General features: G+C 57.6%; 8 protein-coding genes across 27 annotated transcripts in view; 5 read left to right on the top strand and 3 right to left on the bottom strand.

Annotated features, from left to right (window-relative positions):
• ABHD16B (abhydrolase domain containing 16B) overlaps positions 1-2837 on the top strand; it is a 12643-nt gene extending 9806 nt beyond the window's left edge. Inside the window, exon 1 of the mRNA XM_082428834.1 lies at positions 1-2837. This exon is cut by the window's left edge and continues 9806 nt beyond it. Within this exon, the coding sequence (XP_082284960.1) occupies positions 1-873 (873 nt within the window). The 3' untranslated portion in view covers positions 874-2837.
• Positions 2838-2840: 3 nt separating this feature from the next.
• Positions 2841-20356, top strand: TPD52L2 (TPD52 like 2). Of its 6 annotated transcripts, XM_082428836.1 has the most exons (11): positions 2841-3023; positions 5466-5611; positions 7418-7566; positions 8436-8495; positions 13228-13329; positions 16327-16353; positions 16623-16763; positions 17127-17168; positions 17861-17924; positions 18189-18237; positions 18767-20356. In XM_082428836.1, the coding sequence occupies exons 1-10, from the start codon at positions 3005-3007 to the stop codon at positions 18213-18215; spliced, it is 777 nt and encodes a 258-aa protein (XP_082284962.1). In that variant the 5' UTR covers positions 2841-3004; the 3' UTR covers positions 18216-18237; positions 18767-20356. The 6 variants fall into 6 exon arrangements, with proteins under 6 accessions (XP_082284962.1, XP_082284963.1, XP_082284961.1 ...); XM_082428837.1 differs by lacking the exon at positions 17127-17168; XM_082428835.1 differs by lacking the exon at positions 17861-17924.
• A 3498-nt stretch (positions 20357-23854) lies between these two features.
• Positions 23855-51302, top strand: DNAJC5 (DnaJ heat shock protein family (Hsp40) member C5). 4 transcript variants are annotated; one of them, XR_014254607.1, is made up of 6 exons: positions 23855-24018; positions 48723-48840; positions 49549-49762; positions 50415-50586; positions 50670-50742; positions 50997-51302. XR_014254607.1 is itself a non-coding variant. In XM_082428842.1 (6 exons), exons 3-6 carry the CDS (start codon positions 48734-48736, stop codon positions 51098-51100), a joined length of 597 nt encoding a protein of 198 aa, XP_082284968.1. In that variant the 5' UTR covers positions 23857-24018; positions 43044-43109; positions 48723-48733; the 3' UTR covers positions 51101-51302. The 4 variants fall into 4 exon arrangements, 3 of the variants coding, with proteins under 3 accessions (XP_082284968.1, XP_082284969.1, XP_082284967.1); XM_082428842.1 differs by lacking the exon at positions 50670-50742 and adding an exon at positions 43044-43109 and having other exon boundaries at positions 23857-24018; XM_082428843.1 differs by lacking the exon at positions 50670-50742 and adding an exon at positions 40079-40220 and having other exon boundaries at positions 23857-24018.
• Positions 51303-60273: 8971 nt separating this feature from the next.
• UCKL1 (uridine-cytidine kinase 1 like 1) lies at positions 60274-75364 on the bottom strand. Of its 6 annotated transcripts, none has more exons than XM_082428261.1 (15): positions 72186-75364; positions 66191-66393; positions 65842-65948; positions 65201-65371; positions 65051-65122; positions 64128-64317; positions 63985-64046; positions 63376-63392; positions 61535-61633; positions 61356-61449; positions 61207-61269; positions 61002-61124; positions 60804-60911; positions 60578-60734; positions 60274-60486 (listed from the first exon to the last, which is right to left on the bottom strand). In XM_082428261.1, exons 1-15 carry the CDS (start codon positions 72284-72286, stop codon positions 60407-60409), a joined length of 1647 nt encoding a protein of 548 aa, XP_082284387.1. In that variant the 5' UTR covers positions 72287-75364; the 3' UTR covers positions 60274-60406. The 6 variants fall into 6 exon arrangements, with proteins under 6 accessions (XP_082284387.1, XP_082284385.1, XP_082284386.1 ...); XM_082428259.1 differs by lacking the exon at positions 63376-63392 and adding an exon at positions 62285-62304; XM_082428260.1 differs by lacking the exon at positions 63376-63392 and adding an exon at positions 62285-62304 and having other exon boundaries at positions 66191-66390.
• A 274-nt stretch (positions 75365-75638) lies between these two features.
• Positions 75639-83654, bottom strand: ZNF512B (zinc finger protein 512B). Of its 6 annotated transcripts, XM_082428250.1 has the most exons (17): positions 83508-83653; positions 81296-81421; positions 80874-81016; positions 80478-80606; positions 79708-80384; positions 79375-79601; positions 79190-79261; positions 78950-79096; positions 78664-78788; positions 78499-78591; positions 78194-78292; positions 77942-78112; positions 77511-77705; positions 77264-77365; positions 76892-76954; positions 76295-76393; positions 75639-76025 (listed from the first exon to the last, which is right to left on the bottom strand). In XM_082428250.1, the coding sequence occupies exons 1-17, from the start codon at positions 83617-83619 to the stop codon at positions 75780-75782; spliced, it is 2826 nt and encodes a 941-aa protein (XP_082284376.1). In that variant the 5' UTR covers positions 83620-83653; the 3' UTR covers positions 75639-75779. The 6 variants fall into 6 exon arrangements, with proteins under 6 accessions (XP_082284376.1, XP_082284375.1, XP_082284377.1 ...); XM_082428249.1 differs by having other exon boundaries at positions 78950-79261; positions 83508-83654; XM_082428251.1 differs by lacking the exon at positions 76295-76393 and having other exon boundaries at positions 83508-83654.
• A 2143-nt stretch (positions 83655-85797) lies between these two features.
• On the bottom strand, positions 85798-91697 carry SAMD10 (sterile alpha motif domain containing 10). Its single transcript, XM_082428262.1, has 5 exons — positions 90083-91697; positions 88094-88275; positions 87842-88013; positions 87358-87498; positions 85798-87157 (listed from the first exon to the last, which is right to left on the bottom strand). Exons 1-5 carry the CDS (start codon positions 90171-90173, stop codon positions 87135-87137), a joined length of 609 nt encoding a protein of 202 aa, XP_082284388.1. The 5' UTR covers positions 90174-91697; the 3' UTR covers positions 85798-87134.
• Positions 91698-91824: 127 nt separating this feature from the next.
• PRPF6 (pre-mRNA processing factor 6) lies at positions 91825-127556 on the top strand. Its single transcript, XM_082428255.1, has 21 exons — positions 91825-92022; positions 93610-93778; positions 94970-95088; positions 98446-98524; positions 98984-99160; positions 99382-99537; positions 104171-104265; positions 104717-104873; positions 105650-105812; positions 110008-110126; positions 111001-111219; positions 115695-115817; positions 118470-118591; positions 120037-120175; positions 121685-121804; positions 122054-122230; positions 122650-122783; positions 123424-123515; positions 124698-124812; positions 126770-126896; positions 127321-127556. The coding sequence occupies exons 1-21, from the start codon at positions 91952-91954 to the stop codon at positions 127471-127473; spliced, it is 2826 nt and encodes a 941-aa protein (XP_082284381.1). The 5' UTR covers positions 91825-91951; the 3' UTR covers positions 127474-127556.
• Positions 127557-129405: 1849 nt separating this feature from the next.
• LOC309644983 (uncharacterized protein C20orf204) lies at positions 129406-132167 on the top strand. 2 transcript variants are annotated; one of them, XM_082429416.1, is made up of 5 exons: positions 129406-129581; positions 129785-129912; positions 131261-131515; positions 131599-131751; positions 131873-132167. In XM_082429416.1, the coding sequence occupies exons 2-5, from the start codon at positions 129910-129912 to the stop codon at positions 132017-132019; spliced, it is 558 nt and encodes a 185-aa protein (XP_082285542.1). In that variant the 5' UTR covers positions 129406-129581; positions 129785-129909; the 3' UTR covers positions 132020-132167. The 2 variants fall into 2 exon arrangements, with proteins under 2 accessions (XP_082285542.1, XP_082285541.1); XM_082429415.1 differs by having other exon boundaries at positions 129406-129912.
• The last annotated feature ends 1417 nt before the right edge of the window (positions 132168-133584 follow it).

Raw genomic sequence — 133584 nt, 5'->3', positions numbered from 1 at the left:
AACGCCGGCTTCTACGAGATGGGCTGTCTGTCAGCGCCGCTGGAGGCCGGCTATTCGGTGTTGGGCTGGAACCACCCCGGCTTCGGGGGCAGCACGGGCGCGCCGTTCCCTCAGCACGACGCCAACGCCATGGACGTGGTGGTCAAGTACGCGCTGCACCGCCTGCACTTCCCGCCCGCGCACGTGGTGGTCTACGGCTGGTCCATCGGCGGCTTCACGGCCACGTGGGCCACCATGACGTACCCGGAGCTGGGCGCGCTGGTACTCGATGCCACCTTCGACGACCTCGTGCCGCTGGCGCTGAAGGTCATGCCCCACAGCTGGAAGGGACTGGTGGTGCGCACGGTGCGCGAGCACTTCAACCTCAACGTGGCCGAGCAGTTGTGCCGCTACCCCGGGCCGGTGCTGCTGCTCCGGCGCACGCTGGACGACGTGGTCAGCACCTCGGGCCACCTGCGCCCCCTGCCGTCGGGCGACGTGGAGGGCCACCGCGGCAACGAGCTGCTCCTGCGCCTGCTGCAGCACCGCTACCCCGCCGTGATGGCGCGCGAGGGCCTCGCTGTCGTGACCCGATGGCTGCGTGCCGGCAGCCTGGCGCAGGAGGCCGCCTTCTACGCGCGCTACCGCGTGGATGACGAGTGGTGCCTAGCCCTGCTGCGCTCCTACCGCGCGCGCTGCGAGGACCGGCAGGAGGACCAGAAGGCCTGGGGCCCGCACGGGCTCGCTTTCCCCTGGCTAGTGGGCCAGGGCCTGAGCCGGCGGCGGCGCCGGCAGGTCGCGCTGTTCCTGGCTCGCCAGCACCTCAGGAACGTGGAGGCGACCCACTGCAGTCCGCTGGAACCCGAGGACTTCCAGTTGCCCTGGAGGCTGTAGACCGTGCTTCTGCGTGTCCCTTCTCCCACCCCCCACCCCCACCCCAAACCAGTAAAGCTGGCCGTGCCCAGGATCCCCACCTGGTGTCTGGGGGAGGGTGGGGCAGTGCATAGGGACCTGGCACTCTCCCTCACTGGGGCCTCCCCTTCCCTCCTTTCTCTTCCTCCCTCCAACATTTGTGGACGGTCCCAGTCTGCTCCCAGCTGCTAAAGGGAATGCAAAGATTAACCTGACCCAGTTTACGGCAACACTGTGTGATGGGTGCCTTGATCACCTAGAAAGGATGGTGTGAACATGGGCTGTGGGACGCCAGGAGGCGTCCTTCACCTGGCCTGGGTTACAGGATGACTCTGGGAAAGATGAGTGTTGAAGGGTCTGTGCAAGTCGCCTCTAACTATGGAAGGACACTGGCTTTGGAAGGGCTGTAGAAGTCTTAGCAGCTGGACCTCCCCAGGAGTGCGATGCTGCTGCTTCATAGGGCCCCCCTCGCCCCATTCCTGGCTTCTACAGGATGGGGTTCACCGTGGAAGCACAGACTCAGAGTAAGTGGCAGGCAGTCCAGGTGGAACTCCAGACACACCTGCACTGACCACTCACTGCTTTGCTCCTGGCTCAGGGATGCCACACAGAATGAGAGACAAGCCCTCTGCCCACCACCATCTGTAATGCAGTCGCATCCTCACCACCTGCCCTTAATTGTATGAAGCAGGGACTACTGGCTGTCCTCAACCCCTGGGGACAGGGGCTGGCCAGGGTGGTTTCAGCTAGAAACTCTGGAAAAGCTGAAAGAAGGCAAGTGGGGCAGGCATATAATTGACGGCACCAGAGCAGGACCGGGCCTGGATGCACCTGGGCCAGTGCAAGCAGAGGCAGGTACTTAAGGTGACCTAAAGTACCAGGAAGACCTATTGGGAGAAGGTGAGCTTTGAGCTGAGACAGTAAAAGGAGTTAGCCAGGTGAGGAATGGGTTTCCTTCCTAGGGATCAGTACATGTAGGGTGGCTTGACTGTTAGGGGGAATGCTGTCCAGAAGGGTCAGATCCTCAAGGGTTTGAATACCACTAAAGCAGCGGTCCCCAACCTTTTTGGCACCAGGGACCGGTTCCGTGGAAGACAATTTTTCCACGGACGGGGGGAGGGAAAGGTTCAGGCGGTAATGCGAGCGATGGGGAGCGGCAGATGAAGCTTCGCTCGCTTGCCCACCGCTCACCTTCTGCTGTGCAGCCCGGCCCCTGCACTAAAGGATTGCTTGCAGAGGCAATTAGTAGCCAAGGAAGGGTAGTCGTGGGACTTGTTTTAGCGGGACCGTGTTGCCTAAAGGCTACACACCTCTCCTTTGACAAGTTTGGCAAACTCTTCTCCGGAGTCTGCAGGAAGCAACTCAACTAGTTGAGTGATGGGCAAGTAACTCTGGCCTCAGTTTTCTCATCTGTAAAGTGGGGAGGGCCCCATCTGTCTCACCGGGTTGCTGTGAAAAGGAAGTGAGAGAACACGGGGTCGAGGGGCGCCTCCAGCCAGAAGAGAGCAACTCGTGGTCGCGCCTTTTTCTGCGCAACCCCCATACAACTTAAAAATCCCTACAAAAAGGACAGACCCAAAAAGAAAAAGAGCCCCAAAGTCAGTGGGTCGGGCCTCGGAGGGATCGCAAGCGGCCTGAGTCTGACCCGCCGAAGTACGTGAGCCGTGGCGCTCGCAGGCAGGGGCAAACACCTTGGAGACCTCCAAAAGGCCCACCTCCAGGATCCCGTAGCGCCATGTTGCACGGTCCTCCGAGTTCCCACCTTACCCCGTGCACCTCAAGACCGTTCTACCTGTGCTTCTCGCTGGTGGACCGGCCTCCCTTTCCGGCTTCGTCCGCAGCCTCGGCCAATCAGGTTGAAGCTGGTGAATCGGGACTTGGCCAAAGCACTCCCTCATTGGATACCGCTCGTGGGGGCGGGACGGGGGGGGCGGAGCGCGCGTCAAAGCGGAAGTGGGTCGTCGCGCTGTTGATCACGTAATGCCGCGGCGCCTGAGGCGATTCAGCTGGTTGGTGCGTAAGCTGCGAGCGACACCTGGTGCGTTCCGCTCGGTTCCCACTGCGCCCGCGACCCCGGCTTCGACGCCAGCTGCGGTCCGGCCGCCGCCTAAACATGGACTCCGCCGGCCAAGGTACCTGCGGGCCCGGCGCCGCGTGGCGGCCTTTGGGCCCGTCCGCCTGCGCCCGCCCATCCCGCGGCACCACTTCCTCTCCCAGGCGCGCGGCCTCGAAGCTCCTGGCGGGTGTTCCGCCCCCGCTGGGACCGCTCTGAGCACTGGTTCCCCAGCGCCTTCCCTTCGCCCCAGAGTCTTGGGTTTCGTCACTCCGGGTAGCTGCCACTCTGCCTCCGCCCGACTCTTGCCCGGCGGGCCGCCCTCAGTCCCTGCGCAGGGCCCTCGGGGACACTCCATCCGGCCCTGGATGCGGGCCGAGGTGCCGTGCGCGGCTCCCGGGGAGGGGAGGGGAGGCGACGCCTCGCGTTGGGCGCAGCGTCCCTTGGGTGGCAGCGCAGCTCGGAGCCCAGCCTACTACAGAGTTGTCTGGAGGGGGAAGGGTGCAGTGAGTCAGGGGCACACCCAGCATACCAGGCCGGTTTCCGGAACAGACATCCCAGACTAGTTTGAGGTGGCCGCTGGGGGGTGTGGAGCGGACCCAGAAGCTTAAGATCTTGAGGTGGTGGTACGAGTCTGTCTTCCATCCTGGGGCTCTACAGGGGGTGCTAATACTACGTTGATGGAACTACGCTGGATGATTTCAGGGTGCTTTTCTATCGTTTGAGCTGTATCAGCATATTAATTAAACATTAGAATTCGTCACAAGCATGGGGTTCCGGTCATGAGAACGACAGAAGACATTTACTGAGCACCTACTATGTGCCAGACACCATTCCAAGCCTGTTTCTCAGATCTTTTTCCATTTTCGGAATAACCTTTTCAGAATGGTCCAAAAAAACCCCGTTTTGCAGATGATTATACAGGCTGAGCTGAGACTCACCCAGGTGAGGGGCTCTAGGCCCCTCGTGTTGCCTACTGCATCAGCCCGTGCTAATTCTCTCTGTAGGTCCTTTGGTAAGGACCTTGGTCTCCTCTAAGTCAGGGTGTGAATGGCATCTGCCTGCAGGGGGTACTGAGCTTGGTCTCACCCAGTGATTGGGCAGTGCACAGCATGTTTGGTGAGTGTACAGTTTTATCTGGGGGTGATTTCCGTGGGATCCAGTTTTAGTTTTATAAGCAGACACTGTCTGAGGGCCTTCATCTGTTTTTTAAGAATAGAAAAGTTGTAGGGCTCTTAAGGCACTTACTGAATTTGAGTAGGTTCAACATAGCAGATACAAACGAGGAAGTAAAACCACGTAGGTTGATCTCAGTTAAATATTGAAATCTGTTGATTAAAGAGAAAAGCTTCATTTAGTGAACATCTCTAGAGCACCACAGAAGTGCATGGCTCCAGCTGTGGGACATGTGAAGGGAATGACACGGCCAGCTAAATAGAGTGTATTTGGTTTTAAGGGCATTTCGCCTATTTTTAGCAGACTCTAGGGTTTCTAGAGTAGACAAACATACCTGCAGTTAAAGACACTTTTACTGTTTTGCAGCCTTCGTGCCTTTAATTTACCTTTCTTTCTTTTTTTTTTTTTTTGGCCATGCCGCGCTTGGCTTGTGGGATCTTAGTTCCCTGACCAGGGATTGAACGCGGGCACTCGGCAGTGAAGGCGCAGAGTCCTAACCACTGGACTGCCAGGGAATTCCCTTTAATTTACTTTTAAATGTGCCAAACACCATACAGAGCCCGTCTCTTCACAGAATGTGCTGTGCTGATCAAAAGGGAAGATGTTTTCAATGCTGATTGTATAATGTAGTAAACAACGACAGCCTTGCATTTGGAATTGGCAAGAACTGACGTAGACCTGTTCTTCTTGTAAACTTCTAGTGCATACAGGAAAGCGCGTTTTAACGTGGAGAACAAACGTGACGCAGGGGTTCGAACCTGGTCTGGGTATAGCAGAGGTGTGAGGTGGCAGTGCCCTCTGCACACCGCCGCCGCCTTCTTGCCACGGGGTGAGGGTCGGGGATGAACTGAACGGATTTTGTTTTGCCGACTCCCACAGGGGCTGGCCGACTGTGTTCCTTGTGTGTCATCTTAGCCTGTGCCCTGGCAGAGCCGCTGATTAGAAAGTGGCGCTGCTTGTGTTTACAGCTGTATTAAGTTCCTTCACGCTAAAAAATGGCAGAGCTGTTGGATCCAGCGGCTTTGTTTTTAACAAAGGTTTCCTGTCTGTGAAGATAGTATTCTTACAGGAGGAACCAGATTTAGGGAGTGGCTGCCTTGTGCCAGCATTTCTAGAACCTGAAGAAGCAACCTGGGTGGCCTGAGATGTGGCTGCTCCCAATCTGGTGGCCAAAACCGTCTTTGCAGAACCTTTCAGAGAAGAGGCGTTGTCTCCACGGGTCCCCCGCTCCTTTCCCCTAAACCTGCCCTTGCACCCTTGCTTTCTCCCTTGGTGGAGACCTCTGTCCTCTGTTCCTCTGTGACTTTTTATGTGATGCTCTCTGACCGCATTTTGTCTCTGGCAGATATCAACCTGAATTCTCCTAACAAAGGTCTGCTCTCCGACTCCATGACGGACGTCCCTGTCGACACAGCAGTGGCCACCCAGGCTCCTGCTGTTGAGGGTCTGACAGATGCTGAGGCGGAGGAGCTCAGGGCTGAGCTTGCAAAGGTGTTGTGTCATGGCTGTGCATCTGGGGGTGACTGTGAGGCCCTCCCAGCCTAATGAGGGGCCAGAGTGCTGGCTGTGCTCTGGAGAAGTTGCCCTGGGAGATGGTCCCTGGAGCCCCACAGAAACTGCCCTCTGCAGCCCTTGGTTTGCGTGTGTCTGGCACCTTGTAGATGCTCCGTGCGGAGAATGCCCACATGGGGCAGCTGCTCTGAGCACACCATCTGCTGGGAGTTTCTCTTTTGGAATCAACACGACATTTTCAAGACCCGCACGGATGTATCTGTCCCTGGATGTTCATTTTTCTTTTAAAAATACTTCTTCTGTAAAAAGCGTTTCGTGTGATCTTTTTAAAGTGAGAGCTCTTTAAGAGGAAATAGGAGTTAAGAACAAAAGTCTCTGCGTATAATTTTTATTCAGGCTAACTGCCAAGAGTGTTTCTTTTTACGGTGTGATACAGAGTCTAATAGTGACTCACTTGAGATTCCAGAATCTGGGGAAATGAACTTGTTGGCATCAGTCAGGCAGAGGCTGGAGCACGCTTGTTGCAGTTCTCTGCTCCGTCTTCGGAAATAAGCCTGTCCTGATACATCCTGGGTCCAGGCCTGGGTCTGAGCAGAGCTGGTCATGCGGACAAACCCAGCCCCAGGACCAGGTTTTAGACCATAGAGGAAGCCGCCCTTTCTGAATTGAACAGAGGTTAAAGGAGAAGCAGCAAGAAGTCCCAGGAGACTTATGTTTTGCCTTTTATTTCAGGACATGTTGGTTTAGAGAAGAAAACCACAAGGTCTTTTTCAGAGGTGAATTGCAAAATGAAGAAGCTCTCGTGTTTCGTAAAAATTTCAGCTTGTGTGTCCACGTGCCCTTAAGCCCATGTGCCCAGAGCACCATAAATGGAAAGGTCAAGTCACTGAGTGTCACTGCTGGGGTGACTGGTAATAGTTTGGCCTTAGATGATCCTGTAGTTTTGAATCGTTTCTTTTTCAGTATTTTCTAAAGCAGAATCTAGTGATATGCAGGGCTCTAGGCTGTTGTTAGTGCCTTAATCCAAACAGTCATTTTTTTAAGAAAGGGACTTTTGTTTTAGAGTAGCTGTTCACATAGGAGCAGGAAGTATTGAGAATCTAAAGTAGGAAGGCTCTAAAGGATGCTCCTCTCTGTAGTTCACTCTTTGTTTTAAGACATGAGAAGGTTCTGGTCTTTACTGTCAAGATTTTTTCTGTTGCCCAACTCAAATTAAGCAAAAAAGAGAATTTTCTTTGGGCTTGTGTAAGTGGCTTTTGCCGAGGCCTGCAGCTGACCTTGGGAACACAAACGTTGTCATAAGGGTTGTTTCTCCATCACGTGGGTCTCTGGCCACCCATCCGTCTGTCAGCTCTGCTTCCTTACCCCGACGTGTGGAATTCCCCCGTGGTGCAGATGGGGCCTGGCCGCCAACCCTCCCCCCTTCTGTTACTCACACCCAGACCCGGAGCCTGGACAGGAAGGGGCTGCTGTCTTCTAACACCCGTTCCTAGTCCCAGGGAAGAGCTCCGACAGGCCTTGCTTGTCATCCGCGGTTGGGCACTGTGGTCAGTAGCCCCGCCAGAACACTCGGCTTAGGGGGGCGGGACAGTTCTCCAGAAGAGGTGCTGGTGCCACATTCAAACAGAACCGATGCTGCTGTAGACTATTCCTAAGACGAGCTGTGTTTCTGTAAATGGAAAATGCTTAGGTGATTCTGAGAAGGCCTTCACTGCGACGTGTGTAAGGATGGTGGTCACTTCCTGCCGTAGTGGTGGCTGAATCCTGGTAACCGTGCTTTTGCAGGTGGAGGAGGAGGTTGTCACTCTGCGCCAGGTGCTGGCAGCCAAGGAGAGGCACTGTGGAGAGCTGAAGAGGAGGCTGGGCCTTTCTGCCTTGGAGGGCCTGAAGCAGAACCTGTCCAGGGGTTGGCATGATGTGCAGGTCTCTAACGCGTGAGTGTCTGCTCTACCTGCTTGATGGGCGTTGAGTCCTGGGGGTGAGGTGCCTCCTGGGAACGGGCAGCAAGTGTGCCGCTTGGAAGCAGCCAGCTGGGGGCCCTGAATCCTTGCCAGCAACTGAATTTGTATTTATTCAAAAAGTGTAGAGTCTACACGTGTTTTTAAGAGGCGGCAGACACGCTAGCTAGTTGTGCAAGCAGAAGTTGACAAGAAGAGTATGTTTCAGGGTCTAAATTGGAGAGAACACGAACTAGGTGCTTAATGAGGCTGGTTTTGCAGCGGTCCCCACAGGTCAGCGTCTGCCGAAGTGGACATGAGTCCTTCTCCTGAGCGTGACGCGGTCGGGACCTCTGAGCCAGACCCTCTGTGCCGCAGCTCTGAATCTGGGCAGTGCGGCTTTGCGGCTCCTCTGAGGCATACCCTCCGAGGTGGAGGCACGGGCGGCGCTTCCCACTGTCTGAGAAGCCGCGTCCGCACAGGAGGGCCAAGTCAGGTTCCATAAATCTGCCCTAGGAAGGGCCCCGTTCTCTGTCCTAGGAAATTGCAGGCCTTGAACCCCGAAGGGTGGCTGTCAAGAGTACTGTGTTGGGGCCAAGGGCTGTGCCCTCCTTGCTGCTCCCAGCTGTTCCCCAGGAGACAGCTTCCGTCGAATGAGCAGGCCCTCGTTCGGCGTGAGGAGAGCGGCTGGACCTGCAGGTGCCTCACCTGGGCCTGCAGAGCAGGTGCTGAGCAGAAGCAGGCTGAACGTCCAGTCTTCCCGCCAAGTGGTCCTTCTCTGTTTTCCCTGGAATTTCACTTGCAAGTTTGAAACCTGAGTTGAAGTCGTTGTTCTAAATAATTTACCACAGACTTTCTGTTTTTAGCTACGTGAAAACTTCTGAGAAGCTTGGAGAGTGGAATGAGAAAGTGACCCAGTCGGACCTGTGAGTGCCTCTGCTGCCGGCACCTCCATCCTCCCCCCTCCTGACGCTTCTCTGAGGGACAGGGAGGCTGTGCGCACTTGGCTCAGACCTAGTCGTGGTGTTTCTTGGCTATTTTATTTTTAATATAATTTTTCTCCTCTCAAACACAAAAGAAACTGTCCTTTAAATACTTCTGGAAGAGGGTGCAGACGCTGAAGGAAGTTCACTCCGCCACCAGACCGCACTGAAAACTTGCCCCTGCCTGATGTGTGTCCCTCAGATCAGAGGCCGGAGCCGAGCTTGGGCCGCGTCTCTGGCTGGTGATGCACCTGGGGCGCCATCTGGACTGACGCTCACGGTGCTTTTCCCCCTCCTTCCCCTGCAGACCTGGCTCCAGTTGTGGTGCTCTCAGGGTTTCTTGCACTTAGGGGTGGCTCTTGAGCTGGGGGCGCAGCGTGGGCCGTGCGGGTCAGATCTCGAAGGAGCTCCTGTGGCCTGAGAGGTGCCAAGCTCTCAGCCACACAGAAAAGAAGTAGAGCGCAGAACCCTCATGGGTAGCTCTCTGTCTGACAGAGCTCTGGTCCAGAAGGACTCCCGACGTTTTATTTGAGTTTCTTAAACAAGGTAATAGCACTTCATTCGTGCTCCAGTCTGGTTATAGACTTTGAACTGGGTGGTGCAGGATTTTATTTTATTATTATTTTTTAGATTTTTTTAATTTTTTGGCTGCGTTGGGTCTTCGTTGCTGCACGCAGGCTTTCTCTAGTTGCGGCGAGTAGGGTCTACTCTTCATTGTGGTGCGCGGGCTTCTCATTGCGGTGGCTTCTCTTGTTGTGGAGCACAGGCTCTAGGCGCGCAGGCTTCAGTAGCTGTGGCCCGCGGGCCCTAGAGCGCAGGCTCAGTAGTTGTGGCACACGGGCTCAGTAGTTGTGGCTTGCGGGCCCTAGAGCGCAGGCTCAGTAGTTGTGGCTCACGGGCTTAGTTGCTCCACGGCATGCGCGATCTTCCCAGACCAGGGCTCGAACCCGTGTCCCCTGCATCAGCAGGCGGATTCTTAACCACTGCACCACCAGGGAAGCCCCTGCATTATTTTAAAATAGTCACTTTCTGGGATGTCTTGCTTAGAAGGAAGTGCTGTCGTGGTTGCCAGAAGGCATGGGCAGAAAGCCCTTCACTGTTGGGCTGAAAGGAAACGGTTGTGACCCAGCTTGTCTTGGAGGTGCCCGGAAGCCCAGTTTGGCCAGCTGTGTGCGTGGAGCCTTTGCAGCCTGGGGTCACGAGGGGAGCCGGGCACCAAGTGGGTTTGGTGGTTGGAGTTTCATGCTGTTTGCGTGGCTTGGTAGGGCAGCCCGTCGCTGCAGGCAGGCTCACGGTGCAGACCAAAGCTGAAAATAGCCTTGGGAGATCTTAGTGCTGTTCTGTAAAGCCAGTTGACGGGAAACTGCTGGGATACTGTTTCCGACGATCACGGTTCTGACTCCTCTGAACGGACCCTGTGGCTCTGGGCCTGCATGTGTGGCTGGTGGGATGGCCCTTTTTTGTTGTTGTTTTATACTGATACTTACAATCCAAATCCAGGATTGTAGTGCTTTTTTTTTTTTTTTTTTTAATTAATTAATTAATTTTTGGCTGTGTTGGGTCTTCGTTTCTGCGTGAGGGCTTTCTCTAGTTGCGGCAAGTGGGGGCCACTCTTCATCGCGGTGCGTGGGCCTCTCACTATCGCAGCCTCTCTCGTTGCAGAGCACAGGCTCCAGACGCGCAGGCTCAGTAGTTGTGGCGCACGGGCTTAGTTGCTCCGCGGCATGTGGGATCTTCCCAGACCAGGGCTCGAACCCGTGTCCCCTGCATTGGCAGACAGATTCTCAACCACTGCGCCACCAGGGAAGCCCGGGATGGCCCTTTTCACGCGCTTCATCAGGCAGCGGCCACGAGGTCTTAGCCCCAAGTCTGGTGGTAGAATTGTCAGGGCTGGAGGCGTCTCTGCAGTGATAGCCCAGGACGGGGACAACACGACACAGCTGCTCTGCACTCTCGGGGGCGCCTGACTGGTGCCTCCCTAGCGGTGACTGCCGGAGACCGCTGCCGGGGTTCCGCGTCCAGAGCCTCGGAGCCACCCTGTCTTTCGTGATCTGTGTGTTGGTGGATCCCTTTCGGAGAGCACTGCCTGGGGGGAGGAGGCGGGCGTGTGCAGCCCGAGCACTTAGCTCTGGTGCAGTGGTCCTGTCATGAGTGGGTTGATGCCATTTGGGAGGGGGTCTCTTCCCTCAGTCAGCTGTTGATTCAGCAGCCATGCTCTGCTGGTCGTGAAGTGATCACCTAATGGGATCCTTTTTTAGGTAGATCATAGCTAAAATCGTGCTTTGCGTGGACACCAATGAATCGCATAGTCACTCGTTGGCATATGGAGTTCTTTGGTCGCAGGTGACAGAAAGCACAGCTACAGATAGTGTCAGCCTAGGAGGGACGGGGAGGCTTCGCCTGGCGAGAAGCCCCAGCTCCAGACCCTCCACCCGGGCCTCCGACCAGCGCTCCCAACCTGTGTCCCTCCCCCTTCCACTCTCCCCACAGTGGCTTTGTTCTCAGGTAGCTCCTCTGTGGTCAAGGAGTGCCTGGTGGGGCTGGATGGTATCTTCCCAGCCTTGCAGACCAACAATAAGATTGTGCTTTCACTTTGGTCAGGGAGCTGTAGCCTCTGGCCAGGCAGTCTGGGATCACGTGCCCCACCAAGCGGGAGGTGGAGACGGCCGCCCAAGGGAGGACCCTGGAGGAGGAGCATCCAGCAGCTGCCTCCCTCTGACTGACAGTCACGCTCACTGATCGTGGGAGGAGGCCTTTGTTTTCCTAAAAGGTGGAAGGAATTCCCAGAGGGGCAGCGGCCAGGGCCGCACGGCCTGCTGCTCGCAAGCGCGGGTGGGGCTGAGTTACCAGGACACGGAAGCTGGCTCTGCCCTGGCCTCCGCACCACATCTGTCCCAGAGGGGTGCTGCCCTGCAGAGTGGCCCACAGCACGCGCCTCTCCTGCTGGTGATTCAGTGCCTGGGCCCCCTTCTGAGTCACCCTCAGGATGCTCCACTTCTGTTGCCACCGTCTTGAGAGATGCTGAGACTGGCCGTGGTGTAGGTGGCAGCTCCGGGTGAAAGCGTCTTCAAGTCAGAAGGCGCCTGGGAGAATTGCGACCACAGTCTGTGTGGAAGTCCTCTGAAAGGAGGGTGTGGACTTTGGGTTTTAGTACGATTCAGCTGTGGCCTAGAATGGACCTTGTCGCTCGGCCCAGGGGATCCTGTCCAGGCCCCAGTTGTCCAGATACCTGGGTCGCTGGGCAGGTGATTGGACTTTGAGTTCCTGTTCACTTCAGTTCTGTGATCGTGTCAGACTATCACTGGGGGAGGAATTTCTCGTTGTCAGGGTTTTCTAAGGCCTGGGTTCAGAATGAGGCATCTTACTGGTTTTTGAATCCAGAAAACGCAGAGGCAGATTTTTCAGCAAGGATTTTAGAAATTATTTTTTCGCCGTTATTAACAGTGTGTTCCAATATTACTGACCTTCTGGAAACTGAGATAAACTCAAATGTCTTAGCGATTTCAAGATATTTCCAAACTCTTGCTGGGAAGCGACACGTGTTTTGAGGCCCGGGCCCTGTTGTGCTGTGAGTGGCTGCAGCTGAGGGGAGGGAGGCCCTTCCAGGGTGCTTGGGGCCAGGCCGTCCCCACAGGACGGGGAGTGCAGGGCTCCAGGTAGGAGGCTGGCCTGAGGGAGGCGGGTAGCAGCCGCTCACGTGGGGCCTCCCGAGGGCGATGGTGCGGGGTGGATGGGAAAGGGGGGCCGGGAAGCCCCACTGCTGGTGCCGTCCGAGCCAGCCCCCGTGACCTGGGGGTGCCAGGAGGGCCGGAGCCGGCTGGCGTCTCTGGAGCCCTACCATCTCGAGCCATTATTGTGGGGTTGCCAGTTTGGCTAGAAAGGAGCTCCTGGGTTCAGGCTGTTGTGTCTTCTGTTTCTGGTGGGGGCTGGACGGGGGGCGGGGTGGGGTGCTGGCGGCTGTAGGTGTTGGCTCTCAGCCTGGGCCTGAGGGTGTCCTTGCCGTCCCTGTGGCCCAGGCACCCTGCCCGTGCCTGTGCCACTGCCGTTGAGGTCACGAGCCATCTCGTTGTGGGTGGACAGGGCAGGAGGGTGTGGAACAGGCCGTCTCCTTGGGGCGCCAAGACCACCCCCCTTGAACCAGTTCTCAAAGGACATGGTAGATGCAGAACAGGAGGGTGGAGGGCTGGAGGGGCTGTTCGGGGTCTGAAGGCTGGCCCGGCACAGGCCGCACTGCCCGCTGCATCCCCTGTGGGTGTGGTTGAGCTGTTCTGTCCTCAGAGGACTGTCTTAGACGAGAAGAGAAAAGAGAAGCCCCAGGAGGGCCTGAGGGGCTGGTCTGCTTGGCCGCAGGCCCTGGGCTCTGTGGGCCTCTTTGCTGCAGGGGTCGAGAGAGGTGGGGCAAGTAAGTTTCCACGGAGGGGAGGGGAGCCTGCATTACAGGAAGAGCAGAAAACGGCGTTATTGCAGGGTAGGGGGTCGTGACCTGGCAGTGCTGCGTCTGTCCCTCATGCAGTCCCCTGGGGGCCCTGAGACAGGACACGTGTTCTCTCCCTGGTGGCCAGGCTCACTCACCGCCCTGACCACCGCCTCTTTCCTCTGGGTGCCTTGTCCTTGCTGTGGGGAGGCGTGGCTGCGCCTTCAGTGTGGTTGGTTTAACTGGTGTTTCTCCTTTCAGCTACAAGAAGACCCAGGAAACCCTCTCTCAGGCAGGACAGAAGACCTCAGCAGCCCTGTCCACCATGGGCTCTGCCATCAGCCGGAAGCTTGGGGACATGAGGTGAGACTCCCTGGCCCGACACCTCCACCCTGAGACCTGGGACGGGCAGGTGGGGTTTTAGGGGGTTTAGATCCACTAGAGGGTCTGCAGGAAGCCTGCCTGAGCCTCCGGGCTCAGATGCACATGCCTCAGGGGCCCCTCACCGCCCGCAGGTGTGGCCACACCAGCCCCGGACCAGTTGGTTCACAAACCCTTGTGTACCGGCTGCCTCTGCCATTTAATTGTATGTTTCTTGGGGTGGGGGGTGGGGGGAGGTCACTGGTGCCCGTGGGGAACTTTGGTACTTGGGGTGGGTGGAGGCGATGCTTCTTGTTGAAGTTCCATGGAGAGAAAACGATTCGGCCTGGGGGCAGCGTCAGCCTGGGTGGCCTGCCAGCCTGGACAAGTCGAGGACAAGCATGGTGTTTCTCAGGGTGTTTGCCAGGCCTACCCTCAGAGAGCGTGTGGCTGCGCACTAGGGCCCCCGACTGAGCGTTCTGCCCCAGAAGTGGAGGAGACCCTGGTGGCCACCGGAGTGCCTCTGGGGCCAGGGAGCGTGGGGGGCCCGGGCACTAGGTGGACCGCACGCAGCAGTGCCCACCCCCAGCCCGATGGCCACGCAGCTCCCAAGCCAGGCTTCACCCTGAGTTTCCTGCTCTGGGCCTCGCTGCTGCCCCCACAGGGCCTCCTTGGAGCCAGAGGCCAGGGTGTGACTCCTGGCTGAGCTCCCTCCTCGCTGTGCCCTCACGAGGGCCTCCCTCGGGGTTGTTGGGACTAACTGGTGAGAGACAGCGGGCAGTGCGGGTCATCCCCATCGCCAGCACCCTGGACTTGGCCCCCCGGGTTCCACTGCCGGCCCTGCCCTGTCTCCTCATAGCCAAGAATCCTATGGAGTTGCCGTGGGTCTGGCCTGCTGACCATGGCGTTGGGGGTCCCCCTGGCCCTGACCCCTCACCTCTCACCCTTGAGTGGGCTCCTTCTTGCCTGCTTAGGGTAAGCATTTCCCTACCTCACAGCCTGTGGCTGTCTCGTGGGCCTCAAGGTAGGAGCCCTGCCCTGGCCGATTGGCCACAGGCACTCACGAGCCCCGGGCCCCACCCGGCTGAGCAGAGAACAGCTGGTGCCTGGAGCCGTGCTCACGTTTTATCCGTGTTTGTTTGACATCGTTACCCCTCTCCTCTCCCTGACCCCCCAGCTTTTTTATTTTGAAAAACTTCAAACCTTCGGAGAAGCTGAACAGTCAGTACTAGGCAGTCTGGGCCTCAGGGGTGCACCCTCTACACTGGGGGGTCCCTGCGGGCCACGCTCGGATGCAGGCCTTGCCCACCGTGGCTGTGATTCGGGCACAAGAGGGACCCCCCCAGGGCGGTGGCTCTGCGCTGGCAGCAGGAGGGCCTGTGGCAGTTGCTCCCCAAGGCTTCGCGCTGCTCGGCTCACGCTTGACTCTGGGTGTGTTCCTGGATCGAGTCTCCCGTGACGCTGCATGGGATGCCTACTGTGGCCACCTGAGCCAGGCTGATGACACACCCCTGGCAGTCAGGCCTCACTCCCAGGGCCCGTCACAGAGCGAGGGGAGCGTCTGCTCGGGTCTGTGCTTTCCTGCAGAGGCTGGCCTGATGACAGGGCATCTGAAGCAGGTGACAGAGGTCTGCTTCATCCTCTTCTGGGAACATTCTCTTTTTGGTGTCATGCGCTCACGTTCAGTATTCTCACTCACTTTCGAGCGTGTTCGGAGCACTCTGGGTGGAAAGCAGGCGAGAGGGCAGAGCCCCGGGCGTGGGTGGAAGCGGCTGCGGGCGAGCCGGCTGGGCAGTTCCTCACACGAACAGCTTCGATCTGGGGGAGCAGTGACGCGGCCCATGCTCCGTCTGCCCCCGCTCTCTGCTCAGAACCCGGAGTGGCCCTGTCGCTGCAGGTCCCGTGCCCGCCGTGCGTGAGTCAGCCCGGCAGAGGAAGTGGCGTGTGGTCACGGGGCCTGTTGGCCGGGGTCTCGTTCCGGGGCCTTGTGTGCCTGCTGCTGGTCTTGCTCTCGTGATTCCAGTGGTGCTGTGATCTCTGGGTCTCAGGGTCCTCGGTGTGTCCCCATCGCCTCACCACGTGGTCTCAGGTGGTTTCTGAGGCCAAGGCCCATTTACGTCTGTGGTTTGGAGCTCGAGGCTGATGGAGTTGCCCGCTTCCTGAGAAGGAGAACCAGGCCCAGGGAGGTCTCCCTTGCACGTTCAGGGTCAGGGGCTGCTCAGTCCTTCAGGACAGCAGCCCCACGCTGGTGTCTCGAAGGGCCCGTCCAGGAGTAGCCTGGGTTGAGAGGCCTGCATCCCCGGTGGTGGGGAACTGGATTGGGGCCAAAGGCCCAGTTAAAGCAGGGTCAGGCCTCCGTCCAGCTGGGTGACCTTTGACAGGACACGTGCCTCCTCTCACCATTGGGCTCGTTCTCCCGCCGAGCAGAGCAGGTCCTGCCGCCCACCAGAGCAGTGTGGGAGTGTGGGTACATCAGGCCACGTGACTGTCACTTCTGAAATGATCTCCGTGTTGGGGTGGCCTTGTCCCCCTCCCCAACCCCCTGCCCCCACCAGGCAGCTGCCCTTGGACATGCTCAGATTTCTCGGTCGGCTTCTGTCATCTGTGGTGATGGAGCCAGAGCATGAAGTTCTCAGCCCTGGGGGTGTCGCAGGCCCTGTCGCAGTGCAGGGGGCGCCCCGGCCCAGCTGGAGTGCAGGCCGATGGGGTCCTGGGTGAGGCACGGACCCCGGGGGCCGAAGAGCACCTCATGCCCTCGCTCTGCTTGTTTCTTTGGGCTCCTTCTCTCCAGTCTGTGGCGTAGTCAGATGCGAGGGTCCCTCGTATATGACCGCATCCGGGAGGGTGGGGCAGAGGCTGGAGAGGGGGCACATGCCCTCCTCTGGCAGCATGGTCGCTGGGGTCCCTGTGCTCTTCCGGAGCTCGAGCAGAGGGGCCGGGGCAGGACCAGGCGCCCCTCCTAACGCTGCATCTCTTCTCTCCTCCTGCCGCCGCTCTCAGGGCTCGGCCCTTCTCACACTCCTTTAGGTAAGACTGACGCTGGACACGCCGGGCATGGCTGGCCCCGGGGAGGCTGTGCGGATGAAGGTGGGGGTGGGGCCAGCACAGCAAAGTGGTCACCGGCGGCGGCGTGATGGGTGCAGGGCTCCTCCCCTAATTGTGCAGCCCGCTGGGTCCTGTCGCCGCCCGCTCTGACCCGGCCTCACTGAGTGGCCATCGGCCCACCCCTGACTTTGTTCCTGGAAGGGGCCCTGCCAGCCCTCAAGCCGTCGTGTCCCCATGTCCTCCTTCCCCAGAGCGGTCCTGCCCCTCCAAGTGGAGCTGCTCTCCTCCCCACAAGCTAGCGCTCTTTCTGCTGCGGGCGCTTGGGACCGGCTCAGACAGCCTCCCGAGTGTCCTTTACCTCGTGCTGATCAAGCCGCTCCTCTGCCTTGGAGGTCTGGAACCCAAATCCAGAACAGTCTGTGACTTTAAATATTCCTACTTGCCCTGCTGGTCTCTCTGGAGCTTGCTCTGAAGTCACGTGGGGACACCTGGCGGTTCTTGGCACCAGAAGTGTCTTTAGCACCCCAGGCTGAGAGCGTCTTAGTTTCCTTGTCCCAGCACCCTCCTCTGGCAGTGTCACGCTTCTGGGGCCACGCGAGGGGCACCCGGGTCTGGTTCTCCCCCAGAGGGCAGCCTTGCAGCTTCTCTGTGCTTCAGTGGTGCGGGTTGGGCGGGGGCTCAGCTTCCTGCACGGGGAGGCGGGTCCTGTCCTCGCCTTAACTCTCCTTCTCTGCTCCTACCACGCCTCCGAGCAGCAGCCACTCCATCCGCCACTCCATAAGTATGCCGGCCATGAGGTAACGTGCCCCCGCACCCCACGGCTCCCCGAGCCCGCTGGACCCCACTGGGAGGCCGGTGGGAGGGGGTGGCTCCGGCTGGTCCGTCTCACTCCCCAAACCCCTGAACCAAGGACCACCTTCCCCCTCAGCGTCCTCTTGGCTCAGGGTTGGGAGATACCTCTTCGAGGCTGAAGAGCTGGTGGAGGTGAGGCCCCAAACTGGGCTCCACCTGGAACTTTCCAGGGCTGCCCTCAGGGCCGGGCCGGAAGGGGCAGAGAGGCTTGCACACGCCAAGAGGTCTCAGGTGTCTCCAAGATTTTTATGGTGGCTGTTTATATCCTGAGAACAGCCAGAGCCGAGGCCTGTTCCTCCTCGAAATCCCCACTTGTGCTCGCTCCTGCTCTGTAGTGCAGCCTGGGTCCCCGCAGAGCTCATGTCCCCGTCCCAGGAGAATCTGCTGCAGCTGCTGCCCCCCGAGCATGCCAGGGGTCACTGACAGGCTGCCTCCAGAGGCCTGGGCTCAGGGAGCTGCAGAGCCAGGGAGGGGGACGGGGGCTGGGTGGGACCAGGCCTGGCCTGCTTTCTCCTCTGCCTCCTCGTCACTCTCTGCTCTCCGAATGCTTCTTGGTTTTCCTCTTGCTCGACTTCTGTGAGAGATCTGTGTGAAGAACACGTGGGACTTTCCATAACCCCAAGATGTGTGCATTTAGGGCGCAGCAGAAACGTGCCCGGCATCCCCCGGCTGCCCAGTCGAGGGGTCCGCAGTTTGCCCAGGTGAAGTCTGGGGCTCACCAGCTGGTGGCATGCAGATCTTCTGTCCTGCAGTTGGGGGGTGTGGCTGACCTCGGTTCTGTCCTGGGGAAGCCTCCGAACTGTGTGCCCCCTCTCCTTTTTTTGGCTCGTCACGTTTTTGCAGTGAGGCCTCGGCGTCTCTCAGGGATCTCTCCGGAGGATGACCCTAGCCCCGAGTTCCTTCAGGTTTGGGAGGGTGACAGAACAATGTGCTCCTTATGCTGACATCTTTCTCTCTCTTTAAAGGAATTCCGCCACCTTCAAGTCATTTGAGGACCGAGTTGGGACCATAAAGGTAACTGGATCTGGACCGCCCAGTTCTGCCGGGGTGGGACATGTCACTAGTCATTGTAGGTTCACATGCAGTTACGGGAAATGATACGGAGAGCTCTTGTACCTTGTGCAGTTTCCGCCGGTGGTAACATCCTGCAGTGTCACAACCAGGAGACAATGCTGTTACAGTCACAACGGAGCACAGTTCCACCATCCCCACAAAGATTGCGGCCTGCCTACCCCCTGCTCTACACCCCTGGCAACCCCTAACCTGCTCTCCGTTTCTGTTGTGTCAAGAACGTCATGTAAATGCAGCCATGCAGCGTGTAGTCTTTTGGGGATTGGCTCTTTTCACTCTGTCTGATTTCCTAGAGAGATATCCAGCCTGTCTCCCGTGTTGGTGATTTGTGTCTTTTATCGCTGAGCGGTGTCCGTGTCACATAAACTCACGTAGCGATCGGACACCTTGAATTCCCAGCACGGGCCTAGGATCTGCTAGGCGTGTGTGCTCTGTCTCATGTTCTTCTTTCTTGGTCTTTTCCCATCTGTAGACTAAGGTTGTCAGTGGCAGAGAGAATGGCAGTGACAACCTTCCCTCCCCGACCGGGAGTGGAGACAGACCCCTGCCCGATCACACGCCCTTCTAAGCCCGTAGCGGCTTTGCCCGGCCACGGCACAAGCACACCCTCATCGCCACAACTGCAACCTCAAGCGGCGGGTGTTGAGGACAATCACGCCATCCCCGTGGAGACGTGGCTGCCGCGCTCACATGGGTCAGAGAACATGTCCTGTACACAGATGCCTCCCCTTCTGTCGGTAGATCAGCAAATCACTGCGCCGTCCTGCCTCGGAGCAGGAAGCGGGCAGGGTGGCGGGTCCCGGGGTGTGAGCCAAAGCCAAGCTCTTGTTGGGAGTCTTGTTAGTTGATCAGCATGTTGAAAGCGGGGTGGGGGTGGGGGGAAGAGCGATAAGTATAAAATGCGTGGTGTTTTCTAAACTCCTTCCCTAAGTCGCAGAAGGAAGAGTCATCCAGAAAGCCCTGCCGGATCTGCAGTTTTATTTCAAAATGCTAAACAGGAGAACTACCCATTTTCTGAGACCTTCCAGAAAGCTGATTATCAGCAGATGCCTAATCATTACACTAATGATCTAGCTTTAACAAAAGCAAATTCTTTATTTTTTAAATGCAGCAGGTTTTTCAAAAAATAAAACTAAGCAAAGCAGCTTTAGCCTCACAGTTAGAAAATATTATTCCTTTGGACTCAAGCTGAAGTGCACGCCTTATATCGCCTTATGTTTTATTTGTTTATAATGTTTTTATATATATAAACGAGGGTTCTTTAGTGGATTTTGAGCACTATGTAAAATCCTGCATCCAGCCGAGGGGCAGCACCTCTGTGCCAGTGGTGTGTTTTATTTCACGAGTGCATTCCATCCCCGTATAGAAAACTGGCTTCTCTCTTCTCTCAGTGACCGGCGCAGCTCCCGCTGGCCGATGGGGGTGGGAGAAAGAAAGACCAGCACCTTCACAGCGGGCTGGCGCTGCCCCTGTGCAAGCTGGGCCTGGCTGGCACGTCGCCGATCAGCGGCTCCAACCTGCGTGTGTGGCACACGCCAGGGCCAGCGAGCGGCAGGCAGACCCGCAGGTAGGTCAGGGCCAGGGCGTCGGGTCAGCTGGGACTCTGCTGTTGCCTTTTCTCAGGAGCTACAAAGATCTCTTTCCGCTCCGATGCTGCCACAGCCCAGCAGCCTCTCACCCAGGGCCCCATGTCTGGCGCGCCTGGAGGGGCAGCTCTGTGCCTTACAGGCTCTAAGCAGGCAGAGACCTTGCCTGCATCTGTGCACTCTCGAAGGGGAGGAGCCGTCAGCTCAGTGTCTTCTCTGGTCGACCGTGATGTGCTGTCTGGTACCTGAGTGTCTGCTGGTCACTTCAGACACACGGGGGGGAGGGGGGTGGCTGCAGTCCACACTCGTGCCTTGGGAGGAACGCTGCTCTGTGCTCTTTCCCCAGGGTTGGAACCTCTCAGATGGGGTGTGATGGGAAGGCAGGATGCAGGTGTAATAACTGATTTATCTTTTCCTTAAAGTAGATAACGGGTGATTTGTCAATAAAGCATTCCTTTGGGGGAAAACCCACTTAAGCTCGTGTGGTGCATCTTACTTCATTCAGGAAGGTGGCGAAAGAGTGGCAAAGTAACCGACAGGCAGGGTCCCTGCACCCTAGGGAGAGGCAGGCAGGAAATAGATGGTCTCAAACACAAAGTCTAGATCTGCAGTGCCGTGAGAGGGTGTGTTGGTGACAAAGCTGTGGGGTCTCTCGGGAAGGGGTATGGAGCATGGGGAGGAGCCGGCCAGGTTACAGTCGAGTCTGGGCTGAGCTGCCAGAGCCATGCAGGCGGGCATTGCAGCAAGAGGGTGGCCGCCCGGCCAGGATTCTCCCCACCGAAGGGCTCCGGCCTGGCGTGAGAGCTGCTTGAACTTCTGAGGTCGTCCGGCTGCAGCTGTAACAGCTGTGGTGCAGGAAGGGCACACGTGTCCTCGGCCGGGTGGGCGGGTGGAGGGGCTCACTGAGAGGGGGGTGGGCCTTGGGAAGAAGAGGGTCCTGTTCCTTGGGCCAGCAGTGTGCGGCCATCTTCCCGTCCTCATGGCCCCGCTCTGCTGGGGCACCACGTGAAGGTGCCGACCACGGGTAGATGACAAGTCCTGGAGGAATGAGGCAGGGGTGGGTGAGCTCAGGTGGTGCAGAGTGGGGAGCAGGGACCTGGGGGTGGGGTGCGGGGATGCTGCGGGGAGGACTTCTCTGCTAAGTGTCTTAAGGTCCTCTGTGTACAGGATTCAGAAGTCCAGACTGGGTGTGAGGCCCGCTCACATGCGCCCGTTCCCTGCACACCCCCCACCTGCCCTCTACGATGACTCTTCATCCTCCCAGTGCTTTATTCACGCAAAACCGAGCAACTACGAACGTGTATTCTCATTCCCTTCCCATCCTTACTCAAAAGATGGCTTACAACTTCCTGCACTCTGCTTTTCCTTCTTAATGCTGTGCCCTGGAGTGCTAGCCGCACCACCCCCAAAACTCTTCCGGGGAGAGCCTCGCTCTGCGCTGCCCTGGTGCTTCACGGGTGTCCATTCCTGCTGTGCTGGGTGTGCCCAGTGGGAAGTCCCTTCACTGGGAGCATCGGACCTCCTTTGGGGTCAGAGGGCATGGCTTGCTTGAGATGCAAGAGCAGGGGAAGTTAATGACTTCAAATTGTATGAGATACACGCCCCGGCCCGGCAGTCCAACACAACATGAGGCGGCACCAAGTGGAGAAAGCACCACTGCTGCCCCCAGTCAGCATTTACTCTCATTGACGATGGAAATGGGTTCCATGTGGTCTTCACTTAATTCAGTATTTAAACGTCTGTGGGTAAGAGTTTGCTAGGCTCTTGTTCTGGGGTACAAGGATGACCCTGACATGGACCTAGCCCTCAGGTGTTCCCCCTAAATAACGGACCCGTGAGATGAGCTTTGAGAGCTTGAAGGACTGTAGCAAGTGGTGGGGCTGGCATTGGAGGGCAGCCATGGCACCTGCTTCCCTGAAGTCTCGGTTTCTTCTCAAGGTGAGGATAAGGGCACCCACCTGGCCCAACTGAAGGGCCTGCAAAGCACAGGGCTGGACTGCAGCCACTGTTGGTATTTGACAGTATTCTTCCTCTTATTTTCTCCAAACAGGTTGGCTTGTTTGTTTATAAACATATTTGTAATGATGTACTTCTAATATATATCGTGCATTTTGCTCATTTTACTTTCAGGAGCTATCACAAAAATTTTCAATGCTATTAGGTAACCTTTGTATACATCTTATAACTATATTCCATTTGAATGTGCTTATTTGTACAGTTGTGCAGGTTTCCATTTTCACTATTATAAATAACACCATCAAGAGCAGCTTGGGGCTTCCCTGGTGGCACAGTGGTTGAGAATCTGCCTGCCAATGCAGGGGACACGGGTTCGAGCCCTGGTCTGGGAAGATCCCACATGCCGCGGAGCAACTGGGCCCGTGAGCCACAACTACTGGGCCTGCGCGTCTGGAGCCTGTGCTCCGCAACAAGAGAGGCCGCGACAGTGAGAGGCCCGCGACCGCGATGAAGAGTGGCCCCCGCTCGCCACAACCAAAGAAAGCCCTCGCACAGAAACGAAGACCCAACACAGCCAAAAATAAACAAATAAATAAATAAATAAATTAAAAAAAAAAAAAAAAAAAGAGCAGCTTGGTGCACACAACTTTTTCTGTATTTGGGAACATTTTCTTAGAAAGAATATCCCTAAAGTGGAACTAGTAGGTCAAGGAGGGACTCACTAAGGCCTGCTTCATTCATTCTTGCAGTGCCCAACACAGCTTCATTCTGAAATTGGTACCGGGTTCATTTGGTTCTCTTATTCCTCCTGTGATTCTGGCCCGGAACCTTTCATCCTTTTGAATCAACAGACATAGACACTAATCTGGCCCTTCTGCTTCTGGTTTTCAAAGGCCTTTTCGTGCCTGCTTGATGTTGCACAATTTAATGGCTGCCAGGCGACTTCCTGAGCTCTCTGCCACTTACCGAGGCCCTGAGCCTCGGACAAACTGGGCAGTTCAAGGCCGGCATGATGGCAGAGAGGTGTAAGAGGGCAGAGGTAGACGGGGCTGGAGCTTGTTGGCAAAGAGTTTGGATTTTACTCAACGTGTATAGGGAGGCTTGGATGTCATGAAGTTTCTGTGTTAAGAATATGACTCCGCTGAGTGGAAAATGGCCAGTGGGCAAGTATGGAAGTGGGGAGGCTGGCCAGAAAATCTGTTGGATGGCTTCTAGGATGAAAACTGGCACATACCGGTGTACCAGGCACAGAGCAGGCACTCAGTAAATGGTAGAACTGTTTCTGTCATAAGAAGTGATAGGGAAGGGTAACGAGCAGGTCTCCCCTCCCTCAGGGGGTCAGTGAGATGAGCAGTGGTCGTACCTGGACAGGGAGGGAAGTGAGTGGAAGTTGGTTCAACTGCCCTTTCAAGACATTGTTTGTAGGTGGTTCTGGGAGGGCCGGGACAATGGCGGCGGCACTTCGGTGATTGGGCAGGCAGGCAGGAAGTCGCATCTCTGCGCTGCAGGGATGAGCAAACGTCAGTGCTAAACAGTGGCTCAGGGGCCGTCGGCCTCCTGGTCATCCCCACCAGCTCCCTCTCCTGTTCTTTGACGAGAACAATTATGTTTTCTCAATCTTACGTAAAGCGCGGGGCAAACTCAGCTGCAAGACAAGTCCCCGCACCTCTCCCTCAGTGCGGCTGGCCGCAGCACCTGCCGGCGCACCGGAGAGCACCTGACGCTCTGGTGAGCAGGCCCCGCCCCCGCGCTCGGCCCCGCCCCTACGGGGCGGTGGACGCTTCCGACTCCGCGGTGCGAGCTCCACCCACAGTTCCCGGGGCCCCGCCCGTGGGCTGTCACTCGGGGCTCCGCCCCACTAGTGGGCGGAGCCTTCGCCCAGCGCTTTGGGCGCACGCTCGGCCTGCCCCTCCCGCGGCTCCGACCCGCCGGCGCTCACGTCCTCCCGGGAGCGCGCGCGCCGGTGCGGGTGCGTGCGTGAGCGTGCGTGAGCGTGCGCGCCCCCGCTGCCTCTGCCGGTGCTGGTCCCGCGCCCTCTGCCACTGCCCCCACCGCCGTCTCCGCTGCCGCCGCCGCCGCCGGGTCCCAAGGCGCAGCCCCGGCTGAGGAGCGCGTCGGCCGGCTGCCCAGCAGCGCCGCGCAGGGAGGAGCGGAGCCGGCGGGCGGGCGGGCAGGCGGACAGGTGAGCTCGCGGCGGGCCGGCGGCCTCGCGTCAGGCCGGGCGGGCGGGCGGGGGTTCGGGGTGACGAGAGCGGGATGAGGGGGCGGGGGCGGGGCGCGAGGTGAGGGTGACGGGGGGTGGGGGGTGGGGTGAGAGGGTGCGGGGTGGCGGGGCCGCGCGCCAGGAGGCGGAAATGGCGGCGACCCTCCCTCCCCCCTCCCTCCCCCCTCCCTCCCCCCTCGGGACCGGGGGCGGCGGCGCGGCCGGAGGAGCGGCGGGAAGGCCCAGGCCGTGCGCCGCGGTCGGGCCACCGGGCCCGCGCTTGGGGGCGGCCAGAGACCCGACGTGCGTCAGCCAGGGCCCCCCCCAACCCCAGCGCAGCTCGCGCTCCGGGGCCGGGGTCTGCGCGGGGCGCCCCCGCCCCGGGGAAGGTCTTTGCGGTCCTGAGGGCCGAGAAGAGGGGCGCCGCCGGTCCAGCAGCCACGTAACCTGTGCCTGGGTCGTAGGGTTATAGCTCGCGGAATTGAGCTTTGTTCCTTGACGCGCTGTAGATTAATCTCGCGGGTGAAAATCATCTGGTTTGTAAGAAAAAAATGTTTTCTCTGCTCGCGAGGACATCTGAAGCAGTGCCTTGTGTTGTAGTCTTACCGAGAGAGGATTAGGAACTCATTCCCGCGGGTTCAAACTTGTTTGTGTTGAGCGGCTGGATCAAGGACTCGCTTTTTCATGTGCCTAAGAGATGAGTTCTCAAAATTCGCTCGGTTGTGCGATGCAGGAAAAGGAAGCAAAAGTTTCTGTTTTATTTTGGTTTTCAGGTTTAGCTGTGATAGAGGTCATAGACTGAGAGGTGCTGTGCTGGACGCCTTTGTCCTTACTAGTTGTCTGTTTAAAAACTACTTGGCTGACATCGACAGTTATAATGCCCCGTCTTAAATCTGGTTGCCTGAAAGCAGAACTCTAGTCAAAGCTTCTGAGATTTTGTGTTCATTTATTTGCTTCTCTCTTGTTAAACGTGGTGCTGAGTTTCAGGATCGAGGCACCTGTCAGACTTTGAGAGATGAAATTATGAGGCAGGACTTAATGGGCTTTCAGAAACTTCCTGAGAGCGTGCAGCTCTCCTTCCACCTGTGTCAGAGTTGCGGGACTTGGGGCACCTCTGATGGCACATGGCCAAGCCATGGGCTGAGTGGCAGGTGCTTTCAGCAGCACGGGGCTCTGAGGGGCACACGTGTTGCAGGACCCCCATGCCTGGCCCCCTTGGCCCTGGTGAAGTCAGAGCAGCCAGGGGTTGTCTGGTGAGCAGACACTAGAGAGGCACGTGGAGGAGACAAGGCCTTGCTGGGGGATCTCAGCTGTGGAACCAGTGTGGCCTCGGATGGGGACCCTTGCGGGGCAGGGATGCCTGTCAGGCCACCCCCATCCTCTGTGACCAGTCTCCCTACCACTGGCCCCCTGACTCACTCTGCGGGCCCCCCGCCACAGTGGCCTCTTTGCCAGGCTCTCAACAGACTCCTGTGCTCCATCCCTGGCTCTACCCAGATCACTGGCGCCCTCACCCTTAGGCTCCGGGAGGGCAGGCCTTCCCTTACTGCTTTACCTGGAATTTCAGCTCGCCACTTCCTGTTTCCTGTCTCCCTTTCCTGCTTAGTTTTCCCACAGCACTTCATTCTTCTAATGTCCTGTGTAATATACTTATTATACTTAATGTTTTACTATGAGGTGAAGTCCACAGGGAGGCTGTTTTGTGCAGAGAACAGTGGCTGGCACATACTGCGTGCCCAGGAAATACTGTTGGAATGAATGGAAGCGATGATCGTAGTAGCAGCTCTGCAATACAGTGACCTTGTCACTCGGAAGTCATTGTGGCTGAGTACTGAGTACTGTGGCTGGGTTCTGAGGGAGGTGTGTGGCAAGTCACCTCCCCTTTGGGAAAGGACAGCCAGTTAAGAGGAAGATCAGAAAGGTACTTAGGATCTCCCTGTAAATCTTTTTGCAACTTTTAGTCTATAGTTAGTGCAAAATAAAAAGTTTTTTGTCAGATCTACCACTGGTAATAACGCTTTTAGAAATTTTGTCTTTGATTAACCCCCCAGAAAGTAAAACCCACATGCTAGTCCCAAATACTCAGTGACATTTGTTTTGTTTTGTTTTTAAATTTATTTATTTATTTATTTATTTGTTGGCTGCGTTGGGTCTCAGTTGTGGCATGCAGGCTCTTCCTTGCGGTGTTCCGTCTTCTCTCTAGTTGTGGCGCGCAGGCTCCAGAGCGCGTGGGCTCTGTAGTTGCGGCACGCGCGCTCTCTGGTTGTGGCATGCAGGCTTAGTTGCCCCGCAGCATGTGGGATCTTAGTTCCCTGACCAGGGATCGAACCGGCGTCCCCTGCATCGCAAGACCGATTCTTAACCACTGGACCATCAGGGAAGTCCCGACACTTGTTGATTAAATGGGTGAGGTGGGGTAATCTGTTAGAACCACATGAAAGTGAGCTGTTCCCGAGGCCTGCTCTGAATCCTGATGTGTGACTGAAGGACTCAAGTCATTTCCAGAACCTTCACTCAGAGTGAATTTATGTTCTTGGTTTTTCATTCATTGTATTAATGTGGTGCTGGGACTGAACAGATACTGCATGTTTCTTGGCCCTTTGTGTTCTTGAGTCCCCCTCACTCGAGGAAGGATGGCTCTGTGCTCAGTGCTGAGCTACCCTGGAGACGAGTGCTTTTTGCCCAGTCTCAGACCTGGCACTTGGAGTCGGGCCTCTGCACTGGTTCCTGTGCTGAGCCACCTGACCCCACCGGGCAGGATCCCTAGCAAGCTGCTGGTGCTGCATCTCAGAGCCCAGGTGTGACATGCTGGCCTTGGTCCTGGGCTGCGGAAGATGCTCAGTAGGTGCTGGATGGGTGACTAAAATTGAGGCTGTGAGGCTGGGAGTAAGGAGACGAGGTGGAATTTTATTTAAGGTGGGACTTTGCTTTTAAAGTCAGGGAATAAAATGAGCATGATTTTTTAAAAACATTTTTATTGGGGTATAATTGATTTACAAATGATTTTTTTTTCTTTTTTTTTGGCCACACTGCACAGCATGTGGAATCTTAGCTCCCCAACTAGGGATTGAACCCTGAGCTCCCTGCAGTGGAGGCCTAGAGTCTTAACCACTGGACTGCCAGGGAAGCCCCAAAATGAGCATGATAGACACAGATATAATCACCCTTGAAAAATTCCTTAACGCTTTTGTAAAGTACTTTGTACAGGGTTTGGAACATACAGTGCTGTAGGCAAACCGTATCTCAGCCGATGAGGGCAGCCAGTTTTCCAGTAAGGAAACAGACCCTGTGTCTTCAGGGGACAGGTGTGGAGGGTGACGGCCAGCTCTTGCCCAGGAGGTGGACAGGAGACTCTTGGCTCTTGACGGTGCCCTGTGAGTCTCTAGGTGCTCCCCATGCAATAGTTAAAACTGCAGTGCTCCCCAAATGGGGCTCGTTTTTATGTTCTTATTGGATGGTCAGATCAGAGCATTCTTCAGCTGCAGACTCATCTCCTGCTCTGTCACAGTACTTCCCTGTCTGTGTGTCAGCAGAATCTGTACTAGACTTTACTTCCTGAAAGAGGACGAGACTCGGGCTCACATGATGGGGCCCCACTAAGATGAGGGTCATGGTACCTGCCCTTACTGCCTGTCGGGGGAGTACAGGAGATGGTAAGTGGGAAGGTATGTCATCAACTGCTTCCTAAATTTAAGAGACACAGATTCTGAAAAATGACAGTAGTCATATTTTATGAAAATGCTATCCCTCATTTAAGAGGGGGAACTGTTGGGACTTCCCTGGTGGTCCAGTGGTTAAAACTCCAAGCTTCCAGTGCAGGGGGTGTGGGTTCGATCCCTGGTCGGGGATCTAAGATCCCGCATGCTGCACGGTGCGGCCAAAAAAAAAAACAAAACGAGGGAACTGTTATGCTTTTACTGTCCTGATAGCAGGGCCAGTGCTCAGGTAGTGACATCCCCTGAAGAGGATTAACAGCAGTCTGTTACTGGTCACTCGAAATTCAACCCAGAGGATTTAAGGATTAGATTACCAAACAATTTTTAGTTTTGATTTTGTCTTTCGTTGTTTTTGCATTGATTTTGTTTGAGGACGTTGTATGGGTGAAATGGTATGTTCTCTCGGTTATTAGTACTTGCAGACATTTAATAGGTTTTGGTCTTTAGCAGGTAAGAGTTGTTTTAAATTCTAAGAGTTTTGCAAACATATTGGTAGCTCACATTGAAATTGCAGAAAGGAAGTACAGAATCTCATTCTCCAAAGAGAGAGTATGTAGTGAGACCATACATTCAGTGGGTGTCACTGAAGATGCCTTCGTAAGTGGTTTGCTTTTCAAGGGTTGTCTGTATACATCAAAGGTCCACTTCACTCCAAAATCATACTCCATTGTAGGTGTATCTACATCACTGGTTTTTAGAACTTAGTTCTGTGGCAGAAACCGTAGTCTTTTTTTCCTGACATTAAACCCAACTAATATTTTCAAATTGTGTGATACATTGTGAGTGATCAGTGAATATTTTTTGAATGTATGAGTGTAAATGAACCTTGTTCATCATCATGAGTTACTTATAATTTACTAAATTTTTTAAATTTTTGGCTGTATTGGGTCTTCGTTGCTGTGCGCAAGGCTTTCTCTAGTTGCAGTGAGCTGGGGCTACTCTTCTTTGTGGTGTGTGGGTTTATCATTGTCATGGCTTCTCTCGTTGCAGAGCACGGGCTCTAGGCGCGCAGGCTTCAGTAGTTGCGGCACGCGGGCTCTAGAGCGCAGGCTCAGTAGTTGTGGCGCAAAGACTTAGCTGCTCCACGGCATGTGGGATCTTCCCGGCATGTGGGATCTTCCCGGGCCAGGGATCGAGCCCGTGTCCCCTGCATTGGCAGGCGGATTCTTAACCACTGCACCACCAGGGAAGCCCTGAATTACTTATAATTTTATTGTGCCTTTAATTTCTCTACACTGAACATGTAACACCGGAAAACAGGGCGGTGTACGCGGTGAAATGTGCAGTCATTTGGCGTCTCCATTGCTGTGTTCTGAGGAATTCTGTGCCAGTTGGTTATAAAGTTGCAGGCCTGGAAGTCAGAGGATTGGAATGCTGACTTGCTACCCTGCCGGCTGAGCCCCGCCCTGGCTATCCCTGGGATGGCCAGCCCCTTTCTTAGAGAGCTCTCTCTGCCCTTCACCTCTATTCTTTTCACTGGGTGGAGTGAAATGCGTTATAGTGAGGCCATCAGAACTGAGTTCTCCTGTACTCTCTGGCCCTGTGGTGCTTCAGAGGTCATGAATTCGGGCGCCGGGGGTCCGAGACCATGGACTCCCCGTCGCAGCCCCGACTGAGCTGGACCGGGCTCTGCAGAGGGAGCATGTGCCACTGCCTGGCTTTAGTTTTTTCCTTCTGTTATTGGAAGGGGTTAGCAGCATAGCAAATGTTTGATTTTTAGTTAGGTGGTCCCATTGGATTTTCCTTTATTAAAAAGGAGTGTCTTTAATTGTGAGAGGGTTTCTCTAAGATAAATAATGAAAAATTCTAGGTCAGAATACAGACTTTATTATTTTTGCCATATATTGCTAAATTTATATTTCCTCCGTCAGTATGTGTCTTTTCTTCTTCACCTACACAGGATTTTAACACTTTATATTTTATATTTTGCTGCTAATTTAACTACTGCTATAGGGTTTGGATAATAAAATGTGAGATTTTTTCAGCCAGTTGCAAAAAATTTTGCTGTGTCCTTTAAAATAAGAATTTTAAGTAAATTAAGAAATAAAGAGTGATAATTTAGTGATAAATAGGCTTTTTAAGATGCGTGAAACCAGGCCACATCTGTTTTGGTTTTTTTTTTAATTAACTGAAAAAGAAATTGTATTCCGGATAACAATTTTTACTGGACTGTATTTACCTGATACTTTGAATCATGAGGCTCATCACAAGTGAAGCTGAAATTTTTTAATGCAATTGAATGGCCCAGTTTCATTTTGAGATGAAACTAGAACGTCTACAATTTAAGGATTGTCTACGAAGTATTTCTTAACTTGTCGAAGCATAGTTGTCGTCTGTTGGAAACAGTTTGTTTTCTTCTAAAATTCACTTAGAGGATGCCTCCCCTCCCCCTACAGCAAACCCTCTGAAGCAATCTGCTTGTGAGCAGGCCAGGGCTACTTAATATGCATCAGCCATAATCCCCAGGACAGCCTTGCAAGGCAGCTGTTATCCAATTGTGCAGATAAGGAAACTGAGGTTAACATATTTTCTCTAGTACGAAAGTGTGGTATTGAAGAATAAGCACAAATAATGCCGTCACACACCTTAAAATGACAACACGGAATTTACCTCTTAGAATGCTGTTTCTGTTGGTGACGTTTTCTCTTGCATCATCCTGCCTGGTTGGGTGACCCTAACTGACTGTTAACCCACAGCATCCTTCTCCCTGGTGTGTAGTATCCATGTGACTCCCACACTTGTTTCATCTGCCCCTTCCCTTTCTTTTATAAAAATTGATCCGTGACAAGGGTGACTGTAGCCCACTGTCTGAGGGGCTGTCCTGGTGGCCGAGTAGGCCAGCCTGTCCAGCCAGCTCCTGACGCCGTCTCATCCTCACTCAGGCTGCTGGACTGCAGTGCACGTAGGCGTTAGGGGCACTCTTGGACCTGCTCTCCTCTGGGGGAGCTGTGCCAACCTTCATAAGTGTCTGTGATCTGCCTTTTACTTGTGGCATTCCTTAAACTGCTCACAGAGTCGCAGTGTCGTGAGGCAGATCTGTCACTTCATCAGACCCCCCTGCTGCTCCCTGGAGTGGGCAGGGGTCTTTGTCCTGTCCTCACCCCAGAAGGACCATCCAGCTGGCCAACAGCTCACCTCTTTGCGGTGGTCACAGGGGCAGAGCGTGTGTCAGTGACTAGCAGCTCGGTACAGCCTTACCTGATTAGATGCCTGCCCCGTAAAGCCTTGAAGGCAGGTCTTTTCCTATATTTTTAAAAGGCAAACGACACAATAAGGCAAATCAGTGAAGTATGGATTTTACATCTAAAATGTATGCAATGATAATATTAGTGTTCAAGCTGAGAGTCAAAAGTATAGCCTACATAACTTTTATTCACCATTATAAACTTTGTGTATTTATTTTAGTTTAAAAACACAGTAAAGGGGCTTCCCTGGTGGCGCAGTGGTTGAGAATCTGCCTGCTAATGCAGGGGACACGGGTTCGAGCCCTGGTCTGGGAAGATCCCACATGCCGCGGAGCAACTAGGCCCGTGAGCCACAACTACTGAGCCTGCGCGTCTGGAGCCTGTGCTCCGCAACAAGAGAGGCCGCGATAGTGAGAGGCCCGCGCACCGCAATGAAGAGTGGCCCCCGCTTGCCACAACTGGAGAAAGCCCTCGCACAGAAACGAAGACCCAACACAGCCATAAATAAAAATAAATAAATAAATTAAAAAAAACAAAACAAAAAAAAAAAACAGTGGCAGTTGATTGATTTAAAAAAAAAACAAAAAACAAAACAAAAAAAAACACAGTAAAGGGTTAATATAGTACCTAATCTAGATAAGGCTTGTAGGTTAGTACAAGAAAATAAGTTATTTGTGCTCAGGGCAGGGAAAAATTACTCCCCTTTGTAAAATGGTTACCAAGAGTCAGTCAGATTGTACAGCACTTGGAGCCAGACTTGGATTTGAATCGCAGTCCTGCTGATCCCTGGCATAGTGACCTCGTGATGGCTCCGTTTCTGGGCCTTAGTCTTCTCATCTGTAAGTTGGAGGCCGTAACAGTAACGGCTCGTGTTAATCTTGTACCCGGCACTGTTCTCCGCACTTCACACGACTTGATCACGGACACACTGTGCCAGGCTGTCTGCGGCCCCACTGGACGAAGAGGAGATGAAGCTGTTGAGTAACTGCCCAGGTCACTGAGCCCATGTGTCGCAGAGCCGGGCTCCAGCCCAGGCAGGTAGCCCAAGAGCTGCACTCTCAACACCCACTGGACCGGGCACCTGCCCCACAGGCTTCCTGGTCCAGAGCACGTGTGCCCCTAAATGCCTGCACGTGGTACGCGCTCCCTAGGTTGTAGGTACCATGTTGGTAAAATTACAGCAGTGATCGTAAGTTCTGTCACCAGTACAACTGCGATAGCACATGCATGTGTCTTGACACGCTTCTGACATCAGGCATCTCTTTACACTTGGCTCGTCCTGGGGTAATTCGTGCAGCTCATACTTGGTTTCGTACTAGATTTGATGGAATGGTTGGTTTTGGTCATCGTTGCAGGGTCCATTGCTTCATCAGAGGCAGTCAGTCCAGCAGTGGGAACCCTGGGCGGCCCCCTCCCCAGGGGCTTTCACATGGGGCAGCCCCGGCTGGGGCGTCCCAGTGCAGCGCGGTTTCTAGTGGATGCGTTTCGGGACACGTTCCTGCTGGAGACACAGAAGACGTTGTGGCTGCATCTGCTGCGTTTGATGAACTTAGAGCCGCTGTGTGTGTCTTAGGCATCTGCTCATTCTGGAGTTGGAGTGTCCAGTCCCCTCGGTGGGGGCGGAGCTGCCCCCAAGGTGGTGGGTCGTTGGGTTGTCGGTGTCACACACTGCACTGCTCTGAGCCTGTGGGCTCTCCCGGAAGCGTTAAGTAGGTCTCTTAGCCTACGCGCTTCTGTGTGACCGTGACTTTGGTCACAAGTATTTTCATGTGATATTCAAAGTTGAGGATTTGAATGTCGTGGTGGTCTCTAGATAGTAAGAAATCTTTCCTGGTAAGCATTCACGAGAGTGGACTTGCACCTGGTTGCCAGTCAACGTTACGCCCTTTCTGTCATGATACAGATACCTCCGGTTCTCCAGTCTGTCTGCTGACCTGCAGGCCTAGTCCGCGGAGGGCCGGGGGCCGCAGGGGGCTGCCTGGGTTGAAGGGTACCTGTGACTTCAGTACCTGAGATTGTAGGGGTTGTGAGGTTAGAACAGCAACACCCAGAAAGCTCCCCTGCTCATTACTTTTATAAGAAATATTTTTGCCTTCCACTGTCTAGTTTCATATTTAGCTTTGAGAATATGTTAAGGTTTTCTGGAAATGTTTGGTCATAGCAGTGGTCCGCCTAGAATCTCTTTCTGCAGCCTCGTGCATAGGTGAGTACCTGTTGGCTCCAGTGCTGTGATGATGGAAATGTCACCGGTGTCTGTCGGTCATGTTCTGGTGTCAGGCTTCCAGCTTGCTTAAGGCCCGCTTTACACAGAGGCAGTGTCGCCCTGTTGTTTGCACCTCAGGATGCTGAGCAGGCAGGGCCAGGAGGGCCGGGTCGGAAGTGAGGCTCCCGTCCACATTGGACCACGGGCAGCCTCCTCTCTGAGGCACAGGCTTTTGAGAATGTTCAGGGGTTTTTTTGACCCTCCTTGTATTCAGACACGTAGTTAGAGTTGTTTTGCTCAACTTCTGACCTTTTCCTTTTGACTGACTGTATGTAAGCGTTAGTTTATGAAAGAAAATCCTTATTTGGTTTCTGGACATAAGTCACTACTGATAAAATTAATTCCATAGACCGTACTGAATGCTCCGCCAGTACTGGGGCAGTCGCTCAGTTTATACCTCGGAAGGGCTTAGGGTGCGGCCATGCTGGGGCCTTTCGGCTCCCCCGGGGGTGTCTGCTGAGCCCTTGCCGGTCAGCCTCGGGCTCCCTCTGTGAGGGCCGAGTGTTCGGTGTCTTTAGTACTGGCATGCATGCTCTTTTTGTGACCAAGCATTGTGCTTATTGTTAGGTGAAAGTGCTACTTAGTTACTGTTCTTTGGTAGGTTGGCCAGTCTGCCTGGGGTTTAGACCCATTCTCCCTCGTGCTTTGATGATTGGCGGGGAGCCCTTCTTAAAGACGGATCCGTTTGACTCTAATTCTCTCTCTTTGTCTTAAGGCTGGCATCACTGTTGCTTTTTATTCTTCTTAGAACTAAGGAAGAAAGATGACATCATTAGGGGTTCCTCTGTTTTCCGGAAGAATTTAGGAATTCTTTACGTTTGAAATTCATTTTAGGTTAGGAGTAAAGGTGACGGATGGCTGTGGTCCTCAGCATCGGCCCTTTTACCCCTTCCACGTTTGTTGACTCTTGCTTATAATTCTTCAGATATATCTGTGGAGGTCATTGGTGGCTGTTTCCTTCTGCTCTGCAGTGTATTAATCTTTTCCTTCTGGAACAGATAATGAGTTCAGAGTCATGCATTCAAACCACTGGTTTTCCACCGTGTTCTGAGTGTGTCCCCAGCACCGGTAGGAGTTGGCCCTCCCTTGCCTGAGGAGGTGAGGTGCTCCAGGCCCAGCTGGTTCCTTTTTTTTTCCCTAATATTTATTTATTTATATATTTGGCTGCTCTGGGTCTTAGTTGCAGCATGCGTGCGGGATCTAGTTCCCTGACCAGGGGTTGAACCCGGGCCCCCTGCATGGGGAGCGCAGAGTCTTAGCCACTGGACCACCAGGGAAGCTCCCCCACCCCGGCCAACTGTTTCTTGAATGTCCTTTTTTGAAGGTTCATCACGGATTTTAAATGACGATTCCTTCAAAGAAGAGAGGTCAGCTGTCTTTGGAACACCAGTTGTACTTCGTCTTTAGTATCTTTATTTTCAGTGAAGTTTTTCTTCTGTGGGGCCAGGCCCCAAGTGTGGGAGGCTATGCAGCCGTGCCCGCACCGGGCTGCACCCCATCCCCTCCCCGAGGTGCTGGCTCACGGTCACTGCGTCGCACCTCATGGCTGTGTCCCGACTCATCACTGGCGGATCCCCTGTTCCTTCTGTCCTGACCCGACGTAGCAGTGTCTTTGTCCTCCTGTCCCAGCATAGCTGCGCTTACCTCTTGTCTCCTGTGTGACAGGACTTGGTCCTGCTCCATCAACAGCATGCATTGTCCTCTCACTAACTGGAGGGTGTTGGCCTTTCTTCCTTTCTTCCCTTCCCCTCCTCTGACTTTCATTTGTCCTTTTACTTTTACACTGTCAAGAGAAATTTACGTTGTGTTTTGTAAACATATAGTTGCTTGTCTGTAAGTTCATTGCTGAAAATCCATAAATTGTTTACGTTATTCCCACTTGTGGAAACCATGTTTATCACGGAGCCTGGACCCTGCTCTGATGACGTGTTCTTCCTAGAGTAGCGCCTCTCTCTCCCCGGGTTCCTAACAGCCTTTTTCTTACGTTATTCGCCTTTTTCTTAGCGTCTGTATTTTCAGACTACCCATGATATGATGTATTATCTTTGTGGCCTGGAACTTTCTTTACTCTGCGCACTCTGTCCTCCTACCCCTGGCAACACAGCGGCTTTCAAGGCTGCCTGTCCAGCCACATTCCTGCGATGACCAGCAGCGGGTGGGGAGGCTGGAGCACCTCATGGCAGCCCTAGAAACCTCTGCATCTCGGAGGGGCCTCCCCAGAGACAGTGAGGGGCCCTGGTGTGGCCTTCCCACCACGGCCTGTCCCCAGGGGACACAGGGGGCAAACCTGTCTGCACACCAGGAGGTGTGGCTCATGGGATTACCTGCTTATCGCTTTTATTTTATTTATTTTTTTATGTTTTAGTTTTTTGGCCCCGAGGCATGTGGGATCTTAGCTCCCCGACCAGGGATCGAACCCACACCCTCTGCATTGGAAGGCGAAGTCTTAACCACTGGACTGCCAGGGGAGTCTCTGTTCATTGCTTTTAAACCCACCTTGTCTTTGTAATGGATGCTTGTATTAAAATATGATTGTTTTAAGTATTATTTAATGATGTGTGTAGAAGTAACAGAATTTGTAGCTTTTGTAAAAATTTTTGAGACTGCCTCAGGTAATTTTGGAGGTTTTTGGATAAAGTACTCTGAGAATGGAACCAAATAGAGACCCCTCACCACCACCCATAGCCCTCCCCTGTGGAAGAGTGCACCTGCAGGTCCCAGGGGAAGACTGGACATTCTGTGGAGGCATCTGGGACTTTGGGGCTGGCATTGCTCAGACGAGTGATGCTGGTCTGTGTCTCATGCTGGGCCCAGGTTAACCCCAGATGGAGTGGATGACCTGTGGGTGACAAAACTTTACAATAAAGTGTAGGAGAATTCACTTTGGATTTTGGGGTGGAGAAGGATTTACTGAACAAAAAAGAGAAAAAATACGTTCACAAAGATTTGATATATTCAGTTACATAGAAATTAAATTGTGAGAGGGAATTCCCTGGCAGTCCAGTGGTCAGGACTCCGCGCTTCCACTGCAGGGGGCACGGGTTCAATCCCTGGTCAGGGAACTAAGATCCCGCATGCCGTGCAGTGTGGCCAAAAAAAAAGAAAAAGATCTGCTGCATGATAATGTGCAAATAGGTAACACTACCAAACTGTACGCGTAGGAGTGGTTAAGGTGGTCGGTCCTATAGTTTTTACCACAATAGAAAAATGTATGAACTTGTGTTCATGATAAGTAAAAAGAGATGGGTGGGAAATCGGGAAGCCTGGGGGCGCCCATCATTGTGAGGTGTGGTCATCTGGGTAGCGGTTGGCCGGCCCCTTCTCTGGGACCCTAAAGTTCCACTTGTAGGTACACACCCTACAACAGTTCTTCCTAATCTGTTTGTGGTGAAGGACCAGATTTTATTTGTTTTAATTTCCAATGTGTCACAGGCTGATACTTTTGTAAACTACAATGAGAATGACTAGCTAGAAGAATAAGTCGCAAACAAAACAAAAAAATGCAAGCCCAGATTTTTTTCTTTTTACGTTTTTAAAATAAGCATACAGTAAAATTGACCTCTTTTTCGATGTACGGTTCTTTAGAGTTTTAGTACATAGAGGTTTGTGTAACCCTCACCCTGCTCAGGCTGTGGGACACGTTCATCGGTACCCGCCCCCACGCCCACAGCATCCGCTCTTCTGCTCTCTGGAGGTGCAGCTGCCTTTTCAAGAACGTCATGTGCATGGAATCGCAGAGCTTGTAGCCTCTGCGGCCAGCCGCTCGCTCCGCGCGGTGTCACTGACAGTCCTCCACGTCGTGTGGCGGGCGCTTCGCTCCTTTCTGCTGCCGGGTGGTGCCCCATTGTGTTCGCCTTCCGATTTGTTATCCTTTCACAGGGACATATGTGTTGCTTCTGGGTGTAGCGGTTATAAATATTCATGTACAGGTTTTCCATGTGAACGTTAATTCCCATTTCTCTTGAATAAATGCTCAGGAGCGGGATTGCTGGGTCATGTGAAAGCCTATCTTTAACTTTATAGGAAACTTCAAACTCTCTTCCAGAGTGGCTGCCCCATTTTGTGTGCCGCCAGCAGTGTGCGAGTCTAGCCGTTGTTCACCCTCACCAGCACTGGGTGTTGTCTGGTTATTTTTTAAGCCATTCTGATACATATGTAGTGGTGTCTCACTGTAGTTTGAAGGTGCATTTCCCAAATGAGTACAGATATTGAGTATCTTCTCCTGTGCTTGTTTGCTATTGCTCTGACAGTTGGGTAAGTCTTGCTGTCAACTTCTGCCCTTAGCACTAACCTGAGCTGGCAGGGCATCACCCCATGCCCGGCACTGCCCTAGAGAAACTGCAGGTGGGAATTGCTCAGAAGGTTCAGAGGACCCCAGTAATAGCAAAACCTGGGAATGACCAGGCATCCTCCAGTAGAAGAATGGATTGGTAAGTTGTGGTCTGTTCCCAAAATGGAATTTGTCCAGTACTAGGAATGAGTGAATTATAGATACATCCAGCAATTTGGGAGAATCTTAGAAATTGAGTTTCAAAAACAAGTCACGGGCCAAAAAAAAAAACCCAGCAAGTCACAGAAGGCTACATACACAGTGTTAAGACCATTTTTTTTTTTTAACAAGGTGTTTTTTATTTATTTATTTATTTATTTATTTATTTATTTATTTATTTATTTGTGGATGCATTGGGTCTTCGTTGCTGCACACGGGCTTTCTCTAATTGTGGCGGGCGGGGGCTACTCTTTGTTGCGGTGCGCAGACTTCTCATTGCTGTGGCTTCTCTTGTTGCGGAGCACAGGCTCTAGGCGCACGGGCTTCAGTAGTTGTGGCACGCGGGCTCTAGAGCACAGGCTAAGTAGTTGTGGCGCACGGGCTTAGTTGCTCCGTGGCATGTGGGATCTTCCCGGACTAGGGCTCAAACCCGTGCATTGGCAGGCTGATTCTTAACCACGGCGCCCCCAGGGAAGCCCAGGACCATTTTTTTAAGCTCAAAAAATTAAAACGAAATAGTGTTTAGGGAGAAACATATGAGGTAAATTTCTTTAAGCAAGAGATTGTAATAAACATTGCTTCAGGGTAATGTATATGGGGAGAATGCAGGAAGTTTCAAAATTATTGGTAATTTTCTAGTTTTTAAATTGAAGGATGGGATCATGGTGTTTATTTTATCATGATGCATCATGACTTATGTGTGCCATATCTTCCTTTCTGTGTATCAAATATTATATAAAATATTTAAAGCAGAACGAAGGGACTTCCCTGGTGGCTCAGTGGATAAGACTCTGCGCTCCCAGTGCAGGGGGCCGGGGTTCGCTCCCTGGTCAGGGAACTAGACCCCACATGCATGCTGCAACTAAGAGTTTGCATGCCACAACTGAGGAGCTCACGTGCTGCAACTAAGGAGCCCGCCTGCCGCAACTAAGGAGCCCGCCTGCAGCAACTAAGACCCGGTGCAACCAAGAAAGGAAGGGAGGGAGGGAGGGGGATTTTAAAAAAAGACAAAAATACAGAACCAAAATAGCCTTCCTTTTAAGACGTTTTCAAATCTGTTTCTTCCAAAGTTGGCATATGATTTTTCCGAAGTTGGCATATGATTTTTTCCTGCAATAGTAGGTTGAATTCAACAGCAACTCTTAATAAACATTCAGTGCATGCTGATATTACACATGGAGATACAAGAGTCAGAATACACATCTCTTTGCCCTGAAGATGTTTAAGTCTTCTAAGGAGCATAGACGTGCCCTGTGAGCATGGGGATTTTGGTCCATTTTGCTTATTCTGTTCACCGCTGAATCCCCAGCTTCGAGAGCAGAGTGTGGCACATGGCAGGTGCTTCATAACCATTTGTTGAACAAATAAACAACACAGACATGTGCTCAAGGTTCAGGACGGCTCCATCGAAGGTGATGGGCTCTGCTGTGCATCCGTGGAGCGGGCGCCAGGACCGGCCTTCTGGGACCAGGGCTGCCGCCTCAGGGTCGGAGGTCTAAGTAGGGGTTCCGTGTAGGAGGGGCAGGACGCTGAGGAGGCCCCGGGTGCTCAGGGCTGGCAGCGCTGCCTCTGCCTAAGAGCGAGCTGTCAGGCCGCGAGGCCCGGTGGGCGCAGTGGCGGGAGGAGGCTGCTGTCAGACAGGGTCTGTGTCCACAAGGACCTTGTAGGGCAGGCCCGGGAGCTGGGCTTTGATGCTGCAGCCAGTGGGCTGTTGGGGAAGGACCTGAGTGGGGTGGCGACAGGAGTAGAGCCGTGCTTTACAGACTTGTCCTGGCGGCAGTGAGGGAGGACAGACTGCGTATCCTCCAGAAAAGCCTCCCCCTTACCGGACCCCTGCCTCTTGGGGTTGGCGAGCTTTGACTGGTTTAAAGCCCATTTTTCCCTGCTCGTATGCGGCTTGTGTTGTCCGCCCCGCAATGTGGACGAGCCCCAGTACTCTTCCTAGCAGCACCAGGACGCACTACAGATTTGCAGAATGTGCCCATTGTTTGTTTTTAAAGGTATGTGTTACTAAAAATGACGCAGCCTAAAGGTCAGGACCTAACCCTCCTGGAGCCAAGGCTGGGAGCATAGCTGGGATGGCGGTTCCTGAGCTATAGCAGGTGTAGCTCAGGTAGATGTGGCTGCTCCCCAGGTGCTGACATGGGCCTCGGGGATGCCCTTGAAATTTAATCGAAACGGGTTTAGGAAAAACCAAAATGCTGAGGTGCTACCTCAAATAGCAGATGCTACATTTCCTGGTGGTCCAGTGGTTAGGACTTGGCGCACTCACTGCTGTAGCCCGGGTTCAATCCCTGATCGCGGAACTTAGATCCTGCAAGGCACACAGCGCAGCCAAAAAAATACAAAACAAAACAAATAACAGGTGGACTCCTGGACTCCTCAGGCAAAGACTAGTCACCAACTCAGCACAGCTGGCCTGTTCCTGGACCTTGAGGCTGGCGGCAGAGGACACCTGGTTCCCCCGTGACACTCTAGTGGAGCCTCCTCATGGCGTTGAGCCTGGAGCTGTGTGCCCATGGTGCCAGGTATTGGGGAGATGGGGGAAATCAAGGGAAGGAGCAGGCAGGTCACAAGACCATGGGAGAAACCAGCTCTGGGGAGGGGAGAGCGCTGACCAGGTGCAAAGGGGATGGTCTTCAGTTTGTCACTTGTGGGACATTATTTTTAGGATGATCTTTTTTCCCGCTTTGGAAAAATGTTTATTCCTTTTAAATCATTAAAGTATACCCGATCACTATAGAAAATTAAGAAGGATAAACAACAAGGTCCTACTGTATAGCACAGGGAACTATATTTGATATCCTGTGATAAACCATAATGGAAAAGAATATGAAAAAGAATATACATATGTATAACTGAATCACATTGCTGTACAGCAGGAATTAACACATTGTAAATCAACTATACTTCAATGAAATAAATTTAAAAAAATAAAATTAGAATAAACCTCAAAAGAAGAAAATTAAGAAAATAAACTATTAAGACAACTTTTGAAAAAAGTTGATTTTAATGATTTAAAAACCCCACAAAACTTGATTCTTTCTCTCTCCCCTTCACTGTCTTCCACAACCTTTCTGCTTGCCAGGAGCCTCCTAGATGCGTTTCCCAATATCACACATACTGAGAATGAAGTCAGATCTGTCCATTTGCAGTTCAGGTCTCTCTCTTAGTTACAAGACCGTGTCCCAACTGAGTGTGAAACTTAAAAGTGCGTATTTCCTGGCAGTGGGTAGTTTCTAACTAGAATGTTAACTTTTGAAACGTGTGTGAAAATAACCTAGAAATTTACATTTAATAATTTTTATGCTTGGACAGCATTTATTTCATTTTCTGACTCAAAATTATAAAATACTGGTTTGAATCATGTTCATAGCAGCTATTTTATTCTTAAAGGGCCAGACGGTAAGTATTTTCGGCTTCCTGGTGACACAGTCTCTGCTGAGAGCAGCCACAGAATGACAGACAAACGGATGTTTTTCTGTGTCTCCATGAAAGTTGTTGTAAAAACAGGCAGCCTGCCATCACAGATTAGAGAATTTTATGTTTCATTTGGTTCTCTTGTAGTATCTAATTAATGTTGAGAACAAATCACATTAATTACAACAGCGGCTCTTTTTACTGCAGGTAAACTTGACATACAGTGAAAGGCACAGATCTTAACTGGATTTCAGTGAGTTTTGGTGTGTACACTTGTGAGATCACTGCTGCATTTAAATTAAGAATATTCTTGTCTCCTAGGAGGTCCCCTTACTTCCCTGAAACAGCCGCTTTTCTGGTTTATATCACGACATTGTTTTTCCTGTTCTTAATCTTTGTATAAATGGAGTCGTTTTGTGTTTAGCTTGTTTGTGTAACACATTGTGTTTGAGATTTATTGATTTCATTGCTGTGTCAGTATGTTATCCTTCTTTTATTGGTAAGTAGTGTTCTGTATAGAATAGACCAGAAATTGTCAGTCCTTCTCTTGATGGCCCTGTGTGGTGTTTGCTTTTCTCAGAGCTCATGCTGCCCACTTCACATAAGGCGTCCATTTCTCCCCACCCCCTGCCTCTCTGTGCGAAGGTGTCCTGTTTGTCTTCCTTGCAGCACAAACCCCACAAGCCAAGGTTGATCGTTCCTGCTTCCAGCTGTCCTGTGTTTTTTAAAAAGAAAAAGGAAAAGATCATCTATTGCCTACGTGCTCACCACTTCCAGTGGCCTTCATTCCTTCTAAAGACGCTGGTTTCTATCTCGTGTCATTTCCCCTCGGTCCAGGTAACTCTCATTGGTGTTTCTTGAATTTTAGGTTTTTGTGATGGGTTCTCTTAGTCTCTGTCGGAAAATGTCTTCATTTCAGCCTTTGTTTCTGAGGGGTGTTTTTTCTGGAAATAGAATTCTGGTTTGACAGGTATTTTATCTGAGCGCTTTCCAGTTGGGTACCACTGCCCTCTGGGTCCTGTGATTTCTAATGAGGAGAGTATGGTTCACACGCTCGCTCCTCTGCAACGCGTCCATTTTCTCTTGATCTCTGGTTTTCAGCAGTGTGACTGGGGGGCCTGGGCGTGATTCTGTCCATATTCATTCTGTCTTCTGCAGCCAGCTGATCCTACAATGGGCCTCTTCTGCTCCCATCACAGTGTTCTAGGGGAGTTACGCTCACCCTGATTCAGGGTGTCTTCCCGCCCCAGCACTCCCCGGCATCAGGGGTGGTGTCTCCTGCCCAGCACCCGGCGTGTGTGTAAATGCTTTTGAACCCGTGACCCTGGGGAAGGGTCAACGCCCTTCGAGACAGACGTGTGTCCTGTGAACAGAGTCATCGTCGTTGGAGCCCCAGCAAAGCACACTGAAAGTCGTCTTTATTGCGTGGGTGTAGCGTTGCACTGTCGCTGTGCCGGCATCCGTACCCACCAGCGGTGACAGGAGGGGGGCGTCATCCTCGGGGACAGTTTGTATCTGATGCAGTCAGCGGGCTCTCCTCGTGTCAGTGGAGAGACTCACAAAGTAGACGATCTCGTTTCTCTGTTCTTTGGTATGAAGATATTATCAGGGTCATTGTTCCGTATTACATGGGAACCTAAGATTCCAGTTGGAAAAACCCTCGGAAGCCAGAGCTAGTGGTGCTTAAACCACGATCTAAAGTAAGAAGAGTGACTGACGGGGGACGACAGTGAGCACTCTTGGATGGTTTATGTCAAAAATGCCATCACCTCGTTCACAGCTTTTCCAGCAGCTTTTCGGGGTGGGCGCTGTTGCTGCTGTCTGGCCTAATCGCTTCACGTTGCAACAAATTTCTTTGGATTTTGCCATCTTGATTGGAAATGCATATTCACAACATTTCTTGCCCACATCTTCGTTTTGTATTTGTGCAGAGTTAACTTTGAGGACCGAAAAGGAGTCACAGTAACTAAGCCGACACTTGCCCACAGCACACAAATGTAAGTGCCTGTTCACAACACCTAACTTCCCTAAAATAATTCACAAGAGAGCCATTACTTGACCCCTGGGGCAAGGGTTGTGCCTGCTTCTGTAATTAAGTCAGGTTTATGGGTGCACAGTTGTGCCCATTCTTTTAGACACTGTGTGCTTCCATGCTTCAAAGGCAGAGCTGAGAACTCGGGACACGGAGACTGTCTGGATGGCCCACAAGACTGAAATGTTACTACCTTGCCCTTTACCAAAAAGCTTGCACACCTGCTTCTAGAGTAATAATACTTTGACGAATAGCACCAAAGTAAGCCTTGGTGTTAAAGTCTGTGCTGACTTTTACTGTCCCCAGCTTGCTGTTTTCTGGTGTTTGACTTCTTGGCTTAGACATAATTAAATTAGGCTTGAGCTGTCCAGACCCGTCGCTGTGCTGTCAGTGATTTCATTAAAATATAAGGAAGTTTATTTAGTCTCTCACTCTTACTGTCTGTGATGTCAGAAAGCTCTGCTTGAAAATTGGGCTGGAGGGAGTCCACACGAGGATGTTTGCTGGCTCCTAGGAGAGTTTGGAGTCGACCAGACCCCGGTTGGCTGGACCCTCCGTTACGGTCCCTTTGATGGGCTAGTAGCCAAAACAGGTTCCCAAATGGACAGCTTGCTCTTGAACTCTGATGAGAAGGGATTCTGTGGGGACTGCTGGAGGCTTGCTGGCTGTGCGAGGGAAGTTAGTGCACAGGAACGTGGGCCAGACTCCTGGGGCTAAAGGACCTTGTTGCCCAGGAAGGCTGGGTTCTCAGTACCCCCGACAGTCCGACATGCTAAAGTCGTGTGTCCTGGAAGTGACTTGTGACAGAGCCTCTAGGAGGGCAGACATGCGTCTGGAAGCACAAGGAGAACGACAACTTTGTAGTTTTTATTAAAAAGATACATATATAGATTTGTAAAAAGTTCATGCAATGCAGAAAAGGCTACAGAAGAACATGATTTTAAAAATCAAACAACAGTATGGGAATAGGTAAAGAAATGTTAGACAACAAAGAACAAGTCTTTTAACCTCTGCTCCCTGGTTCTTCCCAGAAACAACCAGATTACCAGATACTTACCTTCCGAAGATATTCACATCGTCTTTTATTTTATTTTTATTACTTTTTAAAATTTATTTATTTATTTATATTTTATTTTTGGCTGTGTTGGGTCTTTGTTGCTGCGTGCAGGCTTTCTCTAGTTGTGGCGAGCAGGGCTTCTCTTGTGGAGCACGGGCTCTAGGCTCACGGGCTTCAGTAGTTGTGGCACGTGGGCTCAGTAGTTGTGGTGCATGGGCTTAGTTGCTCTGCGGCACGTGGGATCTTCCCAGACCAGGGCTCGAACCCGTGTCCCCTGTATTGGCAGGCGGATTCTTAACCACTGTGCCACCAGGGAAATCCCCACATCGTCTTTTAAATAAAAGCGTTTGTTCCAGTTTCCCTCGAATCTGGCAAACAAAAGATCACGGTGATACTAATGAAACTGCTGCTCCCTCACCACAGCAGACCCGCCCCCTTAACCAGGGGCACCCGTGTGCCAGGGTCCGCTGGGGCCGTGGGGCTGCACACACTGTGCCCACCTGTGTCCTGACCCGCCGCTGGGGCCAGGAGGTTTGCGGGGGGTTTGTTGCTGGAGCTCCTGCCACTCCTCAGTCGGGGTCTTGCACTTCTGTGGGTTTGTCGCCTGCCTGCAGACCTGCTGCCCCGGCTTCCATTTTTGATGACTTTCCTCTGGTTCACATCTTCACTTGCTGGATTTTATCACCAAGTCGTTTCTTCTGGAAGCTCTTGGTTCCATGCGTTCTTGAATGCACGTGAGCACTAACCTGTCCTCTGTGCGGGGAGAGCTTGCCTGAAGGTGTCAGTGTCCAGGCAGAACGTCCGGCGTTGCTCCACCACGTTCTGGCACCGAGGGTCACAGGGTCGCGCCACACCTGGTGGGGGAGGGAAAGCTGCCGGGCACTAAGGACTGGGAATGCGGAAGCTGATTTTTAATCCCTGGGATTGAGGAGATATGTTTATTATTAAACAAGTATTGGCCTTTTAAAGTTTGGTCATAGTTGCTGGCAGTTCATTGAAACTAAGAAAATTAATTCTGGGACTTCCCTGGTGGTGCAGCGGTTAAGAATCTGCCTGCCAATGCAGGGGACACGGGTTCGAGCCCTGGTCCAGGAAGATCCCACATGCTACGGAGCAACTAAGCCTGTGCGCCACAACTACTGAGCCTGCGCTCTAGAGTCCGTGCTCTGCGACAAGAGAAGCCACCTCAATGAGAAGTCCGCGCACTGCAACAAAGAGCAGCCCCCCGCTCGTCACAACTAGAGAAAGCCCGTGCACAGCAACGAGACCCGATGCAGCCAAAAAATAAAAAATAAAAATTTTAAAAAATAACTAAATATGGAAAGCTTTCTTAAAACTCAGCAGTAGAAAACAAACACCAACAAAAAAAAAACAAAAGAAAATTAATTCTAAGGTTTTGAAAGTCAGTGATCTGTCTGTACCTGTGAACAAGCAGGTGATGAATCACAGTGACTAGCTTACCTAGTAACTAAGCCAGGTGTGTGCTGATTTTTCTTAGGGTGGTTCTGTCCTAGACTAGGAAATGTTGCCCCTTGTTGCAAGAACGTCTGTGATCTCTGGTGTAAGCGGTGCTGGAGAATCATGACTTAAATGCTAAAGTTCCACAGGGAATTCTTTTTAGTCAAATTAAGTAGCTGACTGCCTCTAGACGTCTTAGATAATTATATAGTTCCTTCTATAAGCAGATACAAAAGTATGTATTGATATTTTCCTGTGGATGGGCTTCTAAAAGTGCTATTTAGTAGGCACTGAGTAACTGAGAATACAAAATAATTTGTCAGAGTTGTACTTTCCATAACAGTACCTAAGGACCAAAAAAATTACTTAGCCAAGTAGTAATTAAACTTGACGAAGTCATGGTACTTCTGTTGTGGAGTAAATGAACAAAATTCCTAGTAATGGAGACTTGACGAGAATATGTTCCGCCATCAACATCACTGAGGGTCCCTGGGCTCTGTGAAGCCCTGCCATGGGGCGGGGGGTAAGGGGGTCCTTGTGTCCATCCAGGTGAGGAGGGAGGCTCCAAGCACTGCAGCGACTTGGCCACGCCCAGCATCTGGAAGCTGTTGGAACTGGGCTTAAGGGTCCTCACGCCGTGATGCCAAAGCCCACCATCTCTGGGATTGAAGTGAGGCGTGTTTAATTTCCTGCCCTCAGCTGTACACCACCGTCCCTTAGGCTTCGTACCAAGGTGGCTGACCTGGTGTCCCTCAGCCGAGAGGCCGCGCCCTTCGGTTTGGGTTCAGGTCCTGACTTCACCTCTCTGTGTATCTGTCTCTCTGTCTGTGACATAACCGTCGGAGTGCCTGCGTCGTGAGGCTACCGGGGGCCGGGGGAGCCCAGCCCCTGCAGACCCCAGTCTGGAGGGAGTTCATGTGCGTGTCCTGTGTTGTGATCAGAGGTGACCATGCCACCTGCAGGAGAGGGCACTCCTGGGCCACTCCCCTGCAGGCCGGGACACCACCACTCCTCTTATCACATCTTTTCCTGTTTCTTGATTTCTTTCCACATTTTGTTGAAATACTCCTCAGATCATTGTTTCGTTGAAGATGCACGAGCAGCACTTTTCCCAGATTCTTGCATTTATACCTTCTTCTGACTTTACACTTTGTTGATAGTGGAATCCTAAGGTGAAACTCCTATCTCCTTAGAATTCGAAACGTGTTTTGTTTGGGGAAGTTCTTAGCGCCCAGGATGTTGAAGCATGGCCTTGGTGCTCTACCTGGTGGTGCCTCAGTTTGCACACTTGTGTTTTCTTTCAGCTCTAGTTTTGTTTTCAATTGACTCTTTTTTCTCAGTTGTCTGTATTCTTTGCCTTTCAAATTCCTGCCTGGCAGATTTTCTCATTTTCTGTTTTCTCTGTGCTGGTTCTGTTCAGACGTTTCCTGGATTGTGCCTTCTCTGTACTCTGGCCCTCAGCCGTTTCAGGCATATCGTTCGTTGTACCCGTCTGCTTCGTTGACAACTTCACTGCTCAGATAGTGATTTCCAGAGACTGTCTTATCCTTCTGTGCTCCTTTTTCTTCACAGGTTATTGTAATCTCAGTCTCTGAGGATAGCAGAACTATTGTTTAAGGCAGTTTTAGGTTTACACAAAAATTGAGGAGAATGTGCAGAGAGTTCCCTTGTACTCCCTGCCCGCCCCAGTCCCACAGTTTATTAGCATTGGTGTGGTCCATTGATACAGAGTAACTCAAGTCTGTAGTTTACCTCAGGGCTCACTCTTGGTGTTGCACGTTCTGTGGGGTTTTTCAAACGTATAATGACATGTATCTGCAATTGTAGTATCAGAATAGTTTCACTGCCCTAAAAATCTTCTGTGCTCTGCCTCTTCATCCCTCCCTCTCCCAACCCCTGGCAAACACTGATCTTTTTACTGTCTCCATAGTTTTGTCTTTTCCAGAATGTCAGAGTTGGAATCATATAGTCTGTAGCTTTTTCAGATTGGCTTCTTTCACTTAAATGCATTTAAGGTTCCTCCTTGTCTTTTCATGGAAAACACAAGTTTGCTGAATAACGTTCCACTGTCCGGATGGACCACAGTTTATTTATCCATCACCTGCTGAAGGGCATCCTGGTTGCTTCTGAGTTTTGGCAACTATGAATATATCAACTTATTTTTAAGTAGTAGCCTATAATCACGCACAGATTATTAGATCAGTAATGAGTTTAGAAATTATGTCCGTTCTCTTTTCTTTGAACTGCATGTTATTTAGAAGTGTATCGTTTAATATTTAAACACTTGAGGTTTTCATAGATATTTTCCTTTGGATCTCTAATCTGTTAGGGTTGGGGACATACTGTGTATGATTTCAGTCCACTTAAATTTGTTAAAACTTGTTTTAAGGCCCATCATGTGGTATGTCTTGGTGATTTTTAAGAAGTGTAAGTTCTGTGGATGTAGGTGTCGTAGAGGTAATTGGGTCATGGTGGTTGATGGTGTTCTTTAGATTGTCGGTATTTTTCCTGATTTTGTGTGTGTGTCTGTTCTGTCAGTTTCTGAGAGAGGGGTGTTAAGATTTTTGTGACTGAAGTTGTCTGCTTCTCCGCTTATTTCAGTCAGCACTTGCTTCATGTATTTTGAGGCTCTGTTTTTAAAGTGTCTCTCGCAGACAGTGTCTAGTTGGGTCTTGCATTTTTTATCCATTTTGACAATCTCTTCCTCTTAATGGAGTTTTTAGTCTATGGAGTTTCATTTTCATTTTCCCTTCAGCTTTCTAGCTTTACCTCCTTACGTCTTTATTTAGAGGTTGCCCAGGGGATTACAATAAACACAAATTTTTTACAGTCTACTTAGGGTGACAGTAGTGTAGCACAGTTAGAAACTGCCCCTTACCCCCACGTGGGACCACACCTCCTTCCTGCTGTAGTTGAATGTGTTATATTGGTGTACGTTGTGACCCCCACAAAGTGCTGTGATTTTTTTTTGCTTAAAATAGTCAAATGGAATCAAGTCCATCAGCTCTGCGCTTGGAATTTTTATCTGTACTTTTTGATGTTTTCTCTGCGTTCTCCTTGTAGACTAGCCTGCCATGGCAGACCAGAGACAGCGCTCACTCTCTACCTCTGGGGAATCCCTGTACCACGTTCTGGGGCTGGACAAGAATGCAACCTCGGATGACATTAAGAAGTCCTACCGGTAAGAGGCCTGGGCCCGGGGCGGGCGGCTCCCGCCCCGCCTGTCTTTTATCTGCATGTGTTTCCCCAGCCTACTCGCTGTTTCACTGGTAGCCGTTCCATTGCATCTTTGTGTGTGTAGTGTGTTCCCTTATAGCTTACGATTATTACCTTAATGTTTTCTTGGCAACAAAAAAATAGCAGTTTGTGGGTCATGTGTCCTCCCTACCCTGGAGCAGACGGCTCGGGGGGCAGGTCTGGATGTGCTGAGCTGTGATGGCAGGGTCTGCACACCCCGGGGTAGCCTTCCCGTATGGCTGAGCTTGCCCCTCCCGTGCGGTGTCACTGAGCAGCTGTCAGAGACCGACACTGTCCTCTGTGTTCTCAGCTTATCTCCTTATCAGTACAATAAAATGCCTGTGCCGCGCGCTCCTTGCCTGCGCCTCCGTTTGGCAAATGTACAGTCAGGACGCTAGAGGGCAGCAGCGGGGTTGGAAGTTCTTGGGAGTGCCCGCAGGCCAGCTCTCACCCGGGCACTTGCTGCTCGGTGGGTGGTTCGGGACGGGAGGCTTGCCCTGAGACAGTTGCAGAGATTTCTGTTGAGCCTGGCGTTCTCTAGTTCTGTGGCCGGTTGGAAAGGGAGGTGGTGACGGGTAAACGTTCCTCTGCCGGCCCTCCATCCGGTGGATGGGCATGAGACGTGAGGCCAACAGATGGTTTTGGTTTGCAGGAAGCTGGCCTTGAAATATCACCCTGACAAGAACCCAGATAACCCAGAGGCCGCAGACAAGTTCAAGGAGATCAATAGCGCCCACGCCATCCTGACGGACGCCACGAAGAGAAACATCTACGACAAGTACGGCTCGCTGGGGCTCTACGTGGCCGAGCAGTTTGGGGAGGAGAACGTGAACACCTACTTCGTGCTCTCCAGCTGGTGGGCCAAGGTGAGGACGCAGCTCCCACACTCGCGTCCCGCCAGGTGGATTGGGCACATGGCGGGCTCCTCGTCCCCGTAGATAGGGGCAAAAGCCCGGTCCCAGCGGATTGTAGCTGGCCTGTGGCCTGCCTGCATCCAGCCCGAGCGCACAGAGCGAGGTCTGTGCTGAGTGGTGGCGTCCACAGCATTTTCTTTCGTGAGTCACTGTGGTAGAAGTAGGAAACGAACTTTTTCATCACTTTGTGGATAGATTTATTTTTGTGATTAGGGAAGACTTGTTAGAAATATCTAGCTTGAGAAACTTCTGAAGAAATATTACTGTTTTATATCGTAACATTACTGGGTTTCCTGATTCTGTCCAAAGCATGTGTCGTGTAAGGCCCGAGCATGTGGCTCACTGCCGGGCGCTAGGCTGTCGGAAGCCGGTCTGGCAGCGGCCAGTCAGCCCTCCTCCCCTCTCAGAAGTCACCCTTCTTTACGCAGCGGCTCTCCTCCCTCCTGCCCTCCTGTCTTCCCGTGTTCAGTGCTTTCTTTATTCTCCTTGATCTGGAAAAGAGTCCGCTGCTGGTGTGGGGACCCCTCTGTGACCCTGGCGGGGGGTGGGGCCGGGGGAGCGCTGCGTCCCGGCCTCGCCGCACAGCCACGTCTCCCGCCCCCAGGCCCTGTTCGTGTTCTGCGGGCTCCTCACCTGCTGCTACTGCTGCTGCTGCCTCTGCTGCTGCTTCAACTGCTGCTGCGGGAAGTGCAAGCCCAAGGCGCCCGAGGGCGAGGAGACCGAGTTCTACGTGTCCCCCGAGGACCTGGAAGCGCAGCTGCAGTCCGACGAGAGGGGTGAGTGTGCCCGCCGCCCGGGGCGCGCGCGAGGGGCGGGGCCGGAGCGGGCCCTGAACGTGTCGCCCTGTCTCGTCAAACAGGAGGGCACTGACACTGTGCGGGAGTGTTTGTGGTGGCGGCGGGACGGTTGAGGTGTGAACGTGGACGCCGGAGGTAAAGCAGGCGCGGAGGGCTGTCCCTGCCGCCGACTGTGGTGGCTCAGTAGGCGGGGAGGGCCGAGGGCCGAGGCCGCCGAGGAAGGTCGTGTGGGGCGGAGGTCCTGGCAGCCTCGCCCCGCCCTGGGCGCTCGTCTTACGACCTCCGACCCCGGTTGAGCCACCAGGTGGCCGAGCGTGTCACCCAGAGACGGTGTCAGGGGCCGAGAGGCCCACCGGCCCGACCTGACGCCGTGCGTCGCTTGCTTGCAGAGGCCGCAGACACGCCGATTGTCATCCAGCCGGCGTCCGCCACGGAGACCACCCAGCTCACAGCCGACTCCCACCCCAGCTATCACACCGATGGGTTCAACTAAATTCAGGAGAAGCTGTGATTCGAGGGTCAGTCAGCACCCAGCCGCTCGACCTTAGAATCATGGACTGTAGTCCCAGAGAGGGGGCGGGAGCCGCCCTGGCCCCGGGAGCGCAGCGCCAGCCCGCCTCTGTGCCCGCCCGCCCGCCGATCCCTGACACACGAAGTGCGTAGCATGCAGTATTTAAAGCAGTTTAGCTACGGTCTTCTTCTTCTGTTGTTTCCTTTTTTAATAGCATGTACGGGGTTACGTTCCATGTCTGTCTGTGTTGTGAGCGTGTTGCAGCCAGGCCGCATTCCCCGGACGTGGGGCCGCCTCAGGGCTCTCGGGCAGGTCGACGCAATGGTTGGACGGCCTGTGTGGTCCCTCACGGTCAGGCGGGCTCGGGCGGGACGGGCGCTCCGTTCCCCGTGCCCATGGGGGCCTGAGGCAGGTGCTGCCTGGCTGGAGCCGTGGGGTCTGCTCCCTGCCCCGTGCCTGCCTACCATGTGACCACAGGCAGGCAGGGCCTCTGGACTCACCTGCCAGGAAGGAGCTGGGCCCCCTCTCCCAGCGCCGGGGTGTTTCTGTGGCGTTCGTCCCGAGGACAGTCTGTGCGGGACCCGTTCCCCCCGTCTGCTCAGCCTCGTGGCAGTTGTTCCCCATGTCTGACCTGAGGCCCCCGCGCTTCGAGCGTGCTCCCTCCCGGGGTGGGGACGCTCCCACACGTCCCCAGGCCATGAGCTGGATGGAAGGGGCGCCTCCCGCGGCCTCCACTCTCCCCTTCCCTGCATCGCCCTCCACATTCCTTCAGGCCCTCCTGGCCTCTTGCTAATGCTTTTTTGAACCTCTAAGAACCACAGATGGCAGCAGCAGCCCAATTAGTGGTGGTCAGGGGGGCTGAGAGTCCCGGCTGCCGGTGGCGAGTGGGCTGCACAGCCCTCCCCTCTGTGCTTCCCAGAGCCCTCACCCACCCGCTTTCCTCCGACTGCTCCCTTTGGCCGTCGTTGATGGTTTGGGCAGAGCTAGAGACATCGGGCTCATGGAGAAAGGACCAGCTGGACCAAAGGCACACTCTGGGCAGAGGGTTGGGTCCCCAAGTGGCCCTGGTGCCCTTGGGCTCGTTAGCCCGCAGCCAGAGCACGGAAGCCCCGCGCACCTCTGTCCGTGCACCGTCTGTGGGCTGTTGGAAGCCAGTCTGTCTTGTCCGCGTCCAGATCTATGGTGGCCCCTGCTCTGAGGACTTGGAGACGTGGTTGTGCTGGGCCCGTGTCAGACCAGCACCTGCCCCGGGACCTGCGTGGCCCAAGTGGGTCTGGTTTCCCATCATGCACCTCGCGACCGCTGGGCTCCTCCGGAACGTCCAGTAGGGAAGGCCGTGGGGCAGGGGGCTGCAGGCAAGGAGGTCAGATGCACCAGGACACCTTCCCGAGCCACTGATGACCACCACCCCACCCCACCCCGCCCCCGCCCAGGCCCCAGCTTGCCTGCTGCCCTCGCGGTGCTGTGTGGGGTGAGCAGCCGGCTCTGCGGGCACCAGGTCCATGGGCACGTGTGGGTTCCATTTTGTTTGGGGTTTTGCCCTTGAAAACAATCACGAAGATGTTCAGCAAGAGGGGAGATCTGCGCTGATGTTAAATGAGAAATAATCTGCTGAAATCCGACCTCTCAAAAGGACAAGAAATCCATTGTTTGACCTACCCTGGAACAGGGAGGAGGCCAGACACTAGGACAGTCTTAGGTGCCAATTCCAGGCCAGCAAGAATTCAGCCTGAGAGCAGGCCCTAGTCGGCCTTCCTGGCGTTTCTGGAAATGACTTAGGAAGTGAGTTGTCTTTCCCTGGAGTGGCCAAGCACGAAGTTCAGAGGTGGGGCTTCAGGTGGGCAGCCGCCCCTCCCACCGGGACTGTGTCACTGCTTCGCGGGCAGAAAACTCCGAGGCCCATCACGCAGGTCAGGGCGAGTCCCTGCCAGGTGTCTTTTGGTTCCCGAATCTTACTGATCGTCCGCTAGAAATGTGATGCTCCCCTGGAGGCCAGAGGGGCAGGTCCGGAAGTTTGTTGAACCCAGTCTCCTGTAGAATTTGTAAAAACTAAATAAATCGTGACGGTGGTGACAACAATCCTCGAGGCGGTGCTGATGACTCCATGAGAGCTGGGTACCCCAGGGGCCAGGCGCAGGGTCTGGACCACGCCCCCCCCTCCCCTGACCCTGACCCCGACCCCGAAGCACGTCCACTTTGTTGATTTGGAGGCAGAAGCCCTTTCAAAGTCTTCCCTGTCTGTGCTTTCAGGCCCTTCCCCTGACTGAAGACCTAGGTCCCTGGTTGCATTTCCCTTTTCTTTGTGTGGCCCACCTGCTTCCCTGGTGAGCAGGGTGTTGTGTCTGGAGGGCCCCCTGTTCGTGTGCTCGGAGGGGACAACCCTCTCTGCCTGCTGTGGTGGGAACAGGAGCGCCTCGGCCCTCGCTCCAGGGCCACCGAGGCCAGTGCTGGGTGCCCTGAGGCTATGGCAGCACTGCCCGCCTGTGGCCTGCAGGGAGCGTGGAGAGGCCGCAGGGTGCAGACGGGAGCTGCCGGCCCGTAGGTTTCTGCTTTTGCTTGGTGACGTGGTTTCTTGTCTTTTCCGGGCGTTTTTCTGTTTTCAAACTGCTGTAGATGTTACCGCTTGTGCGTGAGCTTTCCTACTTCTCTGATGAGTCGAGCAGCCAGCACCGCTGGGGCCCCTTAGGCGTGCTGTGTCCGCAGGGCTCCTGCTCGGGGAGGGGCCCTGCCGGGACCATCTGGTGTATTCTAACCTCGGGCGGTCTGTTCCAGGGGAGCTCGTGCAGTGCCCACCGGGGAGATGGGCAGCCTCCGTGGCCCCTGGTGTGAGACCACCTGTGAGGGGGGTGGGCACCGGCTCGTGGGCTCTCCCTGGAGGGGCCAGGCTCTGCGGGGGCAGAGCCCAGGGGCCCCGTCCATTCTTCCCTGGCTCTCAGCACATCCCGCCAGGGGGACAGCGCGGGGTGGTGGGGGGGTGGTGAGGGGCGTGAAAAAGTGACTGATCTCATTCCTTTCCCAGCGTTCTGAGCTGTGAGCCCGTGTGACACAGGACTCACCTGTTTTGCTGTTTTGGTTGTGACTCCTTCTCCTGTGGAATTTGGCAAAAGCAGCATTTTTACTGTCCTTTCAAGCACGGTTGGCGTCGTCTCTGCTGTAGGTGTGGGCAGTGTGTGTACATATGTGTATATGTATATATCACCCAGCGGCGTGACTGCCGCCGTCCGGGGCAAAGCGACAGTACAATAAAAGCGGGCTCCAAAACAGCCTCTGGTTTCTTGACGAGTCAGGGCAGGAGCAGGGGGTCTGGGCGAGCTCCTCTGCCAGGTGCACAGAAGGAAACACCGGCCCTGTTGTGTCCCTGGAATCAATGTGGACGGCAGGCCGGGCGCCCGAGCGCTGCCAGTGTCGGCTCCTCCAGGGTAGGGTGCAGGGCTGCCAAGGTCACACCCATACCTGGGGGCTCACCTGACCCAGAGGTGAGTGGCTGGAAACCCCTCCCTCCCCTGAAACATTAAAACCAATTTTCTAAGCATCAGATACAATCAGTGACAAAGCCACATTCAGAGGGGTCTCTGTTCTGACCCCAGATCCACCCTGGAGGGTCCCCGGGGCAGGAGGCGGCTGGGCCTGGGGTCCTGTGGGCAGCAGCTTTTGGTGATTTTGTCTCCCTGGAATTAAGGGTGTTTCAGGGTGGACGAGGGGAGCAGTTTACACTGAAACACGTATGCGTCATGGTTAGAAGCTAAACGCAGGCGCGTGGACCACGATCGTCCGTGTGCTGCTGTGTCCTGCTGCTGGGACCGGCCTCTGCCCTGAGCCCACGCACACACCTGGGGCGGGGCTGGAGGGTCACGGTGGTTCCCCATGGTGATGGTCTCTTACGTCTGAATGTTGACCTATAATAAAGATAACTTGTAAAAAATAAATGTTTTCACTGTAGACTGGGTGTATGTCTTATTCAATGATCCCTGCATAATCCTGCTTTAGGGGAGTCTTGCACTCTGGGGGCCTCTGACCTCGGCGGCCCTCCTGAGTCCTCTGGAGGCTGGGACCTCACTACCACCTGCCTGGTCTGAGTGTGGACAGACCCCTCCATTTTCTAAATACCACGACTGGGGTGAAGGAAGGAATGTGTGAGCTGGGAGAGCCACACGCCACGGGCAGCTTGGACTGTGGGTCCTGGAGCCCTCCTGGGACACGGCCAGCAAGCCAGTGGCCAACAACCACTGGTCCCACTGTCCCCTCCTCTCCACCCAGCTGACCGTCCTGCCACCTCAGCCTCTGGGAACCATCCCTGCCGCCCTCAGACAGCGGCCCCTCCATCCTGCTGCCCGTGAGCAGCTGCCTGGCCAGGTGAGCGGGGCTGCAGCTCTCCAGGAGAGCAGGCCAGTCCTGGGCCTGTCCTCAGCTGGCAGCACAAAGTCAGGAAGGGCTACCGCAGAGGGCACCTGGCCAGCTCCTCTGCCCCTTGGGCAGCCCCACCCACGTCCAGCTCCACCCAGGGCATCGGCGTGGAGTATGCTCGGGTCCTCACGCCTGGACACCGCTGCCCCGTCTTCCTGGGTTGTCGCCAAGCTGCTGGGGACCCGGCCCTGCTCTCTGGCGTCTCCCAGGCAGGGCCCATCCTCCTACCTGGCCCCCAGAGAGTTCTGAGATTTACCTCCCCCCCCATCACCTGGACGACAGGGAGGGAGGAGCAGGGGGCAGCCTGAGCACGACCACGCCCCCCTGGACGTGGTGCAGGCAGGTGCCTTTGTGCCTGTCTCCCCACCCGAGACAAGCATCCACTCGGGCTCTGGCAGGAGGTGCCATCTCTGCCTCAGGGCGTGTATGTCCATGGGGGTTCACGTCCACCACGTGTGCCCTTCTGCACACATCGGGGTGCTCAGGCCCTGAGGACCCTGGCGTTAGGTGGGAGAGGCCACCCTAACCCAGGAGGCCCATGGGTCTGACTACCTGGCCCTGCAGGGCTGTCGGGAGCAGGTGCCTCCAGAAACACCAGGCCCCGGCTGCGGTCGCCACCTTCCACACCCCGGGGGGTGATGGCCCCTCACGCTTGTGCCCCCCTCGGGGGGGGGGGCGCTGGGTCTTCTTTCTGTGTCCTTGGTCTTAGCGAAGGGCCTGGCGGAAATGATTTCAAAAAATCAAAACTGCCTAAAAATACTAAGACTTGTATAACAAACACCTTGAAACTCTTTATTTGTACATAACAAATACGAAGTAGTTTAGTTTAGATTTTCCAGAGAAGAAAACATGACAGTGAAGACCCATTTGTACCTCTGTCCCAGGCCCCGAGGCGGCCCACTAGGCACTTCAGCTCACTTCTGTTTGTGGTTTTAAACCCTGCCTGCCAGTCTCAGCATCCATAAATAACATGTACCACTGATTTCTAAGGTTTACATAAATTGTACAGCACGAAATCACTGTGAGTGTTCATTTCGTGCAGGGTTTTTTTTTCTTAATCTGTGTAGCTACATCTAGGTCTAGTTAATTTAATTTCTGTACAGCATATATCATATGAATTAAACACAAGTGGTTGGTGGTCTTGTTAATTGAGGACACAGGTGGGTTTTAGTTACTGGCTGGTGAAGCAGAGCTGCACTGCCCTCGCCGGGGACCATCGCTGGGCAGGGGTCTGGAAGCCCTCCCTTGACTGGTGGCCCCAAATGCCCTGCACATCCACAGAGAGGAAGGCCCCCTTCCCATCTCCCTGCCAGCCGTGGCGTCCTCAGACGTTTTTCCTTATTTTCAGTATTTTCTACCTGGGATACTTAAAGAGAAACAGGACGTGACAACGTGACACCAACCCTTAATGATGCGCATTCAGGGTGGTGGGCAACGGGACCGCCAACCCTACTGGCCCTGGTTTAGGGGGACCGAGGGCCGCGGGCGTGGCTGAATGGCGCTTCGGAAAGACTCCGAAGCCCCCCCGATGCCCCTTGCCCTCCGGTGCCCAGTCCCAGGACCCTGGCTGAAGCTCCTGGCTGAAGTCGTCGTCGGGGTCGCAGCGTGCGGGCAGGGTCCTAGGCGCACCTCCCGCCCCCCTTCCCCGCCCCACTCGCAGCACCACGAGGCAGCCCCGCCCGTGGGCGCGCGGGGCGTGGCCACGAGGAGGGGCGGGGGTCCGCGCGCGCCCGGCGTCACCTGCCCGCGCGGAGCAGCGTCTCCCCGGTCGGGCTCCGGGCCCGAGGACGCCGCGCGGCCCGTCCCGGCGGGAGGAACCCGTCGCTGTGGAGCGGCCCCGGCCCCCGGCGCGCCCGGCCGCCCACCCGCTCCAAGTCCCGGGGACTCGGCTCCCTCTGGCCTCAGGGAGACGCCCCCCTGCTCGGACTCCCCAGAACTCCGGGGGGCCCCGAGGCAGCACCCGCGGCGCCCGAGACCGCGGCTCCGTCCAGCCCTGTGCTCTCGGCCCTTTCCGTCCGGGCGCGTGGCCCCCAGCAGCCCTGGGCCGGGACACTCCGCTCGCGCTGGGACTGGGGGGGGGGGGGGGCGTGGTGGCGGTTGGGGAGGGTCCAAGCCAGCGCCAGTCCCACCCCCAGACACGTGACGCCGGGGCGGTTCTCGGCCCCCGCAGTGGGCAGCCATCGGTGACCAGCGGCGCCCGAGGGCCCCGCGCGGGGAGTTAGGCCGGCCCGCCCGCCTGGCAGTGCGGCCGCTCTAGCGGATGTGTCGCTGCTGATGTCGCCATGGCTCCCATCCCGGGGTCACAGACCTGGGTCCCCGTGAACCCCGTGCCAGCTGCCCTTTTCTTACCCTTCTAACCCAAGCACAGCTAAAACCCACCTGCTGCCCCTGCCCTGTACCTTCACATCTGAATCCACGGCCCCCTCCCTTCCTGCTACCCACAAGCCCTCAGCTTGACCTCAGAGAGCCTGGAAGTCTCCCAGCGGCCCGCAGCATCTCTGGCTGCCTCGTGCCCCGGCCCTGGCCCGGGAACCTGTACAGGTGCCCCTTCCTCGGACTCACCCTGGAGCACTTAGGGCTGCGTCAGGCTGGGCCCAGGATACAGGCGTCTTGTGGGTGCGTCCTGACGCCAGGTGGCCCAGCGGAGACACCGTGACGGGCGGAGTCCTTGCCCAGGTGGTACCGACCCTCCAGATCCTTCTGCCGACCGGCCCAAGTGCACGTGCCCCTCGCCCCGTGGCAGCTGCTGCTGGGGAGGGGGCGGCACCTCGCGGGCTGACGAACCTGAGATTGTCCCTGGATGCTCACCATTCTCAGGTTGGACAGTCCTGGAGGCGCTGCCCGGGCGCCTGATGGCGCCTCAGCAGGCACGTTGCTCCTCTGGGCTCCTCACCCTGTGTCCCAGGAACTTCTGGACAAGTGAGGGAGGGGCTCCGGCTCTGCTTCCCGCCCCCTATCCTGTCCCGGGCTCTGAGGCTGCAGGCTGCAGCCCCACCCTCAGCTTCTTCCCCTTTCCCCCCGATCCCTCGGCCTCTGCTGGGCCCACAGGAGCCCAGGTGCCCGGAAGGCAACACCAGGGGCTGCTAATCAGTCCCAGCTGCCACACAGCCTGAGAGGTTTTCCCTGGGGGTGGGCTCCTCCGGCCCTGAAGGGCACCGCCCAAGGTTTCTTCCCAGACGGGAAGCCCCCGATGTTTCCAGTGGCTGTGCTGAGCCCTGTCCCCAGCAGGGCCTTGGACCTTGGATCCTGGTCCTGTTTCTGGGACCAGGAGGCTCCCTGGGGCTGGAGGGACTGCCCCTTCCTCCCATCGGCACCCCGAAGACCCTCTGTCAGGTCTGTTTGGAAGGTGACCCTCTTCTACCACCCCTTGGGGTCCTGGCAGGAAGTGGCCCAAGAACTCCCCTAAGCCGTGACCTCATCTCTGATGAGGAACCCCAGCCTGAGCAGGCAGGGCTCGGCCCTAGGCCACCACCGACCCTCGAGAAGTGGGAGGAAGCCGTCCCACCCCCAGAGGCTGGTGGCTGAGTGAGGTGGGGGCCCTGAGCTGCATCTCACACACGTGTGTGTCTGGGGCCATGTGGCCATCTGCACACGCATCAGCACATGTGGGTCTGATTTCTTCTGTGGGAGCTGCTCATCCTCTAGCTGGACTCGGGGACCCTCCCAGGACGACCTAGCTCCTGCCCAGCTCCTCGTCAACAGTTTGCCCCATTGCTCATCTGGGAAGAGCTGGCCAGACAGAAGGGTATCAGCCGTGTCACAGCACCTGAGCAGGGCCAGGCCTGCTGCGGCCTCCAGGCACAGAGCACAGGATGAATGAATGAACCAACCAACCAACCAACGAATGGGGCCCTGGAGATATGGGGGAGGGTCCACTCACCAGGTTGGGAAGGAGATGCCCCTCTTGCTGACCTTGGGGCTGTGTCGCTCCTCTACCCTGGCGCCTGGCCACCTCTGGACAAGCTCCCGCCTTTATCTGCTGCCCTTGGCCTGGGCCCCACCCAGGGACTTCCTGTCCCCGCCCCATGACAAGCTTTTCCATGACATGGCCTTTGTGAGGTGAGGAGAAACCGAGGAGACCAGGAGGGCAGGAAAGGGCAAGTGCCAGGCCAGGAGGCGGAGGACGGGGTGGGGATGGTTCTGAGAGCTCACCCGCAGCAGCTGCGAATCGATCGGCATCAGGCTCTCGAGCCAGGCTGGCGGTACCCTAGCCGGTGCCCTTGCCCAGGAGCGGTGAAGGCAGGGCGGGATGTGGTTTCTGACCCTGAGCGGTGTGGCCGGCTCGGCGAGGCACCGGCCACGTCCCCTGCAAGTGGGGTTCCTGCGAGGCCAGGGCCGGTTCCTCACTCCCTCCTCCAGCCCCGCCCACACCCATTTCCGCCCCTGCCTTGTGGACAAACACGTGCTGGGGGAGGGAAGTGGCTGTGGAGGCTGTTGACATCTTGTAAGACCCAGAGCCCCAGGCCCAGGCCAGGTGGCCACCGAGGGGCCAGTCTAGCAGGGCCAGGAGCTGCAGGCCCAGCTCTGCCCTCTCCTAAATCTGCACTGACTCTAGACGGTGAGGAAAGCCACGTACAAGACCAGAAGCCCCTGTCCTGCTGCGGGGAAGGCGGGGGCCTAACCAGGACCCAGCAGAGGCCAGGCTCCTCAGTCCCTCCCTCTCCACAGTGGCCTCGCAGCTTGGGAGCCACTCCCCAAGCCCGGGGCCCAGGCAGGACACCACTCCCGCACCCCAGCTAACCAGTCACAGCTTCATTTTCAAGTTTTATTTTACAAAATATTTAGACAAGGTACACCGGTAACACGTTTTTTAATTCAAATAAGTTAGCATCTCTACTCTGTAAGCCCCGGGGAAGCAGGAGGGGTTGGGGGCGGGGTGGGCGGCTACCCCGCAGAGCCCCCTTCCTCCTCATCGCTGCCATCGGGGACGGCGTCGGTCCCGAAGTAGCGGTCGCCGAAGTTCCCTGGGGGAAGAAGCAGGTCCTTGTGGTGGGGACTCAGGCCCACCTGCCCCCCCCCACCCCAGCTGTCGCTGACAGGCCCGGGCAGCCTCACCTATGCCGGGGATGATGCGGAAGAGGTCGTTGATGCGCTTGTCCACCGCCGTGGTGATGATTCTCACGCGCGGGAAGGCATAGGCCACCGAGTGGACGCCCATCTCCGCCATGAGCAGCGACAGCAGGAAGATCTTGTCCTCGGGCACGTCGTGGTCCTGCGCGGCGAGGGCGTGAGCCGGGCCCAGAGCCCGCCCCCGCCCGCCGCCCCCCTCCCGCCCACTCACCAGCAGCACCCGCACCGCCATCATGGCCGCCGCGCCAGTGGACACTGTGCAGTCCATCAGGATCACGTGGTCGTCACTGATGTCCTTGGGGAGCCGCAGGTAGTGGAGCTGCAGGCAGCCGCAGGATCAGGGCGGCCCAAACGGAAGGCTGCGCCTGGGCTCCCCGCCCCCCCCGACCCCTGTCCCCAGGCCCCCCACCTCGGGCTCCCCGGTGAACTGGTTGGTCTGGATGAGGATGGTGCCGATGCGCACGTCCTTGCACACGGCCCGCAGCGCCGGCTCCATGGTCTCACCGGCCCGCAGGATGGACACGCCTGTGATCTGGGGGGACGAGGCTGAGCTAGCCAGGCCCCCGCCTTCCGGCCGCCCCAGCCCCTGGTCGCCCAGGTCGGGCCCCTGGTACCTGCTTCCCCGCGTAGCACTTGCCCGAGTAGTCCTGGCCCTGCGGGGTCTGCACGACGCAGTCCTGCGCAGGGCGGGGGCGGGGCGTGAGCGCGAGGAGCCTCCCCTCCCCCCTACTCCCCCGGCCCCCTCCCTCCCCCCGCCCCGCACCTGGAAGGGCAGGAAGGAGAGCGCGTGCTCGATGAGCAGCCGCATCAGCCTCTTAGAGTAGAAGATGAACTCGTCGCGGCTGGTCTCCCGGTCCCTGCCAAGGGCGGGCCCGGTTGGATTTAGCGAAGGTCGGCCCCGCCCGCCCGCCCGCCAGGCCGCGGGAGTGGGATGGGCCTCACCTGATGATGGTGTGCATGCCCCGCACCTGCGGCGTGCTCTTGAGGACACTCAGCGTCCGGGGCAGGGGGTGGCACTGGTGCGCCGAGGCCAGCGCGGCCCTGGGGACACAAAGCGATTGGGAACTCAAGAAGGGGCATCTTCCCCCAGAGCCCCATCCTCCCGCTGCAGACTGTAGGGGGCAGTCGTGGTGGGCACGGTGGGTGTGCAGGGTGGAGGCCACCCTCCCAGTGGCTGATCTGGAGGGAGGGGCCCATCCCGAGATGCCCTCCCCCGTAACAGCCAGGCAATGGTTAACGGACAGGGTGGAAGGCAGAGCAGCTGACCGTTAGGCAGGAAGCAGGGGCTGCGGTGCGAGCCTCTCTTCCCGCTCCAGGTCCCCTCCCCGTTCGGGACCTGGCAGTGGGAGGGCGAGGCCTCACACGTGCAGATGAATCTTAGCCCCCAAGCTGGGCATCCGGACCCCAACCTCAGGACACCTCTCCCTGGGGAAACAGCTGAGCTTTGGGGCCAAGCCGCGCCTAAGGCTTCCCCCCAGGTGATGTGCGGCCCCCTCAGGAGAGGCGGGCAGAGCTGGCTTCGCACTGCCCCTGCTGCCCCAGCCTGGAGCGGGGTGGGGCGGGAAGGAGGAAGAGGAGTGGGGGGGAGGGGAGGGAGGGGGGGAGGGGAGGGAGGGGGGGAGGGGCGGAGCCTGCAGAGCGCCGGGCACACAGCGCGCAGGCAGCACCACGGCCAGAGCACTCTGTCCTCACAGATCCCAGCGCAGCTTCCTCTGCCCACCGGGTGAAGAGGCGAAGAGTAGGTCAGGGAGGGAACAGGGCAGGAAACCCCAGGGTTTACAAAGAAGAGGAAAAGAAGAGAGAGAAAAGACCACTTAGCGGGGAGCACGGTGGTCTCCGTGGCCACCGGCTGGCCTGGGGAAGGGAAGAGCAGGAGACCGGGTTGGTGGCAGGGAGACCCTGCAGCCCGTGCCCCCGGGCCCGCGAGCACCCGAGAGTCCACTGCATTCGGCCCTGCGGGTCCCTCCCTCCCACCCACCACAGCCACGCTTCCTGGAAACTTTTATTTCTCTGAACCAAGGCTTCCAGAGGACATGACGTGGCCAGACCCGCAGGTGCCCTGGGCCGGGTGAGAGGCAAGCGGAGACTCATGCGTGGGCAGGAAGCTGGAGGCCGGCGCCCGGGCCTGGAGGCATTTCCAATGCAGCTCGAGCTGGAGGCTCGGTCTGGTGCTTCCCAGCTCCGCTGACCACTGCGTGGGGACAGGCGCGACACGCAGCCCAGGACTCCTGGGGGCTCCTCCTGGCTCTCTGTGCCTCAGCTCCAGGGCCAGGGTGGGCCGGGGTGCCGGGACGCGGGGGGTGGGGTGCCTCAGCACCGCTTGGGGGAATAAAGACCCGCCCCTCGGCTCAAGCAGAGAAGGCGCAGACCCAGGCCCTTTGGCTGCTGAAGGACAGGCCTGTGGCCACAGCCCTGGGGCACAGCGGTGCTGGCTCAGGACAGCTGTGCCCTTGGGTCCGACCCCACACAACCAGCCCCAAGTCAGGTAAGAGCCTCCAGAGAGGTCTGGCCAGCCTAGAGTAAGGGTGCTGTGTGAACTTGGGCAAACACCTTAACCTCTCTGGGCCTTAATTCCCTTGACTACTGGCAAGGGCAGGTAGAAGCGGTAGAAGCGGTGTGGCGGCCACCACACCACTCCTTCTGTGCCTGGGGTGGGTCCACCACAGGGGGTGGGCATGGTGGGAGGGGACCTCGCTGCCTGCCTGGGTGACAACCCAGACTACGAGCTCCCTGGGGATGTTGGAAATGCCTCCGTCTGTGCAGACAGGTGTGGGAAGTCTTACCTGACACTGAGCTCACGCTGCGGCAGCGACACAGGGAGACACAAGGGAATGGGGTGGGGCATCAGTGATAGCAGACTGCTCACCTCGGAGTCACCGGACGGCACGGCCTGTCGCCACCGTGTGCCTCAGCCAGCCGGGCCGCCCCCACCCAGGCACGGACACACCACAGCCCCGTAGCGGGAGAGTCCCGGGGGACTGCCTGCCATGGGAGGGGGCCAGCTCCCTGTGGCCTCTGGCGTGGGCACCTCTGGGCTGGGCTGTCAGAGCCAGGACCCTTGGGGCTCTGTTCCGCAGGCCCCGAGCACCCCATCGTAAAGCCTGCCCAAGGGGTGGGTGGTGCCCTGGGCCGCCCCGCGGTGTGTGACCTCCTAGGATGCTCAGGACGTGGGACTCGGCACCAAAACCCAACGGTGGCCCAAAAGGGTTTGGAGGGACAGGAGCGCACCCTTCCGTACGAGGCCCAGCTCAGGCTGGGGGCGCTGGAGATACTCCGTGCCCCATGGTCCCTCAGGGAGCCCAGCTGCCTCTGGCCGGCACACAACGGGGCAGTAAATGTGGGCGCCGCCCAGGCAGGTGGCAGTGGGGAGCAGGGCCTGGACACCGGCTCACCTCTTCCAGCTGGCTGTGCACGTGCTGCACGATCAGGTCGATGGCCACTGTGTTCCCGCTCCCTGGGTCGGGACAGGAGGGAGGGTGAGGTCCGGCCTTGCCCGCCCCCTGCCCTCCCCCCACCAGGTGGGCCGCAGGCTCACCCCGGGGCACCACAATGTCTGCCACGCGCATGGTGGGCTGGATGTACTGATCGAAGGCGGGCTTCACAAACTTGTTGTACTGCTTGATGACACCCTCGATGTCCCGGCCCCGCTCGCTGATGTCACGGCGCAGCCGCCGCACGAGGCGGATGTCAGAGTCCGTGTCCACGAAGATTTTCATGTCCAGGAGCTGGACGGGGAGAGTGAGTTGCTGAAGCGGGCCTGACACAGGGGGCTGCAAGGCCCTGTCACCAGCAGGACCGGAGTGAGCAACAGGGGACGGCCTCCGGCAGAGACGTCTGGTCCGCGTGTGGGCCCAGGAGCAGACCAGGCCTGCGCGGCACCTCTCGGGTCTGGATGGGACAGGGGCGGGGGGAGCGTGTGGTGTGGCTGCGTGTGTGGGGGGGTGTGCATTGCACGTGGAGTGTTGTGCGTGTGCGTGCGTGGCGAGCAGTGGGGTTCCTGGGGCCTGAGCACGCTCACACTCGGGACCAGCGAAGGAGCAAGGACAAGGGCATAGCCGGCTGTGCCCCCTCGGGCCTTGGCAGGGCGGGGAAGGTGGCTCCCAAGGCCTGGCCCGGAGTGGGTCACACCTGGGGCAGCTGCCCAGAGCCTCCCAGGGGACAGGATGTCCTCACAAACAGTGCAGATGCAGGAGGCTGGCTCCCTCCCAGGCAAAAATACACACATGCACACCCACAGGTGAACCCACTCCCACCAACATCGCTCTGACCTTGGCAGCCACGTGGACCCAAGAGAACAGCAGCCAAAACCCTGACTCAGGGGGGGTGAGATTCAGGAGACAATGCCGTTCCTCACCCAACCCTGGGGCTACGGCACGGGACGGGGATGGAGGCAGGTTTAAGGTGAGTCTCACGGGAGGATCCGGGAGCCAGGCCATCCGTCCTGGAGCCCGTCCTCACCTCTAGCAGTGTCTTGTCAGCAAAGGCCATGATGCCCTCGAAAATGATGACGTTTGCACCGTAGAGCGTTTTCTGCAAAGGAATCGTGTGTGTTGAAGCGGCCCTGAGGCTCTTGCGCCAGCCCCGTGCAGCTGAGCCTGCGGGGCCTACCCAGTCCTTCTTCCGGCTGTGGGTGGTGAAGTCGTAGATGGGCACCTTGACACTCTTGCCCTGCTTCAGCTTTTTGAGGGTAGAGATGATGAGGTCAAAGTCAAAGGCATCTGGGTGGTCGAAGTTGAAGTTGTTGTGGGCGGCCTGCTCCTGCTGCTGCCTGGTGAGCACCTGCAAGGGGAGGAGCATCTGCAGGGGGAGGAGCACTTGCGGGGGGAGGAGCATCTGCAGGGGGAGGAGCACCTGCGGGGGAGGAGCATCTGCGGGGGGAGGAGCACGTGCAAGGGGAGGAGCACCTGCGGGGGAGGAGCACCTGGGGAGGAGGAGCACCTGGGGAGGAGGAGCACCTGGGGAGGAGGAGCACCTGCGGGGGGAGGAGCACCTGGGGAGGAGGAGCACCTGGGGAGGAGCACCTGCGGAGGAGGAGCACCTGGGGAGGAGGAGCACCTGCGGGGGGAGGAGCACCTGCGGGGGAGGAGCATCTGCGGGGGGAGGAGCACCTGGGGAGGAGGAGCACCTGGGGGGAGGAGCACCTGCGGGGGAGGAGCACCTGGGGGGAGGAGCACCTGGGGGGAGGAGCATCTGCAGGGGCAGGAGCCGTGGACCCCATGGAGGCAGCTGCTCGTGCAGGACACCCTTACCTTGTAGAAGGAATCCATGGACAGCAAGACCACCCAGGGCACGTCCAGGGCCTCGATGATCATTCTGGCCACAGTGGTCTTCCCAGAAGCACTGCCGCCTCCCAGGCCTGTGGGGAGGGGCAGAGAGACCCTGAGCGGAGTGGCCCAGGTCAGCCTCACAGATGGGTCCCAGCGGTGCCCACCACCCGACGCTGCCTCCACCCCAGGCTGACCTGGACCGAGGGGCCCGAGCGGCGCGGGTCACAGAAACACCGGCTCGGGCATGGCGGTGGGTTCTGCCTGACCCGCCCACTCGGGGGTCTGGGCGGGCGGCGGCCTCGGCCCACCCACGCACCCCAGCCACGCTCACCAATGGCGAAGGCCTCCTTGGACTGGGTGCCATGCTCGTTGTACCAGGGCGGCCGCCCCGCCGTGTAGATGGTGCGCTTGCTGGTGCGCAGCAGGGGCGGCTCAGACTTGCACTGGCTGGTGGTGCGCTTCCGGGGCGAGCGCCCGGCGCCCACGGGTGGGAGAAGCCTATCCAAGGACTCCGCGTTGCTGCTGCTGCTGCTGCTGGGGGAGGGGGGGCGGGGGCACGCTTGCCTTGGCCCAGGGCCACCAGCCCCCCTGCCACCCCACACTGGGCCTGGCGTGACTGGTCCACGTGGTGCCTCCACGCAGGCACGTGGGCACGGCCAAGGTGAGCGGGCTCGTGCGCGGGACAGAGCAAACCTGGCCGCGGCCCATCCGCTGGGCCCGGGGCCTCGGACTGTCACTGTCTACAAATCCAGAGGGAAAGCAAGTGGCAAGGAGGACACAAGGGGAGCACTGTCCGGGCCCAGCTCTTCCTCCCACGTGGACTGGGCCGCAGCAGGGCCACGAGGGCCCCCTTTCCCCCAGGAGATGAGAGGTGGGCACGCCAAGGACACTCAAGACCCTGTCGAGGACTATGCCCTCTCCCCAGACACACTCTGGGCGGCCCTCTAGTTTTGTGCCACCCTGCAGGGCACGCAGGGAGAGGGGCTCCAGAGACAGAGGCCGCTGACAAAAGGGATGGGCCAGAGGTGGTGTGGACGGACCGGGAGGGAGACCCAGGGCGCCCTGCCAAAGGGCGGAGGCCCCCAGAGGCCGTGCACAAGGCGGGAACCCGCCTGGGAGACGCAGACGCCACCTGTGCCTGCTCTCGCTGTGCCACGCCACTCGAGTGGGGCTGTGCTGGCTTCTCTGTAGGTTTATACCCCTAAAGGGCACAGAAGTGGTGACTGGCCCAAGGCCTCAAGGCCTCAAAGCCTTCAGGGACAGCTGGGGAGGCTCGGCTCGGCTGAGGGCCCGCCGAGAGGTAGCGTCTGCCCGATGCCGGCTCAGCCTATGCTGAGAGGCTGGGACGCAGACCCAGTGTGAAGGTGGCCCAGGGGGCAGGACCAGCTTAGGGAGAAGGCGCTTCCACCACTGCCTGAGAGAGAGGCTGCTCACGGCGTCATCTTGCAGGCCCGCCCCGGAGACTCCGGAGGCAAGCTGATCGGCTAGGCAGGAAGAAAGCACCGGGAAGCTGGGGGTGCAGCGGACAACCGTGGCAGGACGCGTGTCCACCCATGGCTGGAGCCCCCGTGATGCTGCTCGGGGCGCGGGCGGGAGCCGGAGGAGGCGCCACACACGGCCGGCATCCTCGAGGCGCCATCAGGTGAGATGGCAGAGCGCCTCGAGCCATGAAAGCCAGCGGGAGCCTGTGAGACGCGTGCACAGAGACGGCCACCAAGGGCAGGAGCAAGAACTTCCGCCAGGTTTGCATGTTTTATGAGCACACGCCCCTGCTTTATCAGAAACCAAACCATGCCTCTGTCTGTCCTTGAAGCTCGCTGTCACCGCTACAGCCTGCTGTCCCAGCCAGGGCGCAGGGTGCTGTGAAAGTGGCCTCGGGGAGATGTCCCCGCGAGGGCAGGGCCGGCTGGCCCAGGCATGACGGGCGCCTCCTGCTCAGGGTGGCCCGGGCATCCCCTGCCAGGAACACTGGCCTTTCCAGCTGTGCGGTGCTCCCAGCACACCCAGCGTTGCCAAGAGCCAGGAGGACAGCGTCTGTGTGCACACGTGTGTGGGCGGGGGGGAGCAGTGGGAGGAATTAGCTCAGGCCTAACACGTGACGAGCCACACCAGCAGCTCTCGAGGGCACAGAGGGCCGTGTCAGCACAAGTTACGCAGCAGGAAAGCCGGCCATCGGATGTGACAGGAGGCGTGCAGCACCGTCCGGGGGACAGAGAGCACCGGGCCGCCTCGGTCCTCCGTCACTGGGACGGCGTGGGGAGCGAGCCCCGGGAGTCACTGGCTGCCTGTGTTGCCTCTGGAAGCAGCAATTACGCGTCCGTGGAGCAAACAACACAGTGGGACACCCAGATGACGGGGCAGTGACGGCTCAGCCAAGCAGGAGACGGACGGAGCGCGAGCAGTGGTGTCTTCAGGCCCCGGCCAGAGGGCAGCGCTGGCCATTGCCCTGGACGCACTCGTCCCCCAACAGCGAGCATGGGGCCCCCAGGCTCACACACAGCTGCCCTGCCTGCAAGCGACCCACAGACCCTGGAGATGACCGACAGCCTACAGCCGGAGAGGGGAGCTCCGCACAGCCACAGAGAAAAAGTCCAGTCTGCGCCTCTACCCGGGGAGGAAAAGCCAACACAGAAAGCCTGGCTTGCAAAGGAGCAGGGCCTCGGTGCCCCAGCAAACCAGCCCCTGTGCCCAGCACGCTCACGGACACCCAGACGGCCTCGCGGGACCAATGTGGGATGGGAGGCCTGGGCTGGCGCTCCTCCCGCTCCCCTGCGTTTCACCCCAGGCTGGTGCCCTTGGCCCGTCCAGCAGGAGCCCTCACCCCTTTCGGTGACTGGCCCTTGTCCTACTGAGGTGACGACGACCACTACCACTGACGACGTCCAAGGCCTGTGGCGCCAACAGCCCGGGACGGACGCCTCCTCGGGGAAGAGCCGAAGGTTAGCCAGGGACGACCTTGCCAGAAACCCGCCCGGCCACGGGCCTGCAACAGGCCTGAACGGCATCGGGCCGGGTCCGCAACCAAGTCCAGCTCTGCTGCCTCCTCCAAAAGCCCGGCTCCCTCTCAAAGCCGGGGGAAGAGCTCACTGTGCCCTCAGAGCAGGCCTCACCCCATTTTCACAACGGGACAAACTGTGACGTGGGAAGGACTTCACCTCCCTGCTCACAGATGGCCAGGGTGCTGCCAGCCACAAGGACAAAAGGCAACTTCAACCAAAGGGTTATGAGCCACATGGACACAGGCTGGCTGGTAACTGAGAGCCCCAAGCAAAGCCGGCAGCTGGTCCCCACGAGCACCTGCCTGGCCTGTCTCTGCCCTGATGTCCACTAGACACGGCACACGGGGCTGGGGGCGACCGAGACGCAGCAAAGATGGGCATCCTCACCGGAAGACAGCAGGCCTGCCACTCACCTGCCTTCTGCGCCAAGGGTCCAGCACCCCGAGACCCTGATGCCAGGGTAAGCCGGGGGGCTGCTCATGGCCAGGACACAGGGGAAACCGGGACGGCAGGGCGATCCCAGGTGTGTGCAGGCCATCATCGCGCCGCCTCTTCGACCCCCGGCAGCCCCCCAGCACAGCTCAGCAGCCCCCGGAACTGCTCCTCCACGGGTGGGCAGCACAGCAGGTGAGGAGCCCAAGTGGGGTCCAAGCCCTGGCTGGCAGAGGCTGTCCCCTGGGAGGCGGGGGGCCAGCAGGTGAGAGGCCCCGGGAGCCCGTGCCGAAGCAACAGCACTCACCGCTGGCCTCCGAGGCCGAGGCTACCGGCATAAGAGGATCACCCGGCTGGGGGCCGTGCGCTGGCCTGATATTAATAGCACTGACCTGCCGAAGACAGCCAGGCGGACCTCAGGCCAGCATCGGGTGTGAACTGCCCCTCCTGTGCTCAGGCTGGCACGCTGCCCACCCAGGGCTGGCTGAGGACCACTGTGCCCCCTCCTCCAGAAAAGCCTGGAGAAAGCTCCAGACCCCTGGTCTGCCGGGGACTGCAGGGCCCACCCCCGCACCCCCCCGAGCGGGACAGGGACATCGGAGGTGTCTCTCGGCCAGCCAAGCCGTCAGCGAGGAGCGGTGCTGAGCTGGGCACCCCTGCCCCCAGGTGCCTCCGAGAGGCATAAACAACCTGAAACTCTAGCCGGCTGAGGCCTCCTCCGAGAATAACTGCCCGCCCCACCCCTTCCACGACGGCTCCAGCACGTCCCCCAAGGCCACCCGTGCTTGGTGCTCAGCTGGGGACACAGCCGCGCCCCAGTCTGGCAGCAGGAGGAAGAGCAGGCCCTCGGGTGGACGGCTGCAGTATTCACTCCTGTCCCAGGTCCCTGGCCCCCTCCCTGTGATTAATCCAGCCCATACACCAGCTTTCCTAGTCGGCCTCCGACAACATCAACGTGGAGACGGCTGGCAGGGGCTCAGAGGAGAAAGAATTTCACTTGGGGTCCGCACACTGAAGGAGGCCCCTCCCGGGTGCTGCCTCAGGGTAACAGGCCTGCCCCACGGTAGCTGCTCCCTCCTGCTCCCGCCCTGCCCACCGCACTCAGGCTCGGGGCTAAGGAGCCCTGATGCCCTGTCCTGCTTTAGGAAAGTTTCCCAGGGGAGTGAGTCAAATGAAGCCAGAAGCAGGAGGGAGGAGCTGGCCCACTGGGGCCTGGCCTGGGGAGGCGGGGCGGTCCCAGACTGGCTCAGGGACAGGGAAATCAGGGCAGCTTTCTCAGAGCAGGGAGAACACTGGGGGGCTGGGGGGGGCTGCAGCCCTAAAGGGGTGCAACAGGCTCCAGGAACTTGCACTGTCCCCACCCCCCCATTGGAAATCCCCCTATGGGACCCCCTCCTTCCCGCTGCTCTAGGCGAGTCCAGCCAGCTTCCTTCCAGGCGCCCAGCGGCAGCCCCCAGACCCGTGCCCACCTGGACCTCACCAAGGGACAGCCCGAGGGGTACCCTGTCACCATTGCGAGGTGCTCACTTGTCCACCAGCATGTCCAGTGCAAAGGTAGGCCGAGGTCCCCGTCCTCACCGGACTGACCTTCCGGAGGGACAGGCACACAAGAAGCCACGGCAAGGTAGACCGACCACATCGTGCAGCCACGATGATGCGGAAGGCGAAGCCGGAGCCGTGGTCAGGCGGGGAGAGCCTCGGTTTGGAGACATCTGCACAGACACCCGGACACTGACCAGAGCCAGCTCTGGCCCCCTCAGGCCATGCAGGGACGGAGGGGGAGGGCACGTGCTTGAGGAACATCGCAGAGAAGGCAGGGTGTAACGGGAGCGATTTCCCCGTGACGTCCAGAGGCAGCTCCAGGGCCACCCCATGGGCCCTGGCTCCCCTCCTGTCCCCTGAGGACCATGCTCCGAGGAGAGGAAGACCACTGCCGCCCCAGCCCCGTGAGGGGCACCCATGCCCACTACGCGGTCTGTGCACGGGGCAGAGCCAGACGGCTGCTGCCACCGTTCTGTGTCTGCGAGGAGTGTTCTTCTCAAGAGCTTATGTGGTCTCAGGCTACATCAGATTCTCTGGAACTAACAGGTGTCACAGACTCAGATCCTCCCTCTTCCACCCTATCACCCTGAGCCAGGCTCGGAGTCACTGCTCCCCAGGAGGGGGTGAGCCTAGAGGAACACAAGATGCTCCTCCAGGCCCAGGGAGCCTCTTCCTGCCGGCAGCTCACCCCTGCGACCCGTCTCCCCGCCTGCCCAGCGGCTCTGCTGGCAGCACCCAGACAGTCCCAAGCAGTCCAGGCCACGGCACTTCCCAGGAACAGGCATCTGGCTGGAAAAGTTTCCTTTGGTCCCAACCTGGGGCCAGCGCTGGCCCTGGCCCAGAAACGGTTCAGATCCAGAAGTGAGGAGCCAGCCCTCGCCCGAGCGCCGCTTAGCCGTCACCCCCTGGGGCCTGGCCCGAGGCTGACAGCAGAAGCCGCCCCCCCAACCAGGTGACAGCGGCCCCCACCACCTCCCCTCCTGCAAAGCCCCCAGGGCCTCCAGGGTCCCCTCCCCCGGAGCCTGGCCGGCAGTCGGAAGGCACTGAGCACCGCGCCGCCCAGCATCACGACCTCCGGCCTCGAGTGGGGCAGGCCGAGCCCGTGCGGCTCCCGGAACGAACTGACCATCTAGGAACATCCGGCGGGCGCACAGTCCAGCCCGGGTGCTCATTGGCCCGGCGCCCCGTCTGCTCGGGACAGACCGAGGCCCCACGCGGGCCCTGCCCACGGGCCCCTTCCCGCGGCCGTCCGCGAGGGCCCGCCACCGCCAGGCCCCGGGGACCCTCCGCTGGTCCAGGCTCGGCTCCCGGAGCCGCCCCCACCACGAGACGCGAGGGGCGCGCCGCGCCTACCGGTCCTCGCTCTTCCCCTCCAGCCGGTCTGGCCCGTCTCCAGCCGCTAGGGGCGGCGGCACCGGGCGGGGTGCGTCGGCTGAGGCCGGGAGCGCAGCCATAAGCTCGGGGGCCTCTCCGCGGGCTGGGCGGGGCTCGGGGGCCGGCCGCGCAGCCTGTCGGAAGCTGTGGTTCGCGGCCGGCACCAGGCGCCAGCCAGCGCACCAGGCGCCCGCCAGCGCGCCCCGCGGACTGCAAGTCCCATCAGGCTGCGCGCGCCCCGCGGACTACAAGTCCCACCAGGACGCGCGCGTCCCGCAAACCAGAAGCCCCACGAGGCCGCGCGGCGCGAGTGCGGGGAAGGGCCCCAACCCGCGCTTTACCACAAACTCAGCTGCACAAAACCCCTGGAAAAAAATCAATAAACATTTATTTGATACAGTCATTTTTAATACATACAGTTGATGGCCCGCCCCCGTGCCACTTGGGGCCGGGGTGTGGGGACGAGGACCGGGGACAGATGGTCACAAGGCGGGCAGGGCCCGAGCTCACCGTCAAAACATCTTGCAAATAAACACTTTGTAGATAGAATATATACGTATATATATGGTTACAAGTTGATAGCCGGAACCTCTCTTTCGAAATGCACTTATTACGGAGAACTGGCATTAAAACACCCAAACCAAGAAACCCCAAGTACAGGATGTGTGGCTGCCAGGCAGGAGGTGCTGGCTGCCCCCAAAACCCCAGGCCTCCAGGACAGCTGCCTGGGGCCCACCCAGGGGGACACACCGGGACAGCCCTCCCCTCTACGGGTCAGGGTGCACCCATTCTTTCCCTTCCAAACCAGAGGGACAGGAGGGGCCTACGACTGGGAGGGCCACCACTCACACCAGGGGACACTCATCTGCCTTCGCATGAGCACAAAAGTGCATCCTATTTTCGTGTGACGTGTCGGTCCCTTGAGTCGACCCTTTCCTGTTCTCAGGGCAAGGGGGCGTGGGCTGGGCCAGAGGTAGATCTTCAGAAAGGGACCTGACATTGTGCCCTGGGTTTGGGGTCTCAGGCAGGGTCCACACCCACCGCATGGAGGGGGGTGTCTGCCGCTCAGTCCCTCTCATTGAAGGTGTCAGTCAAGGCTACCTGGCTGCACTCCCACCAGAGTGGGAAGCGGGCAGATCTTGCTGAGCCGCCCAGGGCTCTGCCACCGTAGGAGGAGGGCTCTGAGGACCAGCTTGCTGCTGCCACCCACCAGCCAGAGCATGGAAGCCGGGAGGGGAGAGGGGAGAGAGAGGGGTCCAACCCAGCGCCACTTTTGGCAGCAGTCCCCACGCCCACCTTAAAGACAAAGAAGGGGGTTAAAGTGCTAAACATCAAGTTACCCAGGACCCCACCTCTTCCCACATATCTGGTGGGGTTCCCACGCCAGGGACCACACGTGGACTTTCGGGGGTGACAATGAAACGCATCCCCCAGCCAAAACCAGCCCCCGCTCCCCAAGGGCCAAGTACCTGAGAGGCCGGGGCAGGCAGCTATCCCCAGCAGAGGTGTTGAGGTCCAACCTCCTCCAACCATTGGTGACAAGGACAAAGTGCGCGTGGGGCTCCCACCAGTGCCTGCTCCCCACCCTCCCCCCGGCAGCTGCCCCTGCAGTGGCTGCCCGAACCCACCTCTACCTCCACCAGCTGCACCCCAGTGACACCCAGGAACACAGGAAAGAAAGCCCTCCTGCCCCGAAGTCATGCTGCTTGCCTCAGCCTTTGATGCTGGATTACCTGCACCTGCCCAGGCCTCCACCCCCTGATCAAATCAGGTGCGTGTGAGTGGCGGGGGAGTCCACGTCTCCACACCCCTCCCTAGCACATCAGGCCAGGACTGCCTGGCGTCAGAGCATTCTGGCTGAAGGAAGAAGCCGGAGACGGGCAGCACAGCGCCTCGACCCCAAAGCCCTCCTGGAAACTGTCTCCCTAGCGCAGGGTGAGGAGAGCTGAGCCCGGATTGCAGCCCCTCCTCGCCAGGGGCTGGAGGAGGACAGGAGCTGGGGGGCAGAGGGGTGCCCAGTCAGCACCGCCTCCCTGAGCAGGAGAGGGACCCCAGCCCAGCCCCCAGATCCACCGTCGGCACCAGGAAACCCTTAGCACCAAAATGTCAGATTGTTGTGAGTTTTCGTATAAAAAACAGAATTAAAAAAAAGGTTTGTTACTTGTCACAGCAACAAGACTGGCATCCACTACACCCAGGAGACACACGCACACGGGCAAATATCAAAATTCACATCATCCAGGGTCGGCAAGGCCGAGCCCTCAGCCCACCCCCACCCCCCCGTGGAAAACAGCCTCCATCCAAACGCAGCAGCTCTGAGCACCCTCCCTGTCCCAGCGATGCCATGGTTGGAAGGTGGGGCCCAGGCAGGAGGTCAGAAACCACGTGGCCACATCCTCAGGGTGCCCTGGACGCCACCTGACCCAACCTACAGACCTCGCTGCCCTCAGGGCACCAAAGGGAGCCAAGACAGAGCCCTGGAGCTGCCACCAACCTACTGTGACCTTGGCCAAGCTCCCCCTGGCCTAGGGCTCTCACATCAAAAGGCCACACAACCAGAAACGAAGGAGCAGGTAAAAAAGGGGAAAGGAGGCTCCCACGGGAGCTTGGCCCTGGGCCAACCCAGGCCAGCGACAGAGGCTGCTTCCCACAGTGGTCACTACTCGAGCCAGGCCCCAGGTCCCCACCCCTCATGCCCGTGGGCCCCAGGTGACCCCGGAATCCAGACTGGCCCATCCCTAAACCCATCAGGCTACCCGACTTGGGCCAGCGGCGTTAGCGAAGCTGGAGGCTGAGGCCAGAGCTGACTTCACGTGGCCCCTGCTCCACAGCCCTGCAGTGGCAGAAGCAGAGCCTCCGCCTGGCCCCCAGTGGGGAGCGCTCCTGGGGACGGTGCAGCAGGGCTGCCTCCGCCACCATGATGCACACGGGCCAGTGGGGCAGGGCCCGGGCACAGCAGGGGCTGCACCGCAGGGGAGGGTGGGCCTGGAGAGGTAGAGAGCGGAAGTGCAGGAACCAGAAGACGGCGGGGTGGGGGTGGGGGTGGGGGTGCGGTGGGGCGGGCAGGTCAGCACGGCAGCTGTCAGACTTGGGGTCTGTCCCGGGAGGTAGCTGGGGGGTGCCGGGGTTCCAGTGTCGGGTCACGAGGTGAGGCTGCTCAGGTACCCTCATCAGCCCAGAACCACGGGCCACCAGGGACCCCCGAGCCTTGGGCCCGAGAAAGCAGATGGGGCATGGAGCTCACATGCCGAGGACCAGAAGGCCATCTGCCTGCTCCATGCCGCCCCAGCACCGAAGCCCAGGCTGTAGCCCTTCCTCTTGCCGGCCCGTGAAGGTCCCTCCAGACTATTGCACTTCTGCAGCTGCCCTGGCCCTCCCGGGAGCCCCAGCCCAAGGTGCCCTGCGGCAGCCCGCGTGGGGCAGGGCCACCCTCGGGGAGGGGAGAGGGCTGGCCGCCCCCGCTGGACAGATGAACAGGCAGGGGTGGGGGGTGGAGACCTGGAGGGCAGGAGGCTCTGGAGCCCCACCCTGGACAGAAGGGGCCGGGCCCCACCCACCTGCCAGGCTCCGAACTCACTTCTCGGGCGCCTTGCCGGCTCCCACCTTCCGGCCAGCAGAGCCCCGGGCCCCCTTGTCTCTGCCTCCTGGGGGCCAGTCGTCCCGGTGGGGAGGCGTCCCAGGGGCTGGATCCTCAGGGGGTCGCTCCTTGGGCTTGCGGCCCCGCTTCTTCCCGCCAGCCGGACTCTTCTCCTTCCTGGGCACCAGGGAGTCTGGGCCCTTGTGTCTGGGAGGCGGGTCTGCCGAAGTGCGGAACCAGTTCTGGGGGAGGGAAGCAGCGATGGGAACCCTGGGCCCCAGGACCCTGGAGGGCGGGGCGGCAGGGGACCTGGGGCCTGGGGACACCCGAGCTTCTAGGGAAGCCGGAGACTGCTCTGCAGAGAAACCAGCAGACTCCTCAACGTCGCCCACTCGCTCAAATGAAGAGCCGTCACCCTGACGCCCCTGCCCTTCCCGGCCCCCTCCATGGGGCCAGCGCATCCAGCCGCAGGCCCGGCAGGGCTCTCACACCAGGCCCGTCCCTGACGCACCTCCGCGTGGGCCTTGAGAATGTGGTACTTGACGCCACTCTCGGAGCTGAACTCCTTGGGACACAGCAGACAGCAGTACTTCCCCACCAGGTGGTCCCCCTGGAAGGCACAGGGCAGTCCGGCCCCTGGAGGTTGGCCCCCACCACTGGCCCTTGGGGGACCAGAAGCACCCAGACGCAGCCAGGACCACCCCGACCTGTGTGGCTCATCTGGAGGGGTGCCTGACAGGCGTGCTCTGGGGACCCACGAGGCCACTCCGTGGCAGGACCACCAAGGTGCCCCCACTGCAAGGGAGGCGGGAAGCACGGAGAGGGTGAGAGGAGGCAGGTGCTCCTGGGAAGGGTCGCAGCCCTTTGCTAAGGGCCCTTACCCCAAGCCCAGGTCGGGCTGCCCCGGCACAGACGAGCAACCCCCATAGGCAAAACCACCCGAGACCGCGTGACTGATGGCCGGGGCTGGAGGCGGCGAGCGTCCTGGGCTGCGCTGGCCCTGGCCCCACAGGGGCAGGGGCGCACACCCGGTGTGTGTGGACCCCTGGGGGGCAGCCGGGAGCACCAAGCACGCACGCCGGGCCGCCGGGAGGGCCTGGACACTGACCTTGCTGCAGCCGGCCAGGTGGGCCTTGAGGCCGGACACGCTGGAGTAGACGGCTTCGCAGCACTGGGGGCAGGAGGCGACCGTGGGGGAGGGCCCTCCGGCAGGCGCCCCCCACCAGTGTGCACCCCGCGCCCAGCCCGGGGGACCCGGGGCCCATCTCAGGCAAGTGGGGGGACTTGATCCCAGGAGTCACCCCTGCCCAGGGGTGTGGGCAGGCTGGGCCGCTAGGGCTGAGGTCAAGGCCTCTCTGCCTGTGGGGCTCCGTCGGAGGACCCTGCAGGGGCCACGTGGAGGGCTCCCCCCCAAGGCCACCCCTGGGCCCTCCGTCCTGAGTCCCAGCGTTCCCACGCCTGCCCAGCCTCCCTGGCTCACGTCGTTGGGGCAGTTGACGTGGCCCTTCTCCTTGACCTCATTCTTCCACTCCTCCAGCAGCTGGGGGTTCAGCACAGGAAGGCCGGGCCGCGTGTAGTTGAGCTGCAGATGTGGGCAGGTGCCAGGGTAAGCTCGGGGCTTGGGCTGGAGGTGACCCAGACGCTCCCTGCTGAGCTGAGAAAGTCCTCAACCACGCCCTCCCAGGTCACGGGGGCCTCAGGCTCAGAGACTGGGAGGCTGGGCTCACCCGTGCGGTCTCGGGCACCAGGTCGTCCTTCATCCGCCGCTTGGTCCAGTCTCGGGCCAGCTCGTCCTCCGCGATCTCCTGCAGGTGGAACACAGCGACCTGGGCCGACGTGCGGCGGATGCGGCCGCTGGGGGTCCGCTCGACACCCAACAGGTCCTCAGCCTCGGGGGACTTGTCTGCAGGCTCCTCGGGGGGCTGCGAGGGTGGGGAGGGGGAGGCCGGATGAGCCACGGGAGCCATGTGGCGCGTGCCACAGAGAGCACGTACGAGCAAGTGCCCTGGGGACACGGAAGCCCACCCCAGGCTCACTCCCCCCGACCCATGATGCACGTGGGCCCCTGGGAGGGAAGGCGGCGCACGCGTGGCAGGCAGCACATGGACGCGCCTGCCTGGTGCCCGAGGGACAGGAGGCCGGGCTGTGGGCCGCTCACCGGGGCCGCGTGCTCCGAGCGCACGTGGTAGTCGTGGCCGGCCTTGGAGCGGTAGGTCTTGCCGCAGTGGGTGCAGGGGAAGGAAGGGGTCTCCACCTCGCAGGGCGGCTTCCCGCAGCGTCGCTGGTGGTACTGGTAGCCCATGAGGCTAGAGAAGGCGGCCCCGCAGCCCTGGGGTGCCGGGGGCAGGTGAGTGGCCGGAGCGCGGCGGGCCCCATCCCGCCTGGCGCCCGCACCCGCCGGCCCACTGACCTCCTGGGGGCAGCGCAGCCGCCCCATCTGCTTCAGCACCTTCCGCAGCCGCTCCCGCCGCTCCTGCTCGCTCCCCTCCGAGGCCTCGGCGTCAGAGGGCTGGGGGGCAGGCCAGCCTCAGTGCCCCCGCCACCATGGGGCCCCTGCCCCTGCCCAGGGGCCGGGGCCACGGACGCCCCCAGTCAGGCACGGGAGCCACTAGGCTCTGCTAGTGAGAGGCCAGCAGGCAGAGCTGCGCGGGTGCGGGGGGAGCAGACCAGCGGCCAGCGGGCAGGGCCAGACGGCAGCTGGGCCCAGTGGCGTACCTTGGCGCTGTGCTCAGCCATGGTGTGGTAGTTGAGGCCCGCCTTGGACTTGAACTGCTTCCGGCAGTGCTGGCACTTAAGTGCATCCTGCAGCTGCAGACGGGCACGCTTGTGAGCAGCTGGCCCTGGGCCGCCTCCCCTCCCAGGAACCGGGGGCAGCCTTACCTTCTGACACACTTCCATGTGCTTCTTGAGCCCCACGAGGGTCTTTCGGGTGACCACGCTGCAGGTGGGGCAGACGGCCTCCCCCCGTTCGTGGATGGCCCGTTGCCACTGCTCCTCAGGGCCACCTGTGGAGCAGGGCCAGGGCCTCAGGGGCAGGCAGGAGCTCCCAGATGCCCTGGACGCCAAGCACAGAACCCAGGGTCCACGCTCGGCCCCCGTCCCTGCGGCTCAGGACCCGCCCCACCATCAAGACCCGGCCTGTGCCCTGCCACCCGGCAGCTCCCACCTGGGGCTGGGTGGGCCACGGGGGCCGGCACCTCCTTGCTGACGGTGCTGGTGGGGGCTGGCCCCTTCTTCCGCGCCTCCTCGGGGACCGGCCCCTCCTGCTTCTTGGCGCGGTGGATGCGGGCTTTGTCCTCCGCCTTGGCCAGGCCTACGTGCACACGCGGGAGGGGCAGGTGCAGGCTGAGGGCGCGGCCGCCGCGTGTGCTCGGCCCCACAGGTGCCCGGCTGGTCCAGACCTCACCTTTGAGTCCGAAAGTCCCTGAGATGGAGGGCTGCTCACCCGTAAACTTCTTGGGTGTCTTCTGTTTCCTTCCTGACTCGGGGGAGAGAAAACAGAGAACAAGGCTCTGGTCAAATAACCATCGGGAGGCTCGGGCCGGCTGGCCGCTGCCCCCGCCCTGCCGCCGCCCCCTGCTCTCGTCTTACTGTGCTTTGTGCGCTCCGCACCCTCCTCAGGCAGGGACACGGGGCCCGCGGCCCTCGGCGCCTCCTTGCCCCCCAAGGGTCTGCTGCCCAGAGAAAGGGGGCTGCTGCTGGGGTCTGTGCTCAGCGGGAAGGCTGAGCTCTGGTCTGTGGCGGACGGGCCGTACTCCCCGTTCTCCGGCCTCGCCTGCTTGGGCGGGAGGGGGCAGGCATCCGGGCCGTCCGCAGCCCTGCGGAGAGCAGGGAGGTAAGGGGCGGGAGGGCCCGCTCTGGGCCCTGTCACCCCTGAGCTGCAGCCGGGGACACCCAACCCCAGCCCAGCAGGAGACCCCATACCTTTTCTTACCGCTGCTCCTCCCCGCGGCCCGTGGAGCTTTGTTCTCAGACTTGGTCAGCAGCACCATCTTGCAGGGCGGCACGTGTCTGCTGATGGCAATGGGCCTGCTGACCGTCACCGGCTTACTGACCACAATGGGCCTGCTGACCGTCACCGGCTTCGCAACTGGCACGGGTTTCGTAACTGTCACAAGCTTTGTCACAGACACCGGCTTGTTGATGGTCACTGGTTTGGTGACCGGCACCGGTTTGTTGACTGTTACTGGCTTGGCAATTGGCACAGACTTGGTGACTGGTATAGGCTTGTTGACTGGCACAGGCCTAGTGACCGGCACAGCCTTGGTGACTGGCACGGGCCTGCTGGCCGTCACTGGTTTGGTGACCGGCACAGGCCTGCTGACTGTCACTGGCTTGGTGACTGGCACGGGCCGGCTGACCGTCACTGGCTTGCTGATGCCGATGGGCTTGCTGATAGTGACAGGTTTGCTTACTCCAATGGGCTTGCTGACCCCTACGGGCCGGCTGACGGTGACTGGCCGGCTGACCGGCCCAGGCTTGGGGGCAGGCAGGGGTCGGTCCATGTGGTTCCAGATCCGGTGCTTCTCCAGCTGGGTCTTAGAGGTGAATGCAGCCTCACAGAAGGGGCAGGGGAAGGTCAGCCTTTCTGATATGGCACCCTGGGTGGAGAGGGCAGGCGTGGACACCCCCAAGCCAACAGCCAGGGCAGGGTGGGCCCCAGGCCTCCCCTTCCCCAGGCCGCAGCCCCTTACCCCTTGGCACCGCTGGTAGTGGTACTTGAGCCCGTAGATGCTGGGGAACTCCAGCCAACACCCAGCGTTTGGACACTTCACCCTCGAGTGCGCCTTGAACTCGTCTTTCCACTGGTTCATCAGGGAGAGCTGGGCGTGGGAAAGGCCAGGCTGTTGACCCTGCAGCCACCCAGGCCTCTGCTGGCCAGCCCCCAACTCAGCACTGTCCCCAGGCCTGCAGGAGCCCCGCACAGGACCCACTGGGCCCCAGGCCGTCTCTCGAAGCCCTCGCACACGGAGCAGCCAGTGGATCCGGGCTGAGGGCTCGGCACTGGACACGCAGCAGGCAGGCCTGGCAAGGCAGTGGGCTCCCCCGCAGACCCTGCAAGAGCCCCACCCAGCCCTAGGGGAGCTCACAGGAATGTCTCGGAGTGCCTGGTTCTCGGCTTTTGGACGCCCCTTTTTCTTCCCTTCCGTTCTGTCGCTGGCTGGACTTCCCCGGTCAAAGCAGAGCGGGGCCTGGCTGGGCGCTGTCTGCCCACCCCGGACTACCGGCAGCCCTGCAGCACACAACACACCAAGGCTCAGAGGCTGCATTCCCCGCAGCCTTGTCTGCCACCCAGGGCGCTGGTCCCGCCTGGAAGGGGCCTCATTCCCCCTGCACTGAGGCACGAGGGGCAGGAGGCCGTGGCCCACCCAGGGCCCCAGGCTGCCCCCACCCCGGGAAGCCTCTCAGGAGCCAAGGCTGGGCGCCCAGGAGCTGGACATCCAGGGAGGCCCACACCCAGCAGTGGCTGCCCGTGACCACCTGGAGTTGACCTTGCCCTGACTCCTCTTACCCAGCTTCGGTGGGTCGTGAAGCATGGGAAGTCGGACCTCATTCCGGCCGCCATCCTTCCCAGGCCCACTCTTGCTGGACGCCGGGAGCCGGCGGCCTCCTCCAACACAAAAGGGATCGGTCATCTCTGCAGAGCAAGTGGACAGGCCCATGAGGTCCACTGGGCCCAACTCAGGACTTGACATGGGCTGCTCTTGACCCTGCCCCAGACAGGCCCACTCTCCGGCCTGAGGAAGGGGAGCCTGCCCGCCTGTGTTTTTGGCCACAAGGGAAAGCAGGTGAAGGGGTGGATGGGCGGGGGGGGGGGGGGGGGGGTGTTCCGGTTTAGGGGAGGGGCTGCTCAGCCAAAGTCTCCCTGGATGACCCAGAAAACACTATCAGCGTGGAAGAATCTAGCCCTGTCCTGAGACCTTCACCAGCTCCCGGGGGCTCCCTGCCTCCAGACACACCATCCCAGAGAGCGAGAGAATCATGCACCTTTCATGCACCTCGTACCTGGTGCTTAGCTGGGGATGGCTCCAGGAGAGGCGGAGTGCCCCAGGGGAGGGAGGCCAGTGACACCCCTCGGGGGCCAATTATGACACCAGCGTGGCTGCCGGCTCACAGGCTGTGCTGGCCCAGCACCTAGAAACACCTTCCCCCACAGCCCCACCCAGACCCAAGGCCACGCTCTGGGGCCCAGGTGGGTGCCCTCGCATCCTTCTCCCCAGGACACAGTTGGAAGATGGCCCAGGTGGGCACTGAGGGCCCCAAACCACTCCCCAACTGCACACACACCCTCTCTAGGGGGAGCAGACCAAGGACCCTGCAGCACCGGCTTCTGGTCCCTGTGCCAGCTGAGCCACCCTCCCTGACCCCCTGCCCTGCTTTGTTTCCCGCTGGGGCCCCTCCAACCAGACGGACGCCTCATGCTGGATCCCTCCACCTGGCTGACCTCCTCACCTCCACCCTCAAGAGACTCTCTGTCCCCAACCTACAGGCCCACCAGCGCCACTCCAGAGACCACAGGCCCCTGGCCACAGAGAACATTCCGCCGACTGAGGCTGGGCTTCTGTGGGCCTATTCTGCTGGGGGACCCCACGCTCTGAGAGCTGGGGCGACTCTGAGTTCAGCCCTTTTGGGTCCTCCCACAGGGACGCTTAAGGCCACAGAGGAAGGGGGGGCGGCATGTGGGCAGGTTACCCCTCCCCTGATGGTTTCTTTTTTTTTTTTTAAGGCTGCGCCACACAGCATGTGGGATCTTCATTCCCCGACCAGGGATTGAACCGGTGCCCCCTGCAGTGGAACCATGGCGTCTTAACCACTGGACCGCCAGGGAAGTCTCCTAACTTCTAACAGAGAGAAAAGGAAGGATCTGCTGTGCCTAGGAGGTCCAGAGGCCATCTGGGCGGCTGAGATCAGAGATCGGGACACTCACTGCCCATGGTCAGGGGGCTGCCTACATCCTGGGCCTGGGGTCGGTAAGGGTCCAGAGGGCTCTAAACAAACTTCTCTGGAAGCCCTCACACTGATACTTCCAAGGAGACATGCCAGCGCCCTTTTGACCCCAGCAGAGGCTACTGTGGGTACCTGCTGAGCCCCACCTTTCCAGTCTTCCTCCAGCTTGGGTGGAGAATTCGGAGTTGGGAGCCCTGGGGACCAGGGCTGGCCTAGGAGGCAGACTCCCCTTCCATTCAAGGCCTGTGACTCGCGCACCAGGAGGAGAAAGGGCTTGCCCCTCCCCAGAGGGGCCAGCAGGGTCGCAGAGGTGGGACCCTCTGGAGGGGGCAATAGGAGCGCCTCGCGCTGACCACAGGCGTCGCTGGCGGTGGGACCGCGGCCCAGGCCGCTCGGCCCGGGACCCCGGCCTAGGCCCGGGCGCGCGGATGAGGCTGGCCAGGGGACGCACACCTGGGGGCTGGCCTCGCCACCCACCTGTCACCTGCGGCGGGTGCGGGCCCGGCGTGGCCCCGGAAGGGCCGATCCCGGGCGCCTGGGGAGGGGGGGGCCCAAAGGCAGTGAACCAAAATGGCGACTTTTTCTGGAGAAGAAGGAGGCAGGGACGCGACGCCGGCGCGGGGCGCGGGGCGCGGCGCGGGGGTCCGGGCGCGGCGGGGGCGGCGGGCGGGGGCTCCGGGTCCGGCCCCCCGACCTGCGCGCGGGGTCAGGGTCGAGGGCGCGGCCGGCGCGGGGGCCGCCCGGGGTCGCGGCCGGGAGCGCGGCCGGGCGCTTACCTGCGGCGCCCAGCGGGCCGGGGCCGGGCGGAGGCCGGGGCCGGGCCGGGCCGGGCCGGGGCGCGGGGCGCGGGGTCCGGGCGGCGCAGGCTGCGCGCCGCGCTGCGCACATGCGCGCTCCCGCCCCTCCCACCTTTGACAGTTTTACTGTGGGGGGGAGGGGGCGAACTCTCGCGGTATTCCTGCCGCTATCCGCGACGGGAGAGACGGGTCGGGGGAGGGGGCTCATGCAGCCATCCGCTTGCCCGGTACCCCGTCCGTCGCCTGCGTGGGCTGGGCCGTCAGGGCGAAGTGGCCAGTTATGCCTCCGTCGGGCGGGAGGTGTTTTTCAGGCATTGGGGTAAACTGAGGCACGATGGGGCGCTGGTGCTGCCCCAAGCCCAGGGCGCACGGATGGAAGCGACTGGAAGGGGCAGCGAAGGAGGCCGCCCTCCCCTGGGACCTTGACCTCCTGGCCCCCGGGGGCCTTGAGCCTGCAAAGCAGGATCCAGCCTCTTTGCCAAGCAGCCCTGTGACCACGTCTGCCTGTGGCCACGCTCAGGAAGTGGCCCGGCTCCTGGCACTGCCGGGGCAGTTTGAGGCCGTGGGCTTTATTGGGGTGACTGAGCAGCCTGTCTACTTTAGGGCGGTGGTCCTAGACCAGCAGCCAGTGCCCTCCTTGCTCCTTTGTGCCCCAGAACTGGGCTCTTGGCAGGGATGCTTGTATCAGGTCTGGGGGTGACAGGGCACCCACCTCACCAAGACTTGGGAATGAATGAAGTAGGGAAGGAGCGCTAGTTTGGAGACAGAGGTAAAAGGTGCTCCTCCTTCCCCGAGGCTCTTTCTACCTGCTCTGTCCACGCTGGAGCAGGTTCGGCTACACTGTTTGTGGGCAGGGCACAAAACATGTGGGCAGATTTGGAGTCTTCCTTTTCTCACAGGGACCTTTGGGAGCTGCTTCTCTCGAGGCACAGAGTGTGCATACTGGGGCAGAGGCAGGGAGGGGCCCTCTGTGGAGGGGTCAGTCAGTCCTTCCTTTGGAAATCAGAGCCAAAGAGACCTGTGTAATCCCTCCCTCATTCACTGTGCCCACCCCAGGGTCAAGACATGCAGGATTTTGGGAGGGGGGGCTCAGTGTGTGTGCCCTCAGGTGCATCCAATTGGTAGGTGTGTGTCTGCATGACCACATATGTCAAGCTGTGTCCTGTTTGGCCATCAAGGTGTCAGGGTATGTCTCTGTGTCCCGTACTAGGTGACAAAGATGCTGGTCGTATGTTAGTATCCGAGTGACTGGACACAAGGTGTGGGGGGATGTCCGGGTCTTGGTGGATGTGTGTCCAGGCCACAGCGCGTCTGCATGTCAGGGCAACGTGTGATGTTGTGTGTGTTGTGTATGGGGTGCACTGTGCCTGGTGTTTTTCTGTATGTTAGGAGGTCATGGGATGCTGGGACCCTGTGTGTCAGTGTGTTGTGTGTCTGGATGCTGGTGTCATCGTGTCTCTGTGTGTTGGTGCGTGTGTGTCCAGACTGCAGGGCTCGGTTTATGCCTCTGTGTTAGTATTTGTGTGTCTGGTTGCTGTGTGGGTATGTGTGGGGGCATGCGCTGTGACGTGTGTTTCTTATGTCAGGGCTTTCACTTGTGTGGGGGGCTAAATGGGGATCCCCAAAAGATAGTCACTTCAGATCCCTGGAACCTATGAATGGGACCTTATTTGGAATAACGTTTTTGCAGACGTGATTAAGGACCTTGAAATGAAGAGATCATCCTGGATTATCCAGGTGGGCCCTATGTCCAGTGACAAGTGTCCTTGTAGGAGGGAGATTTGGCAGAGATTTGGAGATTTAGGAAGAGGTGATGTAACCCCGGAATCCAGGATGGAGTGGTGTGTCCATGAGCCCAGGGATCCCCCCAGGGCAGCCCCCAGAAGCTGGAGAGACGAGGAAGGGTTCTTTCCTGAGCCCAGGAAGGAGTGCTACCCTGCTAGATTCCAGACTTGTGGCCTGTAGAACAGTGAGAAAGTTCGTTTCTGTTGTGTTAAGCCTCCCCGTCGTGGTCATCTGTCACAACAGCCCCAGGAACCTAACACACCTGTGTCCATGCTCTGGGTGAGGCCCATGGGGCAGCTGGGGCCAGCAGGGGCCTGGGGTAAACAGGCGCCCCACCAGGACGGGACACCACTGCCCCCTGGTGGCCCCAGCTGGAGGCAGCTGGCCCGGCGCCCCCTCCTCCCAGGCCCAGGCCCAGGCCCCACTCAAGGCTCTCAGTGTCCCCCACATGCCTGGGTGGCCAGAGTCAGACACCACACTCGCGGCACTTGAGAACCAAGTTTACTTCTCAATTTTTTGTCAGAATATAAAAAAGCGCAAAACAAGGAAGATGAGACAGGAACACAGCGGGGCTGAGGGTCCAAGACAGGGAGGGAAAAGGGGAGAGAGACAGGAAGGGCTCCCTGGAAAGGGTCATGTCGTGATGGCATGAGGTGGCCAGGGATATTCAGGGCAGCCGGGCAGGATGAGGGGCTTCCCATGGGGAGGCACACGGGATGGGGGGCACCAGGCCAGTTGTTCAAATTCCACATGGGACCTGCAACAACCAACCTCCCATCCTGAGGCTGGCACAGGGCACGGATTGGGGTCTGGTGGCTCAGCCTCATCTGTCCCCAGGATTTTCAGAATCCCCTAGGGGATTGAGTGGGCAGAGGTGCAAGAGGGTGGGGCTGCCAGGACTGCCCTAGCTATCCCTCTGCTGGGCCCACGGAGCGGTTGCTCAGGTGCTGGCTGGGTCTCCACTGGGTGGGCATGGGGGGTGCAGCTGTCACAACAGTTCTTGTGTGGATCCGGGTTCTCCTGGGAAAGGGGCAGTGGGAACGCCCACCCATGACTAAGCCTGGAAGGCAGTCTCCATGACCCTGGGAGGAGGGAGCTGTCCCCCAACCTAAGGCCAGGACACAGGTGAGCCTGGTGCTGGGCACTGGGCATGGGGTCCTCCTGGGGGTCAGGTCTTGGGCGTGTGTCCAGTCCCCATGAGTAGATGGGGGCGTGGTAAGGGTTTCAAAAATGCGTGAGAGCACTTGGCACGGTGGCTGGCTGGGCTGGGCCGATGACCATTCTCTGGGCAAGGGCAGGGGAAGGGCACACACCAGAGGGAGCCTTGGCAGCTTACCCCACCTGTGCGGGCAGTCCTCTAGGGGCTGGGGGAGGGCGTAAATGGGGCGAAGGGGCAGACCTCTGGCCCTGGGAGAGGGCAGGATGCCTAGAAGACGCGTGATTCAGCGGGCGATGGAGGGCGCAGGTGAAGGGAATATAAATAAACAGACTCCTTGGGAGTCTGGGGGGATGTCCAAGCCGGCTCTGGCTCCAGGTGACTGCCCTGCATGCTGCCAGCAGCACCAGGGGGTGGGCCTGGGCTCAGGTTCTGGGAGGAAGGGCCCCACTCAGGCAGCCCCCGCCCGCCCGCCCGCCCGCCCACTCGCAGGCACAGCCCGGAGTGCACACCCAAAGGTGGCTGGAGGTGGCGATGCTGGGGCTGGGCTTGGCCCCTGGGGCCTCACGCGGGGTCTGAGAGGGGCTGCACGGCCGGCTCTGCCTCGTCCTCGTCAGGGGCTCCGGTCACAGTGCTGAGGTCCGGCGTTCAAGCCTAGGCAGCAGCTAGGACATGTTTCCGAAGGAAGCTATGGGGTGAATGGGGGTGAGGAGGGTCGGGGGCCTCTGGCATCATCCCCTCTTGCCCCAGGTGCAGGACAGCCCTTACTGGGGTCCCCGGCCACCCTCCAGAGGTCAACCCACCCACCCTGCACTCCGGGGCCTCGAGGCCCAGCCCCCCCCCCAGGCCTTTCTGAACCTGTGGGCATTCCTGGCTCCTCCCACTGACCTTGGCTGAGCAGCTGCAGGCTCCGCCCCTCCTCGCGCACCTGCAGGCGCAGCAGCTGCTGCAGCACCTCCTGCCGCTGCGCCTCCTGCGCCAGCCCCATCCGTTGCAGCTTCTCCGCGTTCAGCCGCAGCAGTGCCCGGCCTGGGAGGGAGGGGAGAGGGGTTGAGCCGAGGTTGCCATCCAAGGGGCTTCGAGAGCAAAGGTGGAGAGAGAGAAGGGAGAAAGAGGAAGAAATGGGTCGGTTGGGCAGAGACAGAGATGCAGAGAGAGACTCAGAGAGACAGGGCAAGCGAGGGAGAGAGGCGGAGGGAGGGCAAGGAGGAATAGAGGCTGAGCAGAGCAAAGCCAGGCGGCGACAGAAACAGAGACAAAGACCCAGACGGAGAGGCGGACTGGGGAGGAAGCAGAAGAGAGAGGGGAGGGGGAGGAGGTTCTCTGGGGAGCCCGCCCCTGCCACACCCCAGCCCCCCAGCCCCCACGGCACCGGTGATGGCGTGCTGGGAGAAGGCCTCCACGTAGACGAGGTAGTTGTGGGGACAGTGCTTCTTGAGCCACTTGCAGACGTCCTGCTGACTCCACAGGACCACGGGCCTCGTCAGGCCACCCAAGGAGGGACTTGTGTGGTACAGGCCATCGTGGTCAGAGTACAGCCGGCCCTGTGGGAAGAGGGGTGGCCGGTGGAGTGGGGTGGCAAGGAGGGCAGGGGCTGAGGTGGGTGTAGTGTGTGGGTGGGTACCTGGGGGGCCTCGGTGCCAGGCTGCTGAAGGAGCTTGACCTGCCGGCTGCCAGCTGCCCTCTGGCTGCGGGAGTCGTGCCACGTGAGGCTGGTGCCCTGGGTCCGAGGCAGGGGGCAGGGGAGGCTCTCGGCCGACACCGTGTGCTCCAGGAGGGTCCGGCAGAAGCTGAAGTGGGCAGTGGCTGCAGAGCAGGGGTGCCTGGTCACAGCGGTCAGGGGCAGGGCCTCCCTCCCTGTGATCCGGCTTCCTGCTCAGCCCATCTTCCCTCCACGGAAGAGGAGGGGCACGTTCCCAGTTAGGGGTTCCCAAGCCTCCCCAAAGAGAAGGAAGTGTGCACGAGCTGTCCTGAGGACTCCACCTTCCAGAAGCATAGTCTGTGCTCTGGGGAGCAGGATGGATTCTGTTTAATTAGAGAGAGACATGCCCACCAGGGAGCCTCGCACTCAGAACCAGCTGGGGCTCTCCTGGGACGGCCCTGACCTTCTCCTTGGGCTGGCACAGCCACATCAGACCAGGGCGCACGCACGCACAGGCTTGCCTGTGAGGAGACGCGGCCCCCGCGTCCTGGGAGACTCTGTGCGCTGGGGAGACCCCTGTGGCTGGGCTGCCTGCCCACGTCGTCGAAGGCACCTGGTCCCTGCAGCCCCACCTGGCGTTCGTTGGAGGCTTGGCCTCTGTCCTGCTATGCTCACTGGCTGTGACTTGTGAACAAGAAGAAGCCTGAACTCTGGGCAAGCCCACAAGGTTCCTGCTCCCCCTTCCTGCAGGCCCCCCGGCCCAGGGCAGCTCCTGTGCGCGGCAGCGTCAGCGCAGGCACGCAGGCTGCAACCACGCGCTCGGGGACCCAGGCTGACGCCTTGTGCGTTCTCTTCCCACGCCAGCTTCGTTACGCTCATCGCGTTTTAGTTTTACCATCATTTCTGTGCTGGTTGCTGACAGGAGTCAGGGGAGGGTGACACCCGGACTGACCCCTCCCAAGGCCTTGCACAGGTCTCGGGACACAGGAGGTGCCCAGAAACACGGTGAATGACTGAATGGATGGATGAAGGCTCCGTGTGGTGTCCACGAGCCAACAGAGCCCTGGGGAGAGACAGGAAGCAGGGCCCAACCTCGGCCCATCGTACAGCATCCGCGCCCTGACTCAGCAGGCAGGATCGGGTTCCCAGGCCGGGGTCCTTCCCGCACCCCCTCAGCAGGAGAGTCAGTGACCCCCCTACCACAGACACAGCCCCTCACCCCCACTGAGGGCAGGGCTTGGTGGTGTGCCCAGGAGGTTTCAGTAATGAGGGAAACCCACATCTTCCTCCCCCTCCTCCTTCCCCAGTCTCGCAACTTTCTGGAATTGGATGGCAACTCTAAATTTGAGGTCTGGGGTCAGACAGAGGGCGCGGCCGAGGGTGGTTCTAGTACGGTGGGAGGAGACTCATTCTAAGCAGGCACGTTTCGGGGGACGGGCGCCCGGGTCGCAGGGCTTCGCCTGGAGGGGCCTCCAGGCGGGAGAACCAGTCGGATGCCTCTGCCCGCGCCGCACCTGTCCTGGGCCAGCCGGGCCCCGCCCATTTCCTGCCCGCGCTGGGGGAGGGCTCTCCGTCCGTCTGTCGGTCCGTCCCTCCTTTCCAGCCCCAACGTCAGAATTCCAGGAGGAAATGGGGCGGGGACCCCCTCTGGGCCCCACTGCAGGGGCCGGGGAAGGTTTTCTCCGCGCGAAGGAAAAGGTGACCGCAGGGTGGTGCTAGCCTGGGGACAGGAGCCTCGGCGGGTCACCTCCCCCAAACCAGGGGGCGCCGATCCCCGAGGCCTGACCGCCGCCCGCCCCCCCGCCCTCGCCCCAGCGCGGGATAAAGACACCGGGAAACCCGTACGGCCGGGACGCGCCCCCTACTCCTAGCGCGGCTGCAGTTCGGAGTTCGCTAGGAGCCGGCCCTATCCCTCCGGTCCTCGAGCCCCCAGACCGCGACAGCTCCGCGCCCGGGTCCAGCCCTGCTCACCGTCCACATCCCGCTGCTCCCCGAAGCCGGCGCGCACAGCCCCGGCGCGGCCTCGCGGGGGGCTCGGCTTGGGCCTCAGCTCCGTGAACATGGGGCCCGCGGGTCCCCAGCCGGTGCACACGCCCCTCGCCGGGCGCAGGGCGGCCGTGTGGCCGGCGGGGAACGCGCGCCGCTGCCCCGCCCCAGCCGGCCCCGCGCCCGAGCCGGTCCCCGCGCCCGGCGAGTCTGCGCGGCGAGGCACCTGCTGCCGAGCCCTGAGAGCGGGGCGCGCTCCGGGAGCTCCGAGGGGTGTCGGCGGCGCGCGGATGTGCGAGCGCGGAGGGCGTCTGCCAGGGCAAGGGGCGGCTGTGCGCACCTGGGCATGGCTCCAAGGGCGAGTGACTCTGTGCGGCCGCCCGGGGTCCAGGCGTCTGCAGGAGCATCTGAGGGTGCCTTAGTCCTCTCTGCGTATGGAGAGGAGGGGGTGTCTTACCTGCTCCTGGGACCCTCTGCCCCATGGGGCCTAGGTCAGGGGCCAGACCCACCACTTCCCTCCATTCTCCTTTGTCAATTTACTTACTGATTCCTTTATTCATGCATTCTCCAGACCTCTCTGGAGGTTTCTCCATCGAATGGGCACTTGCTTCCCCAGAGAAGCCAGTTTGACCCTCTCTTACCTCCCCCTCCCCACTCTGTGAACTTCAGGAGGACATCAGGGTCTCTCCCCTTCCCTCTGTAGCCCCAGAATCTGGCTCAGTGCCCAGGATGTGGCACCGAAAAGGGGTAGGCTGGGGACAGGGAGGAGAGAGAAACTCCGAGGGGGCTGCAGCAGGCAGGAGGGATGTGCTTGCTTCAGGACTCCAGTGAGAAGTGTCAGGGTGGGCTGGGGGCTGCCTGCTCCAGCAGAAGGCTAGACTTGTGACCAGCTTTTTGCCTGCTCTGCCAAGAGCCCAAGGGCTCTCCCCAGGTGTATGTGGGGACCAAAGAATGTCCCACTGCCACCTCAGCAAAGGTGCACATGGACACACAGTCATGTATCCAGGTAACAGTCCTGCGCGTCCACCTAAAATATGAGCACGGGTGGTCGGACTTGCACCCGTGCGCACCAACACACACGGAATTCACCCACATGCTGTGACCGCCCATGCCCACATACTGACTTGTTCTGCTGCATTTATTTATTTTCGTCAATTAGCTCTCTAGGATCTGGGCTCCCACGGTCACCGGAATCACCGGAATGTTCAGGGTATCGTGGGGGTGTGGGCGGGGCCCGAACTGGGCCCAGGAATCTGAGCGCGGAGAGCTAGGGCAGCAGTCTGTACCGCGATCAGGGCACATACACCCCGCACACCGCGATCAGGGCACATACACCCCGCACAAGCCCTACACAGTCGGCTAGGTGTGCAGCCTGCTCAGGTGTGTTAGGCCCTACCCCGCGGCCAAGGCGACTCTGAAGGGCAGGGTGGGAGGCTCAGGGAGGAAGGGGACCCATGGGTCCTGCTCGTACAGGCAGGTCTCGGAAATGCATCGAAAACACGCAGTAAGCAGGGCCGCCCCTGCTCAGTTTTGAGGTCCCCCAGGGCTAGTCCAGGAGCACATCGCCTGCCCGCCGCACCAGGAGCGGGCGCTACAGCACATGCGCTCGCCGCGTCTCTGTCCCCTTAGCCTCGGTCCAGAGCCGCCGGGAGCCGCCGGAAGTCGAGTTTCGGAAACTTCCGCCCAGGGAATCCGCGGTGGGCGGGGCTACGTGGGACCACGAGCTCTGCTTCCGGGGCGCGGGTGACGCGGGCCGTGATCCTTCCTGTTACAGAGCCTCGGACGTCTGTGGTTTTTCGCCTCCGGCCGCGGTCTCCATCCCTTCCTTTCTTGGCCGTCGGCGTCACCGGCGCCATGAACAAGAAGAAGAAGCCGTTCTTGGGCATGCCCGCCCCGCTCGGCTACGTGCCGGGGCTGGGCCGCGGGTGAGGCCTGGGGCGGGCCGCGCGCTGGGGGAAGGGGCCCGGGTCTGGGCGGCCGCCGACAGCGACGGGGAGGACGAGAACAGGGATGGCGCGGGGTTGGCCTGATCTTGGTGGGAAGAACGGCGCTCTGGGTTAGGGCAGACCCGAGGGAGGCTGTCTGCCCCTAGGAGGCGGGACGCTTGGGCTTGAAGCGACGGCTCTGAGCCCGGTTTCTGTCCCCGAGGTGGGTGGCAGCACCGTCTTGCGAGTCTGCCGTGGCGAGGACGTAAATCTCCGTCATGTAGTCGGAGCACCGTGGCTACCCTCCCCCCACCAGGCCGGGCAGACCGGCCCCTTCCCCATCCTTGTCTTGAACGTGACTGATTCTCTCCCCACGATCCGGGCTGGAGTCCTCTGTGTGGCCTCTCACGGTGGTACCTTATTCTTCCCCTGAGGTGCTGGTGGTCACATTGCTGCTGCTTCAGACTCTCTGCTCCTCAGGGGTAGGGATGGCATCTGTGAACCTTGTGACTGGGTCCCCCAGGTCAGGTGACCACCACGTATTGTCGAGTACGTGAGCAGGCATCGTCACCCTGTTTATTCGGTACTCATTTGATCAGGTTTCTCTTGTTGGGAGTATTATGTCCAGCGTTACGGACGTTAGAATCTGGGGCACACACAAGTCTAAGATCTTGACAGTGTCTTTGGAGGGCCTGCGGTTTACTAGGGGAGACGAGGTGGTTGCATAAATAAGTGCATAAAGAGGAACAGATTTAGAACTCTGGGGTTCTCGCGATCAACATCTGCGCCAAGTTCAGAAGGAGGACGTAGGGGTGTACAGATGTGGCAGGGTTAGAGGAGAAACTGACGCTTTACGTGTTGGGCGTTTGAGAAGGAAGATGAGGCGTGGAGGAAGAGGAAGGAACTGTGAGGAGTCTGTGTGGGTGGGACGTGCGGTGGGTGGCGTGGCGCTGCGGGAGCAGAGGGCCCAGAGCCCCCCGTAGGCACTGCAGAAGTAGACACCTCAGTACGCCGTGCTCAGAGCTGTGTTGAAGCAGAGGAAAGCTACGCGCGGGGGTAGCTAACTTGGATCCCAGCCGTGATGGGAGTCATGGTCTCGGAGGAGGGATTTTGGCGGTAGACTCCGTAGAATTTAGAGACAGATGGGAGGGAGAGGGAGGCAAAGCTGATGCCGTGGTGCCTGGGACGGCACTGCCACCATCGGCTGAAACAACCCAGAGCAACCGTAGGGCAGGCGCAGAAGAGGAACTCCGACTGGGCCACGTTGGGTTTGGGGGCCTGGTTGGATTCAGACAGAGGGCTGATTGGCAGATTGTTGGGAACGGGAGACTGTGACCTGGGAGCAGAGAGGTCTGGTGCCCGGGGGAATCTCCCTCAAGGAGAATGTGGGGTGGCAGAAGGTAGCCTCAGAACCTTCTCAGGTTTCTCTCTTGAAGAGGACAGCTGTGTGGAGTTCACTGCTTCGGGGCTCTTTGGAGGTTTCCCAGAGGAGTTAGAAAAAAAGGTGTCATTAGGTGACAGCTGTGGAGGGTCTTGGCACAGGAACAAGGCCACTCAGATAAATGGGCATCTTGGGGCCTCCTGCAGTGCCACTGGCTTCACCACCCGCTCGGACATCGGGCCTGCCCGGGATGCCAATGATCCTGTGGATGACCGCCATGCGCCCCCAGGCAAGAGGACTGTCGGGGACCAGATGAAGAAGAGCCAGGCCGCGGATGACGATGACGAGGATCTGAATGACACCAACTATGATGAGGTGACTTGTGAGGGGCCCCCCGGCCAGCGTCCATGCTCTTAACCCAGTGTGCTGTTGGCATCTGTGATGAGTGGCTTGGAGTGCTGGGTACATTGACTACTTCAGCTAGTCAGGGGGTAGGGGATAGCTCAAACGGAGTTTGAGAGGGGAGCAGGAAAGGTATAAAGAGATGTGCCCTTTTGTGGTCTCTTCAGAAGAGATGCACTTGCAAATATTAGCACTGTTGCGTTGGTGTTGTGTCTTGGCTGGTCTTTAATGATGAAAATTTTAAGTGGAATTGGTAATATTTACCTTCTTTTGCTTTAGTGCTTATTTTCTTAATGAATTCATGTTTGATCTATTGAAGTGTTCTACAGATATGTTACAACATTTTTCCTCAGAGAAAAGTTTTTTAAAAATTCAATTTCGAGTAATTTTAAAGTTACAGAGAACTTTCAAAGGTAATATGGAGACTTCCTGCATACTCTTCACAAGTTTCTCCCCATCTCACATGACCCTAGTACTATTATTATTTTTTTATTTTTAAATTTTTAAAAATTTTCATTTTTTTGGTCACACCGCATGGCATGTGGGATCTTAGTTCCCCCACCAGGGATCGAACCAGTACCCCCTGCAGTGGAAGCACAGAGTCTTAACCACTGGACCGCCAGGGAAGTCCCTATTTTTTAAATTTTTATTTATTTTATTTTTGTTTTTATTTTGAGGTATAGTTGATTTACAGTGTTGTATTAATTTCTGCTGTACAGCAAAGTGACTCAGTTATACAGATATATACATTCTTTTCCATTACGGTTTATCCCAGGATATTGAATTGGGTATTCTGTGCACCCTAGTACTGTTATTGAAACCAGGAAATTAACACTGACGCAGCAATATTAACTAACCTGTAGATCTTACTTGAATTCCACTGGTTTTTCCACCTGTGTCCTACTTCTGGCCCAGGACCCCACCTTGCATTTAGTTGTGCCTCCTTAGTGTCCTCTGGTTGGTGTGGATACTCTCTCTTTCATGCCCTTGACAATTTTGAAGAGTACTCATCAGCTATTTTGCTATCCTTCAGTTTGGGTTCGACTGATTGAAAAAAATTGTTGAGCAAGCATTTTGCAGCTAGACGTGTTCTATTGATGTTTCTGTTGGTGGGGGTTGTATTGGAGAAAAGCTGACACTCTAAGTGTGTTGTTTGGTTCTCAGTTTAACGGCTATGCTGGGAGCCTCTTCTCAAGTGGGCCCTACGAGAAAGATGACGAGGAAGCAGATGCTATCTATGCAGCCCTGGATAAAAGGATGGATGAAAGAAGGAAAGAGAGAAGGTAAGACAAATTATCGCTCTTCATGCTGTGTTTATCCAACTTAAAAAAAAGTGTTTGTTTGTTTGTTTGTTTTTGGGCTGCACCGCGTGGCCTGCGGGATCTTAGTTTCCTGACCAGGGATCAAACCCGTGCCCCGTGCAGTGGAAGCGCAGAGTCTTAACTGCTGGACTGCCTGGGAAGTCCCAAAAAGTTTTGTTTCGATTTATTTCAGACTTGGAGAAAAGTTGCAAGAATAGGACGTGTGTCTGCTCAGCTTTGAGGCTGCCTGGGGCTTGGTCTGTGGCAGCCACACTTGGAAAACCCTGGACTGTTGCAGAGTAGCCTTGGGGCCTGGGGACTGGAGTGGAGAGCTTAGGAACTCCATGCTTGACTTCCCAGAAGTCGACAGAATTTGGGGGATTATTCTGCCTATGCATCAGGGTTACCATCTTTGAAATGGGCGTGGTGATGTCGATGAGTGTATATTAAGTAATTTGGAGGTTCACTGAAGATGGCAAATGACCATTGCGGTCCTCGTGGGCATGCGGCTGTGTCTTGAGAATCTTATTGCACACGTCATTGTTGAGCTGGGCTGGTGGGGACAGACTCCAGTGAGCTGGAGGGTGCGAGGCCCAGGCAGGCTGAGGGAGGGGCACCCTCTGTTCCTGGGGGTCCGTTGGGGGAAGACCACTCCCCCGCAGAGCCCTCCTGTTTTCCCTCTGGGGCTCTCAGGTGGGTGTGTTGGACTGAACTTGGCCCAGCATGTCTGTCCTACTGATGTTACCTCATTGGCAACTTTCTGATTCCTTGTCGTTTTCTGGGGAAGTATATGCAAAGTCAACATAGGATCTTGCAAACTATGATAAGTTTTATTGCTTCATAACATTTTTATGTTTTTTACTACAAAAAGAATGCATTCTCACTCTAGAATATTAGGACAGTAAAATTAAATGTAAGTAAGAGTATAATGTTTATTCACAAGCCTGGAAGGTGACAGTTAACATTTTGGTTTACCTTTTTCTTTCTTTTTTTTTTTTTTTTTAACATCTTTATTGGAGTATAATTGCTTTACAATGGTGTGTTAGTTTTTGCTTTATAACAAAGTGAATCAGTTATACATATACATATGTTCCCATATATCTTCCCTCTTGCATCTCCCTCCCTCCCACCCTCCCTATCCCACCCCTCTAGGTGGTCACAAAGCACTGAGCTGATCTCCCTGTGCTATGCGGCTGCTTCCCACTAGCTATCTATTTTACGTTTGGTAGTGTATATATGTCCATGCCACTCTCTCACTTTCTCACAGCTTACCCTTCCCCCTCCCCATATCCTCAAGTCCATTCTCTGGTAGGTCTGTGTTTTTATTCTAGTCTTACCACTAGGTTCTTCATGACCTTTTTTTTTTTTTTTCCCTTAGATTCCATATATATGTGTTAGCATACTGTATTTGTTTTTCTTTTTCTGACTTACTTCATTCTGTATGACAGACTCTAGGTCCATCCACCTCACTATAAATAACTCCATTTCGTTTCTTTTTATGGCTGAGTAATATTCCATTGTATATATGTGCCACATCTTCTTTATCCGTTCATCCGATGATGGACACTTAGGTTGCTTCCATGTCCTGGCTATTGTAAATAGAGCTGCAATGAACATTTTGTTACACGACTCTTTTTGAATTATGGTTTTCTCAGGGTATACTTTTTTCTTTCTATTGCTCATTATACATACAGTTTTCTTTTCATAACTTGTAGAATTTTTAGTTTTTTCAAAATCATATTAGAAGAGTGAAGTACCGTTCTTCAGGGGAGTTTTTTAAAAGCACGTTTATTTAATCAATGTGCATGAATTTATACGTATCGTAATTAGGTGGTTTTGCATATAAAAGAAGACTTGATTCCAATCTTCTGGAATTCATTCATTAAAAAAATCTGAGTGATGTGGATACATACAGAAAGTTGTTGTATTAAGTGGTTTTGGGGAAGTGGTTGGCTTTTGAAAACTTTTCACAATAAAAAAAGCAGAAAGAACCGCGCAGCAGACAGGCGTGTGCCCGCACGGAGTCTGCGCTATTCGGTTTGCACGTTCGCTGCTTCTGCTTCTGCAGGTGGGCTTTGCTGGGTCCTGCTGGGGTCCGTTCGCCCTGGCGCTGAGCAGTCCATCCTTGTTACCCGGCAGCCGGTCCACATCCACTGTTCCCTGCTTGTCCCGAGAACATCGTAGGACTGCCTTTGACGAGCCATGACGCAATCAGCACCACTCCTCGGGCACGTCTCCTAGCCACCACCCCCCCTTTACGGAATGACTGCCCACCTCCTCATGGCACCCTTTTACTTGTTACGCTCTCAGCGTTTCCTATGGATTGGAAGTTGGAGCCTGAGGCTTGATTCAGATCAGGTGGAACATCTTTGGCCAGAAAACCTGACAGTATCTGTGCGAGTTGCTTCCCATCAGGAGCTGTGATGCCAGGCTGTCTCCAGCCGGTCAAGAGGTGTTTGTCTTTTCCAAGCACGTCATTATTCACAACGCATTCAAGTTCCTGTCTAACCTTATGGAGGGAAATATAAATCTCAGCGTTGGGAAGCCCTAGCTGCTGGGCTCATGTCTACTCCGGTTTGCCTAACTTGGTCGATACTTGGTCACCATTGCCCACGGCTCTTTGTGTTCACATATGACCTGGTCCTAAGTCACCAGGAACCCATTTGGATGGGCAACTAGGACAACGGTTCAGCTTTTCTTCTGAGCTGAGTTATTCAGAGGATGGCCCTACCTTTGGGATTTTATAGAATTTTAAAGCAGTAAATATACTTGTGTTCAAATGCAAGTATTTAATGGAGTAAGACAATTTGCTTTTTATTTTAGTGAGTTCTGCATGTTTTCATCTGGTAGCGAGTTGAGTTATTTGTGAATGTATCCATTGTTGCCTTAAAATAGATTTGATTTAACTGCTTACTGTGTGGAATTACTTTTTTTTTTTTTTTTTAAAGAGCTCCTGACTTATTTATTTATTTATTTATTGCTGTGTTAGGTCTTCGTTTCTATGCGAGGGCTTTCTCTAGTTACGGTGAGGGGCCACTCTTCATCGCGGTGCGCGGGCCTTTCACTGTCGCAGCCTCTCTTGTTGCGGAGCACAGGCTCCAGACGCGCAGGCTCAGCAGTTGTGGCTCACGGGCCTAGTCGCTCTGGCATGTGGGATCTTCCCAGACCAGGGCTCGAACCCGTGTCCCCTGCTTTGGCAGGCAGATTCTCAACCACTGCGCCACCAGGGAAGCCCTGGAATTACTCTTTTTGGTGATTTAAGTAGGAAGGATAATAAAGTGACTTTGTTTCGGAATGGACATCCAGGATTTCTAATACGTGCACACATTTTACTTCTAGGGAGCAAAGGGAGAAAGAAGAAATTGAGAAATACCGTATGGAGCGCCCCAAAATCCAGCAGCAGTTCTCAGATCTCAAAGTGAGCAGATGGGTGGCCGGCCGGCCCTCGTGGGCTTCCCAGCGGAGGGCAGACGCTCTGGGTCACAGCTGTGGTCGCTCTGCTCTTTCTTTCATCCCGGGGGGAGAAGAAGCGCCCTGCTTGGGTGTGCTGAATCCTACGTGTGTGTGCAGAAAAGCTCTCCTCCCCAGAAAAGGGGGCACAGAGGGGCTGATTTTCTTTGTAACTTTGTAACTATGTCCATTTAGACATCACGTTTTCTGAACTGTGTTCCCTGGGCTTTGACAGAATAATTTACATCTGAGTGAAGTAGAGCAGATCCAACAGGTTGATTTTTCTAAGCGAAGTAGATAAACCATGTCTGCATCAGAGCCCTTAAGGCATCATGATTTGGGCGATAGGGGTCAGGGAGAACATAATTTTTCTTGTGCATGTGCAATTCTGCCAGAGAATTAATGTTTGGGGGCCGGGTGTTTCCAGAGGAAGTTGGCAGAAGTCACAGAAGAAGAGTGGCTGAGCATCCCCGAGGTCGGCGACGCCAGAAACAAGCGCCAGCGGAACCCCCGCTATGAGAAGCTGACCCCTGTTCCCGACAGTTTCTTTGCCAAGCATCTACAGACCGGAGAGAACCACACGTCAGTAGATCCCCGGCAGACTGTGAGCACCCACAGAGAAGGCACACGGGGCTCCTTGTGTCTGGTCGGACAGATCGGTGCGGGGGCGGGGCGGTGCTGGAGGAGCCGGAGTGTGTGCTCCTGCTGTGCTGCGGCTGAGTCTGTCCGATGGTCCAGGTGTCGGGCTCCAGTGGAAAGAGTTTCCAGAGGTGAGAATGAAATGCATGCAGATGCAAGCCAGCGTTTTGTCCTTGCTTCCCCCAGCAATTTGGAGGTCTGAACACACCCTATCCAGGCGGACTGAACACTCCATACCCAGGTGGGATGACACCTGGATTGATGACACCCGGCACAGGTGAGCTGGACATGAGGAAGATCGGCCAAGCCAGGAACACTTTGATGGACATGAGGCTGAGCCAGGTGAGAGGTTGTGTCATGCGTTATTTTCCTACAGATTATATTAAAGAATTTTTGGTTTTGCTTATAAAACTAATTTATATTTGTGAAAAGTTCACCCTTTGAAGTGCTTCGTCACATGTTAAACAGACCTGTGACATGTCCAATTCCTTGTCCCATTACACAGTGTGATGGGATTCTGCACTCAGGCTGGCGCGTGTGTTGACCCGGAGGGCGGGCACAGGTGTGCTGCATTCGGTGCCGGCAGCAAAGGGCCACCTGATGCGGTTCTCCTGCTCCCTTGGGGCTTGGGGTCTGTGGCAGGTGACAGAGGGCTGCCTGAGGAGCAGCCCAGACAGGCACTCGTGACAAGCCACGTGCTTACTGTCGATGTCGCTTAATGCCCTTCCCTCTTTACATAAAAGTTAAACATACGTGTGTTCCTCCTGCACCCTAGTGAATCCTTGTGTCTTCACGGGGCGTGCACTTGGTTCCGTGCTCTAGAAAACCCAGGCAGAGTGAAGACCCTTTCTCACATGACACGCACGTCAGAAACCGTGAAGGAAAATACTTTCAAATTGACTACATACAAATTAAAAACTTTTGCACAATAGAAAGCACTGTAAAGTCAAGAGAACCAGCAAATCGGGAAGGAGTCATCATGCACATGAAAACCAGACCCAGAGTAGTCGTGTGTGTTGAAGAGAGTGTGGATCTGCACAGGCCAGGACGTGACCAGGGCGGCACACCCACACCACTGTGGAATGCTTTGTGTTAAACATCTTTATGGAAAAATTTCACACATACTTAGAAAAACAGCAGAGTGAAGTACTCAACCATTCCTGTTGTTGCAGTGGAAAACTTAAATTTTAATTGAGCTTTTGCTATACTTGAGGTTTTTTTTTTTTTTTTTTTAATTTATTTTATTTTTATTTATTTATGGCTGTGTTGGGTCTTCGTCTCTGTGCAGGGCTTTCTCTAGTTGCAGCAAGTGGGGGCCACTCTTCATCGCGGTGCGCGGGCCTCTCACTATCGTGGCCTCTCTTGTTGCGGAGCACAGGCTCCAGACGCGCAGGCTCAGTAATTGTGACTCTTGGGCCTAGTTGCTCCGCGGCATGTGGGATCTTCCCAGACCAGGGCTCAAACCCATGTCCCCTGCATTGGCAGGCAGATTCTCAACCGCTGCGCCACCAGGGAAGCCTATACTTGAGTTTTTTATGGTGAGCAGATATTTTACAGTAAAAAAAAAATAGTAGCTTACAGATCCAAAAAATTGCACGTTTTCATGTTGCTAGATATGTATTTATAAATTGGAGAGTAGTTCATTGTGAATATCATGATTTAGTCTTTGATTGATGGACCTCTTGGGTGGTTTCTGCTTGTTTGTGGTTACAAACCATGTTTTTTTTTTATTTTTTAATAAATTTATTTATTTGTTTTTGGCTGTATTGGGTCTTTGTTCCTGTGTGCAGGCTTTTCTCTAGTTGCGGTGAGCGGGGACTACTCTTCGTTGCGGTGCGCGGGCTTCTCATTGTGGTGGCTTCTCTCGTTGCGGAGCACGGGCTATAGGCGCTCAGGCTTCAGTAGTTGTGGCACGCGGGCTCAGTAGTTGTGGCTCGCGGGCTCAGTAGTTGTGGCTCGCGGGCTCTAGGGCACACGGGCTCAGTAGTTGTGGTGCACGGGCTTAGTTGCTCCGCGGCATGTGGGAATCTTCCCAGATCAGGGATCGAGCCCGTGTTCCCTGCATTGGCAGGTGGATTCTTAACCACTGCGCCACCAGGGAAGTCCCACAAACCATGTTTTGATGAACTCCTCGTGCTTCTATCTTTGCAGATTTAAGTAAATATTTTTACAGTATCTTTAAAGTGGAATTGTTGGATTGGCGTATTTTCACTTAGGTGCCAGATTGTCTCTCAAAGGCACGACATTTCACACTCGGCAACATGGGGGAGCTGGCTGTGCGATCGATCGCCCCCCACCCCCACCCCGTTGGCAGCTCTGGTCAGGGGGCCTTTGTCTTTGTCTTTGCCAATCTGGGAGGCCCATTCCCTCCAACAAGCCTCCACTTAATTTGCATTCTTGTGAGTGGTGAAGTTGAGCTTCATTTATGTTGCGTGGATCTAGTTTGTTGTTTATCTTTCACACTTGTGTGTAAAATGTAGAGAAAAAATTGTAATTTTTTGTGCTAAGATATGTATAAGATAAAATTTAAAGTTTTAGCCATTTTTAAGTGTATAGCTCGGGGGGCATGGAGTACATCCATATTGTGCCCCGTCACCACCATCATCTCCAGCACTTTCTCATCTTCCCAGACTGAGACTCTGTCCCCGTTGAACACCTCCTCCTCATCCCCGACCTTAGCCCCTGGCCCCACCATCCTCCTTTCTGTCTCTGTGAGTTGACTGCTCTAGGGACCGCATATGAATAGATTTCATGCAGTATTGGTCCTTTTGTGGCTGGTTTATTTCACATACTTCGTTTCTGTCCTCAAGGCTCACGCGTGTTGGGGCAGGCGTCAGGGTTTTCTTCCTTTCTGAAGCTGAGTGATGCTCCACTGTATGTGTGTATAAACTGCGTTTTGTTTATCTTGTTATCTGTCGTGACGCTTGGGTTGCTTCCACCTTTTGGCAATTGTGACTAATGCTGCTGTGAGCCTTGGTGTACAAATATCTGTTCAGGTCCCTGTTTTCAGTTCTTCTGGATATAAACTCAGAAGTGGAATTTCTGGATCACATGGTAATTCTAGGTTTACTTTTTTGAAGAACCACCATACTGTTTTCCACAGCAGCTGCACCATTTTAGATTTCCAGCAGCGCAGCACTGCACAAGGGTTCCAGTTTCTCTGCGTCCTTGACAATATTGGTTATTCTTGGCATTTTGATAGTAGCCATCCTCATGGGTGTGAAGTAGTAGCTCATGGTGGTTTTTCATTGGCATTTCCCTGATTGGTGACGTTGAACATCTTTTCATGTGCTTATTGGTAGTTTGTATCTCTTCCTTGGAGAGATGTCTATTCAAGTCATTTGCCCCTTTTTTTTTTTTTTTTTGGGTGGAGGGGCCGAGATGCGCGGCTTGCGGGATCTTAGTTCCCCGACCAGGGATTGAACCCGGCCCTTGGCAGTGAGACCGCCAGGGAATTCCCCAGGTTGTTTGTTTTCTTGAGTTTTAAGAGTTCTCTGTGTATTTTGGATAACAGTTCTTGATCTGATATGTCTTTTCCAAATGTTTCCTCCTGGCTATAGCTTGTCTTTTTCTTCTCCTGACAGTGTCTTTCACAGACAGAAATTTTTAATTTTAATGAAGTCCAGCTTATCAATTCTTACCTTCATGGATTGTGCCTTTGATGTAGTATCTAAAAAGTCATTGCCAAACCTCAGGTCATGTAGATTTTTTCCTGTGTTACTGTCTAGGAGTTTTTTTTGCCAGTACCACACTGTTTTCATTACTATACCTTTATAGTAAGTTTTTAAGTTGGGTCGTGTTCTCCGACTTTCTTCTTCTGCTTCAATGTTGTGTTGGCTGTTCTGGGTCCTTTGCCTCCTCTCCATGTGAACTTTAGAATCTGCTTGTCAATATCTACAAACTAACTTACGGGGATTTTGATTGGGAATGTGTTGAATCTACAGATCAAGTTGGGAAGAACTGACATCTTGACAATACTGAGTTTTCCTGTGCATGAACATGGAATCTCTCTCCATTGATTTAGTTTTTCTTTGATTTCATTTGTTAAGGCTTTGTAGTTTTCCTCTTACAGATCTTGTACGTATTTGTTAGATTAATGTCTAGGTATGGTTGACCCTTGAACAGTGTGGGGTGTTAGGGGCACTGACCCTGTATGCAGTCGAGGGCCGTTCATGGCCATCGGTTCAGCCAGCTGCAGATCGTGTAGCGGTGTGGTACGTGTTGAGGGGAAAAATCCAAGTATAAATGGACCCACGCAGTTCAAACCCGTGTTGTTCAAGGGTCCATTGTGTTTCACAATTTTGGGTGCTCGTGTAAATGTTGTGTTTTTAATTTCAGATTCGACATATTCACTGCTGGTATGTAGGATAGTGATTGATATTAACCTTGTATCCTGCAGTCCTGCTGTAATTACTTATTAGTTCTGGGAGTTTTTTGTTGATTTTTTTCAAATTTTCCACATAGATAATCAATCAAGTTACCTGCAAACAAAGGGAGTTTTATTTCTTCCTTCCCATTGCTTTTCCTCTCATCCCTTTCTTGTCCTGCTGCATTTTTGCCCATTTTTTACTCAGGTGGTTTTGTTTTTGTTGTTGTCATGGTAACTTTAAGACACAACTTGAGAGAATGCTACAATGAACTGCTCCATGAAAATGTAAAGAACGTTAGTTGAAATCATCAATCTTTGTGATTTCTGGGTTTCATTCATTCTTAGATGGACCTTATGTTCAGTTAGGCTTTTCCCCCTGGGACTTTTATGTTTTCTTTTTTTTTTATAAAATCTTTGTTCTGTATGGGTGAAATTTGCTTATTATCGTTACAAACTATTGTTTGAGTTAAGGTTGTTTTCTTACTTAAAAGTTCCCATGTCCACTGGTAGTCGGGATTATGGGAAGGGGCTTCAGGGACCCTCCGAGGACCTCGTTCCAGGCATTCCTGGCTCTGTCCGACTAGCTGGGCTTGGCCTGTCTTGCAGGTATCTGACTCGGTGAGTGGGCAGACTGTGGTTGACCCCAAAGGCTATCTGACAGATTTGAATTCCATGATCCCGACTCATGGAGGGGACATCAAGTGAGTACCCTGCAGGGCCGGCAGCTGGGTGGGCTCAGGTTGCCGGGAACGTGTTGGATTTTATTTGAAAAATATGCAGCCAAAACAGGATGTGGATATTCTAAGAAAGGTAGAGTGGAACTGTTTGATTTCTCGTTTAAAGCATATCCATACCCGTTCATCGTGGACATTAAATTTGTTACAGATAACATTCCAAATCTGTGTGTGTGCCGAGCTAGCGAGCAGCTTGCCGATTGCATCCCATGTTTCTGACCTTGACCTTGGGCTCGACGCCTGTGTGTGTGGAGGTGCCGCAGACTTGGAAGGGTGCCGACTGAGTTCTGACTTGGTTCTGTCAGCAGGGGCATCCGATGTGACCGTTTGGACGTCGTGTCTGCAGTGGCACCCTCCTCCGGGCCGGGCACGCCCTCGGCAGGTGGCGGCCTGACCCTGTGCTTTCTCGCCTGTACAGCGACATCAAGAAGGCGAGGCTGCTCCTCAAGTCTGTTCGGGAGACAAACCCTCACCACCCGCCAGCCTGGATCGCGTCGGCCCGCCTGGAGGAAGTCACTGGGAAGCTGCAGGTGGCCCGGAACCTCATCATGAAGGGGACAGAGATGTGCCCCAAGGTGGGCGCCCTCCCCAAGCCGCACCAGGCCCCTGAGGGGCTTCGGTGTCTGGGCCGCGCAGGAAGCCGTGGGCGTGAGCTGGACTTGGAGGGAATTGCCTGCCTTTTGGTGTTGAAGCTGCAGGCGGTGGGACAGGCGCGGAGGGGAAGAAAAGCGGGAAAGGGTTTTTCCTGCTTATTTTTACTTGGAGTGAAAGCCCGACTGCCGCTGCTTCAACAGGGAGATAACCTTAACTGGAGAGAGCAAGACTGGCCAGCCCTTCCCCCTCCCCGATGTCAGAAACCTGGAGGTGGGCCTGACTCTTAGGGGGTGGGAGTAGATCAGCTCCAGAAAGTCCTGAGACCCTCTGAGGGCCTGTACGCTCACTGTGAAGGCTGGGGCACCCTGACAGCCAGAGGTGCCCTGTGAATTCTTCCCCCAGGACGTTAACATCAATCCGAACCTCCCAGGCAGACGCAAGGCTGCCTGCCTGTGTGTCTCCACCTCGTCGTGGGTTGACTTCCTACCCTGAGGGCAGGCTGTGCTCTCCTCACAGTGTGGTGGCGTGTCTTTCCCACACAGGCACAGACGTGCTGTAGCTACGCTCCCACGTGTGGGGCTTTCAGGGGGTCTCTGGCGCAGGCGTGCTGGGTGCCCAGCTCACCGTAAACCTCGGGCCCATTGGGTGGGAGGACCCTGGCCCCCCCTGTCTCCGAGGCTCGTGTGCGCCCTTTGAGGGCGCCTGCCGCCCCACGAGCCTGCGCGTACGCTGCCTGTCCTGTCCCTTTGCCCCCCAGAGTGAAGATGTGTGGCTGGAAGCAGCCAGGTTGCAGCCTGGGGACACAGCCAAGGCCGTGGTGGCCCAAGCTGTCCGTCACCTCCCACAGTCCGTTAGGATTTACATCAGAGCAGCAGAGCTGGAGACAGACATCCGCGCCAAGAAGCGGGTTCTTCGAAAAGGTGAGCCTCCCTTAGGGACCCGGCAGGAGCGGTGCCGCCTGGCTGTGTACCTGAAGGTGGGGGGCAGCCCCCCTGCCCTGCTGCCGGCCCGGGGAGCAGCCTCGCCGCTGCTTCGCTCGGGCTCTGCTGGGAGGGCTTAGAGAGTGGGGGACGCTCTCCAGGCCTTCGTCCGGCCTGGGTTGCTTCTGCCCTTGGAGCCTCTGTCAGGGAAGCTTCTGGCTGAGGTGCTCGGGCTTAGAGCTTACACCTGCCTTTTCCTGCTGTGTGGCCTTGGTGAGGGCAGGTGCTCTGTGGCGCTGTGGAGTGCCGCGTGCAGGTGCTGTGTGCAGGGCGAGGGAGCCACTAGAAGCTGGCCTTGCGGCGCTAGCCTTCCCGCCTCCGCCTGCAGCAGGTACAAGGTGCCACCCGGGTCTGAGTCTTAACTGCCTCGGCGGTCGCACCAGAGTGGCACGTGAATTAACTCCTTCCCGTCTTGGGAAACTCCTGCAGGGCAGCGTGTTGGCGTGTACGCCGTTGGCTCGTGGCACGCTGAACAGTTTGCACGCCAGGGAAACTGAGTCCACCTAGGACTCACTGCCAAGATGGAGCTTTTGTGGATAGTTTGCTTTTCATTGTTGCAGAAGTGAGAAAAGAACAGCGTTGCTCCCTTCACTGGAGCTGTAGAGGAGATGCTGCTTTTGACTTTTGTTCCAGATTCAGCACCAGCTGGTCGGAGAGCTGACCTGGAGTAAGCCTGTGCAGACCGCTTGTTCCCCTTGAATTTGTAGCGTGGGTAAAATAGGTGTGTTTTGGGGAATTGAGGGCAGCTTGCAGTGGGCAGTTTCCAGCTCTTGTTTCTAAGGTGTGTGTTTGCGTGAACCGTCAGGGGCGTGTGGTATCAGATATGCAGGGGTTGTTGGCTGCAGCCTATGGCGCTCTAGTCTCTGTGCTTGATAGGGGCCAGGTGGTGGCCACCTTGTGTGTGACCCTGACCGTGTGTGAATGTGTGTTCCAGTGTGTTTTCCTCTCTTGGGTCTGGTTTCTTGATGGCAGCCCTGCCACACTTAAAATGAGGCCGGGGCGGAAAGTTAGCTCCTGTCTTGGTTTATAGAAATCAGCTCATCTCCTTTCAGCCAGGAAAATAGTTCTCTAATGACAAACACATTAAACTCTGGGTAATTAGCACGATTTATTTAGGAAAGCGCTACTGAATTTCCCCTGCCACAGTGTGATGAATGGTCAGAATGGCTTTGTGGCCACTCCCTGTTCACCCCCAGATTACCTGGGTTCATTTCCAGTTGGCTTCAGATTTGGAGAGGGGACTGGGCCTGGAAGGGGGCCTCCAGGGGAGTGTCGAGTGATTGGTTTCCAGGCCATCCTGGGCCTCAAGGGGAGCGGGCTTCCCGGCTGTGCTTTCCTTCTGGCTGTGCGAAGGTGGGGAGAGCGTGGAGCCCCTCGCTGGCCTCCGCCCTGCTCCCTGGTCCTGTTCCTGGCCTTCCCCGTCCTTAGAGTGTTTCCAAAAACAGTGCTTTTTCTCTAGGTGCCTGGGGCACAGCTGGCGATGCCTCCTTTAGCTCTTGGTGAACCTGACAGCTACTGCCGGAAGGATCTGATATTTGGAAACCAGTGACAGTTACTTCCATCAATGACCGGGGGGGACTCGTGCCAGCTCTCAGTTTCTGCTTGAGCTCTCGGTCCCAGCTGGTGCAGCTGACATCGTGGTCCTTTGTTGGGAGAACCTGAGCTTCACATGCTACTCTGAGACCTGGGGCCTTAGGAGGCTGAGTGACGTGGGGTGGGTGCTTGGCCTCAATCTGCGTGCTGTCGTCTGTAAGGGCCCCTGTGGGCCTGTGAGCGCTGCGCTCTGGGGGCCAGGCTGCGGCTGCTTCCTGTGGGCTTCGCTCGCGATGAAGGTGTCAGGCACCATGTTCCTCTGCTGATCATGCGGGCCTGGAGCAGTGGAGTGGCTCTGTCTCCAGACAGTGTGCTCTGGTCCGTAAGGTGAGTCCAGGATGGCACCGCGTGTCCCACCTTGGGGCCAAGGGCCAGAGAGTGCATTGGCCTCTGATCGCAGGCTGTCTAGTTCAGACTGCTCCGTTCCTGACCGGGCCGGCCCTTCCACCCCGGCTGGCCACAGCACTTGGAGATAGCCTTGACCTGGCGTGGTGGATGGTCTCTGGGGAGCACCTTGGTGAGATCTGGACTCGCCAGCAGTGGTTGGCTTCAGCTCCGGTCCTGTGGGCTATTGATGAAATGCCAACAGAGAAGTTCCCAGTCTCTCCCGAAAAGTGGGGACTGTCCTGTGCCTCATGCCCATCGCGGGATGAAGTTAATGACCCCATGGCCACTGGCGTGGAGTGTGACCAGGGGGAGGGGGCGGGCGGGGCGGGCCCCCGCAGACCTCCTTTTCTGACATCACTGCTGAGGGGCTGTTTTCTCGGTGGTATTGGCTTTCTTGGGCTGCTGTGCTTCCTGGTGACTGTCACTCCGGGAAGTGGGGCTGCTCAGCCAGGCCTCAGGACGCTCTGGGCTGTGGTTGAGGTCTCCCCTCCTGCACACGGTGGCAGACCGGTCTCACCGTGGGGGTCAGGGCTCACCTCGCCAGCCGGGGCTGGTCTGGCAACACGTGGAGGCCAGAGAGCTGGCTCAGCCTCTGCCTCCAGTGCAGGAGAACCACGGCCACATCGTCCCTCGGGATGAGACCTCTGGACAGCTGAGTTCAAACCCGTGGGGACAGGGACCAGGCTTCCCCAGGGATGGCCACGTGCCTGTCGGCGCTCCCTCCTGGCCCTGGGGGTCCTGCTCGAGCGAGAAGCACCGCTGTCACCGCGTGTGGCCCCCTGCGAGGGTCCCCCAGCTGGCGCCCTGCTGGCGCTGGGCCGAGTAACAGGTGTGGTCAGGCCAGGGAAGCCCAGGGGCCAAGCCCTTGGCTGCACCTCTTCTGCAGGCTGGTGGCGCTGTGGTCCTTGCAGAGCCCTGGGCCTCAGGCTTGGGCATCGTCTTGCATGGCAGGTGGTTCCGGAGTGGCAGCTTGTTTTTTGTCCTAGAGGGGAGGTCCCCATGAGCCCTGGACCATGACAACCTTTGAAACTCACGGGGGGTGGGCCCCTGGGGTTCGTGGGGTGTGTCTCCCCACCTCTGGCCCACTGGTCTTCAGCATCTCGGGCACTGCTGCTTCCTGCTCACCAGCCAGGGAGGGACTGGCGTGGTGTGCGGTGACCTGGAGCCACTGCCATCTGGTTTGGCCATAGGAGAGAAGGGGCACCCCTTTTTCAAGGGCCTATAAAGGGGAGAGGGGTGCCCCGTTTTTACAGGGCCTATAAAGGAGGGAGGCCCGTCTCCCAGAAGTGGGAGGGGCTGCTTCTGCTGAAGGGAGGAACGCAAGAGACTTGGTGGGTCCGCAGATTCTGCACCATTGAATCTTAGGGCTGTTTCCCGCAAGCTTGGCCCGTGTGGTTTCTGGAAAGGAGATCTCCTTTGGGCTGTTCTGGTTTCCTGCCTTCATCAGCTCTTAGTCGCCGTCACTCCTGCCAGGGGCTGACTGGAGGCCTTGCCTCAGCCTCCCTAGTCCCCCTGCTGCAGGGCTCTGTGTTTAGCTGCCCAGTGTTTTGGCCTTTTCAGTATGTTGCATCTGAAGGAAGGGCTCTGCTGCTTAAACAGAGGTTTGGGAGTTTCCGGACTGCAGGATGTCATAGCTTCTCCTGGGAGTTGGTCCCCCTTTCCTGCTGTCACTCGTGTGAACTGAGGCCCCGAGGCTGCCAGTGTGGTGCAGCACCTGGTGCCTTTGCTGTTGTGCTCCTTGGGGTCCAGGGAGGAGCCCTTGCTCTGCCGTCCTGGGCAGATGCGGATCGCAGAGTCATTGGCACTTTCTGTCCCCGTGACTTCCGCACACTCACTCGCACGCAGCCTGCTCGGCTGACCCTTCCTGGGCAGCGGGTGTCTGGTCTGCGCTGCCTCGTTTTCTCGTGTTGATTTTCAAGTGTGAATGGGTGTGAGGTGACGCACAGCCTTCTCTGCCACCCTTGCTTGCCGATTCGGGACGTCTGCACTGGTCTCGTTGGTGTCTGTCCAGACCCGAGGGACCCGTGTGAAGTCCCGGCCTGTCACCCCGGACGGAGACCATCTGGACTTGCTGGCAGCAGCGTCCTCTGTGACACAGTGTCTTGCTTTCACTTCCGTTTTTCTGTGATCTGGTTTCTTGTTTGACCTTTCCCAGCCCTTGAGCACGTTCCAAACTCAGTTCGCTTGTGGAAGGCGGCCGTGGAGCTGGAAGAGCCCGAAGACGCTAGAATCATGCTCAGCCGAGCCGTGGAATGCTGCCCCACTAGCGTGGAGGTGAGTCGCCTGCCCTGCGGAGGCCTGAGCCAGAGGCCAGTGTCTGCAGGAGGTGTCGGCGGGGCCTTGAGCTCACTGAGGGACTCCTGGGCTGCTGCCCTGTGGCCCAGCTGCCAGGCAGCACAGCGACCATATGCTCCTGAAGGAAATGCAGAGCAGAACCTCAGCTCGGCCCGACCCCGTGGGGCGCTCCGCGCTGACCACTCCTCTTTGGGGACCGGTCCTCCGGGTTCAGCTCGGAGTTTGTCAATGGGACCTGAAGGGTGAAGGGTGACACAGAAGACTGGCGTGTCCTTCTGCCGGCCCAGCGGGAGGTTGGCTCTGCCTCAGAGCTACTTGGAGCTGCTTTCTTTAGTTTTAAATTTTCTGGTTCACAGCGTTTTGTGAAGTGACTTTTAGTCATGATTTTATGATGTCCAATCTGTCTTTAATTATCCTAAGGGGTGTTGTGAAATTCTCCAAACAAAATTAATCTTAATTTATTTACATAAAAATAAATAGAGCCACACACATTTTTGGTGATAAACTGTTGCAGAATCAAGGCCTGGGGTGTGAGAACTCCAGGCAGCTGGACACCCGTGTCCTTTCAGTTTGCGCAGGCGACAGTCACACCCTGCTCACCTTCTGTCCTAACACTGTGTACCTTTAACCAGTGTTTGGAACGCGGGGCTGAGAACCCGTCAACTATTCATGTTGCCCACATCACTAAGTAAGTCAGAAGCATCGCCAAACAGCTTTCAGATGAGGCAGAAAATGTCGCCGCACACGTTCCTGGGCCCTGTTTAAATGGTCCTTGAAAACTTGTACAGAGGATTTTGTGCAAGGGCTGTGGCCTGTGGAGGGTCTACCTGACCTGGCGGGTCTCTCCGTGCAGCTATGGCTCGCCCTGGCCAGGCTAGAGACCTACGAAAACGCCCGCAAGGTCTTAAATAAGGCCCGGGAGAACATCCCTACGGACCGGCACATCTGGATCACGGCCGCCAAGCTGGAGGAGGCCAATGGGAACACGCAGATGGTGGAGAAGATCATCGACCGGGCCATCACCTCCCTGCGGGCCAACGGCGTGGAGATCAACCGCGAGCAGTGGATCCAGGTGAGCTTGGCAGGTGCCGTGGTGTCTGCTTTAAACACGGGCGCCCTCCTGCTCGTCAGACTCCCTTGGAGGGTGGGGATACCGGGGTGGCACCTGAGAGGCCCGTCCTCACGCTGGCAGGCAGAGCAGGCACAGGGGTGGCCTCTCCTTATGTGACCGCCTCGTGGCTTTTTATGGAGGTGCAAGCCTGAGTGCACCTTGGGGGAAACTTCAGTGTCCCGATGCTTGCGACCAGCCCCGCTTTTCCAGTAGAGAGGATGCGATTTAAAAGAGAGTGAGCCTTAGAGCTTCTGTCACTCAGGTCCCCGTCTTTAACTTCTGTAGATCGTGGCCAGCGAGGTCTTTGAAAGCGCTCTAACCCGCCGCCAGGCCACAGCTGCCCTCTCCTGCCTCCTCCTGCCCCTTTGCTTCACCCGCTGCCCTCAGCCTCGGAAGGCGGCCCCAGACCTCTGCCGCCTCCCGTCTCGCGCCCCTGCTGCCGCAGTGCTGCTTGCCCTCTCCCAGTGGCTCCAGCTGCTGCGCCGGAGCTGCTCCAGCGTCTCCCTCCTCCCGAGGAGGTGGCGATGGATCAGTGCCTCTGTTCTCTTCCCTTCCTGTGTTTGGGCAGTGTTTTAAAATCTCAGGTGCAAGGCCTCATATGTATCTCTAAAAGCTAATCATCTAGATTCAGCTCCTTTATTTATTTAGTGTTGTTGAACCATTTTTGACATTCTCATTCCTTTGTGTGGATCCCGGTTTCCAGCTGGTGTCATCTTCCTTCTGCCTGACGGACTTTTTTGAACATTTCTTTCAGTGCAGGCCTGATGGTCAGTTCTTCCAGTTTTTAAATGTCTGGAAACAGTCTTTATTTCATCCCTGCTTTTGAAAGATATTTCCTCTGGGTGTAGAATTCTAAGTTGACAGTTTTTTCTTTCAGTGTTTCAAAGACACTGTTCTTGCCTGGGTTGTTTCCAGCGAGACACCTGCTGTCATCTTTGCTCCTCTGTACGCACTTTTTTTAAAAATTAAGTTAAAAAATTTTTAAATTTCTAAATTAAAAGATTTCTATCTGCTTTTAAGGTGTTTTTCTCTATCGTGGGTTTTGAGCAGTTTGATTGTAATCTGACTTGGTGTGGTTTTTCATGTTTCTTGTGTGTAGAGAGTTCGTTCAGTATCTTGGATCTGTGGATTTATAGATTTTATCGGATTTGGAAAATTTGTGTCCCCTGTTTCTTCAACTCATCCTCTTTCAGGCACAATTACCTGCTTATTAGGCTACTTGAAGCTGTCTTCCAGCTCATGGTGAGCTATTCATTTTTTAAATTATTCTTTCTGTTTCATTTTTTAACAGTTTGTTAAGCTATAATTAACCGTCCATAAAATTTACCCATTTAAAGTGGGTAATTCAGTGGGTTTTAATATAGTGGGTTATTTATCTTTTTATTGTTTATTATCTATTTTTATTATTGAGTTGTAAGAATTTTTTGTATATATTTTGGATACAAGTCATTTGTCAGATGATTGTATTGCTTATAGCACAAATGTTTTTGATATAGTCCAGTTAATTTCTTTCTTTTGTTACTCGTGCTTTAGGTGTCATATCAAAAAAACCTTCCCTAACCTGAGGTTAGGAAGATTACTCCTGTGTTTTTTAAGATTTTTATTTTTTTAGTGCTTACATTTAGGTCTGTGATCCATTTGCCTTAAAAGAGTTGAACTTCATGCTTTTACAAGTGCGTGTCCCGTTGTCCCGGCGCCATTAGATCTTCCCCTGTTGAGTAGTCCTGGCACTGTTGTGGAGAACCAGCTGGTCATAAATGTACAAGTTTACTTCTGGAATCTCAGTCCTGCTCCGTTAGGCTGTATGTCTGGGTTTATGCCAGCACCACACTGTTCTGCTTACTGTGGCTTTGAAATGAGGAGGCTTTGTGAGTCCTCCTACTTTGTTCTTTACAGATTGTTTCGGCTATGCTTGGTTCTTTGTGTTTTCATATGAATTTTAGGGTCAACTTGTCAGATCCTACAAAATAGCCAGCTGGGATTTTGATAGAGGTTGCGTTGAATCTATACTACAGATCATCTGGGCGGACTGTTGCCATCCTAACAGTAGTAACTCTTCCAGTCAGTGAACGTGGGGTGTCTTTCCATTTATTTAGTTTTTAAAAACTTTTTTTCAGTAATGTTTTAGTGTACTAGTATTACACTTATTGTATGTAATCTAAAGTACTTTATTATTTTTGATGCTGTCATAAATAGAATTTTTTCTTTCATTTTCAGGTCGTTCGTTGTTAGTGTGTAGTAATACAACTGATTTTTAAGTATTGATCTTATGTCCTGTGACCTTGCTGAAATCATTTATCAAATTGTAATAGTTTCAGCAGATTCTTTAGGATTTTTTATGTATACGATTCTACCGTCTGTAAATACAGTTTTACTTCCTCTTTTCCAGCACAGTACCTTTTATTTCTCATCTGCTTGCCCGGCTGGAAGAGCAGTGGTGAGGGCCCCCATCTCTGGTCATGGACCTGGGGGACGTCTAGTCTTTCCTGTGGGTGTGGTGTGAGCTCATACGCCCTCTGATGCTCTGGTCGGTTACAAAAATACTCTTCTTTCTCTCAGTTTCGTCTTGGATAACTTATATTGCTTTGTCTTCAAGTTTCGCTAATCTTCTGTAATGTCTAATATGCTGTCTATGTCATCGAGGACATTTTTCATCTTAGATCTTGGCAGTTTTCACTTCTAGGAATTTTGATCTTTTTAAAAACCTTCTATCACATCTTTCATGTTGCCATATAACATTCTGAACACGGGGATCATGATTATAATAATTGTTTTAGGGTCCTTGTCTGCTCATTCTAACATCTGGGTCAGTTTGGGGTTGATTTTGGTAGACATTGAATATTTTCTTCTTCATTATGAATCGTCTTTCCCGCTTTCTTTGCATGCCTGGTAACCTTTGCTTTGCTGCGGACGCTGTGCGTTTTCCCTTGTTGGGTGCCAGATGCTTTTGTGCCACTGTGAGCGTTCTGGGCTTCGGTGTTGGAGCGCGGTTCTGTTACTGGAAACGTTCTGACCCCGTGGGTCTTGCCTCGACCCTTGCTGGGTGGGACCGACCGTAGCCAGTGTGGAGCAGTTTGGGACTCGCTCTCCTGTGGAGGTGACCTCTGGGTGTTGTGCTCAGTGCCATGCATCTCCTGGGGGTCTCCGCTCTGGCCGGTGGGAACAGGCGCTGTTCCTGGACCCGGGTGTGCTCCGAGGACCACTCCCACTAATCCTTCTGGATGGTTTTTTCCAGCCCGCCTGTGCTGGGTTGTGCTCAGTGGAGACCACGGGGGACCCTCTGCAGAGCGGATACCCGGGGCTGTCTCCCGGCGTGGCTCTCCTCTCTCGTGCCTGGTGCTGCGTGCTCTGCCCCTTGGCTGTGGGTCAGCCTGCGCCCTCTCCTGAGCCTTTGCCCTCGGCTCTCCTCTGCCTGGGACGCCTTTCTGATGCTCATTACCGTGCCCGAGGGGCTCAGGCGAGGGCTGCCGTGCTGTGCTCCTCTCACAACCGGGGAAGCCTGGCTCGGCGTGTCCAGCCGGCCTGGAGTCTCTGGGTGATGGCGTCAGCAGGGTGCTTCCTACTCCTTTAGCTGTTGCAAACAGTGCTACAGAAGTGTCCTGGCGCGTCCGTCGTTTTGAACGACTGGGAGTACGTTCCTTAAAAGGCATTGCTGGGTCAGCCTGTGTGAGTTTTGTTTTGATAGGGAGCTTGAAGCTGCCCGCGGTAGAGGTCGTCCCTGTGTCCATCCTCGGCCGCACGCACGTACCTCTGTCCCCACCTTTGCCTGCACACTTCGATGTCGTTGGTCTGACGTGTGTAAACGCGCGTTCCTCTCTGCATTGCCGGTCCTTCCCACCGGCCGTGCGGGAGGCTTCAGTGGCGCTCGGTGTCTCGTCTCTGGAACCACGACTGTCTTCTCTCTGCTTGTCCTGAGGTCCAGTGCTTTTCTGCTGGTCAGCCCGCGCCCCCTGCCTGCCGGAACGCCCTGGTGGCTGGTCCCTCCCCAGGTTTCCGTCTCACCTTCCATGTGCTGGGCTCCTTCCCCCCGTCAGGTCTGCCTCTTTGGGTTAGAGTGGCTCTTCCTTTTGTCCATTTCGAATCTGGATCCCAGGCCGACAGTACGAGTGTGAGTGACCTCATCTTTTACCCCCAAGTGCTTTGGAACTTTCTTAGCATAGCAACCCCTTATGGCCACTGAGTTGCCTACTCTAGTACTTTGTACACAGTAGGTGCGTATGTAATGTTTGTTCAGTGGGTAGGTTAGGGATTTGTGGAATACTTACCTGCTGGGTGGCAGGGAAGGATGATCACAGTCAGCGGGCGGTGGCAGGGCCACGAGGGCGTCAGAACTCTTGGCGCTCACCCCCTGCAGCCCGCTCCGTCCAGGCCTTGCGTCCACCTGTCAGGCTCCTGCAGCTCTGGGTGGTGAGTTCAGTTCTGTGTCCCTCTTTCAGGACGCCGAGGAGTGTGACAAGGCTGGGAGTGTGGCCACCTGCCAGGCCGTCATGCGTGCCGTGATCGGGATTGGCATTGAGGAGGAAGACCGGAAGCACACGTGGATGGAAGACGCTGACAGCGTGAGTGTGGCCGCGTGGGCCTGGAGTCTGTGTTTGTGGGGAACCCGCTCTGGTTTGGAAATCTTTCTGATCTGCTGATTTTTATTTTAATTAATTAATTAATTAATTTAATTCATTTTTGGCTGCATTGGGTCTTCGTTGCTGCACGCAGGCTTTCTCTAGTTGCAGCGAGTGGGAGCTGCTCGTTGTTGGGGTGTGCGGGCTTCTCATTGCGGTGGCTTCTCTTGTGGAGCACAGGCTCAGTAGTTGTGGCTCGCGGGCTCTAGAGTGCAGGCTCAGTAGTTGTGGTGCACGGGCTTAGTTGCTCTACGGTCCATGGGATCTTCCCGCACCAGGGCTCGAACATGTGTCCCCTGCATTGGCAGGCAGATTCTTAATCACTGCACCACCAGGGAAGTCCCTGATTTTTAAACATAAGTTGCAACTGTAAGGAGTACAGTTTTCTATTAGTCTGCTGCAGAGCTAGAATTTGAGCGCTTACTAACCTGGACCTGGAATCCATCTCCCAAGCGTTCTCAGCTGTTCACCACTGACCTCTGGGCCGTCCCTACCTCTGGTCTTTGCTATAACCTGAGCTTCAGAAAACATTTGCACATGAAGCTCTTGCCCCCTCTGAAATGATTTCCTTGGAGTGGTGTTCCAGAGAAGAGATGATGTGTTCAGAATCAATAAAAACATTTGAGGCTTTTAATACCTTAAATGTGGCCCTCTCTTTTTAATAGCCTCTTCCCCCCCGCTGTGTTGGGTCTTCATTGCTGCGCACAGGCTTTTCTCTGGTTGCGGTGAGCGGGGGCTACTCTTCGTGGCGGTGCGTGGGCTTCTCACTGCGGTGGCTTCTCTTGTTGCGGAGCACGGGCTCAGTAGTTGTGGCACGTGGGTTCAGTAGTTGTGGTTCGCAGGCTCTAGAGCGCAGGCTCAGTAGCTGTGGCGCACGGGCTTAGTTGCTCTGCAGCATGTGGGATCTTCCTGAACCAGGGCTCAAACTCGTGTCCCCTGCATCGGCAGGCGGATTCTTAACCACTGCACCACTAGGGAAGCCCAATAGCCTTTGATTTAAAAATAACTTTAGACTTACAGAAAAGTTGCAAAAATGTAAGAAGAATTCTTTTACACCCTACACCTAGGTTCCCCCAGATTTACCCGTTTCACCACATTCGCTTTTGTGTTCTCCACACGTGCACACACATGTCCCTTATTTTCCCTGAACTGTTTGAGAGTACATTGCACATGTGGTGGCCCTTTCCCTCTAAACATTTCAGTGTGTGTTTCTTTAAAAGGGGACCTTCTCTTATGCAACCACAGCATAGCTATCAAGCTCAGGAGATCACTGTTGATGTAGGACTATGATGTAATCTGAGGCCTTATTCAGATTTCACTGATTGGCTCACTAAGTGCCTTTTGGCAAAAGGAAAAACCCAACCGTTTTCTGGTTGAGGAGCTGCCCGGGAGCTGCCCAGGGTCATATCCACAGGTCTCCGTGGCCCCGAGAGTTCGGGGGAGGGCTTTGGTTTGTCGTGTTTCATGAGTGTGACTTTTTTGAGGGTACAGGCCCCTTGGTTTGGTCTCCACGCTGTGTCCTCACGGCCGGGCTCTGATCTTCGCAGGACTCTGTCCTGCTCGGCCGGTGGGGGCACATCCCCTGAGCAGCTCAGGCGGTGCCTGCCAGGCCCCTCCCCTGGAAGGCTGCTGTGGCCCTTTGTAACTAGTAAGTGTTTTGCGGGGAGACACTGAGACTGTGTGAACGTGCCGTTGCTCACCAAACTCTGACCTGCTAGTTTGCGGGTCCATTAATGATGCTTCTGGCTTCTGTCAGTTATTACTGTGGTATCTGTCAGGTGCTGGTTTTCTAAATGTCGTGGCTTCTGCGTTTGACGAGAGTTGATCAGTTGGACTCCTGCACTGCAGAGCTTTTCTTTCTCCCTTGTTCATGTGGGCGCTCTCCTGCTCCTCCGGTCCCTGGATGCAGGCCTTGGCCGCTGTCTGCATGGAACTCACGCGGTGTCACACGTGTGACCCGGGTGCCTCGTGAGCACTGAAGTCTCCAGTGCCAACATCGTGGTTTCAAGGCTTTTTGTTACATGACATTTAAGACAGAAAAGTGTGAAGAATGACCTCACAGGCTCCCACGGTCTCCGCCCTGGGAGGAGACCCCCCCCCCCGCAACGTGTGGAAGAGCCCAGCTCCCTCTGGTTGTTGAGCCCTTTTGATTCTGAGTGTGGACTTGAACTCTGTGCTTCTCCTTACTTTCCTCATCGCCCTTGACAACACAGGGGCCTCGGTGGGCGTCACCCTGCAGACAGATGACAGACTGTGGGAGCAGTAACTCTGGAGCCCTTTCAGACTTTCTTCCGTTTCTCTGTCGTCTCTTCGCTTGGGCTGGAGCAGGCAGCTGTCCTCGGCGCTTTGTGACCTGCAGGAAGAGCGGAAGCCCTTGGTGCCCACGAGCGTGGGGCTTTCCAGGGCTCACCCCCAGAGATGGGCTGGCCTGCCCATCCCCCAGGCCCTGAGCGACTGTCACTTGGTCCCGTGGGGCCACGGAAGCCCCAGAGTCTTTGTAACTGGCCTACAGGGCTCGGGTCAGGAGTCGCAGAGCAGGTACCCGTCCTGGGTCGGTGCCGGGCTGCCCTGTTCATGGCCCTCTTTCTGCCCTAGTGTGTGGCCCACAGCGCCCTGGAGTGTGCCCGAGCCATCTACGCCTACGCCCTGCAGGTCTTCCCCAGCAAGAAGAGTGTGTGGCTGCGGGCCGCGTACTTTGAGAAGAACCACGGCACCAGGTAGGTGGCAGGCCCGCCTTCCTGCGCCGGCTTTAGGCCTCTTGTCCCCGCGGGTGGGCTAGGGCCTTGTTCGAGGTCCAGCCTCTGCGGCGAGGGGCGGAAGCTCTTGGGCTTTTCAGCCAGGCTGTCTTTCTGGCACCTTCTGCGCTAGCATTGCTGCTGTTGTATAGTGCCAAGGCACCGAGGGGCCCATCTGCCCAAGTGCCTGCAGCTGAGCCAGGGGCACTGGTGGTTTGAGGGGTCCCTGGGGCAGGGCTGGAGCCCAAAGTCCCGCATCTGTGGGGCTCTGGCTTCCGCAGCGTGGGCGGTGCAGCATCTGGGCCCCGGCAGGCCTGTTTTTCATTTCAGCTGTGCTGCATTTGGGTTTGGGCTGGTTTTTGTGCTCCGAGGAGGTCCTTGACAGTTTTCTTTAACTGTGCTCTTTAATTGAAAAAACCTTTCGGGTCTGCCTTATTGGCTGTAACTGCTGATTAAATTAGATGTTGCAACGTCTGCAGTTAGGTGGGCAGCCTCTGCCCGGGCCCTCTGCTGCGTCCTCTCTGCTCGGGCCTTGCTGGTCCCACCTGGGCTGCAGCTGGGAGCACGGAGCCCCTGTTGCTTTTCTTTTGTCTCATCGATCAGTCTTGGGCTTTTCAGGGAGTCTTTGCTGCTGGAGTTCCCGTTCCCACCGGCTGCTGTGTGTTTTGCAGTTAACTCCTTTGGGGACATTTTGAAATGACCCTGCCGGTTCACCCTGTACAAGCTCACCCGGACAGTCCTGTCTAGAGCAGGGCCGCTCCCGAGGGTCTTGGTCCCTGGGTTCAGGGGCAGTTCCCCTCCCCTGGCTCTGGCGTCCTTGGCGGGGTGGGGGGGCCAAGTGCTTCAGACCTGGGGGTCTTGGTTCCGGTGTCGAGCTTCATGCCATGCAGACGATTCTGTGCGCTCACTCGGTCTTGCTGCCGAGGCCCGGGGAGGTCGTCTGTGCCGGGGGTATTACAGGGGTGGTGGGCTGCACAGGGGTTGGGGGCTTCACACCTGAGACCCAGGCTTCTTGCTTGATGGTGACCTAAAATAACTTTCTTCCAATAAGACAGTTTCTCTGGATGCCGGAGAGTAGACTCGGGTCGTAATCTTTATCGGCGGATCTGTGGTTAGAGATGAAAAGGCCCCCGGCCCCCAGACCGCGAAGTTATCACGCCTCCAGGACACACGGCTGTAAAAGGCTCTCTTGAGAAGTTCCATCAGACTCTGCTGTTTGAACAATGCATTGCTTTGTAGCACCCTCTTCAGTAGTTGACTTTCGAGCCTTTATGGAGAGAAAAGATTTCCCCACACTCTCCCCATTGTAAAAGTCTGGTAAATCATTGACAGCGTCGAACTTTGAAGCGCTAACTGTCTTTTCAGTGCCCGCGGCTTGGCTGAGAGCGGCCTGCGTGCTCTGGTGGTGACCAGCCCCTGTCTTGCAGGGAATCGCTGGAGGCCCTGCTGCAGCGGGCCGTGGCCCACTGCCCCAAAGCAGAGGTGCTGTGGCTCATGGGCGCCAAGTCCAAGTGGCTGGCCGGGGACGTGCCTGCGGCGAGGAGCATCCTGGCCCTGGCCTTCCAGGTGGGTGAGGGGTGAGCCTTGGCCTGAGGGCGCCAGGGTCCCGTGCCCTCGTCAAGCCCTCCCCCCTCGTCGACAGGAGCTGACCCTAGAGGGGCCGAGCACGGTCAGGCCGTGTGGGACTTGGGCTGCTCTGTGGGCAGTGGGGCCCTGAGGGGGCCGGAGAGGAGGAAAAATGGCCCAGACGATGGACACCTACCTCTCATTTGCCGCCACTCAGTCTGACCTCGGGCTAAGTGTTCCACAACACAGACTCAGGGAGACGGGGGGACAGGGCAGCAGCCAGAGCACCATGTCCCCACACGAGGGCACGGCGACAGCCACTTTCCTACGTGAACATTAGGGTGTCCAGTCCCTGCAGGAGGAAGGCCCGAGCATGGGTGCCTGCACTGGGGTCACACGTGGGCCATCTGGCGCTGCCCAGGCCCGTCGGCGGGTGGAGTTGGGCTCAGACAGCTGCGCCCAGCAGGCTTACCACGGCTGATGCCGTGAGCTGTGCATTTTTCGTTTCTTTTTTTAGATTTTTTTTTCCTCTTTTTTGGCTGCGCCGCATGGCATGTGGGATCTTAGTTTCCTGACCAGGGATCGAACCCGCGCCCCCTGCATTGGAAGTGCAGAGTCTTAACCACTGGACCACCTGGGCAGTCCCTGTGCGTTTTTCTTAGGACCTGATTTTGATTGTCACGTGTAACATCCTAATACTTTATGACCACAGGGGTGTTAGCCAGTGGTTTGCAGCACGCTTTTGTATAAACGAGAGTCTGCGTCACTCTGTTGTCACCCAGGCTGGCATAGTCAAGCCTGTCCTTCCCTGAGTAAACACGTGGAGGGGCCTGGCCTGGGTCTCCCGTCTGCTCTCAGCTGTCGTCTGGGCGCCCAGGGTGGAGGACACTCCTCCTCTCCCAGTGGTCCCGGCGCTCTCCCGCCACTGCCCGGGCAGTGCCCCTCTTCTCCTTAGCTGCCACCGGGGGGCTGCTTCTCAGGTTGGGGGCGTGGTCAGGCTGAGTGTGGCCAGCAGCTGGCTGTGCTTTCAGGAGGCCGGAGGGCGCCACCCCCGTGTCTGCTGGACTCTGGGTTGTACGTGACCCAGTCCTGACCCTGGGAGCCCTCTCCGCGCCGTCCGTGATGTCCCGGGCATCCTTCCGTCCTATCCACGTTGACACACTGGGACGGCCAGTTCCTCATTGCCAGGCTTGGGAAAGAGCAGGGTTGGGTGGGCGGATCCACGCGGGTGGGACGTGAGCGACGGCGTCAGCAGGCAGAGGGTGGCGGTTGGCACCACGGCCCCAGTGCCATGGAGGCTGCACGTCTGTGCCAGTGAGGCAGGCTGGCTTGTTTGTGAGGAAGGCGGTGTCCCGGGGCCGGACTCTGCTGTGCTCCCCGTTAGCCCAGGCCATGCCTGGGTCAGACGTCCTGCTGCCGAGTGAGGCCCGGTCTGGCTGCCAGGCGGGCTGCCTTTGGTTAGCGTGCCCTCGCCCTGCTCGCTTCTCATGCTGCGTGCTCGCCCCGCAGGCTAACCCCAACAGCGAGGAGATCTGGCTGGCGGCTGTGAAGCTGGAGTCCGAGAACAACGAGTACGAGCGGGCCCGCAGGCTGCTGGCCAAGGCGCGGAGCAGCGCGCCCACCGCCCGGGTAAGCGGAGCCGCCCTGCCCGCCGCGGGCGGGACCCCCCGCGCCCCCGCTCCCCGCCTGAGGCCACGGTGCTCGGAGCTCATTTGTTCACTCTTGGCTTTAAGATGCATTCACGTGTGTAGCCCTAGCTTGTCCCAGAAGATACGAGACAGCGCTCGGGGTGAGCTCTCGGTGAGGCGAGTGCCAGGAAGGGGCCGGCCCGGCCCAGGCTCAGCGCCGGAGCCGGGCTGAGGCCGTCTGATCCCTCAGGTGTTCATGAAGTCTGTGAAGCTGGAGTGGGTGCTGGGGAAGATCGCGGCCGCCCAGGAGCTGTGCGAGGAGGCGCTGAGGCACTACGAGGACTTCCCCAAGCTCTGGATGATGAGGGGCCAGATGGAGGAGCAGGAGGGGCTCGTGGAGAAGGCCCGGGAGGCCTACAGCCAGGGGGTGAGCCTCCGCCCGGGCCCGCGCGCCCTCTCCTCCCGCGGCAGCCGCTCAGCGGCCTGCTCGGGCCCAGGCTCGCAGGAGCTGCGGGCTCGGGGCAGACCCGTCCCCTAACCCGGTCCCGGCTTCTGCCCCCCACCAGGCTGTGCACTCAGCAGAGTACGGTTTACGGCCCACGTGAGGCACAGGCTGCTGAGTCAACACCCGTGCGTGCGTGCACATGGCACAGCGTGCTCATGAACACGCACCCCGTGCACGTGTGCACAAGACAGCCGTGCGTGTAGACACACGCCTGGGCGTGAAGCGGCTGGGTCTCTGGAGGCAAAGGTGGCCCTCGCTCCCGGCTGGAGGAGCCACCACGGCTGTTACAGCCCCTCCCAGATGCTAGCTGAGCCCTCTCTCACTTGTGTCTGTGGCTGCAGCTGAAGAAATGTCCCCACTCCACACCCCTGTGGCTTTTGCTTTCCCGGCTGGAGGAGAAGGTTGGGCAGCTGACCCGAGCTCGGGCCATTCTGGAGAAGTCTCGCCTGAAGAACCCGAAGAACCCCGGCCTGTGGTGAGCCCCTGCGCCGCCCCCCACCGTGAGCCAACCTCGCTCACACCCTCAGGCCGAGGACTTGGTGCAGCATTTCCAGCTCAGGCTCCGTGGGAAGGTGCCAGCCGTGAGGAGTCCTGTCTCGGCCGTGGGAGGGTTCAGACGGGCCTGAAGGTAGTTGGACACAGTGTAGCTTGTGTTCAGATTAAGGGTTCCTCAGGAGAGCCAGGAGCTGTTGATGGGACATCGGGGGCGGATGACACCGAGAGAGTGGACTCTACAGAAGAGGTGATATCTGGGAAAGGCCTTGAGGGACGAATAGGAGTTTGCCGGGTGAAGAATGTCCATAGGAGGCTGTGCACACAGAGGTGCAGCGTGCGCCTTCAGGGCGTCAGCTCACTGCGGCGCCCCAGCAGCCATCAGCAGGCCTGTCTGTCTGCATCCTGGCCGTCTTCGTTCGCACCTCAATGACATCAGAGTCCCAGGTGTCGGCTCCTGCGGCGGCTTGAGGGTGGGGGGTCACCAGTGTCTCCCTCCTCTGTTAGATGAGCCGCTGGGCAGAGCAGGGAAATCCAGCCCCTGCGGCTCCCCAGCACCTTCCGCTTGTCGTCGGGCTGCCAGCGGACGGCGCTCGACCCCCGCCCCGGGCCTCTCTCCGCAGGCTGGAGTCCGTGCGGCTGGAGTACCGCGCGGGGCTGAAGAACATCGCCAGCACACTCATGGCCAAGGCGCTGCAGGAGTGCCCCGGCTCCGGTGAGCACCCCGCCCCCAGGCCAGACAGCGGGCGTCAGGCTCAGACAGACAGACGGGCGCCCGCCACGCGCGGTCACTCAGGCGGCTGAATCCGAGCCTCAGCGTGAGGGGTTCGACCTCGTGTTCTGAGGGGCTGGCTGCCATTTCTTTTTTCATATGATTTTGATTTTTTACTCTTTCACCTCAAGTCTGTAAGTTAGTGCATGTGCAGTATAAACGAATTTAGAGCAGAAAAGGACATGAAAATCACCTGTAAGCCCAGTACTCGGAAATCACTGCTTTTAGCTTGTTTGTCTTTTTACAACTTGTATTATTGCACAAAAAGTCATACTGTGTGTTTGGTTTTGTGCTTTATTTTATTTTTTTTTTTGACTGTGTTGGGTCTTCGTTGCCGCACGTGGGCTTCCTCTAGTTGCGGCGAGCGGGGGCTACTCTTCCTTGCGGTGCGTGGGCTTCTCATTGCGGTGGCATCACTTGTTGTGGAGCATGGGCTCTAGGCGCGTGGGCTTCAGTAGTTGTGGCTCACGGGCTCTAGAGCGCAGACTCAGTAGTTGTGGCACACGGGCTTAGTTGCTCCGCGGCATGTGGGATCTTCCTGGACCAGGGCTCGAACCCGTGTCCCCTGCATTGGCAGGTGGGTTCTTAACCACCGTGCCACCAGGCAGGGAAGCCCCGTGCCTTTTTTTAAAGCTGAAAATTTTGTGAGAATTTTTCATTATTGAATTCTTAAGATCGCACATTTTTTAGTGGCATTGTGGAATTACCTGCGTGTATGTCAGAAATACACCACTCACTGGGGGCCAGTTTGCAGGCTGCTATCAATCCCAGGTTGTCTTTCTGCCTGAATCTTTAGTAGCACTTTTGGTTATCTTGTTACAATAAATTCTCAGCTGTGAAGTCATTGAGGCCCTGGGAGTGAACCCTTGGAAGTTGTTGGGGCTTCCAGCCTCACCGCCCCCAGGATGTTGTCCCATCCGTGCCAGTGGGGCCCTGTGGCTCCAGGTGGGCAGTGGGACCGGCGGCACAGGCGGCCTCTGCTCTCTGCCCGAGCAGACGTGAGCGGCCATGCGGGAGGTGCAGCTGCGGACACCCTCAGTCTTCGAAGGCTGCCCTTGGGCAGCCTGTGTGTGGACGGGCACATCTCTGAAAGCTGAGGCAGACGTCTGTGTGTCTGGATTTCAGGGGTCCTGTGGTCTGAAGCCGTCTTCCTGGAGGCGAGGCCCCAGCGGAAGACCAAGAGCGTGGACGCCCTGAAGCGGTGTGAGCACGACCCGCACGTGCTCCTGGCCGTGGCCAAGTGAGTCGGCGTCCTGGTGGCGGTGCGGCGCCTCCCACTGGCCCCGGAGCAGGGCGGGCTCCCCTGGTCCGCGGCCTCCGCAGCTCCATGACCGCGCGCATCTCTGGGCAGAGGCCCCCTGGACATGGGCTACCTGGATGGCCTGGGTCGTCCTGGACCCCCAGGAGGGCGGCCTCTTCTGGACCCCGACCCTCTGTCCTGGTTCTTTTCCTGTGGCTCTGCTCTCTCTGTCTCTACTACTCAGTTTATTCCTATGCGGGCCTTGGGTTGCAGGACAGACAGAGGCTTGCTGAGGCTGGTCCACACGGAATTTAGGTTACAAGCGAACCTTCTTTGGTTCAGAGGGCTGTAAGCAAGACAATTGTTTCCAGAAACCAGCCCCTTTGACCTGTGTGACCCCGAGAACAACCCAGGGCCCGTTGGTCAGGCCGTCAGTGTGCCTGGGGGTGTGGAGGCCACCTCCCAGCCTCAAGGGCAAGAGGAGGTGAGCAAGCGACCTCCCACTGCAAGCTCATGCAGGGTGCTGGGTCTGGGGCTCCCTGGGGAGGCGTGGAGGGCCTTCAGAACCTCCTGGCCCCGCAGGGTCTCTGCTCCCTTCTAGAAGGAGGACGACGGCCTGAGAGGAGCAACCTGAGTACCGGGCCGGGGTTGGGTGTGGCCGGGCTAGGAGCGACTGGGGTTGGGGCGGAGGGCTCCTCGGGCTCTCAGCTGGGCCAGGGGGGTGTGGGGCCCAGGAGCTCCTGTGCGCTGTTGCTGCCCCGGCCGGAGCCTGGCCCAGCTGCTTGCTCAGCTCCTGCCAGCACCTCCTCCGTGGGGGCCGGGGCACTGCGCGTGGGACTTCCCGCAGGCCCCTGAGGCGCAGCCTGGGCCGCAGCCTGGGCTGCCCCCCACCTGGCGGCTCCCTCTCGCCCGCCCGCCCTGTGCTTCCGCCTCCTATTCCTACTCCATTCTGATAGGGCTGCCATAAAACCTCATAAAAGGCTTTGTAAGGTAAACAGGCCCCTCCTTGCTGTTCCCAGGCTGGTGCTCTGTGTGCTGCTATCTGGGTTTGTGCTCTTTAAATCACAGTTTATCTAACATTAGCAATTAAGAATACCACAAGGCTTAAAAAACAATCAAGCTATCAGAGCGTGAAATTGTTCCGTTTTGTAGCAGAGACCAGCCCAAACAGCTGCCTGGAGGGTGCGTGGTGCACGTCTGCTCTGGTGCTTCTGGCTGCGGAGCTGGGTGGAGGATGGAAGCCACCCACAGGCCCCGGCTGTCAGTGCCCACCGTGCCTCCCCGCTGGCCTGCCCTCCCCTTGCTGGCATGTCGGCAAGGCTCCCTGGGCCCCTGACTCGGTTTCTGACGCTGTGGGTCCTCTCCTGGGCCTAGTTTTCAGGTTTCTGTGTCTGCTGGTATAGCCCAGGTTCTCACTGTTGGCTTGGGTTCCTGCTGGAGCTGCCTGGTAGGGCAGAACATTCCAGAAGGTGAATATGGAGGAGCAGGCGGAAACTTCACTTTCCCTAATCAAAGCCTTGACTTAATTTTTGTCAGGTTTATTACTTTCATCTCCCTGTATTTTACTCAAAGGAAAATAATTTAAGGGAGTTTGAAGTTCTTGCTCTGTGGGTGGTTTTTTAAGAAATGCTTTGGTTAGACACTTGAAGGAGGGTTTCAGGTTAGTCACCTGGAGTGGTTTCCGGGTGGTCAGGACTGGTTCCTCGGCACCCCTGTGGGAAGCCCAAGCTCTCCAGGGAGAGGACAAGACCAGCAGCGCCTGCGCCAGGCTCTGTGCCGCTGTGGCTGCCCGTGGCAGGCCACTAGGCTCACCAGGCTCGGTGTCCAGCCCACCCGGGAGCGAGCTGTGGCCCGAGGAGGCCAGGGCCACCCCCAGCGTGGCTCCTGCGGCCCCAGAGTGCCCCCCAGCACCATGCCCTGGCCACTCACTCGGTCCCGCCCTGCTGCGTCCCCACAGGCTGTTCTGGAGCGAGCGGAAGATCACCAAGGCCCGGGAGTGGTTCCACCGCACCGTGAAGATCGACTCGGACCTGGGGGATGCCTGGGCCTTCTTCTACAAGTTCGAGCTGCAGCACGGCACGGAGGTGAGTCACCTGCCGCCCGCTCCCCCCGCCCCGCCTGTCCCGCAGCGCTGATGGCCGATTCAGCTTCCACGCGGCTTTCTGGCTACAGCCTTGGAGCCTCTCAGCCTGACATTTAGCTGTTTGGGGCATCTTTTAATGAGTTGGTTGTGATGGGGGCTCGGGCCATGGCAGAAATGGGGCTGGAGCTGGAGGCCTGGGGGTCGTCCTTGTGCCTCGGGGGCCCTGTCCTGCTGTGCAGGAGCCCTCCCGGAGCCCAGTGGGGACGTGGAAGCCAGGCTTGGGGGAGCTGGTCGGCTCCTAGTTGGGGGGCGGGTGCGGGCAGTGGTGTGAGGCCTGGTGGAATGTGGCGGGCCTGCTCCTGGGGGGCGGGGCTGGGGGCGGCGGGGGAGTGGGGGCGCCTCACGCGCCCGCGATCCCCACCCAGGAGCAGCGGGAGGAGGTGAGAAGGCGCTGCGAGAACGCCGAGCCCCGGCACGGGGAGCTGTGGTGCGCCACGTCCAAGGACATCGCCAACTGGCAGCGGAAGATCGGGGAGATCCTGGTGCTGGTGGCAGCCTGCATCAAGAACGCCTTCTGACTGTTCCGGCCCTGCACTGGCTGGGGGCGGGGCGGGGGGTGCGAGAGCTGTCTGTCCTGTCTTTGATTAAAGGCTTTCTAGTAGTTGTGGGGTTCGTGGCCGGCGGGTGTTCTCCGAGCCCTCCCCTCACGCGCTTTGGCCGCCCCAGTCTGCCCCACGCTGGACGGGGCTCACTTTCCAGGAGGCCTCGTGAGAGCCCGTGCCCACAGGGGAGACGCCAGGGGAGCGGTGAGGCTCTCCAGGGCTTTATGGAGATGGTGGCAGGACCTCATGTCCTGGGTAAAAGCCCTGCGTGGGGACAGCCGGGGTCTGGCTGGCCCGGTGACTCCAGTGCCCCTGCGGGTGCACGCGCTCTCCCGCCCCGGGGTTGTCTGCGGCCCCCACCCGCCCACAGCGGCAGGCTGCGTGTGCCCCTGGGTAGGTGACTTTCCTGGGTGCGGACGGGCCTGGCCCCTGAGGTGCTGCCCCCAGCGTGTGAGAGGCTCGCTCCCATTGGCAGGTGAATTCACTTTTGCTAATTTGTAGTCAGCAATTTTACGCTAAAGCACTCGTAACTGTCCTCTCTCTAGACTGAAAATGCATTCATTACTTGGGAGACTTGAGTGTGTTTTCACCATGTGAGGATGAAAGACTTCCTCGGGCTCTGGATCCCTGCGTCTGTGTCCAGTTGGAAACTAGCTAGTTCTCTTGGAAGGGGGTGCGTTGGCCACGGCTGGAGACATCTGGCCGGAGGCCAGGGTTGGTCCAGAGGCCATGGGCCAGAGAGAAGAGATGCGGATTGTCACGTGTGGTGACGAGAAGGGCGGCTGGCAGTTATTCCCACACGTTCTTCTGTAAGAAACGATCCCAGAGGGGCTCCTCGGTGCCTCGTTCTGCGGGTCAGTCACTGACCCGTGGCTTAGCCCTCTGGCAGCAGCCGAGGTTGGGGAGCATGCCCTCCTCATCAGCACCAAGGGCGTGGGCGTCTGCCTGCAGAGCGCGGGCCCAGCCGGGTCCACCTCCGATGCTCTGGGAGCCACAAGGACGTGGCCAGCCCTGGGCGGGATCGGACCATCCCTGTGTGGGGTCAGGAACTGTTGGTGCCAGGGTGGGCGGCCGGGGCAGGCTCCGCTCACGGATGGTCTGTGGCTCTGGAAACCCTTCCTCTCCTCACCCGAGGTCAGCCGGTCCCCGAGGGCCGTGCCGGGGGTTCCTGGGTGTGTGCACTGACCCTCAGGAGTCGCCTTTGGTCTCTTCTGGAGGAGGTGGGAGGGATCCTGCCCGTTGCACTGAAAAGCGAGTCCTGAAGTTTTTAGGAGCTTGAAAGCCTGTCCCTGTACAGATGTGGAAACTGAGGCCCAGGAAGGGGCAGTGAGTTGGCTGCGGCCACAGGGCAGCTGGCAGCCCTTGGTTGTGGCTTCTCCCGGACACTTTCTCTGATCTCAGGTCAGGTGAGGCCTCCCACAGGGCCCTTGGAACGTTCCAGAGCATCTGATTGTCCACGTGCAAATGTCTTTCCTCATTTGCCTGGGGATTGTTTTCTCAATGCCTCGAGGTGGTGGTGAAACTACTTTTCTCCCTGGGAAAAACATATCTTAGCTTTTCTTCCACTGACATTTTTCAGTTCCAGCTCAAGGCTAGCTGAGTTCCTAGGCTTCCCTTGTTCGGAGGCACTGCTGGGGGCAGGGCTGGGCAGCACCAGGATACCGCCCCGCAGGGTGCTGCGGCCCAGCTCCCTGCAAGCCTGGCTGGGTGAGTGGCCGTGAGCTCCCCCAGCAAAAGACCCCCCTCAGCCCAGGACGGGTGAGCAGTGGGAAGCAGCTCTCCCCTGAGTGCTGGGCCAGCGGGGAGCCCGGGAAGTCCCCTGCCTGGGACCTGCTGGGGCAGGCCCCCCCGGACGTCAGGGTGGGGGAGCTGGGGCGTGGGGGGGGTTAAGTCCTGCTCACCTGGTCCTGCTGGTGGCCAGGCTCCTGGCAGAGGCAGCACCTGCTGACCACTGAGGAAGGCCCTGGAGGAGGGCACAGGGCGGCCCCCGCTTCTCCTGGCTGCCCTTCCCCACCAGCTGGGCCCTGCCCTGCTCTCTGCCCACGGAGCACCCTACCCCCTCCCCGGCAGAGAAGATCTCCCAGGTCCGATGGCTTAATCCAAGATCCACTGGGTGGGAAGACAGCCCGCTGGGGCTGGGCTCCAGGGTCAGGTTAATTGAAGAAGTGATTGGACAGCGGTGGGGAGAGGGAGGGGGCAGGGCTGGGATCCTGGGGCCTCCCTGCTGCTCCCTCCCCCCTTTGCTCAGAGGAGCCAACTTCAAAAGCCTCGTCTGCCTGCCGTCCAGGGAAGCCTTGTTGGCCGGGTTTGGAGCAGGACCTGGAGCGCAGCGGCACTCGCCACCTGAGGACCCCAGGACCATGTCCGAGGCCCACTGGCGGGAGTGAGGGTGGGCCTGACCCTGAGAAGCCCATGGTGAGCAGCGGTGGGCCGCTGGGGAGGGGGCTGACTTCGGCTGAGGGGCAGGGAGCGTGCACAGCCCAGGAGAGGCTGCTGTCCCGCTGTGTCCCCACCGGGAAATCCCCCTTGGTTCCCGTCACCGCAGCCGGGCCCGGAGTGCTCCTGACTGGCCTTCCCGGCAGCGGCCGGGAGGGGGGGAGTCTCCCTCCTGGAGCTGGGGCCACCGTGTCCTCATGGGTTGGGCTGGCCTGAGCCTCGGGCCCTGGTCAGGGGCAGACAGGCCTTCCCGGGACCCCCTGGGCAACCAACCTACCCCACTTGGACATCCTTCCAGCACCAACGGCTCTTGTTCTCACTATGATCTCTGACCCTCAGCAGGCAGAGGGGGCGACCGAGTCGACCATCATGCTAAGCCTGTCTAGGGAGGGGGTGGGTTTCGAGAAGGGCCCACAGCTAATTGCATTTGATCCTCCGGCCAACGCTGCCGGGTGCCTCAGGCAGGGAGCCCCCACGGACTCTAGGTCCGGCCCTGCGTGGTCAGGCTCTCCTGCCAGGCTGGGAAGCAGAGTCGAGTCTGTGTCTTGAGTCCCAAGTCTCGCTGGGTTCGCATGATTGATTTTCCAGTGCTGTGTGACTCCAGCCTGGGGGCTGGGAGACTGCAGACAAGCTGCTCTTTCTCTCTGATGTTTGGGCTTGTGAGTGGGGGTGGGCTTCTTCCCCGTGAGAGCCAGTTCTCTTCATTCTGGGGGAGGGGAGCCCTGGTGGTGTGGACCGCAGTCCCCTTCCTCCCTTCGCCTTGGGCTTTCCCCAAGCCTTCCCCTTCCAAGGGGGTGTGGCCTTGAGCTCTGAGCCCTCACCCCTGTCCTGGTTGGGTTGGGGGTGCAAGGGAACCCCAGCTCCCACGGCTCTCAGAGCTGGTAGCAGAGCCATGGGGAGGGTGAGGAGGAGCTGCCCGGCCATCGAGGGGGCAGATCAGTTAGTTCTGCCCTCTCCTGTGGGGCACCTGGAGATGAGCCCAGCTCTGGTGGGCATGGGTCAGGGCATGGCCAAGGGTGAGGCTGTACAGGGGGTGCTTCCTGCTGTAGCCAGACCTAGGTCAGTCCTGCCCTCCAGTCTTATGGGCACTTGGGCCCTCACACCCATGCAGACCAGAGCTGCGGGTGCTGTCGTCTGTCCTTCCCCAAACCTGCCAGCCCTGTGCCTAGAGCATTTGTTGAATGGCATGGCGACGTCTCCGTTATACCAGCTCAGAGATTCCTTTGTACGTGTGTGTGGAGTCGGGTGCAGAGGCGGGGAGCACATTGCCCGCAGTGCTGCAGGAGGGTCGGCCCCTCCGCAGACTCTGAGCCTGTATCCCTTCCAGGGGCCCCCCAGGCCCGCGCTCTGGGCGCTCCTGCTGGCGCTGCTGGGGGCTGCACCGGGCCGGGCCAGGCTCGGCGCCTGCAGCGTCCCCGACGTGCTCCACCACTACCGCGCGGTCATCTTCGAGGACCTGCAGGCCGCGGTGAGGTGGACCGGGCCGGGCTCCAGACAGCTCCATTTCATCCAGAAAAACCTGACTGGAGCCGCGGCCTCCCGATGGCGGGGCCGGGTGGGAGCCTCCTGTGGCGCCCAGAAGGTATGGAGACATCACCACCCAAGCCCTCCAGCCCCCTCCCCACGGGGCTCCTCCCCCAGCCCCCCGCTTCCTCCCCTCCCCAGGAGCACAGTATCCTACTGTCCATCGTGGCCCTGGGTCGGACCCTACGTGGGGCGGTGGCCGGGGGCCGCCGCGGGGCTCTGGAAAAGGCGGCTTGGACCGTGGCCGTGCGCACCGAGGCGGTGATGCGGCGCCACTGCCGGACGCTGCGCCAGGTGCGCGTCCCCGCTCGCTCCCACGGCCCCGCGGTCTCCCTTCCCAGGGGCTGGACACGAGCTGCGGGGGAGGGGGCGGGCGGGGACCGTGCCCACGCCCTGACCGACGCGTCCCCGACAGCGGAGCCGGCGGCCCGAGACGCGCCCTGTTCGGCGTCGGGGCGGCCGGAGGCGGCTCCTGCTGCGCGCCCTGGACGCCGTCGCCACCTGCTGGGAGAAGCTCTTCGCGCTGCGCGCCGCGGCCACCGACGGCTCCTGGGGCTCCTAAGCGCCCCGAGCGCGCGGGTCTGGGAAAGGGCCTTGCGGCCCGGCCCCTCCCTCGCCGCGGCCCGCACTCCTCGGAGGGCCCGGGACTGGGAGGCGGGGCCCGCCTGGCGAGCTGGTCCCGGAGGGGGCCCGCCCTCCGCCCCCAGCAAGGCCCCAATAAACTGAGCTGGTGCTGCGGCCCTGTTCGCTCTTTCTTCGCCTGCCAGCTGTGGGGCCAGGCAGCCCCGGGTCCGCGCCTCGGTGGGGAGGGGGCGCTGGGGCCTCCCGCACACGGGGTGTGGGGGAGGGGGGGAGCGGCGGTGCTCCCAGGCTCGGTCAGCAGGGGGCGCCTCGGGACGGGACTCCTGCTAAGTCGGCGCTGCAGGCTTGGGCGGGGGGCGCGGGGGCAGATGGGGACTCCTGCTGGTCCTAAAATGTAGCATCGTATCCGTCCTGCTCCACTCTGGGATGGGGGAAGGGTGGAAATGGAGGGGAGGGGAAGGCTGAGCTTTGTGAATTCGGAGCAAAACAACCGGATAAAGGAAACGGGCCTGAAGGGAAGCGAGCTGCGGCCCTGGCTGCAAGCTGGGCCAGGCCATTTCCTGTGGCCTGGGAAGGGTGGCAGCAGCTCCTCTGCGGGACTGGCCAGGCCAGCCAGGGACCCACCGTCTTGTGTCCTGGGACCTTGTGTTTGCGTGGCAGGGTGGAGGGCTGATCCCTGGAGTCCCGCGCCTGCAGCCGCGTAGGCCTGGAGGTCCGCGGCCCCCTCCCGGATCACAGCCTGTGGAGGCGGGGGCGCAGCGGGGCAGGCAGAGCACCTGGTCAAGGTGGATGCCTGGTCGGCACACCTGCCATCATGCTCTTCCCTGACAGGTGGACGGACCCAGTAGGCACCGAAGCAGGCCTTGCCCTGGGCACCCTGGCAGAACAGAGGCAAGCAGGAGATGCAGACAGGCCTTGCTGGCGGAGCCGTCAGCGGGGCGCAGCTGGCCCTGGCCACCCCCACTGTGTGCGTGTGAGCGCGTGCAGCCCGAGCAGCAGGAACTACTGTCCCTGGTTCGTACACTAGGGAACTGAGGCCCGGGGAGCTTTCAGGACTTGCCCCAGATCTCACAGCCAGGAAGTGTAAGAGCCGCGATGAGAGCCAGGCCCCAAGCAGATGACAGCCCGTCTGTGCCCTGTGTGCAGGTTGGGGACCTCAGGGTGCATCCCATCACCTTATAGGCTCCCAGGCCACGTGGTCGCACTCTGAGTGTGAGTGTGGTCTGGGCAGGGGGCCTGTGTGGTTGGGGTGCAGCTGGAGGAGGTGGGCTTGGCCGTGAATGGGGTGAGGGGAGGCCCGGGCAACCCCAGGGTCCTGGCCTGAGTCCCTGGGGGAGCCCTCATCTTGAACTTGGGGAACACTGGTGGAGGAGCAAGCTGAGGGGCGCGGTCACATCGCTGGCTCCCGCTGTGCAAGCCTGGGGCTGTGGCCAGGTGTCCGGGTAGGAGGGAAGAGTCCTGCTTTGGTTGGAGCACAAAGCTTGGGGGAGCTGAATCGGGCCCGGTAGAAGGTCAGTAAGAGAGTCCGGGGGTCTGGGTGTGGGG

Source organism: Balaenoptera physalus, assembly GCF_965194825.1.
Source record: "Balaenoptera physalus genome assembly, chromosome: 16".
In the NCBI taxonomy this organism is placed as follows: domain Eukaryota; kingdom Metazoa; phylum Chordata; class Mammalia; order Artiodactyla; family Balaenopteridae; genus Balaenoptera; species Balaenoptera physalus.
Note: the sequence above shows the minus strand (reverse complement) of the source record. Positions and strands in the feature narration are given on the sequence as shown.

What these genes read in the sequence shown, in the direction of transcription:
- SAMD10 (XM_082428262.1), bottom strand. Translation starts at nt 90,173, where the DNA reads ATGTTCACGGAGCTGAGGCCCAAGCCGAGCCCCCCGCGAGGCCGCGCC. An exon ending in CTGGCACCGAGGCCCCCCAG is followed by an intron (nt 88,014 to 88,093) that starts GTACCCACCCAC and finishes CTCTTCCCACAG; the next exon opens with GGCCGGCTGTACTCTGACCA. An exon ending in CTCCCAGCACGCCATCACCG is followed by an intron (nt 87,499 to 87,841) that starts GTGCCGTGGGGG and finishes CCTCCCTCCCAG; the next exon opens with GCCGGGCACTGCTGCGGCTG.
- PRPF6 (XM_082428255.1), top strand. Translation starts at nt 91,952, where the DNA reads ATGAACAAGAAGAAGAAGCCGTTCTTGGGCATGCCCGCCCCGCTCGGC. An exon ending in GCTGCCCCACTAGCGTGGAG is followed by an intron (nt 110,127 to 111,000) that starts GTGAGTCGCCTG and finishes CTCTCCGTGCAG; the next exon opens with CTATGGCTCGCCCTGGCCAG. An exon ending in GGGAGGCCTACAGCCAGGGG is followed by an intron (nt 122,231 to 122,649) that starts GTGAGCCTCCGC and finishes CTGTGGCTGCAG; the next exon opens with CTGAAGAAATGTCCCCACTC.
- LOC309644983 (XM_082429416.1), top strand. An exon ending in CCTCCTGTGGCGCCCAGAAG is followed by an intron (nt 131,516 to 131,598) that starts GTATGGAGACAT and finishes TCCCCTCCCCAG; the next exon opens with GAGCACAGTATCCTACTGTC. An exon ending in ACTGCCGGACGCTGCGCCAG is followed by an intron (nt 131,752 to 131,872) that starts GTGCGCGTCCCC and finishes CGTCCCCGACAG; the next exon opens with CGGAGCCGGCGGCCCGAGAC.
- DNAJC5 (XM_082428842.1), top strand. Translation starts at nt 48,734, where the DNA reads ATGGCAGACCAGAGACAGCGCTCACTCTCTACCTCTGGGGAATCCCTG. An exon ending in GACATTAAGAAGTCCTACCG is followed by an intron (nt 48,841 to 49,548) that starts GTAAGAGGCCTG and finishes TTTGGTTTGCAG; the next exon opens with GAAGCTGGCCTTGAAATATC. An exon ending in TCTCCAGCTGGTGGGCCAAG is followed by an intron (nt 49,763 to 50,414) that starts GTGAGGACGCAG and finishes TCCCGCCCCCAG; the next exon opens with GCCCTGTTCGTGTTCTGCGG.
- UCKL1 (XM_082428256.1), bottom strand. Translation starts at nt 69,399, where the DNA reads ATGATGGCCTGCACACACCTGGGATCGCCCTGCCGTCCCGGTTTCCCC. An exon ending in ACCCTTGGCGCAGAAGGCAG is followed by an intron (nt 66,394 to 69,271) that starts GTGAGTGGCAGG and finishes CCCCTCCCCCAG; the next exon opens with CAGCAGCAGCAGCAGCAACG. An exon ending in TGCACAGCCAGCTGGAAGAG is followed by an intron (nt 62,305 to 63,984) that starts GTGAGCCGGTGT and finishes CCCGGTGGGCAG; the next exon opens with AGGAAGCTGCGCTGGGATCT.
- TPD52L2 (XM_082428835.1), top strand. An exon ending in CCCTTCTCACACTCCTTTAG is followed by an intron (nt 16,354 to 16,622) that starts GTAAGACTGACG and finishes CTCCTTCCCCAG; the next exon opens with AGCGGTCCTGCCCCTCCAAG. An exon ending in ACCGAGTTGGGACCATAAAG is followed by an intron (nt 18,238 to 18,766) that starts GTAACTGGATCT and finishes TCCCATCTGTAG; the next exon opens with ACTAAGGTTGTCAGTGGCAG.
- ZNF512B (XM_082428249.1), bottom strand. Translation starts at nt 83,619, where the DNA reads ATGTGCGCAGCGCGGCGCGCAGCCTGCGCCGCCCGGACCCCGCGCCCC. An exon ending in CGGCCCGCTGGGCGCCGCAG is followed by an intron (nt 81,422 to 83,507) that starts GTAAGCGCCCGG and finishes CTTGCTCTGCAG; the next exon opens with AGATGACCGATCCCTTTTGT. An exon ending in ACTACCAGCGGTGCCAAGGG is followed by an intron (nt 80,385 to 80,477) that starts GTAAGGGGCTGC and finishes CTCTCCACCCAG; the next exon opens with GGTGCCATATCAGAAAGGCT.